This window comes from Protomyctophum parallelum (assembly GCF_964188405.1).
Source record: "Protomyctophum parallelum genome assembly, chromosome: 1".
Lineage (NCBI taxonomy): Eukaryota > Metazoa > Chordata > Actinopteri > Myctophiformes > Myctophidae > Protomyctophum > Protomyctophum parallelum.
Genome location: NC_139697.1, coordinates 75,070,019 through 75,214,197, shown reverse-complemented (window position 1 = coordinate 75,214,197; position 144,179 = coordinate 75,070,019). Strand labels below are relative to the sequence as shown.

Here is a 144,179-nt window from a genome sequence, read left to right as displayed (position 1 = left end):
CCCATGTTCAAAAATGATGAAAAACAAGGTTAAAAAAAAAATCAAAATTTCAAAAAACGATGGGCTATAACCCATGTTTTTTGAATTTTTTAATTTTTTTCAAATCCTCAAATGATGAAAAACGGCGTGCTATAGTATGCCGTACGGTAGGGGCTATAGCCCATGTTCAAAAATGATGAAAAACGAGGTTAATTTCTTTTTTCAAAAATTCAAAGAACGATGGGCTATAACCCATGTTTTTTGAAATTTTGATTTTTTTTCAAATCCTCAAAAATGATGAAAAATGATGAAAAACTACGTGCTATAGTATGCCGTACGGTAGGGGCTATAGCCCATGTTCAAAAATGATGAAAAACGAGGTTATTTTTTTTTTTTAATTAAAAAAACGATGGGCTATAACCCATGTTTTTTTTTATTTAGATTTTTTTTTAAATCCTCAAAAATGATGAAAAATGATGAAAAACGGCGTGCTATAGTATGCCGTACGGTAGGGGCTATAGCCCATGTTCAAAAATGATGAAAAACGAGGTTAATTTTTTTTTTCAAAAATTCAAAAAACGATGGGCTATAACCCATGTTTTTTGAAATTTTGATTTTTTTAAAAATCCTCAAAAATGATGAAAAATGATGAAAAACGGCGTGCTATAGTATGCCGTACGGTAGGGGCTATAGCCCATGTTCAAAAATGATGAAAAACTAGGTTAATTTTTTTTTTCAAAAATTCTAAAAACGATGGGCTATAACCCATGTTTTTGGAAATTTTGAATTTTTTTAAATCCTCAAAAATGATGAAAAATGATGAAAAACGGCGTGCTATAGTATGCCGTACGGTAGGGGCTATAGCCCATGTTCAAAAATGATGAAAAACGAGGTTAATTTCTTTTTTCAAAAATTCAAAGAACAATGGGCTATAACCCATGTTTTTTGAAATTTAGAATTTTTTTCAAATCCTCAAAAATGATGAAAAACGGCGTGCTATAGTATGCCGTACGGTAGGGGCTATAGCCCATGTTCAAAAATGATGAAAAACGAGGTTAAAAAAAAAATCAAAATTTCAAAAAACGATGGGCTATAACCCATGTTTTTTGAAATTTTTATTTTTTTTCAAATCCTCAAATGATGAAAAACGACGTGCTATAGTATGCCGTACGGTAGGGGCTATAGCCCATGTTCAAAAATGATGAAAAACGAGGTTAATTCTTTTTTTCAAAAATTCAAAAAACGATGGGCTATAACCCATGTTTTTGAAATTTTGAATTTTTTTCAAATCCTCAAAAATGATGAAAAATGATGAAAAACGGCGTGCTATAGTATGCCGTACGGTAGGGGCTATAGCCCATGTTCAAAAATGATGAAAAACGAGGTTAATTTATTTTTTTTTAAATCAAAAAACAATGGGCTATAACCCATGTTTTTTTTTTTTTTTGAATTTTTTTCAAATCCTCAAAAATGATGAAAAACGGCGTGCTATAGTATGCCGTAAGGTAGGGGCTATAGCCCATGTTCAAAAATGATGAAAAACTAGGTTAATTTTTTTTTTCAAAAATTCTAAAAACGATGGGCTATAACCCATGTTTTTTGAAATTTTGATTTTTTTTTAAATCCTCAAAAATGATGAAAAATGATGAAAAACGGCGTGCTATAGTATGCCGTACGGTAGGGGCTATAGCCCATGTTCAAAAATGATGAAAAACAAGGTAATTTTTTTTTTCAAAAATTCAAAAAACGATGGGCTATAACCCATGTTTTTTGAAATTTTGAATTTTTTTAAATCCTCAAAAATGATGAAAAATGATGAAAAACGGCGTGCTATAGTATGCCGTACGGTAGGGGCTATAGCCCATGTTCAAAAATGATGAAAAACGAGGTTAATTTCTTTTTTCAAAAATTCAAAGAACGATGGGCTATAACCCATGTTTTTGGAAATTTAGAAATTTTTTCAAATCCTCAAAAATGATGAAAAACGGCGTGCTATAGTATGCCGTAAGGTAGGGGCTATAGCCCATGTTCAAAAATGATGAAAAACTAGGTTAATTTTTTTTTTCAAAAATTCTAAAAACGATGGGCTATAACCCATGTTTTTTGAAAATTTGATTTTTTTTTAAATCCTCAAAAATGATGAAAAATGATGAAAAACGACGTGCTATAGTATGCCGTACGGTAGGGGCTATAGCCCATGTTCAAAAATGATGAAAAACTAGGTTAATTTTTTTTCAAAAATTCAAAGAACGATGGGCTATAACCCATGTTTTTTGAAATTTAGATTTTTTTTCAAATCCTCAAAAATGATGAAAAACGGCGTGCTATAGTATGCCGTACGGTAGGGGCTATAGCCCATGTTCAAAAATGATGAAAAACGAGGTTAATTTTTTTTTCAAAATTTCAAAAAACGATGGGCTATAACCCATGTTTTTTGAAATTTTGAATTTTTTTCAAATCCTCAAATGATGAAAAACGGCGTGCTATAGTATGCCGTACGGTAGGGGCTATAGCCCATGTTCAAAAATGATGAAAAACGAGGTTAATTTCTTTTTTCAAAAATTCAAAGAACGATGGGCTATAACCCATGTTTTTTGAAATTTTGATTTTTTTTCAAATCCTCAAAAATGATGAAAAATGATGAAAAATTACGTGCTATAGTATGCCGTACGGTAGGGGCTATAGCCCATGTTCAAAAATGATGAAAAACGAGGTTATTTTTTTTTTTTAAATTCAAAAAACGATGGGCTATAACCCATGTTTTTTTTTATTTAGATTTTTTTTTAAATCCTCAAAAATGATGAAAAATGATGAAAAACGGCGTGCTATAGTATGCCGTACGGTAGGGGCTATAGCCCATGTTCAAAAACGATGAAAAACGAGGTTAATTTTTTTTTCAAAAAATCAAAAAACAATGGGCTATAACCCATGTTTTTTTTAATTTTTAATTTTTTTCAAATCCTCAAAAATGATGAAAAACGGCGTGCTATAGTATGCCGTAAGGTAGGGGCTATAGCCCATGTTCAAAAATGATGAAAAACGAGGTTAATTTCTTTTTTCAAAAATTCAAAGAACAATGGGCTATAACCCATGTTTTTTGAAATTTAGAATTTTTTTCAAATCCTCAAAAATGATGAAAAACGGCGTGCTATAGTATGCCGTACGGTAGGGGCTATAGCCCATGTTCAAAAATGATGAAAAACGAGGTTAAAAAAAAAATCAAAATTTCAAAAAACGATGGGCTATAACCCATGTTTTTTGAAATTTTTATTTTTTTTCAAATCCTCAAATGATGAAAAACGACGTGCTATAGTATGCCGTACGGTAGGGGCTATAGCCCATGTTCAAAAATGATGAAAAACAAGGTTAATTTTTTTTTTCAAAAATTCAAAAAACGATGGGCTATAACCCATGTTTTTGAAAATTAGATTTTTTTTCAAATCCTCAAAAATGATGAAAAATGATGAAAAACGACGTGCTATAGTATGCCGTACGGTAGGGGCTATAGCCCATGTTCAAAAATGATGAAAAACTAGGTTAATTTTTTTTTCACAAATTCAAAGAACGATGGGCTATAACCCATGTTTTTTGAAATTTAGATTTTTTTTCAAATCCTCAAAAATGATGAAAAACGGCGTGCTATAGTATGCCGTACGGTAGGGGCTATAGCCCATGTTCAAAAATGATGAAAAACGAGGTTAAAAAAAAATTCAAAATTTCAAAAAACGATGGGCTATAACCCATGTTTTTTGAAATTTTGAATTTTTTTCAAATCCTCAAATGATGAAAAACGGCGTGCTATAGTATGCCGTACGGTAGGGGCTATAGCCCATGTTCAAAAATGATGAAAAACGAGGTTAATTTCTTTTTTCAAAAATTCAAAGAACGATGGGCTATAACCCATGTTTTTTGAAATTTTGATTTTTTTCCAAATCCTCAAAAATGATGAAAAATGATGAAAAATTACGTGCTATAGTATGCCGTACGGTAGGGGCTATAGCCCATGTTCAAAAATGATGAAAAACGAGGTTATTTTTTTTTTTTTAATTCAAAAAACTATGGGCTATAACCCATGTTTTTTTTTATTTAGATTTTTTTTTAAATCCTCAAAAATGATGAAAAATGATGAAAAACGGCGTGCTATAGTATGCCGTACGGTAGGGGCTATAGCCCATGTTCAAAAACGATGAAAAACGAGGTTAATTTTTTTTTCAAAAAATCAAAAAACTATGGGCTATAACCCATGTTTTTTTTAATTTTTAATTTTTTTCAAATCCTCAAAAATGATGAAAAACGGCGTGCTATAGTATGCCGTAAGGTAGGGGCTATAGCCCATGTTCAAAAATGATGAAAAACGAGGTTAATTTTTTTTTCAAAAAATCAAAAAACAATGGGCTATAACCCATGTTTTTTGAAATTTAGAATTTTTTTCAAATCCTCAAAAATGATGAAAAACGGCGTGCTATAGTATGCCGTACGGTAGGGGCTATAGCCCATGTTCAAAAATGATGAAAAACGAGGTTAAAAAAAAAAATCAAAATTTCAAAAAACGATGGGCTATAACCCATGTTTTTTGAATTTTTGAATTTTTTTAAAATCCTCAAATGATGAAAAACGGCGTGCTATAGTATGCCGTACGGTAGGGGCTATAGCCCATGTTCAAAAATGATGAAAAACGAGGTTAATTTCTTTTTTCAAAAATTCAAAGAACGATGGGCTATAACCCATGTTTTTTGAAATTTAGATTTTTTTTCAAATCCTCAAAAATGATGAAAAATGATGAAAAACTACGTGCTATAGTATGCCGTACGGTAGGGGCTATAGCCCATGTTCAAAAATGATGAAAAACGAGGTTATTTTTTTTTTTAATTAAAAAAACGATGGGCTATAACCCATGTTTTTTTTTATTTAGATTTTTTTTTAAATCCTCAAAAATGATGAAAAATGATGAAAAACGGCGTGCTATAGTATGCCGTACGGTAGGGGCTATAGCCCATGTTCAAAAATGATGAAAAACGAGGTTAATTTTTTTTTTCAAAAATTCAAAAAACGATGGGCTATAACCCATGTTTTTTGAAATTTTGATTTTTTTAAAAATCCTCAAAAATGATGAAAAATGATGAAAAACGGCGTGCTATAGTATGCCGTACGGTAGGGGCTATAGCCCATGTTCAAAAATGATGAAAAACTAGGTTAATTTTTTTTTTCAAAAATTCTAAAAACGATGGGCTATAACCCATGTTTTTGGAAATTTTGAATTTTTTTAAATCCTCAAAAATGATGAAAAATGATGAAAAACGGCGTGCTATAGTATGCCGTACGGTAGGGGCTATAGCCCATGTTCAAAAATGATGAAAAACGAGGTTAATTTCTTTTTTCAAAAATTCAAAGAACAATGGGCTATAACCCATGTTTTTTGAAATTTAGAATTTTTTTCAAATCCTCAAAAATGATGAAAAACGGCGTGCTATAGTATGCCGTACGGTAGGGGCTATAGCCCATGTTCAAAAATTATGAAAAACGAGGTTAAAAAAAAAATCAAAATTTCAAAAAACGATGGGCTATAACCCATGTTTTTTGAAATTTTTATTTTTTTTCAAATCCTCAAATGATGAAAAACGACGTGCTATAGTATGCCGTACGGTAGGGGCTATAGCCCATGTTCAAAAATGATGAAAAACGAGGTTAATTTTTTTTTTCAAAAATTCAAAAAACGATGGGCTATAACCCATGTTTTTGAAATTTTGAATTTTTTTCAAATCCTCAAAAATGATGAAAAATGATGAAAAACGGCGTGCTATAGTATGCCGTACGGTAGGGGCTATAGCCCATGTTCAAAAATGATGAAAAACGAGGTTAATTTTTTTTTCAAAAAATCAAAAAACAATGGGCTATAACCCATGTTTTTTTTTTTTTTTTAATTTTTTTCAAATCCTCAAAAATGATGAAAAACGGCGTGCTATAGTATGCCGTAAGGTAGGGGCTATAGCCCATGTTAAAAAATGATGAAAAACTAGGTTAATTTTTTTTTTCAAAAATTCTAAAAACGATGGGCTATAACCCATGTTTTTTGAAATTTAGATTTTTTTTAAAATCCTCAAAAATGATGAAAAATGATGAAAAACGGCGTGCTATAGTATGCCGTACGGTAGGGGCTATAGCCCATGTTCAAAAATGATGAAAAACTAGGTTAATTTTTTTTTTCAAAAATTCTAAAAACGATGGGCTATAACCCATGTTTTTTGAAAATTTGATTTTTTTTTAAATCCTCAAAAATGATGAAAAATGATGAAAAACGACGTGCTATAGTATGCCGTACGGTAGGGGCTATAGCCCATGTTCAAAAATGATGAAAAACTAGGTTAATTTTTTTTTCAAAAATTCAAAGAACGATGGGCTATAACCCATGTTTTTTGAAATTTAGATTTTTTTTCAAATCCTCAAAAATGATGAAAAACGGCGTGCTATAGTATGCCGTACGGTAGGGGCTATAGCCCATGTTCAAAAATGATGAAAAACGAGGTTAATTTTTTTTTCAAAATTTCAAAAAACGATGGGCTATAACCCATGTTTTTTGAAATTTTGAATTTTTTTCAAATCCTCAAATGATGAAAAACGGCGTGCTATAGTATGCCGTACGGTAGGGGCTATAGCCCATGTTCAAAAATGATGAAAAACGAGGTTAATTTCTTTTTTCAAAAATTCAAAGAACGATGGGCTATAACCCATGTTTTTTGAAATTTTGATTTTTTTTCAAATCCTCAAAAATGATGAAAAATGATGAAAAATTACGTGCTATAGTATGCCGTACGGTAGGGGCTATAGCCCATGTTCAAAAATGATGAAAAACGAGGTTATTTTTTTTTTTTTAATTCAAAAAACGATGGGCTATAACCCATGTTTTTTTTTATTTAGATTTTTTTTTAAATCCTCAAAAATGATGAAAAATGATGAAAAACGGCGTGCTATAGTATGCCGTACGGTAGGGGCTATAGCCCATGTTCAAAAACGATGAAAAACGAGGTTAATTTTTTTTTCAAAAAATCAAAAAACAATGGGCTATAACCCATGTTTTTTTTAATTTTTAATTTTTTTCAAATCCTCAAAAATGATGAAAAACGGCGTGCTATAGTATGCCGTAAGGTAGGGGCTATAGCCCATGTTCAAAAATGATGAAAAACGAGGTTAATTTTTTTATCAAAACATCAAAAAACAATGGGCTATAACCCATGTTTTTTGAAATTTAGAATTTTTTTCAAATCCTCAAAAATGATGAAAAACGGCGTGCTATAGTATGCCGTACGGTAGGGGCTATAGCCCATGTTCAAAAATGATGAAAAACAAGGTTAAAAAAAAAATCAAAATTTCAAAAAACGATGGGCTATAACCCATGTTTTTTGAATTTTTGAATTTTTTTCAAATCCTCAAATGATGAAAAACGGCGTGCTATAGTATGCCGTACGGTAGGGGCTATAGCCCATGTTCAAAAATGATGAAAAACGAGGTTAATTTCTTTTTTCAAAAATTCAAAGAACGATGGGCTATAACCCATGTTTTTTGAAATTTTGATTTTTTTTCAAATCCTCAAAAATGATGAAAAATGATGAAAAACTACGTGCTATAGTATGCCGTACGGTAGGGGCTATAGCCCATGTTCAAAAATGATGAAAAACGAGGTTATTTTTTTTTTTAAATTAAAAAAACGATGGGCTATAACCCATGTTTTTTTTTATTTAGATTTTTTTTTAAATCCTCAAAAATGATGAAAAATGATGAAAAACGGCGTGCTATAGTATGCCGTACGGTAGGGGCTATAGCCCATGTTCAAAAATGATGAAAAACGAGGTTAATTTTTTTTTTCAAAAATTAAAAAAACGATGGGCTATAACCCATGTTTTTTGAAATTTTGATTTTTTAAAAAATCCTCAAAAATGATGAGAAATGATGAAAAACGGCATGCTATAGTATGCCGTACGGTAGGGGCTATAGCCCATGTTCAAAAATGATGAAAAACTAGGTTAATTTTTTTTTTCAAAAATTCTAAAAACGATGGGCTATAACCCATGTTTTTGGAAATTTTGAATTTTTTTAAATCCTCAAAAATGATGAAAAATGATGAAAAACGGCGTGCTATAGTATGCCGTACGGTAGGGGCTATAGCCCATGTTCAAAAATGATGAAAAACGAGGTTAATTTCTTTTTTCAAAAATTCAAAGAACAATGGGCTATAACCCATGTTTTTTGAAATTTAGAATTTTTTTCAAATCCTCAAAAATGATGAAAAACGGCGTGCTATAGTATGCCGTACGGTAGGGGCTATAGCCCATGTTCAAAAATGATGAAAAACGAGGTTAAAAAAAAAATCAAAATTTCAAAAAACGATGGGCTATAACCCATGTTTTTTGAAATTTTTATTTTTTTTCAAATCCTCAAATGATGAAAAACGACGTGCTATAGTATGCCGTACGGTAGGGGCTATAGCCCATGTTAAAAAATGATGAAAAACGAGGTTAATTTTTTTTTTCAAAAATTCAAAAAACGATGGGCTATAACCCATGTTTTTGAAATTTTGAATTTTTTTCAAATCCTCAAAAATGATGAAAAATGATGAAAAACGGCGTGCTATAGTATGCCGTACGGTAGGGGCTATAGCCCATGTTCAAAAATGATGAAAAACGAGGTTAATTTTTTTTTCAAAAAATCAAAAAACAATGGGCTATAACCCATGTTTTTTTTTTTTTTTTAATTTTTTTCAAATCCTCAAAAATGATGAAAAACGGCGTGCTATAGTATGCCGTAAGGTAGGGGCTATAGCCCATGTTCAAAAATGATGAAAAACTAGGTTAATTTTTTTTTTCAAAAATTCTAAAAACGATGGGCTATAACCCATGTTTTTTGAAATTTTGATTTTTTTTTAAATCCTCAAAAATGATGAAAAATGATGAAAAACGGCGTGCTATAGTATGCCGTACGGTAGGGGCTATAGCCCATGTTCAAAAATGATGAAAAACAAGGTAATTTTTTTTTTTCAAAAATTCAAAAAACGATGGGCTATAACCCATGTTTTTTGAAATTTTGAAATTTTTTAAATCCTCAAAAATGATGAAAAATGATGAAAAACGGCGTGCTATAGTATGCCGTACGGTAGGGGCTATAGCCCATGTTCAAAAATGATGAAAAACGAGGTTAATTTCTTTTTTCAAAAATTCAAAGAACGATGGGCTATAACCCATGTTTTTTGAAATTTAGAAATTTTTTCAAATCCTCAAAAATGATGAAAAACGGCGTGCTATAGTATGCCGTAAGGTAGGGGCTATAGCCCATGTTCAAAAATGATGAAAAACTAGGTTAATTTTTTTTTTTCAAAAATTCTAAAAACGATGGGCTATAACCCATGTTTTTTGAAAATTTGATTTTTTTATTTAAATCCTCAAAAATGATGAAAAATGATGAAAAACGACGTGCTATAGTATGCCGTACGGTAGGGGCTATAGCCCATGTTCAAAAATGATGAAAAACTAGGTTAATTTTTTTTTCAAAAATTCAAAGAACGATGGGCTATAACCCATGTTTTTTGAAATTTAGATTTTTTTTCAAATCCTCAAAAATGATGAAAAACGGCGTGCTATAGTATGCCGTACGGTAGGGGCTATAGCCCATGTTCAAAAATGATGAAAAACGAGGTTAATTTTTTTTTCAAAATTTCAAAAAACGATGGGCTATAACCCATGTTTTTTGAAATTTTGAATTTTTTTCAAATCCTCAAATGATGAAAAACGGCGTGCTATAGTATGCCGTACGGTAGGGGCTATAGCCCATGTTCAAAAATGATGAAAAACGAGGTTAATTTCTTTTTTCAAAAATTCAAAGAACGATGGGCTATAACCCATGTTTTTTGAAATTTTGATTTTTTTTCAAATCCTCAAAAATGATGAAAAATGATGAAAAATTACGTGCTATAGTATGCCGTACGGTAGGGGCTATAGCCCATGTTCAAAAATGATGAAAAACGAGGTAATTTTTTTTTTTTAATTCAAAAAACGATGGGCTATAACCCATGTTTTTTTTTATTTAGATTTTTTTTTAAATCCTCAAAAATGATGAAAAATGATGAAAAACGGCGTGCTATAGTATGCCGTACGGTAGGGGCTATAGCCCATGTTCAAAAACGATGAAAAACGAGGTTAATTTTTTTTTTTTTAAATCAAAAAACAATGGGCTATAACCCATGTTTTTTTTAATTTTTAATTTTTTTCAAATCCTCAAAAATGATGAAAAACGGCGTGCTATAGTATGCCGTAAGGTAGGGGCTATAGCCCATGTTCAAAAATGATGAAAAACGAGGTTAATTTTTTTTTCAAAAAATCAAAAAACAATGGGCTATAACCCATGTTTTTTGAAATTTAGAATTTTTTTCAAATCCTCAAAAATGATGAAAAACGGCGTGCTATAGTATGCCGTACGGTAGGGGCTATAGCCCATGTTCAAAAATGATGAAAAACGAGGTTAAAAAAAAAATCAAAATTTCAAAAAACGATGGGCTATAACCCATGTTTTTTGAATTTTTGAATTTTTTTCAAATCCTCAAATGATGAAAAACGGCGTGCTATAGTATGCCGTACGGTAGGGGCTATAGCCCATGTTCAAAAATGATGAAAAACGAGGTTAATTTCTTTTTTCAAAAATTCAAAGAACGATGGGCTATAACCCATGTTTTTTGAAATTTTGATTTTTTTTCAAATCCTCAAAAATGATGAAAAATGATGAAAAACTACGTGCTATAGTATGCCGTACGGTAGGGGCTATAGCCCATGTTCAAAAATGATGAAAAACGAGGTTATTTTTTTTTTTTAATTAAAAAAACGATGGGCTATAACCCATGTTTTTTTTTATTTAGATTTTTTTTTAAATCCTCAAAAATGATGAAAAATGATGAAAAACGGCGTGCTATAGTATGCCGTACGGTAGGGGCTATAGCCCATGTTCAAAAATGATGAAAAACGAGGTTAATTTTTTTTTCAAAAATTCAAAAAACGATGGGCTATAACCCATGTTTTTTGAAATTTTGATTTTTTAAAAAATCCTCAAAAATGATGAAAAATGATGAAAAACGGCGTGCTATAGTATGCCGTACGGTAGGGGCTATAGCCCATGTTCAAAAATGATGAAAAACTAGGTTAATTTTTTTTTTCAAAAATTCTAAAAACGATGGGCTATAACCCATGTTTTTGGAAATTTTGAATTTTTTTCAAATCCTCAAAAATGATGAAAAATGATGAAAAACGGCGTGCTATAGTATGCCGTACGGTAGGGGCTATAGCCCATGTTCAAAAATGATGAAAAACGAGGTTAATTTTTTTTTCAAAAAATCAAAAAACAATGGGCTATAACCCATGTTTTTTTTTTTTTTTGAATTTTTTTCAAATCCTCAAAAATGATGAAAAACGGCGTGCTATAGTATGCCGTAAGGTAGGGGCTATAGCCCATGTTCAAAAATGATGAAAAACTAGGTTAATTTTTTTTTTCAAAAATTCTAAAAACGATGGGCTATAACCCATGTTTTTTGAAATTTTGATTTTTTTTTAAATCCTCAAAAATGATGAAAAATGATGAAAAACGGCGTGCTATAGTATGCCGTACGGTAGGGGCTATAGCCCATGTTCAAAAATGATGAAAAACAAGGTAATTTTTTTTTTTCAAAAATTCAAAAAACGATGGGCTATAACCCATGTTTTTTGAAATTTTGAATTTTTTTAAATCCTCAAAAATGATGAAAAATGATGAAAAACGGCGTGCTATAGTATGCCGTACGGTAGGGGCTATAGCCCATGTTCAAAAATGATGAAAAACGAGGTTAATTTCTTTTTTCAAAAATTCAAAGAACGATGGGCTATAACCCATGTTTTTTGAAATTTAGAATTTTTTTCAAATCCTCAAAAATGATGAAAAACGGCGTGCTATAGTATGCCGTAAGGTAGGGGCTATAGCCCATGTTCAAAAATGATGAAAAACTAGGTTAATTTTTTTTTTTCAAAAATTCTAAAAACGATGGGCTATAACCCATGTTTTTTGAAATTTTGATTTTTTTTTAAATCCTCAAAAATGATGAAAAATGATGAAAAACGGCGTGCTATAGTATGCCGTACGGTAGGGGCTATAGCCCATGTTCAAAAATGATGAAAAACAAGGTTAATTTTTTTTTTCAAAAATTCAAAAAACGATGGGCTATAACCCATGTTTTTGAAAATTAGATTTTTTTTCAAATCCTCAAAAATGATGAAAAATGATGAAAAACGGCGTGCTATAGTATGCCGTACGGTAGGGGCTATAGCCCATGTTCAAAAATGATGAAAAACAAGGTAATTTTTTTTTTCAAAAATTCAAAAAACGATGGGCTATAACCCATGTTTTTTGAAATTTTGAATTTTTTTAAATCCTCAAAAATGATGAAAAATGATGAAAAACGGCGTGCTATAGTATGCCGTACGGTAGGGGCTATAGCCCATGTTCAAAAATGATGAAAAACGAGGTTAATTTCTTTTTTCAAAAATTCAAAGAACGATGGGCTATAACCCATGTTTTTTGAAATTTAGAAATTTTTTCAAATCCTCAAAAATGATGAAAAACGGCGTGCTATAGTATGCCGTAAGGTAGGGGCTATAGCCCATGTTCAAAAATGATGAAAAACTAGGTTAATTTTTTTTTTTCAAAAATTCTAAAAACGATGGGCTATAACCCATGTTTTTTGAAATTTTGATTTTTTTTTAAATCCTCAAAAATGATGAAAAATGATGAAAAACGGCGTGCTATAGTATGCCGTACGGTAGGGGCTATAGCCCATGTTCAAAAATGATGAAAAACAAGGTTAATTTTTTTTTCCAAAAATTCAAAAAACGATGGGCTATAACCCATGTTTTTGAAAATTAGATTTTTTTTCAAATCCTCAAAAATGATGAAAAATGATGAAAAACGACGTGCTATAGTATGCCGTACGGTAGGGGCTATAGCCCATGTTCAAAAATGATGAAAAACTAGGTTAATTTTTTTTTCAAAAATTCAAAGAACGATGGGCTATAACCCATGTTTTTTGAAATTTAGATTTTTTTTCAAATCCTCAAAAATGATGAAAAACGGCGTGCTATAGTATGCCGTACGGTAGGGGCTATAGCCCATGTTCAAAAATGATGAAAAACGAGGTTAATTTTTTTTTCAAAATTTCAAAAAACGATGGGCTATAACCCATGTTTTTTGAAATTTTGAATTTTTTTCAAATCCTCAAATGATGAAAAACGGCGTGCTATAGTATGCCGTACGGTAGGGGCTATAGCCCATGTTCAAAAATGATGAAAAACGAGGTTATTTTTTTTTTTTAATTCAAAAAACGATGGGCTATAACCCATGTTTTTTTTTATTTAGATTTTTTTTTTAATCCTCAAAAATGATGAAAAATGATGAAAAACGGCGTGCTATAGTATGCCGTACGGTAGGGGCTATAGCCCATGTTCAAAAACGATGAAAAACGAGGCTAATTTTTTTTTCAAAAAATCTAAAAACAATGGGCTATAACCCATGTTTTTTTTAATTTTTAATTTTTTTCAAATCCTCAAAAATGATGAAAAACGGCGTGCTATAGTATGCCGTAAGGTAGGGGCTATAGCCCATGTTCAAAAATGATGAAAAACGAGGTTAATTTTTTTTTCAAAAAATCAAAAAACAATGGGCTATAACCCATGTTTTTTGAAATTTAGAATTTTTTTCAAATCCTCAAAAATGATGAAAAACGGCGTGCTATAGTATGCCGTACGGTAGGGGCTATAGCCCATGTTCAAAAATGATGAAAAACGAGGTTAAAAAAAAATCAAAATTTCAAAAAACGATGGGCTATAACCCATGTTTTTTGAATTTTTTTATTTTTTTCAAATCCTCAAATGATGAAAAACGGTGTGCTATAGTATGCCGTACGGTAGGGGCTATAGCCCATGTTCAAAAATGATGAAAAACGAGGTTAATTTCTTTTTTCAAAAATTCAAAGAACGATGGGCTATAACCCATGTTTTTTGAAATTTTGATTTTTTTTCAAATCCTCAAAAATGATGAAAAATGATGAAAAACTACGTGCTATAGTATGCCGTACGGTAGGGGCTATAGCCCATGTTCAAAAATGATGAAAAACGAGGTTATTTTTTTTTTTAATTCAAAAAACGATGGGCTATAACCCATGTTTTTTTTTATTTAGATTTTTTTTTAAATCCTCAAAAATGATGAAAAATGATGAAAAACGGCGTGCTATAGTATGCCGTACGGTAGGGGCTATAGCCCATGTTCAAAAACGATGAAAAACGAGGTTAATTTTTTTTTCAAAAAATCAAAAAACAATGGGCTATAACCCATGTTTTTTTTAATTTTGAATTTTTTTCAAATCCTCAAAAATGATGAAAAACTGCGTGCTATAGTATGCCGTAAGGTAGGGGCTATAGCCCATGTTCAAAAATGATGAAAAACGAGGTTAATTTTTTTTTCAAAAAATCAAAAAACAATGGGCTATAACCCATGTTTTTTTTAATTTTGAATTTTTTTCAAATCCTCAAAAATGATGAAAAACGGCGTGCTATAGTATGCCGTAAGGTAGGGGCTATAGCCCATGTTCAAAAATGATGAAAAACTAGGTAAATTTTTTTTTTCAAAAATTCTAAAAACGATGGGCTATAACCCATGTTTTTGAAATTTTGATTTTTTTAAAAATCCTCAAAAATGATGAAAAATGATGAAAAACGGCGTGCTATAGTATGCCGTACGGTAGGGGCTATAGCCCATGTTCAAAAATGATGAAAAACAAGGTTAATTTTTTTTTTCAAAAATTCAAAAAACGATGGGCTATAACCCATGTTTTTTGAAATTTAGAATTTTTTTCAAATCCTCAAAAATGATGAAAAACGGCGTGCTATAGTATGCCGTACGGTAGGGGCTATAGCCCATGTTCAAAAATGATGAAAAACGAGGTTAATTTCTTTTTTCAAAAATTCAAAGATCGATGGGCTATAACCCATGTTTTTTGAAATTTTGATTTTTTTTCAAATCCTCAAAAATGATGAAAAATGATGAAAAACTACGTGCTATATTATGCCGTACGGTAGGGGCTATAGCCCATGTTCAAAAATGATGAAAAACGAGGTTATTTATTTTTTTTAATTCAAAAAACGATGGGCTATAACCCATGTTTTTTTTTATTTAGATTTTTTTTTAAATCCTCAAAAATGATGAAAAATTATGAAAAACGGCGTGCTATAGTATGCCGTACGGTAGGGGCTATAGCCCATGTTCAAAAACGATGAAAAACGAGGTTAATTTTTTTTTCAAAAAATCAAAAAACAATGGGCTATAACCCATGTTTTTTTTTATTTTGAATTTTTTTCAAATCCTCAAAAATGATGAAAAACGGCGTGCTATAGTATGCCGTAAGGTAGGGGCTATAGCCCATGTTCAAAAATGATGAAAAACTAGGTAGATTTTTTTTTTCAAAAATTCTAAAAACGATGGGCTATAACCCATGTTTTTTGAAATTTTGATTTTTTTAAAAATCCTCAAAAATGATGAAAAATGATGAAAAACGGCGTGCTATAGTATGCCGTACGGTAGGGGCTATAGCCCATGTTCAAAAATGATGAAAAACAAGGTTAATTTATTTTTTCAAAAATTCAAAAAACGATGGGCTATAACCCATGTTTTTTGAAATTTAGAATTTTTTTCAAATCCTCAAAAATGATGAAAAACGGCGTGCTATAGTATGCCGTACGGTAGGGGCTATAGCCCATGTTCAAAAATGATGAAAAACGAGGTTAAAAAAAAAATCAAAATTTCAAAAAACGATGGGCTATAACCCATGTTTTTTGAATTTTTGAATTTTTTTCAAATCCTCAAATGATGAAAAACGGCGTGCTATAGTATGCCGTACGGTAGGGGCTATAGCCCATGTTCAAAAATGATGAAAAACAAGGTTAATTTCTTTTTTCAAAAATTCAAAGAACGATGGGCTATAACCCATGTTTTTTGAAATTTTGATTTTTTTTCAAATCCTCAAAAATGATGAAAAATGATGAAAAACTACGTGCTATAGTATGCCGTACGGTAGGGGCTATAGCCCATGTTCAAAAATGATGAAAAACGAGGTTATTTTTTTTTTTAATTCAAAAAACGATGGGCTATAACCCATGTTTTTTTTTATTTAGATTTTTTTTTAAATCCTCAAAAATGATGAAAAATGATGAAAAACGGCGTGCTATAGTATGCCGTACGGTAGGGGCTATAGCCCATGTTCAAAAACGATGAAAAACGAGGTTAATTTTTTTTTCAAAAAATCAAAAAACAATGGGCTATAACCCATGTTTTTTTTTATTTTGATTTTTTTTCAAATCCTCAAAAATGATGAAAAACGGCGTGCTATAGTATGCCGTAAGGTAGGGGCTATAGCCCATGTTCAAAAATGATGAAAAACGAGGTAAATTTTTTTTTCAAAAAATCAAAAAACGATGGGCTATAACCCATGTTTTTTGAAATTTTGAATTTTTTTCAAATCCTCAAATGATGAAAAACGGCGTGCTATAGTATGCCGTACGGTAGGGGCTATAGCCCATGTTCAAAAATGATGAAAAACGAGGTTATTTTTTTTTTTTTAATTCAAAAAACGATGGGCTATAACCCATGTTTTTTTTTATTTAGATTTTTTTTTAAATCCTCAAAAATGATGAAAAATGATGAAAAACGGCGTGCTATAGTATGCCGTACGGTAGGGGCTATAGCCCATGTTCAAAAACGATGAAAAACGAGGCTAATTTTTTTTTCAAAAAATCTAAAAACAATGGGCTATAACCCATGTTTTTTTTAATTTTTAATTTTTTTCAAATCCTCAAAAATGATGAAAAACGGCGTGCTATAGTATGCCGTAAGGTAGGGGCTATAGCCCATGTTCAAAAATGATGAAAAACGAGGTTAATTTTTTTTTCAAAAAATCAAAAAACAATGGGCTATAACCCATGTTTTTTTAAATTTAGAATTTTTTTCAAATCCTCAAAAATGATGAAAAACGGCGTGCTATAGTATGCCGTACGGTAGGGGCTATAGCCCATGTTCAAAAATGATGAAAAACGAGGTTAAAAAAAAATCAAAATTTCAAAAAACGATGGGCTATAACCCATGTTTTTTGAATTTTTGAATTTTTTTCAAATCCTCAAATGATGAAAAACGGCGTGCTATAGTATGCCGTACGGTAGGGGCTATAGCCCATGTTCAAAAATGATGAAAAACGAGGTTAATTTCTTTTTTCAAAAATTCAAAGAACGATGGGCTATAACCCATGTTTTTTGAAATTTTGATTTTTTTTCAAATCCTCAAAAATGATGAAAAATGATGAAAAACTACGTGCTATAGTATGCCGTACGGTAGGGGCTATAGCCCATGTTCAAAAATGATGAAAAACGAGGTTATTTTTTTTTTAAATTCAAAAAACGATGGGCTATAACCCATGTTTTTTTTTATTTAGATTTTTTTTTAAATCCTCAAAAATGATGAAAAATGATGAAAAACGGCGTGCTATAGTATGCCGTACGGTAGGGGCTATAGCCCATGTTCAAAAACGATGAAAAACGAGGTTAATTTTTTTTTCAAAAAATCAAAAAACAATGGGCTATAACCCATGTTTTTTTTAATTTTGAATTTTTTTCAAATCCTCAAAAATGATGAAAAACTGCGTGCTATAGTATGCCGTACGGTAGGGGCTATAGCCCATGTTCAAAAATGATGAAAAACGAGGTTAATTTCTTTTTTCAAAAATTCAAAGAACGATGGGCTATAACCCATGTTTTTTGAAATTTTGATTTTTTTTCAAATCCTCAAAAATGATGAAAAATGATGAAATATTACGTGCTATAGTATGCCGTACGGTAGGGGCTATAGCCCATGTTCAAAAATGATGAAAAACGAGGTTATTTTTATTTTTTTAATTCAAAAAACGATGGGCTATAACCCATGTTTTTTTTTATTTAGATTTTTTTTTAAATCCTCAAAAATGATGAAGAATGATGAAAAACGGCGTGCTATAGTATGCCGTACGGTAGGGGCTATAGCCCATGTTCAAAAACGATGAAAAACGAGGTTAATTTTTTTTTCAAAAAATCAAAAAACAATGGGCTATAACCCATGTTTTTTTTAATTTTTAATTTTTTTCAAATCCTCAAAAATGATGAAAAACGGCGTGCTATAGTATGCCGTAAGGTAGGGGCTATAGCCCATGTTCAAAAATGATGAAAAACGAGGTTAATTTTTTTTTCAAAAAATCAAAAAACAATGGGCTATAACCCATGTTTTTTGAAATTTAGAATTTTTTTCAAATCCTCAAAAATGATGAAAAACGGCGTGCTATAGTATGCCGTACGGTAGGGGCTATAGCCCATGTTCAAAAATGATGAAAAACGAGGTTAAAAAAAAATCAAAATTTCAAAAAACGATGGGCTATAACCCATGTTTTTTGAATTTTTTAATTTTTTTCAAATCCTCAAATGATGAAAAACGGTGTGCTATAGTATGCCGTACGGTAGGGGCTATAGCCCATGTTCAAAAATGATGAAAAACGAGGTTAATTTCTTTTTTCAAAAATTCAAAGAACGATGGGCTATAACCCATGTTTTTTGAAATTTTGATTTTTTTTCAAATCCTCAAAAATGATGAAAAATGATGAAAAACTACGTGCTATAGTATGCCGTACGGTAGGGGCTATAGCCCATGTTCAAAAATGATGAAAAACGAGGTTATATTTTTTTTTAATTCAAAAAACGATGGGCTATAACCCATGTTTTTTTTTATTTAGATTTTTTTTTAAATCCTCAAAAATGATGAAAAATGATGAAAAACGGCGTGCTATAGTATGCCGTACGGTAGGGGCTATAGCCCATGTTCAAAAACGATGAAAAACGAGGTTAATTTTTTTTTCAAAAAATCAAAAAACAATGGGCTATAACCCATGTTTTTTTTTATTTTGAATTTTTTTCAAATCCTCAAAAATGATGAAAAACTGCGTGCTATAGTATGCCGTAAGGTAGGGGCTATAGCCCATGTTCAAAAATGATGAAAAACGAGGTTAATTTTTTTTTCAAAAAATCAAAAAACAATGGGCTATAACCCATGTTTTTTTTAATTTTGAATTTTTTTCAAATCCTCAAAAATGATGAAAAACGGCGTGCTATAGTATGCCGTAAGGTAGGGGCTATAGCCCATGTTCAAAAATGATGAAAAACTAGGTAAATTTTTTTTTTCAAAAATTCTAAAAACGATGGGCTATAACCCATGTTTTTGAAATTTTGATTTTTTTAAAAATCCTCAAAAATGATGAAAAATGATGAAAAACGGCGTGCTATAGTATGCCGTACGGTAGGGGCTATAGCCCATGTTCAAAAATGATGAAAAACAAGGTTAATTTCTTTTTTCAAAAATTCAAAAAACGATGGGCTATAACCCATGTTTTTTGAAATTTTGATTTTTTTTTAAATCCTCAAAAATGATGAAAAATGATGAAAAACGGCGTGCTATAGTATGCCGTACGGTAGGGGCTATAGCCCATGTTCAAAAATGATGAAAAACAAGGTTAATTTTTTTTTCCAAAAATTCAAAAAACGATGGGCTATAACCCATGTTTTTGAAAATTAGATTTTTTTTCAAATCCTCAAAAATGATGAAAAATGATGAAAAACGACGTGCTATAGTATGCCGTACGGTAGGGGCTATAGCCCATGTTCAAAAATGATGAAAAACTAGGTTAATTTTTTTTTCAAAAATTCAAAGAACGATGGGCTATAACCCATGTTTTTTGAAATTTAGATTTTTTTTCAAATCCTCAAAAATGATGAAAAACGGCGTGCTATAGTATGCCGTACGGTAGGGGCTATAGCCCATGTTCAAAAATGATGAAAAACGAGGTTAATTTTTTTTTCAAAATTTCAAAAAACGATGGGCTATAACCCATGTTTTTTGAAATTTTGAATTTTTTTCAAATCCTCAAATGATGAAAAACGGCGTGCTATAGTATGCCGTACGGTAGGGGCTATAGCCCATGTTCAAAAATGATGAAAAACGAGGTTATTTTTTTTTTTTTAATTCAAAAAACGATGGGCTATAACCCATGTTTTTTTTTATTTAGATTTTTTTTTTAATCCTCAAAAATGATGAAAAATGATGAAAAACGGCGTGCTATAGTATGCCGTACGGTAGGGGCTATAGCCCATGTTCAAAAACGATGAAAAACGAGGCTAATTTTTTTTTCAAAAAATCTAAAAACAATGGGCTATAACCCATGTTTTTTTTAATTTTTAATTTTTTTCAAATCCTCAAAAATGATGAAAAACGGCGTGCTATAGTATGCCGTAAGGTAGGGGCTATAGCCCATGTTCAAAAATGATGAAAAACGAGGTTAATTTTTTTTTCAAAAAATCAAAAAACAATGGGCTATAACCCATGTTTTTTGAAATTTAGAATTTTTTTCAAATCCTCAAAAATGATGAAAAACGGCGTGCTATAGTATGCCGTACGGTAGGGGCTATAGCCCATGTTCAAAAATGATGAAAAACGAGGTTAAAAAAAAATCAAAATTTCAAAAAACGATGGGCTATAACCCATGTTTTTTGAATTTTTTAATTTTTTTCAAATCCTCAAATGATGAAAAACGGCGTGCTATAGTATGCCGTACGGTAGGGGCTATAGCCCATGTTCAAAAATGATGAAAAACGAGGTTAATTTCTTTTTTCAAAAATTCAAAGAACGATGGGCTATAACCCATGTTTTTTGAAATTTTGATTTTTTTTCAAATCCTCAAAAATGATGAAAAATGATGAAAAACTACGTGCTATAGTATGCCGTACGGTAGGGGCTATAGCCCATGTTCAAAAATGATGAAAAACGAGGTTATTTTTTTTTTAAATTCAAAAAACGATGGGCTATAACCCATGTTTTTTTTTATTTAGATTTTTTTTTAAATCCTCAAAAATGATGAAAAATGATGAAAAACGGCGTGCTATAGTATGCCGTACGGTAGGGGCTATAGCCCATGTTCAAAAACGATGAAAAACGAGGTTAATTTTTTTTTCAAAAAATCAAAAAACAATGGGCTATAACCCATGTTTTTTTTAATTTTGAATTTTTTTCAAATCCTCAAAAATGATGAAAAACTGCGTGCTATAGTATGCCGTACGGTAGGGGCTATAGCCCATGTTCAAAAATGATGAAAAACGAGGTTAATTTCTTTTTTCAAAAATTCAAAGAACGATGGGCTATAACCCATGTTTTTTGAAATTTTGATTTTTTTTCAAATCCTCAAAAATGATGAAAAATGATGAAAAATTACGTGCTATAGTATGCCGTACGGTAGGGGCTATAGCCCATGTTCAAAAATGATGAAAAACGAGGTTATTTTTATTTTTTTAATTCAAAAAACGATGGGCTATAACCCATGTTTTTTTTTATTTAGATTTTTTTTTAAATCCTCAAAAATGATGAAGAATGATGAAAAACGGCGTGCTATAGTATGCCGTACGGTAGGGGCTATAGCCCATGTTCAAAAACGATGAAAAACGAGGTTAATTTTTTTTTCAAAAAATCAAAAAACAATGGGCTATAACCCATGTTTTTTTTAATTTTTAATTTTTTTCAAATCCTCAAAAATGATGAAAAACGGCGTGCTATAGTATGCCGTAAGGTAGGGGCTATAGCCCATGTTCAAAAATGATGAAAAACGAGGTTAATTTTTTTTTCAAAAAATCAAAAAACAATGGGCTATAACCCATGTTTTTTGAAATTTAGAATTTTTTTCAAATCCTCAAAAATGATGAAAAACGGCGTGCTATAGTATGCCGTACGGTAGGGGCTATAGCCCATGTTCAAAAATGATGAAAAACGAGGTTAAAAAAAAATCAAAATTTCAAAAAACGATGGGCTATAACCCATGTTTTTTGAATTTTTTTATTTTTTTCAAATCCTCAAATGATGAAAAACGGTGTGCTATAGTATGCCGTACGGTAGGGGCTATAGCCCATGTTCAAAAATGATGAAAAACGAGGTTAATTTCTTTTTTCAAAAATTCAAAGAACGATGGGCTATAACCCATGTTTTTTGAAATTTTGATTTTTTTTCAAATCCTCAAAAATGATGAAAAATGATGAAAAACTACGTGCTATAGTATGCCGTACGGTAGGGGCTATAGCCCATGTTCAAAAATGATGAAAAACGAGGTTATTTTTTTTTTTAATTCAAAAAACGATGGGCTATAACCCATGTTTTTTTTTATTTAGATATTTTTTTAAATCCTCAAAAATGATGAAAAATGATGAAAAACGGCGTGCTATAGTATGCCGTACGGTAGGGGCTATAGCCCATGTTCAAAAACGATGAAAAACGAGGTTAATTTTTTTTTCAAAAAATCAAAAAACAATGGGCTATAACCCATGTTTTTTTTTATTTTGAATTTTTTTCAAATCCTCAAAAATGATGAAAAACTGCGTGCTATAGTATGCCGTAAGGTAGGGGCTATAGCCCATGTTCAAAAATGATGAAAAACGAGGTTAATTTTTTTTTCAAAAAATCAAAAAACAATGGGCTATAACCCATGTTTTTTTTTATTTTGAATTTTTTTCAAATCCTCAAAAATGATGAAAAACGGCGTGCTATAGTATGCCGTAAGGTAGGGGCTATAGCCCATGTTCAAAAATGATGAAAAACTAGGTAAATTTTTTTTTCAAAAATTCTAAAAACGATGGGCTATAACCCATGTTTTTGAAATTTTGATTTTTTTAAAAATCCTCAAAAATGATGAAAAATGATGAAAAACGGCGTGCTATAGTATGCCGTACGGTAGGGGCTATAGCCCATGTTCAAAAATGATGAAAAACAAGGTTAATTTTTTTTTTCAAAAATTCAAAAAACGATGGGCTATAACCCATGTTTTTTGAAATTTAGAATTTTTTTCAAATCCTCAAAAATGATGAAAAACGGCGTGCTATAGTATGCCGTACGGTAGGGGCTATAGCCCATGTTCAAAAATGATGAAAAACGAGGTTAATTTCTTTTTTCAAAAATTCAAAGAACGATGGGCTATAACCCATGTTTTTTGAAATTTTGATTTTTTTTCAAATCCTCAAAAATGATGAAAAATGATGAAAAACTACGTGCTATAGTATGCCGTACGGTAGGGGCTATAGCCCATGTTCAAAAATGATGAAAAACGAGGTTATTTATTTTTTTTAATTCAAAAAACGATGGGCTATAACCCATGTTTTTTTTTATTTAGATTTTTTTTTAAATCCTCAAAAATGATGAAAAATTATGAAAAACGGCGTGCTATAGTATGCCGTACGGTAGGGGCTATAGCCCATGTTCAAAAACGATGAAAAACGAGGTTAATTTTTTTTTCAAAAAATCAAAAAACAATGGGCTATAACCCATGTTTTTTTTTATTTTGAATTTTTTTCAAATCCTCAAAAATGATGAAAAACGGCGTGCTATAGTATGCCGTAAGGTAGGGGCTATAGCCCATGTTCAAAAATGATGAAAAACTAGGTAGATTTTTTTTTTCAAAAATTCTAAAAACGATGGGCTATAACCCATGTTTTTTGAAATTTTGATTTTTTTAAAAATCCTCAAAAATGATGAAAAATGATGAAAAACGGCGTGCTATAGTATGCCGTACGGTAGGGGCTATAGCCCATGTTCAAAAATGATGAAAAACAAGGTTAATTTATTTTTTCAAAAATTCAAAAAACGATGGGCTATAACCCATGTTTTTTGAAATTTAGAATTTTTTTCAAATCCTCAAAAATGATGAAAAACGGCGTGCTATAGTATGCCGTACGGTAGGGGCTATAGCCCATGTTCAAAAATGATGAAAAACGAGGTTAAAAAAAAAATCAAAATTTCAAAAAACGATGGGCTATAACCCATGTTTTTTGAATTTTTGAATTTTTTTCAAATCCTCAAATGATGAAAAACGGCGTGCTATAGTATGCCGTACGGTAGGGGCTATAGCCCATGTTCAAAAATGATGAAAAACAAGGTTAATTTCTTTTTTCAAAAATTCAAAGAACGATGGGCTATAACCCATGTTTTTTGAAATTTTGATTTTTTTTCAAATCCTCAAAAATGATGAAAAATGATGAAAAACTACGTGCTATAGTATGCCGTACGGTAGGGGCTATAGCCCATGTTCAAAAATGATGAAAAACGAGGTTATTTTTTTTTTTAATTCAAAAAACGATGGGCTATAACCCATGTTTTTTTTTATTTAGATTTTTTTTTAAATCCTCAAAAATGATGAAAAATGATGAAAAACGGCGTGCTATAGTATGCCGTACGGTAGGGGCTATAGCCCATGTTCAAAAACGATGAAAAACGAGGTTAATTTTTTTTTCAAAAAATCAAAAAACAATGGGCTATAACCCATGTTTTTTTTTATTTTGATTTTTTTTCAAATCCTCAAAAATGATGAAAAACGGCGTGCTATAGTATGCCGTAAGGTAGGGGCTATAGCCCATGTTCAAAAATGATGAAAAACGAGGTAAATTTTTTTTTCAAAAAATCAAAAAACGATGGGCTATAACCCATGTTTTTTGAAATTTTGAATTTTTTTCAAATCCTCAAATGATGAAAAACGGCGTGCTATAGTATGCCGTACGGTAGGGGCTATAGCCCATGTTCAAAAATGATGAAAAACTAGGTTATTTTTTTTTTTTTAATTCAAAAAACGATGGGCTATAACCCATGTTTTTTTTTATTTAGATTTTTTTTTAAATCCTCAAAAATGATGAAAAATGATGAAAAACGGCGTGCTATAGTATGCCGTACGGTAGGGGCTATAGCCCATGTTCAAAAACGATGAAAAACGAGGCTAATTTTTTTTTCAAAAAATCTAAAAACAATGGGCTATAACCCATGTTTTTTTTAATTTTTAATTTTTTTCAAATCCTCAAAAATGATGAAAAACGGCGTGCTATAGTATGCCGTAAGGTAGGGGCTATAGCCCATGTTCAAAAATGATGAAAAACGAGGTTAATTTTTTTTTCAAAAAATCAAAAAACAATGGGCTATAACCCATGTTTTTTTAAATTTAGAATTTTTTTTAAATCCTCAAAAATGATGAAAAACGGCGTGCTATAGTATGCCGTACGGTAGGGGCTATAGCCCATGTTCAAAAATGATGAAAAACGAGGTTAAAAAAAAATCAAAATTTCAAAAAACGATGGGCTATAACCCATGTTTTTTGAATTTTTGAATTTTTTTCAAATCCTCAAATGATGAAAAACGGCGTGCTATAGTATGCCGTACGGTAGGGGCTATAGCCCATGTTCAAAAATGATGAAAAACGAGGTTAATTTCTTTTTTCAAAAATTCAAAGAACGATGGGCTATAACCCATGTTTTTTGAAATTTTGATTTTTTTTCAAATCCTCAAAAATGATGAAAAATGATGAAAAACTACGTGCTATAGTATGCCGTACGGTAGGGGCTATAGCCCATGTTCAAAAATGATGAAAAACGAGGTTATTTTTTTTTTAAATTCAAAAAACGATGGGCTATAACCCATGTTTTTTTTTATTTAGATTTTTTTTTAAATCCTCAAAAATGATGAAAAATGATGAAAAACGGCGTGCTATAGTATGCCGTACGGTAGGGGCTATAGCCCATGTTCAAAAACGATGAAAAACGAGGTTAATTTTTTTTTCAAAAAATCAAAAAACAATGGGCTATAACCCATGTTTTTTTTAATTTTGAATTTTTTTCAAATCCTCAAAAATGATGAAAAACTGCGTGCTATAGTATGCCGTACGGTAGGGGCTATAGCCCATGTTCAAAAATGATGAAAAACGAGGTTAATTTCTTTTTTCAAAAATTCAAAGAACGATGGGCTATAACCCATGTTTTTTGAAATTTTGATTTTTTTTCAAATCCTCAAAAATGATGAAAAATGATGAAATATTACGTGCTATAGTATGCCGTACGGTAGGGGCTATAGCCCATGTTCAAAAATGATGAAAAACGAGGTTATTTTTATTTTTTTAATTCAAAAAACGATGGGCTATAACCCATGTTTTTTTTTATTTAGATTTTTTTTTAAATCCTCAAAAATGATGAAGAATGATGAAAAACGGCGTGCTATAGTATGCCGTACGGTAGGGGCTATAGCCCATGTTCAAAAACGATGAAAAACGAGGTTAATTTTTTTTTCAAAAAATCAAAAAACAATGGGCTATAACCCATGTTTTTTGAAATTTAGAATTTTTTTCAAATCCTCAAAAATGATGAAAAACGGCGTGCTATAGTATGCCGTACGGTAGGGGCTATAGCCCATGTTCAAAAATGATGAAAAACGAGGTTAAAAAAAAAATCAAAATTTCAAAAAACGATGGGCTATAACCCATGTTTTTTGAATTTTTTAATTTTTTTCAAATCCTCAAATGATGAAAAACGGTGTGCTATAGTATGCCGTACGGTAGGGGCTATAGCCCATGTTCAAAAATGATGAAAAACGAGGTTAATTTCTTTTTTCAAAAATTCAAAGAACGATGGGCTATAACCCATGTTTTTTGAAATTTTGATTTTTTTTCAAATCCTCAAAAATGATGAAAAATGATGAAAAACTACGTGCTATAGTATGCCGTACGGTAGGGGCTATAGCCCATGTTCAAAAATGATGAAAAACGAGGTTATATTTTTTTTTAATTCAAAAAACGATGGGCTATAACCCATGTTTTTTTTTATTTAGATTTTTTTTTAAATCCTCAAAAATGATGAAAAATGATGAAAAACGGCGTGCTATAGTATGCCGTACGGTAGGGGCTATAGCCCATGTTCAAAAACGATGAAAAACGAGGTTAATTTTTTTTTCAAAAAATCAAAAAACAATGGGCTATAACCCATGTTTTTTTTAATTTTGAATTTTTTTCAAATCCTCAAAAATGATGAAAAACTGCGTGCTATAGTATGCCGTAAGGTAGGGGCTATAGCCCATGTTCAAAAATGATGAAAAACGAGGTTAATTTTTTTTTCAAAAAATCAAAAAACAATGGGCTATAACCCATGTTTTTTTTAATTTTTAATTTTTTTCAAATCCTCAAAAATGATGAAAAACGGCGTGCTATAGTATGCCGTAAGGTAGGGGCTATAGCCCATGTTCAAAAATGATGAAAAACTAGGTAAATTTTTTTTTTCAAAAATTCTAAAAACGATGGGCTATAACCCATGTTTTTGAAATTTTGATTTTTTTAAAAATCCTCAAAAATGATGAAAAATGATGAAAAACGGCGTGCTATAGTATGCCGTACGGTAGGGGCTATAGCCCATGTTCAAAAATGATGAAAAACAAGGTTAATTTTTTTTTTCAAAAATTCAAAAAACGATGGGCTATAACCCATGTTTTTTGAAATTTAGAATTTTTTTCAAATCCTCAAAAATGATGAAAAACGGCGTGCTATAGTATGCCGTACGGTAGGGGCTATAGCCCATGTTCAAAAATGATGAAAAACGAGGTTAATTTCTTTTTTCAAAAATTCAAAGAACGATGGGCTATAACCCATGTTTTTTGAAATTTTGATTTTTTTTCAAATCCTCAAAAATGATGAAAAATGATGAAAAACTACGTGCTATAGTATGCCGTACGGTAGGGGCTATAGCCCATGTTCAAAAATGATGAAAAACGAGGTTATTTTATTTTTTTTAATTCAAAAAACGATGGGCTATAACCCATGTTTTTTTTTATTTAGATTTTTTTTTAAATCCTCAAAAATGATGAAAAATGATGAAAAACGGCGTGCTATAGTATGCCGTACGGTAGGGGCTATAGCCCATGTTCAAAAACGATGAAAAACGAGGTTAATTTTTTTTTTTTAATCAAAAAACAATGGGCTATAACCCATGTTTTTTTTAATTTTTAATTTTTTTCAAATCCTCAAAAATGATGAAAAACGGCGTGCTATAGTATGCCGTAAGGTAGGGGCTATAGCCCATGTTCAAAAATGATGAAAAACGAGGTTAATTTTTTTTTCAAAAAATCAAAAAACAATGGGCTATAACCCATGTTTTTTTTAATTTAGAATTTTTTTCAAATCCTCAAAAATGATGAAAAACGGCGTGCTATAGTATGCCGTAAGGTAGGGGCTATAGCCCATGTTAAAAAATGATGAAAAACTAGGTTAATTTTTTTTTTTCAAAAATTCTAAAAACGATGGGCTATAACCCATGTTTTTTGAAATTTTGATTTTTTTTTAAATCCTCAAAAATGATGAAAAATGATGAAAAACGGCGTGCTATAGTATGCCGTACGGTAGGGGCTATAGCCCATGTTCAAAAATGATGAAAAACAAGGTTAATTCTTTTTTTCAAAAATTCAAAAAACGATGGGCTATAACCCATGTTTTTGAAAATTTGATTTTTTTTCAAATCCTCAAAAATGATGAAAAATGATGAAAAACGACGTGCTATAGTATGCCGTACGGTAGGGGCTATAGCCCATGTTCAAAAATGATGAAAAACTAGGTAAATTTTTTTTTCAAAAATTAAAAAAACAATGGGCTATAACCCATGTTTTTTTAAATTTTGAATTTTTTTCAAATCCTCAAAAATGATGAAAAACGGCGTGCTATAGTATGCCGTACGGTAGGGGCTATAGCCCATGTTCAAAAATGATGAAAAACGAGGTTAATTTTTTTTTTCAAAAAATCAAAAAACGATGGGCTATAACCCATGTTTTTTTTAATTTTGAATTTTTTTCAAATCCTCAAAAATGATGAAAAACGGCGTGCTATAGTATGCCGTACGGTAGGGGCTATAGCCCATGTTCAAAAATGATGAAAAACTAGGTTAATTTTTTTTTTCAAAAATTCTAAAAACGATGGGCTATAACCCATGTTTTTTATTTGATTTTTTTTCAAATCCTCAAAAATGATGAAAAATGATGAAAAACGACGTGCTATAGTATGCCGTACGGTAGGGGCTATAGCCCATGTTCAAAAATGATGAAAAACTAGGTTAAATTTTTTTTCAAAAATAAAAAAAACAATGGGCTATAACCCATGTTTTTTGAAATTTTGAAATTTTTTCAAATCCTCAAAAATGATGAAAAATGGCGTGCTATAGTATGCCGTACGGTAGGGGCTATAGCCCATGTTCAAAATTGATGAAAAACGAGGTTAAAAAAAAATTCAAAATTTCAAAAAACGATGGGCTATAACCCATGTTTTTTGAAATTTTGAATTTTTTTCAAATCCTCAAATGATGAAAAACGACGTGCTATAGTATGCCGTACGGTAGGGGCTATAGCCCATGTTCAAAAATGATGAAAAACGAGGTTAATTTTTTTTTTCAAAAATTCAAAAAACGATTGGCTATAACCCATGTTTTTGAAATTGTGAATTTTTTTCAAATCCTCAAAAATGATGAAAAATGATGAAAAACGGCGTGCTATAGTATGCCGTACGGTAGGGGCTATAGCCCATGTTCAAAAATGATGAAAAACAAGGTTAATTTTTTTTTTCAAAAATTAAAAAAACGATGGGCTATAACCCATGTTTTTGAAAATTTGATTTTTTTTCAAATCCTCAAAAATGATGAAAAATGATGAAAAACGACGTGCTATAGTATGCCGTACGGTAGGGGCTATAGCCCATGTTCAAAAATGATGAAAAACTAGGTTAATTTTTTTTTCAAAAATTACAAAAACAATGGGCTATAACCCATGTTTTTTGAAATTTTGAAATTTTTTCAAATCCTCAAAAATGATGAAAAACGGCGTGCTATAGTATGCCGTACGGTAGGGGCTATAGCCCATGTTCAAAAATGATGAAAAACGAGGTTAATTTTTTTTTTTTTTAATCAAAAAACGATGGGCTATAACCCATGTTTTTTTTAATTTTGAATTTTTTTCAAATCCTCAAAAATGATGAAAAACGGCGTGCTATAGTATGCTGTACGGTAGGGGCTATAGCCCATGTTCAAAAATGATGAAAAACGAGGTACATTTTTTTTTCAAAAATTCAAAAAACGATGGGCTATAACCCATGTTTTTTGAAATTTTGATTTTTTAAAAAATCCTCAAAAATGATGAAAAATGATGAAAAACGGCGTGCTATAGTATGCCGTACGGTAGGGGCTATAGCCCATGTTCAGAAATGATGAAAAACTAGGTTAATTTCTTTTTTCAAAAATTCAAAGAACGATGGGCTATAACCCATGTTTTTTGAAATTTAGAATTTTTTTCAAATCCTCAAAAATGATGAAAAACGGCGTGCTATAGTATGCCGTACGGTAGGGGCTATAGCCCATGTTCAAAAATGATGAAAAACTAGGTAATTTTTTTTTTCAAAAATTCAAAAAACGATGGGCTATAACCCATGTTTTTTGAAATTTTGAATTTTTTTCAAATCCTCAAAAATGATGAAAAATGATGAAAAACGGCGTGCTATAGTATGCCGTACGGTAGGGGCTATAGCCCATGTTCAAAAATGATGAAAAACTAGGTAAATTTTTTTTTCAAAATTTCAAAAAACGATGGGCTATAACCCATGTTTTTTTAAATTTTGAATTTTTTTCAAATCCTCAAAAATGATGAAAAATGATGAAAAACGGCGTGCTATAGTATGCCGTACGGTAGGGGCTATAGCCCATGTTCAAAAATGATGAAAAACTAGGTTAATTTTTTTTTCAAAAATAAAAAAAACAATGGGCTATAACCCATGTTTTTTGAAATTTTGAAATTTTTTCAAATCCTCAAAAATGATGAAAAACGGCGTGCTATAGTATGCCGTACGGTAGGGGCTATAGCCCATGTTCAAAAATGATGAAAAACGAGGTTAATTTTTTTTTCAAAAAATCAAAAAACAATGGGCTATAACCCATGTTTTTTTTAATTTTGAATTTTTTTCAAATCCTCAAAAATGATGAAAAACGGCGTGCTATAGTATGCCGTACGGTAGGGGCTATAGCCCATGTTCAAAAATGATGAAAAACTAGGTTAATTTTTTTTTTCAAAAATTCTAAAAACGATGGGCTATAACCCATGTTTTTTGAAATTTTGATTTTTTTTTTTAATCCTCAAAAATGATGAAAAATGATGAAAAACGGCGTGCTATAGTATGCCGTACGGTAGGGGCTATAGCCCATGTTCAAAAATGATGAAAAACAAGGTAATTTTTTTTTTTTTTAATTCAAAAAACGATGGGCTATAACCCATGTTTTTTGAAATTTTGAATTTTTTTAAATCCTCAAAAATGATGAAAAATGATGAAAAACGGCGTGCTATAGTATGCCATACGGTAGGGGCTATAGCCCATGTTCAAAAATGATGAAAAACGAGGTTAATTTCTTTTTTCAAAAATTCAAAGAACGATGGGCTATAACCCATGTTTTTTGAAATTTAGAAATTTTTTCAAATCCTCAAAAATGATGAAAAACGGCGTGCTATAGTATGCCGTACGGTAGGGGCTATAGCCCATGTTCAAAAATGATGAAAAACTAGGTAAATTTTTTTTTCAAAAATTCAAAAAACGATGGGCTATAACCCATGTTTTTTGAAATTTTGAATTTTTTTCAAATCCTCAAAAATGATGAAAAACGGCGTGCTATAGTATGCCGTAAGGTAGGGGCTATAGCCCATGTTCAAAAATGATGAAAAACTAGGTTAAAATTTTTTTTTCTAAAAATTCAAAAAACGATGGGCTATAACCCATGTTTTTTGAAATTTTGAATTTTTTTAAATCCTCAAAAATTATGAAAAATTATGAAAAACGGCGTGCTATAGTATGCCGTACGGTAGGGGCTATAGCCCATGTTCAAAAATGATGAAAAACGAGGTTAATTTCTTTTTTCAAAAATTCAAAGAACGATGGGCTATAACCCATGTTTTTTGAAATTTAGAATTTTTTTCAAATCCTCAAAAATGATGAAAAACCGCCTGCTATAGTATGCCGTACGGTAGGGGCTATAGCCCATGTTCAAAAATGATGAAAAACGAGGTTATTTTTTTTTCAAAAATTCAAAAAACGATGGGCTATAACCCATGTTTTTGAAATGTTGATTTTTTTTCAAATCCTCAAAAATGATGAAAAATGATGAAAAACGACGTGCTATAGTATGCCGTACGGTAGGGGCTATAGCCCATGTTCAAAAATGATGAAAACTAGGTTAATTTCTTTTTCAAAAATTAAAAAAACAATGGGCTATAACCCATGTTTTTTGAAATTTTGAAATTTTTTCAAATCCTCAAAAATGATGAAAAACGGCGTGCTATAGTATGCCGTACGGTAGGGGCTATAGCCCATGTTCAAAAATGATGAAAAACGAGGTTAATTTTTTTTTTCAAAAATTCAAAAAACGATGGGCTATAACCCATGTTTTTTGAAATTTCGATTTTTTTAAAAATCCTCAAAAATGATGAAAAACGGCGTGCTATAGTATGCCGTACGGTAGGGGCTATAGCCCATGTTCAAAAATGATGAAAAACGAGGTTAATTTTTTTTTCAAAAATTAAAAAAACGATGGGCTATAACCCATGTTTTTTGAAATTTTGATTTTTTTAAAAATCCTCAAAAATGATGAAAAATGATGAAAAACGGCGTGCTATAGTATGCCGTACGGTAGGGGCTATAGCCCATGTTCAAAAATGATGAAAAACGAGGTTAATTTTTTTTTTCAAAAATTCAAAAAACGATGGGCTATAACCCATGTTTTTTGAAATTTCGATTTTTTTAAAAATCCTCAAAAATGATGAAAAACGGCGTGCTATAGTATGCCGTACGGTAGGGGCTATAGCCCATGTTCAAAAATGATGAAAAACGAGGTTAATTTTTTTTTTCAAAAATTCAAAAAACGATGGGCTATAACCCATGTTTTTTGAAATTTTGATTTTTTTTAAAATCCTCAAAAATGATGAAAAACGGCGTGCTATAGTATGCCGTACGGTAGGGGCTATAGCCCATGTTCAAAAATGATGAAAAACGAGGTTAATTTTTTTTTTCAAAAATTGAAAAAACGATGGGCTATAACCCATGTTTTTTGAAATTTTGAAATTTTTTCAAATCCTCAAAAATGATGAAAAAAAAACACTTTTCGGCCAGTTATAGCGCCACCTTGAGGCTGAGTTGAAATTGTTCATGTGGCATTTCGTCCTCGGCCTAGTGGGAATGTGGGTGCACAATTTCACGGAATTCACGCGATGTGTTCATGATTTGCAGCATTTTGTTTGAAACTGAGCACAAAATCTGTAGGTGTACTGTGCAAAAACCTGTTTTGCACAAAGCGGCCTCCTGGTGGCGCTATAACAGGCCGTTCTGGAAAGTTTGGGGCAGAGGTTCATGGTTGGCATCCAGGGAGTGTGTGTGCAAAATATGGCATCGAAAAACTTGTTTTGCACAAAGCGGCCTCCTGGTGGCGCTATAACAGGCCGTTCTGGAAAGTTTGGGGCAGAGGTTCATGGTTGGCATCCAGGGAGTGTGTGTGCAAAATATGGCATCGACCGGGTTAACGGTGGCCGAGATTAGCTGTTCACGGACACACGGACACACACGCGGACGGACGGAGTGCAAAACATACTCTCCCCACATGCCTTCGGCCTGGTGGAGACAATAACTTATAGCAAAACAATATTTATTGGATGAGTGGGGACTGGGGAGTCAATGGAGGGTATTGCAACTCTAGATTCATCCCATTATTAAAAAAAAATCTAGAGTTGCAAATTGCAGCTATAGGTCCATGTGTATTCCAGCCCAAGGCTATATGCATATTCTAATACAAACTTCTTAATACTTCCTACGGATAATATGAGCATCAAAGCAATATTTAGATACTTTTTAATTTTTTTATTTAAATAGCCGATCTACTAGCTCACAACGTGTTGCGGAGGTGATATGTTGTGAGCTTGCAGATCAGATATTTATTTAACATACGACACGGTGTAAGTCGAAGCATACGTCAGGCTTCCCTTTTGTTTTTAGCCGAGGCGATGTACACAGTCAACACAGTCAGACAGTCACACATCCTCGGTGCAAAATAAATAAAGTACACTAACCCGACTTTACGATAATAAGGGACAGTATGTCGGGACACGCTGTTGATAAGCTTCATGTTGTGCAGCAGCAGTGCCAGTCCGCAATGCTTTGCACTCCTCCCACTCCACTATTGTTATGTTAGTTATTAATGTTTTCAACTACGTGCTCTTTGCTTTTCTCGTGCTTATGAAAAGCTGGGTGACTGAAATTATTTATCCCTGTATAAAAGGTGCAGTTCTTATCGATGCTCACGGCATAGTTTGCACCACATATCGCTGCGCTCAGCATTAGTTTGGAGCCAGCCGACATCATCCAACCACTTTTCCACAAACACACGTTTTCTGTGCGGTTCAGGTGGTGGTTCCGTTTGGCGTCTCTCTGGAGGTGGTGGTGCTGGAACACCAAAATAGTTACTTAATGGCGCTTGCTTCTTGGACATTTTGACGAGAGTTTGGCTGTAATACTGTAAGAATAATGTGTCAGGTAACTTTCTCCGTAGAAAAATCCAGCAGCATTCATGGTTTGGAACCTCCCTCGTTGGAGTAAGAATGCGCTGTGATTGGCCACAATTGGCCAGTGCACTCTCGCAAGACGTGCTGTGATTGGCCAGTAGCCACTTTGAGTGGCAGTCGGTGGGAAATGCTCTCGCCACAGAATTTACTAGTGTGTATTCTGGCCATAATAATCTTTCTGGGCGGCCCCAGCTGTTGGTACGCAGAAGCGCTTCCCGGCGCTTGATTGACAGCGCATTTTGAATTTTGACGATGCATGCGCCGTGGCGCACCACTTATGTGCAGCCCTGGCTATAACCCATCTTTTTTTCATTTTTTTCAAATCCTCAAAAATGATGAAAAATGCCGTATGCCGTACGATATGGGCTATAGCCCATAGTCCAAAATGATGACGTTCTCTATACCACAACATACTTAAAAGTATAGCGGTGTATGAAAATGGGTGTTGCCGAGGATGAGAAACATTAGCATGTTTTGCTAACAGAGAAGCCTACATACTTACACCTAGCAACCCCATTCTAGCCTACTTAGGTTCATTTTACGGTGGACATGTTTGCCTGAAAAGGAATCTTTGAAATGTTTCATAGTTTTAGAAATATAGTGCTTTCAAATTTGAGACATTTAATATGGGGCTCAATGGCAGCTCTATAGGCACGTCAAAAGTCACTTTCACCTAGAAACTCCATTCACACTTTTTATTATTCAGCTTACTGTGGAGACACATGCTGGAACCTTTTACTTTGAAATGTTTTGTAGTTTCTGAGTTATTTAACTTAAACGCCCAATGCATTCTCTATGGCAATAGCACAAACTTTGGCATGCTACTAGTCCTACATACTTACACCTAGAAAACCCATTTAATAATTGGTTACCAGGGCCAATTTTGGGCCTTGATCCCGCACTCTAAGAATGTATTGTGAGCTTTCCGAAGGAATGTCCTGGTGTACCCTCGTAGTCTGAGAGCATTAAATAGCGTTTTACAGGCCATTTTGAAATCACTTCCTTGCGTGCAAATCCTATGGAATCTTAGCAGTTGTGATTTGACTATCACTGTGTAACAGTGTGGTGGGTGGAAAGACGTTTTGTGTAGTAAGGCGTGAGACAGTGTGTTTCTTTAAAGAATACTTTTAAGTCTAGTTTCCCGTTTGTGTTAAAGTTTGGGCCCTTGAAGATTGTGACATCAAGAAAGTCAATAATTTAATAATTGATATGGATATGATGGCTATTTAACACATCAATAAATTCCTGGAATTCTTCTTTGCCATGTTCCCATATCCCAAATATATCATCCAGAAATCTATAGTAATGTGTTGGTTTTAGTCGGCATTTTTCTAGGGCTGTCTGTTCCCATAGGCTCATGTACCTCATAGGGCTGTCTGTTCCCATAGGCTCATGTACCTCATAGGGCTGTCTGTTCCCATAGGCTCATGTACTTCATAGGGCTGTCTGTTCCCATAGGCTCATGTACCTCATAGGGCTGTCTGTTCCCATAGGCTCATGTACCTCATAGGGATGTCTGTTCCCATAGGCTCATGTACTTCATAGGGCTGTCTGTTCCCATAGGCTCATGTACCTGATAGGGCTGTCTGTTCCCATATGCTCATGTACTTCATAGGGCTGTCTGTTCCCATAGGCTCATGTACCTGTAAATGTTTGCATAACATGTCTGTTATAGAGCTGATCAGTCATTAGGCGAGTCAATCTAAGATTTGTCCGTATGCAGTATTCATTAAAGGTTTTGTATGATCCTTAGGGTCATCCAAATAACATATAAAAAAAATGGAATAACGTGTTCCTTCCACGCGCTACGTCCGGCCAAGGAAATTTCCCCGTCAGGTGAAAAGAAGCAGCTTGGACTCCTCATGCATAGAAGGAGGCATGAGCTCAGTCCGCTGTCCCCCGCCAAGTTGGCAGAGGAAGTGTAGCGCCCAGGATTACATTAGATAATTGGCACTGGGTGAAAAAACTGGGTCACAAAATTGTGGGATAAAAATTATAAAAAAATTAAGTGAATTATATACATTTTGGATCATGGTAAATTCAGTGGTTGAAATTTGGGTACCATTAACATCTATATATTTAAAGGCAAAAATGTCAAATTTTAATTATGCTTTAAGTAGCATGTAATGTGTTGAACTAGGTTACCAGTATTCATGACTCTGAATCAGGGGGGCAGTCAGCCAGATATTTCGTGAAGCCTCATTTGAAATCGGTAGTTCATATAATGGCCTGTTGTGGCGCTGGACCGGACCCAAAAAGCCCCATAGCTCCATAGAGGCCCATGTATTTTGGCCCAACTTCACCTAGACTGTATTACCTTAATAAACATGGTCATGAATACTTTCTTCTTCCAGTCACTAGTTTAAAGTCTCATTTCTAATGTCATAATATTCTTTTTGGAAAATTATGGTCCCATTAATTAAAAAAATGACCATAAAGAAAAAAAAACATCGCGTATGTTCTGAGGGGCGTGGCTACCATTACAGTCTATGATCGGGATTCCCCTCCCACTCGAGTCAAAATAAAAACCAACGGAGAAGAAGGGGGGAAGTCCCGCCTCGTTGTGTGGGCAGCCAATGACCAGCTGGTATACAAAACGGAGCCAGCCAATGGCCAGCTGGTACCAAAGATGGCGACTTACATCAGGAATTAGCATATTATTACAGGCTTCATTTTACGTTCATGTTAGACCCGGGGAACGCTTTGTCCATATTTTTTACAGTCTATGCTCTGAATCCATTGCAAGCATTAGTTTTGCACGACAAACACTCCTTGGGCTAAAAACGGCCATAGTCATCATCACAAATGTGATGAGTACATGTACTTCCTGTACAGAAATGACTGTCAGACCAATACTAGTGTAGTCATGTCGTCATGTTTGCCGTTTTGGAAGATTTGGAAGATTTGTGAAAGTCTTTGAGGAATGTGACATTTGAATAGACAATGCATTACACTCTAAATTCTAAATCGTCTGTCAGGTAGAAACCTCATGTCCAAAACTGTTATATTTCAGGAATAAGAAAAGAGAAAAAAGCTTAAGTAGCAGATCATCAAGCTCAAAATGAAATCTTGCAGATCTGCTACTTTTGATGCTTTCACGTGCCGCTGTTGAAAAGCACAAATAGTTAGAATATGGAGACATGGAGATTTCTGCCCGACAGCAACAGATGCTGTATATTATGCCGCCCTTAGAAGACAGTGAAAGAAAGAAGAAATTAACTGTGTCAGGTTTTATAGAGAATTATATTGGTACAACGTGGGGGAGGGGTGGGGGAGGGCTGACTGGGAGGACGTGAAGCTGTCATTCAGCACTGATCAGCACCAATAAAAAAAACAACCAACAACAGTCGCTTGTAAAACTTCACTCTACCAAGGAAATACAAAAGTAAACAATGATAGCAATGGAACACACAATACAACCATTATTATTAGTTTTCTTTTTTTAGAGGGGAATAGTAGGTCAAAAAGTGATTCTAGAATTGGGACAGGGTTTATTTTTTCCTCACAATTTGTATTTGTTTCATAAAATGGTAAAAAACAACGTTAATATACACACACTGATGTAAACAAAACAAAAAGAAACAAAACAAAACCATTTTTTTAATGGGCTTTCTTTAAAAAGGTAAAATTACAAGATTGACATCACTGACGAACTGAGAACAAAAATAATTAGGTAACTGGTTAATCTCTTTCAGTTAAAAACGGGGAGACAGGAAAAAAGGTGGGTAAAGCCATATTGCGTTAAACCACTTAAACCTCATGCATCCGTATTGTGGAGAAAGATTTAGTAAAAAATAGCAGATGGAGAAGCTCAAGTGTCGCAGTGCGACGCGTTGTGACCTTGTCGATCGTCTATTTTCTGCACCGAAAGCCTTCGCCATAATAACAGAAAAACACAAAATACACTAGTATAAAGCCCTGCTCAACCATATATGGTGTTTAAGTGGTTTAATGCGGGCGGACAGAGACTATACAACGTCACCCCAGTCAGGGTCCAACGACACAAAACAACATAACAGAAGAGAGAGAGACATAGACTATTTACAAGACTGACGTTTTTCTTTCTTTTTTTTTCCCTCAGTTATCGTTTCGACTCGAACATCATCATCACAAAGCAACACAATGCAACAACTCATAGCTGATGAGGACAATGTACTAAGTCAGGTGTGTGTGGGTGTGTGTATGTTTGAGTCTGTGTGCATGTTTGCATGTGTGGTCGCGCGCGTGTAACAGTAGGAGCGTTGACGTTGTGTGAAAAGTTCAAAAAGTTCAATGTTCGTTATTTTTATGCGTTTTGTTTTTTTCTTTTCTTTCTTTCCTACATTATTTCAAGACGTTCCTCTGTTCACAGTCCTCTTCACTCCTTTGTTTTGATATTCATCTTCTCCTGGCTGGTGCCTTCTTGCGACCCTGGGGAAGAAAACCACAGGATTATCATCTACGTAGTGCAGGGGTCTTCAACCAAGTGTTAAGTTAATGTTGTTCCCTGCTTACTACTTCCAGTGAATGTATGTGTTATGTGATGCACTGTGACTTTAAGGGAAGACCGGTGTATACAAACCGGATGTTGTTATACTGTGAGTCAGTTGTTGAGTTGGGGTCTGGCAACGTGCCGACAATAAAGATGTGTTGAGAAACTACAGTTGTTTTATTCCAGTAACAAGGACCGCTTAGCCGAGACAGAGATGAAGCAGGGACACCCAACTGCATACTGTATAAAAGTGTTGCAGACTTTTTCATAGAGATCATTAATGGCTTCATAGACATGTTCCATATCATAATCATGAAAATATATTTTGGAAGCTGACATTTTTTTCATCATGATTAATTTGTCTGCATTTTCTTCTAAACATAACTTCTTGGTAGGGATGGAGCTTGAAACTTGATACCCGGAAAAAATAACGCTAACAAGCTTATCGAGTACCCGGTATCAATAAGCTCTGGGTTTATCGAGCATAGCGGCCCATGATGGCATGTTGAAACAATCAAGACAAGAGGCGATCAAGACAAATCGAATCGCCCAAACTGGCACAAACATGTTGGTCTAAAAGTGTATTGATACCTGCCAACCAGCGCTGCCTGGGTAAACAAAATTACGCAATTAAATGACGTTACACACATTGGCCAGGTAATTGTTTCTTCAATATTATTTTCAAAAAGTAAAAACGTCAATTGCCTTCCATCTGTAAAAAAGTAAAGTATTTGAAGGCCCTAGTAAAATATACTGGTTCTGTTCAGAATTCATTGTCGTCTTCCGTCTTTCCACAAAAGAATAGAAAATGCCTCGATACTGCCGATAGTGAGCTTGATAGGAACCCGATTCGATAAGCCTGATCGATAATGTAGGCTACTTGTTATCAACAAAGATTAACGAGCCCAATCCCTACTTTTTGGTATTTGATGTTGTGTACCAACCTTGGGTGTTGGCTCCTCCTCCTGCTGCTCCTCCTCTGACTCCTCCTCTTCCTCCTCCTCCTCGTCTTTAGCGGCGGCCGCCTTCGACCGCCCGGCGCGCCTGAAAAACACAAACAAACCTCCATTTTAGCACCCATTTTCTAGGAGTTTGTAAGACTAATTCTTCACACACACACATACAAGCTTGGGCAAAAATATAACAATATTAACATATTATGTTTTATCATTCCGATAAAATAAATAGTCTAAATAGGTCAGCCATAATAGAGACATACAGCACCACCCACTGGCGCAACAAAGATACTACAGTCTCTCGCGACACAAAACAAGCTCAGCTATTTGTCTTCCAAAACATGCACTCATTTATAAGCTGTCTAAATATTATGTGCTTTTTAACATTTTATTATTATTTTTTCTTTAATAAAATGTCTAAATTGAACAAAAGAAAACAAACATTTTGATCTATTTCAGACCCGTTCCAAATCCAGAGCAAAGCCTTATGACAAGACAAGAATCAGAGAGCAGATGGAGTCTTACGTGGGTTTCTTGGCGGGAGGCGTTTGTGCTGATTTGGGCGGACGTCCTCTCCTCTTCTGGGGCGTCGACTCTGCCGACTCTGAGCTGATTTACAAAAAACGGGGTAAATGACAACAAGGTCTGTTAGTTACAGGTCTGTAACAGAGTGTACAAATGGATTAAAGGTAGGCTAAGGGCCGATTCATACTCCTATTTTAGAGCCGAATAAAAGTCGGTTCGGCTCTGTTGAGCCTACAATGTGACGTCATTTGAGGTTCGACTCTTCGGTGCTACTGAAAATTTCCGATGAGCCGAAATCATTTCGGCACTACAGCGCCGAAACAGCGGTAAAATAGGAGTATGAATCGGCCCTAAGTGTTACCCCATTTAGATTCTAAAAACACCTTCTAAATCCTGACCTACGTTTTCCAAAGTTTTTTTTATTAAAAAATTACAAAATAATGATGTTGCTAATATATGTATATAGCAACAACAACCAAAAAATGGGTTCCCGTTTTGAAAAGGTAAAAACCCCAAAATGGGTTCCCGACGTCCTTTTCTGATATTCTGATAGTAATCATTGGTATAGAACAGGAGTCTCTCCGTCTCTTTATTAATCAGAAAAAGATCATGTCAGAATACAGATTAAACAAGGGAAACTCTAGTCTAGCAATGATTACTATCAGAATATAGAGCTTTAACCCTACCTTTCAATGAACAACTGAATGAGTGTGTGAGTGAGTGAGTGAGTAGATGGAAAAAGTTACCTTGGCGGTTGTCTCCGTGGAGTCCGGGCCGGACGTCCCGGCTTGGCCTTCACCTCCACCGTGTTCTCGCTGCTCTGGTCCTCCTCTTCCTCGTCCTCTGCCGCTTCCTCCTCTCCTCCCTTCTCCTCCTCCTCCTCCTCCTCCTCTTCCTCCTCCTCGGGGGGCGGAGCCGCCTTCTTGCGCCCCCGCTTCCCTTTGGGCGTGGCAGGCGTGGTGTCCTGGCTGGGCGTGGCGTTCTTCGGGGGCCGCCCCCGCCTCCCCCGCTGTTTGGGCGGGCTATTCTGCTCGTCCTCCGGGTGGTCGTCGCCGTCGTCCCATTGGTCCTCGGGCTCGGCCACAGACGTGGGCGTGCTGTTGGCCGCCGCCTTCTTGCGGCCGCGCTTGGGCTTGTTGTCCTGATCGTCGGCGGAGACGGCCGCTCGCTTGCGGCCACGAGTCGGTTTGTCAATGTCCTGCGGAGGAAAGAAACCCGATTTAACTTTGATTAAGTCATGCTGTGTGACTTTTTCCAATAAAATAAAAAATTACTTTCCGAAGTATTTATGCGTTTTTAAACTTCTGTTAACAATAGGGCCACATATTGTAGTGTGTGTGTGTGTGTGTGTGTTTTGTATACAAAGCTTGTCACTAATCAGTCCAGCGGTTTGGGAGCTTAGCTCTGGATAGTTGGACATGCATAAAAAGTAAGATAAGGTTCAAGTATTTTAAAGAAAGGAGTGCCAGCACACTCCCTTTCGCATGTTTTATTACAAAATTACAAAAAAAAATTACAAAAAAAGGAAAAGGACATTTGTTGTGGGCTGGCACTTCCTTCTTTCAAATTCGTATTTTTGAGCCTTGCACCTACAAGAATATACTCTTCTTGTCTGCTTCTGCAGTCTTTGTTCCTCAAGGTTCAAGTATTTAACACAAGGCATTTCTGTGGCTGGTGTGACCTGATCATTGTTTGTGGTTGGATGTTGTGCACTTTACCTTGTCAGGGCTCTTCAGACTGATGTCCTCGTTCTCACTGTGGTCCATCTCTGTACTGTCATGTCTGCAACAACAGTATTCATGGATTAAACCTACTGTATTATGCGATTTGTGAAAACGGTGAGAAAGGGCTGAGTCTGTGTCAACATGCTGAGTGACCTAACATTTCAGATCTGAATGCTAAAACTACATAGCCTACAAAATAAATACAAACAAGTGTAATTTGCATCAGCATAACATAAGCTAAGCAGTTGACACATTTTCTTCTTTTATGTATGCGTGTTGACAAAAGCTGGGCACATACATATCTTTTTTGAGATTTGGGGACTATGAATTGATTCAGCATGAAGACTAAAGCATTCTAAATACATATACGCATGGATTGATCACTGGTACACCACCCCATAGACATAAACGTAGACGCCCTTTCCGGCTCTGCGGCGCGTGTCACAATTTCCCCGAGATTCCTTGCTAAGCATTTGCCTTCATGAGCGGAAGCTTGTCAAGCATGCGCAACATAAGTCCCGGAAAAGACGCGCTGTGATTGGCCAGTAGTCACTTGAGTGACAGCGAGAGGTCGCATGAGTGACGTCACTTGGGCAGCGACGCAGTATGCCTTCAGCACTTCTAAATAAGAAAGCTGCTTTGTAATCACTCTTTAATGTTTTCTGTTAGTAATCCCCCCTGGCTGATGTTGTATTAATAACTTTGTTGTTTGTGTTTTTTTGTTTGTCTTGTTTCGTATTGTAATGTATTTTCATGACAGTTATATATATAAATAAAATAAAAAAGCCTTCAGCACTGCACTTCTGCTTGACTTCCTGCCTTCATTGGGAGACACGTCGCTCCAATGAACTGCAGCAGAAAATGAGGCATCTATTTCTTCATCTATGCACCACCCTCTGAGCAGACTTGGAAATGAGCGGATTTTACGACCAACGTCCGCCAACGTCACGGCCAAGTTCAAGTTCATGAATTCCACACGTAACGTGGGAATGATCGTAAATGTCCGTACGCTCATGTTATGAGCGTAATCGACGTTGTGAATCTGGCCCTGAGACAGTCTGAGGAAGAGACTCCAAACGTCACAGCTTTTGTGTGTGCAATAAATCATCCGTCTCATTGGGAGCCCTCAGGCAAGCATTGTTTTTTTTTCGTCTTCGTACTGTTCCGATGGCAACCACAAGGTTCAAACCCGGGCTCCCCCAGAGTTAGTGTCCAAGTGTCCTTGAGCAAGACACTGAAGCCTTAATAGCGCCCGATGTGCTGGTTGGTGCCTTGCATGGTTTCCTCTGCCATCGGTGTATGAATGTGTGGGTGAATGTAATGCACAATCTATGTAAAGCGCATTGGATAAAGACGTTAGAAAAATGCACCATTTAGGTTAGATTCTGTGTTCAGTGTACAGGTGTGAGTTTAGGTGTACCTGGTCTTGCTGCGTTGTGGGGAGCTGGGGTCAGACGTGGAGTCGTCGTTGCTGGTGGTCTCCATGCGAGAGGCTTTGCTCTGAAGCTGCTTCCCTGCCGAGGCCAGAGGTTTGTTCACCGCACCCAGTACGTTAGCTGCCTTAGGCTGGACAGACAACCGCAGGCAAGGGAGAGATTACCATTAGGGTCCGGGACTACAGAGAACACCCTCTGAGCTGGTGACAGGAGAGCTTTGGATAACATGTCCATAGCGTTCGCGCACACACTGTTCAAATCCATCAATAATTGAGGTGCTCACTGCTCAAACATCCTGTAATCGGTGTTAGTAGCACATATAGATTAGCTGAAACAATGTAAAAATTTACTTATAATGGTTGTTTCAACATTGGGCTAAAAATTATCGTGTGGTCAATACAATCAGAAGGATCAAATGTCTGCCGCTCCTTTCAAAAGTTTACAGCTTGAAGCGCCCAGGGCGCTGTACAAAAAAAAGAAAAAAAAGGCGATGGTCAGCGCGTCTTTACCATAGAAATACATGGAAGACTGGCACCCCTCTAACTGGAATGAAGCCTAGCATGGGCTGTTTTTGGCAAACAAATTTAGAGTGAAAAACATTTATAGCAGCTCAATAACGCTCAACAATAGTAAAATATCAGCTGGTAAACAAGGGGGAAACATGATTGTGACTAGGGTGGGTGGCTGCATGAAATAACGGTGATCACCAAAGAAAACCAGTGAGCGGACTGAATGAACTGTAAGGTTTTAATGAACGCAATAGCAAGACCAATAACAGCTTTTAGTTTACCTTTCCTGGCGTGAAGAAAGCCTTCATCTCGGGTGGGAGATAGTTCTTTGTGTTGCTGACATTCTGAAACGGGACAAAACAATTAAAGACATTAAAGCTGCATCATTTTATAAATAGTCTCCGTCGTGTGGAAACCTCACATGTTTCATGATTCAAATTAGCAAAGTAGCAGATCTACAAGCTCAAAACTCAACAGCTTGCAGATTTGCTACTTTTGATGGGTTTTTTTTTGTGATACTGTAATATGATCAGGCAGGTCGAGAATCTATGAAAAAAAGGAAAAACTAGATAAAGTGCCAATCGGCACAGGTCTCCACCAGGATTCTTCCTCAGCCTAGTGGGAATATGCGTGCACAGTTTCATCGCAATCGGACGCTGCGTTGAGGAGTTGTGGCCATTTGCTACTCCTGAAAACTGTAGGAGCCAATCGTGGCCAATCAGGATGGAATATGAGAAATCAAACAAACCTGTCTTGATCACATGACTATGGAGATCATGTGTACCGATTTGCGTGAAATTTGGATAAAATCTGAAGGAGTAATAATAGAAAATGTGTTTTACATATGTCGGCCTCCTGGTGGCGCTATAAAGAGCAGATGTGAAAAATTCCAGACAAAGGTTTTTCCTTGGCCTCTAGGGAGTTGGCATACAAAATTATCCACAGATCCGTGCAGTCAGAGGTAAAAACACTTTTCGGCCAGTTATAGCGCCACCTTGAGGCTGAGTTGAAATTGTTCATGTGGCATTTCGTCCTCGGCCTAGTGGGAATGTGGGTGCACAATTTCACGGAAATCACGCGATGTGTTCATGATTTGCAGCATTTTGTTTGAAACTGAGCACTCCTGTGAATTTTGGAAGCCAATCTTAACCAATCAGGATGGAGTCTGAGAAATCTGAAAGACCGGTTTGGTTGAATGGCTCTAGAGAGACTGTGTACCAATTTGCGTGATGTTTGGACACAATCTGTAGGTGTACTGTGCAAAAACTTGTTTTGCACAAAGCGGCCTCCTGGTGGAGCTATAACAGGCCGTTCTGGAAAGTTTGGGGCAGAGTAGCCTCGATACCCAGGCTTTCATTTCGTCTGCGCGAAAGATGAAAGCCTGGAAAAATCCGTGGGCTGAACCAGTCTAAAAGTGGGAGTCAACCCTTCCGGGTGGGCGTCGCTCTAAATGATGTGACGTAGCGCTGCACTAGGGGGGAGAGGAGGGGCCGGGGGTGACGGACAGATCGATGAGATCCAATCAGGGTGCGCGCATTTCTGAGGCGCGACCCGCCCCTCTAGACGAGAAATGTCTCTGTTTGGGTCAGGCTAGGGGCAGAGGTTCATGGTTGGCATCCAGGGAGTGTGTGTGCAAAATTTGGCATCGACCGGGTTAACGGTGGCCGAGATTAGCTGCTCACGGACGGACGGACGGACACACGGACGGACACACGGACGGACGGACACACGGACGGACGGAGTGCAAAACATACTCTCCCCCATGCCTTCGGCTGGTGGAGACAACTAAAGCTTAGAATATGGAGCATATCTCTATATTCTAACCTTTTTTTTCCATAAAGGTTTCTGCCAGACAACAACGGAGGAAAAATAAAAGGTTTTCCAAATTGAGGAGTCAGTTGGCCTGGCACTGAATTCTCATTTTGTTTAACTTCATTATTCAGACTGAAAGAAACACAGTCAACGAGCGCTACTAGCATGTAAACAAAAGCGGTAAAATATGTCGGATGATGATGTTTATAAAACCTGTCGTTTCTGTAAAGAAACTATTTATCAACATAGGTCGATTTAATAGCCAGATTGATATGGTCGCAAGTCACCGCAGTGGGGGCAGCCATGTTTGTGGTTTGATGCCGTCGAGTGACGGGGCTGATGGCCAATCAGCTGCTGCGATCAGATTTTCGATCGAGACTGACGAGGCCTCATCATCAGATCTGAAACGCCAGGACATATTCTTTTAATAGTAGCGATTCAGGGCTGGAGTCAGTCCCTGTTTCCCAATAATGTATAGAAGTAACGGGAGGGCAGGACAGGGTCTTTGGGTGGAGGGACCTACCTTTTCTGGTTTGGTGAAGTAACGGGAGGGCAGGACAGGGTCTTTGGGTGGAGGGACCTACCTTTTCTGGTTTGGTGAAGTAACGGGAGGGCAGGACAGGGTCTTTGGGAGACTCCAGGCTGTAGGTGGTGCTCTTGGACATGATTATGTTCATCGCTACGTCACACACCGTGTACAGTTTCTGCCACAACACAAACACACACATAATATTTGTATATCAAGAAACGTTTTCAATATTAAAGAAAATAAAAACACACACATTGGAATCTCAATGGAATGGTGGGATAGCAGAAGAGTCAATATACCTCGTTGATCTTGGGGTCGTTGGGCGACTGGGCATCCTTCGTATTTTTGATGTTCTCAACCATCTTCCTGATGAAAGCGTGGCTGTTGTTCTCATTCTTTGCCATGATGATCTCCAAGACAAACCACAGAGACCTAGACACACACGCACACAATTCTGGAGTTGAAATTATTTTTTCAATTTTTATTCGGTTCCATATTTTTAAAGCGTCGGTGATTGACCGTTTATGAATTTATTATTAGTTTTCATAAAAAAAAAGGTATCTAGTATATACCCTACCAGAAATACAGTGAGAACCACTGCTCGACTAAATCACACAATAATACGTACTCTTTGATTTCCTTGAGCTGCTCGATGTCCTGTACTTTGACGTAGTCGGGGTCGTGGACCAAAAGGTGGATGGCATAGGGGACCACATACTCCGGCAGGAGGGAGAAGAGCTTCTCTGTTGAACACACAGATAATATTAAGCATTTTGGGCGGGAACCCCTTTTGGTGTTTTAAACATGTTATAATTTAGCTATTGAAAAATAGCAGATCTACAAGCTCATAGCGCACCACTCTGTGGCGCGCTATGAGCTTGTAGATCTGCTATTTTTGAAAAATCGTAAAAAAGATATTTATTTCAGAAAATTGGAGGATTTATGAGGTCAGGCCTGAATGGGTTAAGCATTTTGTGTGGATGACCGCAGATGACCGCCAATCGCACGATCATGAGAACACCAGCCCAGCACTGTCTACAACCCGCATGTTTGTGGGGGTTGTGTTTTTTGCAGCCCTTCGTTGTCATAGCAACTACCAATGGAAAGATAATTGTTCTCCTTTCAGTGAGGGCAAATCATTTATATTATCCACTGCGAGGGCGATAGTGGATAGTGTTAACAGTCGTGGGAAGGGAATGCCATGAAAGAAGCAGCCAGCTAAATATAACGTTTGTGAATGCACACAGGACACTTCAGCAAACATGGGTGGGTGGATGAATTCAAATTGGAGGAAAATAACAAGTCAATGTGCCTTCTTTGTTAGAGAACAATAGCAGTTCTAGTTTAAGTCAGTGTGCCTTCTTTGGTAGAGAACGATAGCAGTTCCAAAATGAGCACAATAGTGGTCCTTATTGTTCCATTGTTCCATTATCTGATGTATTGCTTGTATGATGCTACTAGCGTCCCCCAATTAGCGGCCCGCGGAGCGCCCCCTTGTGGCCCGCGGGGGGTGGGGGGTCCAAGCTATAAATGGGGGTCAGTAGCCTCTGCATGTCAAACTGGGGGTCCTTTTCAAATGGGGTCTTGCCCTGATCATTAATTTCAGGGCAAGACCTCGACCTCGCACGTGCCGACTCGGCCCCCAGCCTGGTACCGTAGTTAAAATATGGCCCTTGAGGAAAATTAATTGGTGCCTTACCCGTTGTGAAATACTTGTGGCCGCGGGGGGTACTGCGCCCTGGGTGCGTTTTTGATTCACTAATACATTAATTATTAATTATTAATGTGTAAAATTTAAAAAAGTGCTTCGTTAAGACCTCCATATTATTATGGTCAATGCCTGTGTGAAAAGTGGGAGTGATTGGTGCAGGCGGTGAGGAGCTACGGAAGTGTTTCTGACACACATTCAGACAGACAGACAAATCATATATATATATATATATATATATATGATATGATGATGATAGAGGGTATGCACATGACATCATCGTACCTGGAAACTATGCAGGAACGCCCACTGAGTGGCAAAAAACTACTTTCTGGCCTTGACAGCCCATTCATCCTAACAGAAAAGTCCTGTCTGATTGCATTAAACAATGTTAAACTCACCAACAGCTGTACGAAAAGCTTTAATTATCCTCTATCTGCAAAGTTTTTGTTTCATAAAAATCCACCATAGAAACGTTATGAGCTACTTTCTGTCAAGAAATGCCCTGCATAAGTCACCGGGTTTGGATGGGATACCACCTGAACTATACACTCTGTTTTGGGACGATCTGGGTCCGCACATGCATGATATGTTTCAGTTTGCGATTGAAAGGGGCTCCTTCTCCAGAGACGTTAATGTAGCCATTATATCGAAGAAGAAGAAGAAGAACAAAGACCCCACGGAATGTGGGAGCTACAGGCAGGTTTTATAGGCACCAGATTGGCCACTGATAATGTTAGACGATTGTTGCATATTATTGACCGAGCTGGTGACCTCCGATCTCCTGCTGCGGTGCTGTCGCTCGATGCTATGAAGGCCTTTGACCGTTAGGAGTGGCCTTTTCTGTGGGCGGTGCTGGATAAGATGGGATTTGGTCCCACATTCATCACATTGATTAAGGTATTGTACTCAAATCCAACAGCGATGGTATTAACAGGCAAGATTTGTTCTCCACTATTCACGATAGGCAGGTCATCGAGGCAAGGTTGCCCCCTTAGTCCTCTCCTTTTTGCCCTCTCGCTCGAACCGTTAGCGCAGACAGTACGTCAGTCCACAGCGATCACACCTATCTCAGTTAACAACACACAACATCGTATTTCTTTATATGCGGACGACATCCTGCTGTTTATTGAGAATGCTCCACAGTCAATTACACACATTCTTAAGCTTTTTGATCAGTTAAGTGCCATCTCAGGCTACAAAATCAATTGGACAAAGTCATCACTTTTGCCGCTAAATGAGGAGATGAGATCTGTTGTTCTGCCTCCCATAATCCCAGTAGTGAACAAATTTAAATATCTTGGCATAGATGTGTTCCCGTCTCTTCAAGCTACTGTTAAAAACAATTATAGTGACACTTTGAACGAAGTTTGTCTTGATTTAGACAGATGGTCGTCATTGCCCAACTCTCTTCAAGCTCGAGTATCAATCATAAAGATGAATGTCCTCCCTAGGGTTAATTTTGTGAGTTCTATGCTCCCACTGCCACCGCCAGCACAGTATTGGACTAAGATTCATTCTGCTATATCTAAATTTGTGTGGAATAGGAAACGCCCACGTCTCAAACTTTCCTTGTTACAGCGGGCCAGAGCTGATGGCGGTCGTTGCCTAACTTCAAATTATATTATTGGGCTTTCACTCTTCGCCCCCTTTTAAGATATTTCGACTCAACTATAAAGGTGTACTATGTACTATGTTAGGTCAAGAGGTTTTGTTTCCGTATTGTATGATTATTTATTAGAATCTAGTTATGGGACCTTGCTTGTCGATACTGTATGGAGGAATGACATACCAAATCTAGATTGGAGCTGGGATAGTGTGGTCTAATGTTGTCCTGTCTTCTAGGAATCCTGATCATCAACAAATTAATTTAAATTTTGTTCATAGGACATACTTAACCCCCCGTAGATTGTGTGCCATGCGGATTTTAAATAATCATAACTGCACTTTCTGCACTTCAAACACCATAGGTAGGTACATTCTTTCATATGGTGTGGGAGTGTCCGAGTGTCCTCACATTTTGGAATTTGGTTGCTACTAACCTTTCGACTATTCTACAAGTTAACATCACACCCTCCCCATCTCTATTCTTATTAAATGATGTATCCCAGTTGCCATTAAATAACACCCGTATTCGTGTCTTCTTTGCTGGCGTAACGGCCGCAAAGAAGATAGTTGCTTCGCACTGGAAACAGCCTCATACATTGTCATTTCGCCAATGGGCTTTGACCTTTCTAGATATCATTTATCTAGAGATGTCTACAGCAAGATTGCATGGTGCAAAAGAGGAAAACATTGAGATTTGGTCTGGTATTGCAGATTTGGTTAAGGGCATGGTTTAATCATTATTATTATTATTATCATTATTTATTTATTTTTTGTTTCCATTGCACAGTAGTAGGAGTAATGACATTTTGTGGCATCTTTGGTCTCGGGGGGAAGGGTTGTGTGGGATTGTTTGTTTTTGTGTTCCTTGCTTTTGCTGTTATGTGTTGTTTTATATGCGTTTTGTTTTCTTTAAGTCATTCATGTTGTTAACGTGTCTTATTGTGATTTGTCTTAAAATAAAAAACATTTGATAACAAAAAAGAAATGCCCTGCATTAAATTATTTGTCAGTGTTTGGAGGTGCTTGTTTTCAATAACAACATTTTGCTGCCTCCTGCATTATGTGACATTTAGAAACAGGTGGTACGCAGGACAGTTGAGTGATTTTGCGCTTCCAAACTCCAACACTCCATGCTGCTCAATGTTTTGCCACTCAGTCTAGATAAGGGGGGCGTGTCCTGATGGGATAATCATGCATGTGCATACTCTCTTAGTAATGGGAGGTTAATGCGTTGCACAGGACGCTGGCTCCTTACCGCTGACGGCGGCGTGCTGTTTGAGGTACTCCCGCCGTATGTTGACGTTCTTCACCAGACACTGGCGTGCGTGTGCCCGTCGCTCCTTCACGGGGTCCTTGGCACACAGGGCGAACACTGCCAGGTACTCCAGAGGGAGCCGCAGGCGACACAGGCCACGGTGGAGCTTCTGCGAGTAGCACTGACGCACCTGGTAGCACTCGTCCTGAGCCACAGAGGAGAGGGGGGGGGGGGGACAGGGACAAGTTTAATGAAATCCTAATATTACCAGTCAGAAGAGGAAGAGATGAGATGAAAGGAGTGTCTAACCTTTTACATGTATATAAATAAGCTACATTTGGTCCCAGAAATGTTTATTTTTCTTCTTAATCTTGGTACAATTGTATAAATTATGAATACATGTGTTTTCTGCTAATGCTTACGGTCTTGCGCTGAATTGCCTGCTTTGTGTGTTTCTTACTGTGCTAACCACATTGCTCTACATTCTAATTGTGTATACTTAGCTTTTATTGGTTTTTAATTGCTTGCAAGCTTTTATGTTTTGTTTGTTTTAATGGCCATTTTAGCATTTAGTTCCAGAGATCATGGCTGAGAATTGGCCGTTTGACTAAAACCCTGTCACATTTACAATTATGTCATGTGCACCGTCCCTGTGAAGATGATATGTATCAGAAATAAATACAATTCATACAAGGGGGGAATGAGTGGATGGGAGGAGAGCAGGAAATCAAGCTGTGCTGCATGTGTGTGTGTGTTGCTAGGGGGTTGGGGTGAAAAGAGGAGCTGAGTGCTTAAGTGTCATCCTGCCGGTAGGCAAGGTAATGTAGTTTTATTTGTACAGCACATCAACAACAAGGCAATTTAATGTGCTTTACACAGAACATCACGCAAAGGAAATGCAATTGTATAGTCTCCCCTCTGTTATGTATTTTTATGTTTTGTTGTCACAAATTTCCCTTGTGGACAATAAAGTTTACCTTGACCTTGAATGATATTAGGATGCATAAAACAAAAGTAAAACGGATATACAAAACAGTATAACAGATACAGTTACAGTGCAGAAGAGAAATTAAAGTAAATCAATCAAAGGCAGTGGAAAACAGAAAGTTGTGTTGAGTGTCAACAGACCTGCAGTTTTCTGAGAGTTTGTTCCAGATATGTGGTGGATCAAACCAAAATGCTTAATAATATGTTATGTGTTATGTTCCAATGCCAAAAACACAATTAAGTCGTTAATCGCAATTCTTGGTGTGACAATTAATCGCCTGTTTGTAATTTGTAATCGTGACAGCCCTACCCGTCAGCCACTGACTGACCCAACTACAGGTCTGCGTTGTGGGTAAGCCTACTTAAGCAAGGCCAAGCGAGCACACCCTGACAGGAAAGCAACGCGCTGCTGGCTGTGTACCAAAAACCTAAAACAACATGCGACAGAAGAGGAAAAGAAAGAAGAGAAGCTCTGTATGCGTGTGTGTGTGTGTGTGTGTGTGTGTGTGTGTGTGCTTACGTTGATGACCATACCACAGAGCTGGTATTGTTCCAGGGTGATGATCTCATGGTAACATGGTTCCTGGGCCAGTTTTAACAGAGCACACGCTGCTGCCAGCCTCAACCTAGACATATCTGGTTTACTGAGAGAGAGAGGGGGAGAGAGAGCAAGTATGAACAGTGTGTGTGTGTGTGTGTGTGTGTGTAATCATGATTATGTTTTAAATTATTTAAATCAGTGGTTTTTATTTCGAGGACCTCCATAACTCCCAAGAGTTACAGACCAGGGTCCATTTGGTTCCATTGTGTACCCTCAAGAGTGACAGGTCCCCGGACCCCACTTTAAGAACCGCTGATTTAAACCACTCCAGCCCCACTTTATACGGCGGTGCTCAACATCTGCTTGTGTATGTATGCATGTATATGCATGTACAGTACGTATGTCTGTATGTGAGAGAGTTACCCCATCCTGCCTTGCTCCGTCAGGTCTCCATCACTGTGAAGGATGGCCGTCAGCATCCTCAAGGTGGAGTTGCCCGATTTACTCTGGTTGTTCTTCACTCCCAGCAGCCATCTGACCATCAGCTTGATGCCCTGGATCTGAACACATGGAAAAATATAACCTATCTATCTCCAATTTGTGTGTTGCGTTTGTAAATTAACGCTCAAAAAGTTCAAAACGCGGCGTGAAACAATGCATGCTCATCGATCTGCTACCTTTGAATTTAGAGCGGACATATTCTAACTGTTGGTGTTTTTTCCGTAAATTAACGCCCTACTTGATCATTTGACAGCATCACACAAAATCATCAAAAGCAGCAGATCCACAAGCTACTGCTACTTTATGATGCTTTTGAATTTGAATACTGAAAAGTAACACATTTGGACATATGAGGTTTCCACACGACATAAACGATATACATTGTCTTGTTTCCATTGGGGCAGGGTTGGAGACAGACTATGTCCAAGCAACCAAATATATATGTGTATATATATATATCTTATCGAATGTGTGCTTTTTGACAAAATACCAGTCAAAGATATTGTCAACTAGAAAAAGTGCCCTTCTGGGCACAGGTCTCCACCAGGAGGATAGAAGTGTGTGTGATGTTTGGCAGGATGGATTATGAGAAATCAAACAAACCAGTCTTTTTTTTTAAATATATATTTTTTATCCCACGATTTTGTAACCCATTTTTCACCCCTGTGTCAATCATCTAATGTGATCCTGGGCTCTACACACCCTCCACAAACCTAGTCCCCATATATGGGGGACAAGGGGAGAGCAACGGACTTGAACTCATTCTTCCGTCATGCCTGAGTGTCCAAGTTGCTCCTTTACACCTGACAGGGGGGAGTTTCCCTGATTGGACGTAGCGCGTGGAAGGAACACGTTATTCCAACCAGTTCCTTTCCCCTCCATCGGGCGCCCCGGCTGGCCAGGGGGAGGCAGTTTAGTGACCAGGATTACTGCATGTTTTTTGTGAGGGTACCTACCAGTCTTGATCACATGGCTATGGAGATCAGGTATACCAATTTGCGTGAAATTAGGATAAAATCTGATGGAGTAATATTAGACAATGTGTTTTACATATGTCGACCTCCTGGTGGCGCTATAAAGAGCAGATGTGAAAAATTCCAGGCAAAGGTTTTTCCTTGGCCTCTAGGGAGTGTGCATACTAGGTTTTACACAGATCGTTGCAGTTATACTGTAGGTAAAAACACTAATCGGCCAGTTATAGCGCCACCATGAGGTTGAACATTTTCCAGTGGCATGGGGCTAGTGGGAATGTGCATGCAACATTTCACGGGAATCATTTAATGTGTTCATGATTCGCAGCATTTTGTTTGAAACTGAGCACTCCTGCGAACTTTGGAAGCCAATCTTAGCCAATCAGGATGGAGTCTGAAAATTTTGAAAGACCCGTTTTGTTGAATGGCTCTAGAGACTGTGTACCAATTTGCATGATGTTTGGACAAAATATGACCACCAACCACCAGTACTGGTACCAGTGGGATGGGGAACCAGCAAACCTTCCGGCCTACCGTACATTTTTTACCAGTGAGTCAAGTTGATTACATAAGTAGCTAGCAGGGGGACTCAACAAACACATGGCAACAACCACCACGGCAATCTTTGTTAACAAGTTGGCAGTGGATATTAAGCCGTAGGACAAGATTGCTAAATGGAATATTATTCATTCTAGCCTCAGCTGTTTTCCCTTAGTGCAGAGAGAGAGAGAGAGAGAGAGAGAGAGAGAGAGAGCATAGAAAGACCTTGGCCAGAGTTTCTGGGGACACCTCGTCATCTGGGACCCACAGTTTAGTCGTCTTCTTTCCTGGGATCTGCAGAAAAAGCAGCACTTGTTAGAAGAGTTCTCTTCCAACAAAAGATTCTATAATACACTTAAGATCCTTTAATTTCCTAACTACATAAAGCCATTTAATTGTTTTATTTATTACAATTCAAATATAATACAAAAATATAATGCGTATTAATCTAATCATTTTTTTTAAGAAACAAACACAAATGTGAAATGTTTCCCCAGGCATGGTGCTCATGAGTTCATTAAACTGAACTGGGATGGCTGCTGCAGTGCGTACGTACCCTGTCGTTCATGAGCAGGTCCTTGACGATGAAGTTGGCCACCAGAGACTTGAGCGGAGCGGCAAACTGCTCCGGGGCCAGCAGGGCCAGGTGTCCCAGGGTGGTCAGGGGTGTGATCAGCTGCTCCACGTTCCCAGGGTCCAGGCCTTTGTGTAGCGGCTGGATGGAGAGAGGAACCACAGGACAGGCTCATTGTTAGGCCTGCCACAATTATTACATGGGTATACAATTATTAAATGTGGGTTAGGGATGGTTATTTGTCTTATCTGCCCCGTGCAATTTGTGATTATGAAGCCTAAAAACTAATTGAACACGTTACTGCCCAGCCCTCTAGGTGAGGTCCTGGCGCTAGTGCCAGAGAAATCTGCGAAATAAGCAGAGAAGAAGGGTAACTTCCACCCGAGCCGGAAGTGATGTAGTCTGGATCTGTAATGTAAGCCTATGGAACAATAATGAATTTTATTTGTATTGCACTTTTCATTCACAGGGAATCCCAGAGTGCTACATGGTTAAAAACATATAATCAATCATGGAAGGTTAAAAACAGGGTAATCAAAATAGCAAAAAGACAATTCAACACGAAAAGGCCTTCCGAAACAGGAAAGTTTTTAGGCCCGTTTTAAAAGATTCAATAGTCTGCGGCACTCTCAAGTCCATGGGGAGGCTGCATAGTTGCGGTGCTTCCGAGCCAAAAGGCCTGGTGCCCCATGGTGCGCAGATTGGTGTCAGGAACCTGGAGCAGAAATGTGTTTGCATAGGCTAATAGGCTATAAACATGGCATTTTATGCCATTCTGAGCATAAATAGAATACCACTATTAAAAGTGTATTCATATTACGTTCAATTAAATTGTTAATCACGAATCAACGTCAACTTTAATTTGTAATCGTGCACAGCCTGCTCATTGTCAACTATGACTGGGGTACATACTAATGGAACTGCAACTAACGCAGTGGTGAAACCAGTATTACAATTAAAACAAATAAATACGATTCAGCATTGGAATTTTACATTGAAAAGAAGATTGGATTCTTTAAATTCTGTAACTGCAATATTCGGTTATTTAATTAATTAAATTCTTTGGAATTTGATTAGTCCTAACTTCGGTCTTCCCTGTGTGTTCTGAATTGGCTGGATCTTGAATGAATGGCCTATTCAGCATGCTTTGCTTGTGCTGTATCGTCTAATGAGGTACAAAAACATGGGAAGCGCAGGGTACCTTTCATCAATTTTCTGCATGATTTACCACCCCAGCCTCAATCTGTTCCTGCTGTTAGCTACCATCAGGCAGGCGACACCGCGGTATCAAATGCCCAACGATCAGACCAAGGGACAGTTTCCTCAGCCAGGCTATCAGGCCGCTGAACATGGAACTGTGCCCTGGCGAGTGTTACATACTCCCATTACAATGTAGGGCGGCGTTTATGCCTTAAAAATGCTAAATCAGGGTCGCTCGGGCGATGCAGCGGTAAAGTGCATGCCCACCACCACAGGGTTTAATCCACCGCGTTGCAACCGGCTTTGTCAAGCGTCTATACAAACACATTTGGCCTGTGTTCGGGGGAGGCAAGCCGGGCAGGTATGGTGATAATTATGGCGCTTGTTGCGTGGGAGGAGTAGCACAAACAACACATCCTCCCTGTGGGGGATCCTCACTGGCAGGCGAGTCAATGATACATCAGCAGTGATATTGACAACACACTGCGGAGGAAATCATTTACATCAAGGCAAATAGTCGCATAAGTAGAGTGCAAAGAGAACACTGTAGTGCTTCAAAGAAACTATCAGCTAAACATCAAACCTAGAAATAACAAAAACATGACGTGAACAAGTAACCACACAGTGGAGCTCACCTCAAAGATCTGAGCGAAGTGTGTGTCTCTGCTGTTGGTGAACATGGCGTGGATGCAGTGGATGGCGTACTTTGCCTGGCGAGGAGGGCCGCGTTTCGCTTTGGCCTGCAGTACCGGCAGCAGAACACTAGATGGGGAAGGTGAGACAAGATCAATAGGAGAAAGAGGTACATCTATGAGGCAGGTGCACGAGCCAAAAAAACTAAAAAACTGTCTTTGTAACTTTGTAAAGATGCAAGTCAAGGCTTTATGAAGAAATCAAAAAATCTCCAGCAAGGGCTGAATTATTTATTTATTTACTCTGCAGTAAATGAGTTAACCCATTTAGGAATGATGTCGATTAAAAAATAAATGTTTCTGAAAAACCTATGTTTCTATAGCAGTGGTGCTCAACCTTTTTCATGTCAAGGACCACCCATAATTATCTGTATTTGGCCATGGACCCCCATCTCAAAATATGTTGTTTCAGGGACTCCCCAGAAGCAAAGATTTGAGAAAAATGTTCGCTCTGAAAGTACATATTTTCAAAGATTTGCGCCAAGATTGTTCAAAAATAGCAGATCTACAAGCTCATAGCTATGAGCTTGTAGATCTCCTATAGTATAAAGTTAAAACACCAAAAGAGGATTCCCGTCCTTCACAAGAAAAGGTTTGAGAGCCAGTGGCGTGGACGGACGTACGATTTGATGTGAGGGAAGCTCTCCTCCATCTTGCTGCCGGTGTTCTTGAAGATCTGCAGGGCCGCCTCGGCCACCTTTTCGTCGTCCATCTTCAGACAGCCCAGCAGGGACTCGAACGTCTCCGCGGAGTGGAACGACACCGGGTGGGTGAACGACAACACCTGACAAACATAACGGCACAAACGCCATTTAGGGGTTGCAACAGTTAAAGCTGCACTATGTATCTTTCCTCGTGTGCCCCGGATTTGAACACGGTTTCCTGTGCACGTGCTGATTTCGTTTTTTAAATAATTGAGCTAATAGAGCGAGCCTGTCTGCTTGCTCAGAGGATAAATCTAATCTTGACCATCAGGTCAAAATGTGTGTCAGACCCCCGTGAAACATGACCTTTGACACGATCTAAATGTCTCAATAGAAGAGCAGGGAGACAAAATACAACCATTGCATAGAGTTAGAGATTTTGCTTAGCATGCTGCTTTGCAGAATTAAGGAAACACTTCAACACACAACGCATCTTCATATAATTGGTCCTCACTAATAGTCATGATAAAATAAATACAAAATAAATCTTTTAACTGTATTCCATTTGTTGCCATAAATGGTTACACATTTACTTATACGTAAGTGTTCCTGAATGAACCCCATTTGTGATGTATTAAATGGGCTGTGTTTGTGTGTGTGTGTGTTGTAGGGCTATCCCCGACTAAGGATTTGTATAGTCGACTGATAGATGAATACATTTGCTGTTAGTCGACTAATAGTCGACTGAGCAAAAAAAAAAAAAAAAAAATGAATTGTATATAAAAATATAATATTTACAAAAATATACAAAAATATTGTATTATTCCACTAGGTCTGTGGGGGACATAAACACATTGAACATTCTGACTGTTCAAATCTCCAATGTGCATGTGGAGTGTGTCTGCCTGTGTGGCAATGTGCCACTGCCTGTGACTTGAATCGCACAGTGTGCTGGCCTGATACAGAAAAAAATAAAAACCCCTTTTTTTCTTTTTAAGTGGTGCAAACCACTTCTACATCCAGCTTACAATGCCCTGTACGTGTTTGTGTGTGTGTCTGTGTGAGCATGGAACGAGAGAAGTATGTGACATGGCTGCCACCTGCTGGACGCACGGGAGTTGCACCACTTGGTTCACACTGGTGTGATTCTTTTTTTTAACAACTGAGAGGCTTGTCATTAGCCAGATTGAGCACAGCAGGTGAGATTGAGATTCTGGAGTCTATCAGGCCAGCGCACTGTGCGATTCAAGTCACAGGCAGTGGCACATTGCCACACAGGCAGACACACTCCACATGCACATTGGAGATTTGAACAGTCAGAATGTTCAAATGTGTTTATGTCCCCCACAGACCTAGTGGACTAATACAATATTTTTGTATATTTTTGTAAATATTGTATTTTTATATACAATTTTTTGGGGCAAAAGAAAAAAAGATGAACATCGACTAAGAGGTGGTCAGTCGACTGAGACCCGTTCCGATCGATTAGTCGACTATTAGACTAATCGAGGTCAGCCCTAGTCTGTTGTGTGTGGTGTGTGTGTTGGTGGTGTGTAGCTGTGTTACCTTGAGTAGCTCCAGTCCTGCTCTGATGGCCTCGTCAGTTGGAACACCTTCCTCTTCATCATCAGCTGTACCTTCTATTGATTTATTCACCTGCTTTATAAGGGCACTGGTACACACACACACAGACACATACACACGATGGAGCCATCAAAAAACGCCTAGCGCTCATAATGAAACATGGCAGACATGTGGACAGGAGGAACCACCGACCCAGGGATCATTGGACGACCTGCTCTACCTCCTGAGCCACACCTTTACCTCACCCCATTTTGTTTTTAATAAATAAAAAAGAAAAAACATTGAGGTTTACCAGTATTTGCAATGCTGTCGAGATTACACGAAAATAAATCAACAATTAACACATTGAGTACGCCGACTGCCTTCAAAATATAGGCTATAGAATACCGGAGGTGTCTGATCGCTTTTACTTTGAAAGCCATGAACCGGAAACACTTTCCTAAAAAAGTTGACTTTACAAAGTGACCTCAACATCCCCGATCATCTTAATATATTGTTTTACGCTCCAAAAAGCGTTCATATTTTGCGGGAGAGACGGATGAGGAGCAGAAAATAAGCGCCAGCATATCGCTCTATTCATCACCACGGAGAGCGCCCTGGATTAGGAGCTATGAGTCATTCTTTCCGTCTCGCTAACGTGGGAGTCAATGACAAGCTAATAGTTGCACTGAGCGTTAGCATACGGCAAGTGAAAAGCGAAATGCCAAAAAAATAAATAGGAAAAATTCTGAATATTAATATCTCGCCCCGCATCGCTGGGATGTCGCTAGGACGTCCTCAGACGTCCTTAGAACTCTACTCTACTCTATCCTATGACGTTCTCAGGCGTCCTACGTGCTGTAAGTGTTAACAGTTAAACTAACGTAACCCGCATTCCCCGCTATTTAATCCAATATTCTACGCTGCAGATTGTTTTATTACCTTTAGAGCATACGCCGAAGTATTTGCAGCTTTCAACCACGAAAATCCGAAACGATCACAGCCTGCACAGCGCGTTGCAGCCCAAATAAGTCCCCTGTTCACTTCCATTGAGCTCATTCCCCCCGAAGCCCTACAGACTAGACAGGAAGTATGATTTCCGGTTTCGTCATCATAACGCTATGGCCTCGTCACCAGGTCTGCGACAAATCTTTTTTATTATTTTAAAACGTATTAAGCAGCGCTGATTGTTGGATTAAACTATTTAAAGCGCTGAAAGTGTTAAGACAGGTACAGATAAGAAACACAGAAACAACAAAGTAAGACCCAAACAACCCATACCTGATGGACTCTGTGTCGATGTGGACCGGGGCGATTCTCTCCAACAGGAACTTCACCATCTCCAGGAAGGGGTTACTGGGCTGCTTGGGACTCCCTAGTTTCTTAGTAATGTCTCGCTGAGGACAAACGCACACAGACACGAAATCATTATGTCCATTTGTTATCCATATAAGTCATACACTGTAGTGTAGAATAAAGCTGAAAATGTAATGAAGATGTTTAGGTATCATTCCAATGCCCTTATTCTGGGCGTGAACATCGGCTGTTTCGCCGAAGTGATTCAGTGTTTAGTGGAAAAAAGTTCCAATCAATAAGTTATCTTTAACCACTCTTGTTTTTATACAATGTTAAATTAAATGACGTAACCTCCAATTTATTAAAGTCAATATTTTAGACAAATTATTAAAGTCAGCATTTTAAATGAAACACTTCAAATTAACCATTTAAATGGAATAGATACGTTTCAAATCAAGTAACGATTTAAGCACTTGGAATAAAGAAAGATAAATAGCTGATCCTTGAGCTTGTAGATCAGCTCTTTTCTAAATAGGCATTTTAAACCTTTAACATTATGGTGAACCATGAATTGTCCACATTTTTTGTAGTCTTTTAAATTCTTAAATGTAAATGATTAACAGTTTTTATCTTTGTCTCATTCTTTTGTAATTTATACTTAAACACAAGTGAATTAATTCCCAAAAGTGTGAACACAGAACCCAACACACACAATGAATGTGTTCTACAATGTGTTCCTTAAAGCTGCTATAAACAATAAGTATGTCAACATTTTAATGACTTTTTTTTCTTTTTTTGTATTCAGACAGCCATCAATGGGTAGAACGCTCCCCCCAAACAATTGTCTCTGTGACACATCTAGGGGCCGCAATCTGCATTCAAAGATATTTCCAAGAAGCTTTGTCATTGGTCCAAAAAAACCCGGTCACAATGACTAACCAATCAGGAAGCAGACAGGCAAATCGACCAAAGACAAAGCTTCTAGGAAAATCTTTGAATGCAGATTGTGGCCCCTAGATGTGTCACAGAGACTAACGTTTTTGTTGGGAGCATTCTACCCATTGCTGGCTGTCTGAATACAAAAAAAGTCATTAAAATGTTGACATATTATTGCTTATAGCAGCTTTAAACCAACTTAAATGGTAGTCAAACCATGAACACATTAAAGGTATGTTCAGTGATTTCACTCAAAAAACCTTAGGTTTCGTTTTTGGCTGTGGGACCTAGCCTTTCGTCCAATCAGGATAGAGAGTCAAAAACGAAACCTAAGGTTTTTTGACCCCCAGGGGTTAACTGGGGACAGGGAGGAACTCCTTATAAGGCCAGCACACTCTATAGTAGGGAGGATTATCCAACAAAACAAAAAAATAAGTGATATTTGAATTAAGTGAAATCACTGAATATACCTTTAAAGCAGTATTCCAAACATTCAAGTAAATAAACATTTCAACAGACCATTGTTTGAACGGCCTTTTATAGTCTTCAGGTGCTCCTAATGAGCAGCGGCCATATTGTGTGGCACTCTGGGAAGTGTAGTTTTTTTAGATGCCAAGCAAGAACTCCACTACTGAGTTCTGACTCAACGCCTAGCACAGAGCTCTGGAGGACCCGGGTCAACAAAGTAACACAGGGTTCAAGAGGTTAATGGTTTAAGCGAACCCTTCAGACTGCACTCACCACACACACTTCGGCCTGTTTACAGGAACAGGACGGGCTGACCAGGGTCTCCAGCTGGTCTCGGATCCTCTCATCGTCATCCAGCACCTGGGCCAGCTTCTTCACAAAGTCCTGGGCCTTGCCTGGGTCTGGAAGGTTCCCTGCGCACACAGATACACACACAATGACAATTTTTTGGTGAGACAGCAGTCATGTAATTCGGGTAGATACAATAAATATTTACAATGTTAGGGAATTAAGTAGGGCATTAACACTAACCATTAATGCTTCATCAATACTTCAGCCTACTAGTGTCACACAAACGTGGCTATGGTAGCTAGGTATTCATCAATTCATGTCTTTCTGTGGGTTTTATAAATACTGAACCAAGTATTAACAAGAGCTTGTGGCTAAATAATAACTATATTGACTGGATATAAAGTACAAGGTTGCCAACCTACCTTTACAGCAACGGTATACTATTTTAGATTTGATGGCAAAGTGTGTGAGTGTGTGTCACTTACTTGTGATCACCATCACCTTGGCGAACACAGCTTTGCTGGATGTTTCCGACTAGACATGATGTTGAACACAGACAAAAGTGCAAGAAAGAATTTAAGAACATGAGTCACTTTCGATCGATACAGCAGCTTCAGATAGTATTCAGTCACCTTCGCCTTTTCACATTCTGTTGTTTTCTAGACTTAATCGAAACATACAAAAAATCTTGTCTACAAATTCATGAGAAAAAATAAACTATTAATAGTATATTTCAAGTCTATTTCTTTAGTCCAAATCTATAAGCATAGAATAAAACCCAAGCCAGGACTTTCAGACCCTACACACACAAACCCTGTGTGTGTGTGTGTGTGTGTGTGTGCAGCCCAAGTTAATTGAAGGGAAACTTGACATGGGTAATGAGTAACCCACTGATCCCTGTGATCATATCTGCATGCAGAGCAGTGCTGTTACCTTGGGCTGTTTGACAAGGTCCAGCAGGTCTTTGACATGATGTCTCAACATGTTCTGACATTTCCACATCTCATTCAGAGCCCTGAGAGAGAGAGAGAGAGAGAGAGAGAGAGAGAGAGAGAGAGAGAGAGAGAGAGAGAGAGAAAGAGAGAGAGAATACATTGTGTGTATCCCTGCACTGTTTACACCAAATGATCTCTTTACATAGAAATACTTTGGCAATTATGAACTACCTTTCCTATATGGATGTATTCAGTATTTAAGTCCGACGTCATTTTGTAGTGCTACGTTACGTCCGGGTCCAAGTGGCACCAGCTCCCGTCCGCATCTCATTGTAAATTGAATATCTAAACTCGTGAATCTTTTTACAGCAACGTTATTTTTCAGAAAGGAAGCCATTGAGGGTTAAAATGGGTCTTAATGCTTCCAACTCGAGTGGAATTATTAATGTTTTGTACAAGTGTCCATGACAACAAAAATATATGATGTGGAGACAATAAAGACTATTATTATCATTATTATTGAAGGTGGCAACAGTCCATTTGATCGGTAAAATATTTCTAGAATGTGTGCAGACTTGAGTATGTTGAATCTAGTTTGCATTATGAGGATTTATTTGACACAATAAAATAAAATGGCGATAGTATTCCATGTGGGGCAGACGGCCTGAATTACTATTTCTGATAGAAAAAGCATTTTTTTTTATATAGTTTCATAAGATAGTCCTGCCTCTACATTGCAATACAACGTGGTTCTGTTTGCACATGTCTTTATTCCCATGTAATTGTACATACATCGTTTTGTTTTGATTGTTATGCATTTACATTGCCAAAGCAAATGTGGAACATGTTTTCTCAAGCCAATAATGAAGCTCGTAAAGAGTGGAAAAAGAATGGAGAGATAAGAGAGTGTAGATAAAAATAGCCAGGGAGCCACAGGCCCAAAAGCTCAAGGAATAGAGATTAACCTGTGATGTCATGGCATACTTTTTATTTGTGTTTTTTTCTATTCACTTGGTCATTAAGGTCCACAGAATGAGAGGTCTGCTCTGCCGGAAACATGGCGAAAAGTTATGGCCATTTTTGTATACCACACCATAGACATAATATGTCATCATGCTTTAAGTAGCATGTGACATATCAAACTAGGGGGTTTTCATGATTCTGAATCCATTCCCAGAATTAGTTTTGCACGAAAAACACTCCTTGGCCTAAATTCAGCCATATCCACAGTTTTTAGGCCAAGGAGTGTTTTTCATGCAAAACTAATGCTTGGAATGGATTCATAAGCATGAAATGTTTGCCTTATATCTTGGTTGTCTACTCTATGGTGTGGTATACAAAAATGGCCATAACTTTTTTTCGCGATGTTTCCGGCAGAGCAGACCTCTCATTCTGTGGACCTTAATGACCAAATTAATAGAAAAAAAACACAAATAAAAAGTATGTCATGACATTACAGGTCCTCTCAAATTTTGGGTGACTGGCTGCCCGGCTAAAAGGGAGAAGTGAGAAAGCATGTAGGTGTGTGTCAGAGGGAGCAGGGAGAAAGCATGTAGGTGTGTGTCAGAGGGAGAAGTGAGAAAGCATGTAGGTGTGTGTCAGAGGGAGCAGGGTGAAAGCATGTAGGTGTGTGTCAGAGGGAGCAGGGTGAAAGCATGTAGGTGTGTGTCAGAGGGAGAAGTGAGAAAGCATGTAGGTGTGTGTCAGAGGGAGCAGGGAGAAAGCATGTAGGTGTGTGTCAGAGGGAGCAGGGAGAAAGCATGTAGGTGTGTGTCAGAGGGAGCAGGGAGAAAGCATGTAGGTGTGTGTCAGAGGGAGCAGGGTGAAAGCATGTAGGTGTGTGTCAGAGGGAGAAGTGAGAAAGCATGTAGGTGTGTGTCAGAGGGAGCAGGGTGAAAGCATGTAGGTGTGTGTCAGAGGGAGAAGTGAGAAAGCATGTAGGTGTGTGTCAGAGGGAGCAGGGAGAAAGCATGTAGGTGTGTGTCAGAGGGAGCAGGGTGAAAGCATGTAGGTGTGTGTCAGAGGGAGCAGGGTGAAAGCATGTAGGTGTGTGTCAGAGGGAGCAGGGAGAAAGCATGTAGGTGTGTGTCAGAGGGAGAAGTGAGAAAGCATGTAGGTGTGTGTCAGAGGGAGCAGGGTGAAAGCATGTAGGTGTGTGTCAGAGGGAGAAGTGAGAAAGCATGTAGGTGTGTGTCAGAGGGAGCAGGGTGAAAGCATGTAGGTGTGTGTCAGAGGGAGCAGGGAGAAAGCATGTAGGTGTGTGTCAGAGGGAGCAGGGTGAAAGCATGTAGGTGTGTGTCAGAGGGAGAAGTGAGAAAGCATGTAGGTGTGTGTCAGAGGGAGCAGGGAGAAAGCATGTAGGTGTGTGTCAGAGGGAGCAGGGTGAAAGCATGTAGGTGTGTGTCAGAGGGAGCAGGGTGAAAGCATGTAGGTGTGTGTCAGAGGGAGCAGGGTGAAAGCATGTAGGTGTGTGTCAGAGGGAGCAGGGTGAAAGCATGTAGGTGTGTGTCAGAGGGAGCAGGGTGAAAGCATGTAGGTGTGTGTCAGAGGGAGCAGGGTGAAAGCATGTAGGTGTGTGTCAGAGGGAGCAGGGTGAGTGTGGGAGTAGAAACAACACTGTGTATGCATACGCATTTGATTGGTCAGCGGCATGAAATCATGGTTAAAGCTTCCAGCTGGTTCAGTTAGTAACCACTTAAACCCCAGCATCTGTAGTGTGGGTAAAGCTTTCACAGAAAATGGCAGATCGACTGTCGATCAGCTATGTTCAGCGAAGGCTTTCCCCACAACAACAGAAAATATAGAATATGGTATTGGTAAGTAGTAAGTACACACTTTTGTGTATGTCCATGTTCACATGACCCGATGAAGATCAAATAGATCGAAAGGTCAGAATTCTCAATAAAGAACGTCTTTCTTATACCTGTGGTGTGCGGACTCCATCCAATATCTACCTGAAGTTACTTTAGCCCAGCACCCAGCCTGTCGATGTGCGTATTCTACATCCGCTCATGGTAATATGGTAAATGGTGCATTTATATAGCACCTTTATCCGAGGCGCTTTACATAGATTGTGCATTACATTCACACACCGATGGCAGCGGAAACCATGCAAGGCACCAACTAGCACATCGGGAGCAATTAGGGGTTCAGTGTATTCTCAAGGACACTTCGACAGTAACTCTGGGGGGAGCGTGGGTTCGAACTGGCAACCTTGCGGTTCCCATCCAGGCACTCTACCCCTGAGCCACCGCCGCGAGAAAGCCTTGTATCTTAACCGTGTGGTTACAAGGGTTTTCAACACCACGTTTATTGAGCAATGTTTTGATTTCTTCTAATGTGATTATGCAAAAGTGCGTGTGTGTGTGTCTTACTTGACAGCATTGGGGTCCAGCGTAGCGTACAGGTAATATAGACACTTCATCCTCTCTGTGGTCTCCAGGTTGTGAGGAACCATGAACTGAGCAAAGATACGCTCAACCAGCAGTCTGCATGGAATAAAGATACGCTCAACCAGCAGTCTGCATGGAATAAAGCTAAATGAAATATCACCACTGAAAAATGTTTCTGTGACCAAGTCCAGTTATGTGATTTGTGAAACAGTGTGAAAGGTGTCTCTCACACTAGTGCTGTTTCTTAGTGAAACAGTGTGAAAGGTGTCCCCCACACTAGTGCTGTTTCTTAGTGAAACAGTGTGAAAGGTGTCCCCCACACTAGTGCTGTTTCTTAGTGAAACAGTGTGAAAGGTGTCCCCCACACTAGTGCTGTTTCTTAGTGAAACAGTGTGAAAGGTGTCCCCCACACTAGTGCTGTTTCTTAGTGAAACAGCTTGAAAGGTGTCCCCCACACTAGTGCTGTTTCTTAGTGAAACAGTGTGAAAGGTGTCCCCCACACTAGTGCTGTTTCTTAGTGAAACAGTGTGAAAGGTGTCTCTCACACTAGTGCTGTTTCTTAGTGAAACAGTGTGAAAGGTGTCCCCCACACTAGTGCTGTTTCTTAGTGAAACAGTGTGAAAGGTGTCCCCCACACTAGTGCTGTTTCTTAAACAGTTCCTGCTGTTCTACATACGGACACAGACTGAGGCTTTAACCTTTTCTTTATGAAAAGTATGAAATATCCAAGACTGATTTGATGTAAAATGCTTCTGAACAAATTGCCTGTTTGACCACTTCAAATGCTTAAAATGATAACCGAAAACAGCCCATCTGCAAGCTCTCAATGCCGCTGCATCTATGCCACATTGAGAGCTTGTAGAACGGCTATTTTCATTGCGTAACATACTTTGGCTTCTATGGAATCCAAAATACCATGAATCCATGAGTTTGTGTGCACACCATAGACTGTAAAAAATATGGACAAAGCGTTCGCCGGGTCTAACATGGACGTAAAATGAAGCCTGTTATTCCTGCACTGTAAATCGCCATCTTTCTAGATCTGTTTGGTACCAGCTGGCCATTGGCTGGCTCCGTTTTGGACCAGCTGGCCATTGGCTGCCCAGACAACGAGGCGGGACTTCCCCCCCTTCTTCTCCGTTGGTTTTTATTTTGACTCGAGTGGGAGGGGAATCCCGATCATAGACTGTAACGGTAGCCACGCCCCTCAGAACATACGCGATGGTTTTTTTTCTTTATGGTCATTTTTTTAATTAATGGGACCATAATTTTCCAAAAAGAATATTATGACATTAGAAATGAGACTTTAAACTAGTGACTGGAAGAAGAAAGTATTCATGACCATGTTTATTAAGGTAATACAGTCTAGGTGAAGTTGGGCCAAAATACATGGGCCTCAATGGAGCTATGGGGCTTTTTGGGTCCAGTCCAGCGCCACAACAGGCCATTATATGAACTACCGATTTCAAATGAGGCTTCACGAAATATCTGGCTGACTGCCCCCCTGGTGCACACACAGGTTTGCATTACTATACTGGTGAGGACATCAACATTTTAAGACAATGATTTTATGAAGATGTTGCTGTGTAAGCATAGCTGGTCAATGTTCTCTCTGCGGTGCTTTCACGCCCACTTGCTGTAGTTGAGACCTATGTTTCTCATTGGCTGTACAGACAACCTATCGTCCTGATTGGCTGCCTCGTCTCTAGGCAACCACACACCTTTTGCCAATAGCCGACCTCTCAGCCATGGGATATAAGGCAGTAGCTGGTAATTAATTGATGTCATCAATTCTTGTTTCAACCATAAAACATCCATGTCTCTTTTGAGGACCAAGAAAATGGTTTACTTCTCAAAATCTACTATACCTGTACTTGTGTCTCACGCGCACACACAATCCATTTTACTTCTTAAATACACTCTCTCTTCGCATGACTCCATAAATGACAGGCCTCTCTCTCTCCCCTGCTCTCTCTATCAATGACGGGCCTCTCTCGCTCTCCCCTGCTCTCTCTATCAGTCCGTCTGTCATCTGTAAGTAACCTCATCAACCTGCCTCGTCTCACATTGCAGTTCAATCATTTGATCTTGTTACAATACACAGATACAGTAATCAGGCTATGACGCTCTTCAGCTGGACTCGAACTAGGAGTGAGAACAGCCAATGTCATGCTGTTGTAACATGCAATAAAGTATACTTTGGTATAACTCCAATAATAAGTACAGTGTTCCTCAAGCAACGTGCAGATATAATTAAATATTGAACCCACGCACACACTCTCCATCTCTTCCCCTGCATGTATAGTTTCTTGTCACTCGCTATCAATTTGCTGTCACGGTCCTCACAAGTATAGTAATACAAACACACACATTGTGTGTACATGGAACAAAGCTAAATCAAATTTCATGACTGAAAGGTTCATGGTGACGTTTAGGTATCATCATTCTAAACCTTATATTATGTTGCTGATCCACATCAGTGGAAGGAATCACAGATTTGAGGCATTCGACTTTAACCTCAACCCATTTTGGTGTTAGCATCATGTCGTGCTTTAGCCATTGAAAAATAGCAGATCTACAAGCTCATAGTGCGCTACGAGCTTGTAGGTCTGCTATTTTTTAAAAATCAAAGAGTGACTGACGTAGTATAATTTTTTTTTATCTGATCTCAGGTCAGAATGAAAACTGTCAGGATGTAGAAGACATTTTTAGAATCTGATCTCAGGTCAGAATGGGTTAATAATGAAACTGTCAGGATGTAATAGACATTTTTAGAATCTGATCTCAGGTCAGAATGGGATAACCTTAACGTTACCTGTCGTCGATGGAGTTCTGGTAGTAGATGTGGAGCAGCTTGTCTTTGATCCAGGAGATCTGTTTGGACGCCTCGCGGCCTCCTTCCCCCTGCAGAGAGTACTTCCTGTAGATGGACGCCAGGCCCATCATGGCCTCCTTACGCACACGCCACTAGACCCATGGAACAAACGGTGGACATCTTTTCAGAATATTTTTTATTTAGTCTTAGTCTTTTGAATAACACACCAGTTAGTCTTAGTCCTATTTAGTCTTCTGAAAAACCCTAGTCAACAAAATGAGCACTGGGAACAAAGCAAAGTGAACCTCTTCACACACAGTCGCACACGCCACTAGACCCATGGAACAAAGCAAAAAGAAACCTTTTGTCAGGCTAACAAGTCCTAATTTGTGATTTGTGAAACAGCATGGAAGGTTTCCCCCGACCTAGTGTCTATTTCCTAAACAATTGGCACAATATGTAAAGTGATATTATCGTTCTAGACGCTATGTTCTTGCTGTTCTACAGTCAACCAGTTGAAGAAAACACAGCCGCACACGCACACACTTGTCCAGGGACTTCTTTTTGACACACACACACACACACACACACACACACACACACACACACACACACACACACTCAACTCACCCTCTTGTCCAGGGTCCTCTCTTTGACAAAGTTGAGCAGGGCGTCGTTCACCAGCGCCAGGTCCTTCTTGGCAGCCGTTACTATGGAGACGATGACGTCATGGCGGATGGCCTCCTCCGGGTCATGTGACCTGACCTTCAGGAATTCTGTGGGAGACACGTGAGCTATACTTTTCGGCTTCAGGCTTACATAAAAATGCAGAAAAAAATGAAACAACCAAAAAAAAAATCACACTCATGTGTGTGTGTGTGTGTGTGTGTGTGTGTGTGTGTGTGTGTGTAAATCAATGCTATACCCGTTAGGTCTTTAGCCAGGTCTGGGTGGTTCATTAGACAGTGGCTGGCAAACTTGACACACTCGAGTCTGATGGGGACGTGGATGTCATTGAACCTGTTGGAACATCACACACACAGTTGGAACATCACAGCAGCACACACACCACCCTGTGCACCAACACACACACACACACACACACACACTACCCTGAGCACCAACGCTCAACTGCGCTAAAATAGTTTTATAAATCTCCAGTGACCGCCAGAGGCGGTGCTTTTAAGCACTGAATATTCAAAGGGGAACCACCTCTGGCAGTCAGCACGGATGAAAAAGAACCAAACTACATACCATGCATTCTCTCTCACACTCAAACACACACACACACACACACACACACACACACACACAGTGTGATGCCCACCTGCCCAGGTAGCACTGCCACAGAGGTTTGTTCTGCGACGCCAACTCAGAGTCTTTGGCCCCAAACATCTTAGCCAACAACTTGACAACCTGCAGCCGCTCGTCATTATCGTTACTCTGAGAGAGAGAGACAGAGAGACAATAAACAAAGATGTGAAGCTGACAGCTATAACAAGTCATCCACATTCAGCCGCCGTATCATTTTCATAGCTCATGAAGGGAAGCAGTTTTGTCTATCAATCAGTGTGTGTGTGTGTGTGTGTGAGTGAGTGAGTGAGTGAGTGAGTGAGTGAGTGAGTGAGTGAGTGAGTGAGTGAGTGAGTGAGTGTGTGTGAGTGAGAGTGAGAGTGAGAGAGAGAGATAGAGAGGAATGCAGATGAAGATGCAAGGACAGAAATAGTCCAATAATGCAGAGGACATAAGAGGAAAAATATGGCAATATGTAAATGAAGTACTGTGTTAATCAGACAGACAGAAGGTAAAGAAGGTCGTTAGACAGACCTACAGGTACATAAAGGAGATGGATGCATGCTGCCACCTCCAGGGATTAGATCTAAAACAAACCTCACGAGTACTGGAAGATGTTTTACCTAAAATGTGTGATTCTGGGGGTCCCTGACCCAAAACATTTTCAGATGGGGGTCCTCTGCTAATTACATATTATTTGACATGAAAAACTTTTGAGAACCAGTGGATTAGGTAGCATGTAGTAGAAAACACAGTATAAAGCTAGTAGCCTACGGTTGAGCTGAGCAGGTATAGCACCATGCAGTAGAAAACAGTATAAAGCTAGTAGACTGGAGTTGAGCTGAGCAGGTATAGCACCATGCAGTAGAAAACACAGTATAAAGCTAGTAGCCTACAGTTGAGCTGAGCAGGTATAGCACCATGGAGTAGAAAACACAGTATAAAGCTAGTAGCCTACAGTTGAGCTGAGCAGGTATAGCACCATGCAGTAGAAAACACAGTATAAAGCTAGTAGCCTACAGTTGAGCTGAGCAGGTATAGCACCATGCAGTAGAAAACACAGTATAAAGCTAGTAGCCTACAGTTGAGCTGAGCAGGTATAGCACCATGGAGTAGAAAACACAGTATAAAGCTAGTAGCCTACAGTTGAGCTGAGCAGGTATAGCACCATGTAGTAGAAAACACAGTATAAAGCTAGTAGCCTACAGTTGAGCTGAGCAGGTATAGCACCATGCAGTAGAAAACACAGTATAAAGCTAGTAGACTACAGTTGAGCTGAGCAGGTATAGCACCATGTAGTAGAAAACACAGTATAACGCTAGTAGCCTACGGTTGAGCTGAGCAGGTATAGCACCATGCAGTAGAAAACAGTATAAAGCTAGTAGACTACAGTTGAGCTGAGCAGGTATAGCACCATGCAGTAGAAAACACAGTATAAAGCTAGTAGACTACAGTTGAGCTGAGCAGGTATAGCACCATGTAGTAGAAAACACAGTATAACGCTAGTAGCCTACGGTTGAGCTGAGCAGGTATAGCACCATGCAGTAGAAAACACAGTATAAAGCTAGTAGACTACAGTTGAGCTGAGCAGGTATAGCACCATGCAGTGAAAACACAGTATAAAGCTAGTAGCCTACAGTTGAGCTGAGCAGGTATAGCACCATGTAGTAGAAAACACAGTATAAAGCTAGTAGCCTACAGTTGAGCTGAGCAGGTATAGCACCATGCAGTAGAAAACACAGTATAAAGCTAGTAGCCTACGGTTGAGCTGAGCAGGTATAGCACCATGCAGTGAAAACACAGTATAAAGCTAGTAGCCTACAGTTGAGCTGAGCAGGTATAGCACCATGCAGTGAAAACACAGTATAAAGCTAGTAGCCTACGGTTGAGCTGAGCAGGTATAGCACCATGCAGTAGAAAACACAGTATAAAGCTAGTAGCCTACAGTTGAGCTGAGCAGGTATAGCACCATGCAGTGGAAAAGCAACTTGCGACAGAGACTGTGTTGGTGATGCAGGCTCTCTGCTAACAGCTAATGAGACTGATCCATCACAGCAGAGTGCTGCTGAGGCGTCATTATGCCTATAAAACACAATCTCACACACATGTGAGGAATAATAAAATAATATTGCTGTTGCTGAGAGTACTCTCTTTTTTTTTTAAACCAATACGTTAGTGTCATTACTATAACTGCTACGCCTAATATCGCATTGGCTGCTGTTGCTCACTGGAGCAATGCGTTGACAGGGGTCGCCCTATAGAGCGTCGCAGTCCCGCCCCCTACCAGGGCCCAGGAAATGATTCTCCGTTCATTTTCCTCATAGACATTTCAAAAAGTATTTATTTAAAGACGTTTACGCCGCGGACAAAGCCAACTCTTGTCGTGACAAATCATGACAACAAACACAATTTTTTGGGCCGTACAAATAATTAGAAAGAAGGAAAAAAACGGCAGGTTACAACATTTTTTGTTGTTTTTCTTCTTTGTAATTATTTGTTTGGTCCAAAATATTGTGTTTGTTGTCATCAGTTGTCACGACTCGAGTTGGCTTTGTCTGCGGCGTAACAGTCTTTAAATAAATACCTTTTGAAATGTTTATGGGAAAAATGTATTGGGAATCATTTCCTACTGCTAATAATAAGGACTAGTAATAAGGAATAGTAAGACCAGTAACACCAATCAGAGTGTAAACAGCAAGTGAAATTAATGACCCTGAGGGAGATCGAAAGATCACAACATCAGTCATTTCTTGTACTAGCACCCGAATAAAAAGGTTGAAACTGTCCGAGCTGCTCCACTGTCTATCCCTCCCGCAACTGTTGTCCCTGCTCCTGTGACGCACCGGACATGTAGGGCCAGGCTGAGGCGCACTGGTAGACTCCCTTGGTTCGCAAGTGAAATTCCCTTAGTTTGCACTAAACCTCGCACAGCAGCTAGAGTCTCACTACACTACAAGGAGTCGACAGTGCATTATTACAAGCTCACAACATGTTGCATGCATCATGTGAGCTTACAGATCTGCTTTTTTCCACACACACACACACACACACACACACACACACACACACAACAACATTGACGTACGATCAAGAGTAAAACAGGACTTCAAGTGAGTGTGGTACCTTGAGTTTGAACTCCAGCTGAGGCAGCACAGACAGCAGGAGGTGACTGTCAATGTTGTACAGCTCTAGGATAAGATCAAACACGTGTTCTGACAGGTCACTGACGGACGTCTTCCCCAACATCAGCACCTGGTTGAAGAACTGATGGACAGACGGATGGAGAGAGAAGAGACAGATAAGAGTAAGTAAATAGTAAGTACATTTTATTTATAGAACACCTTTCGAAACAATGTTACAAAGTGCTGTACAACAAGGTAAAACAATCATGTTAAAACAAGGGCATGAAACAAACAATAGAAGGTAAAACATTGAGATGCAAATATTTCAAGTAAAAATACATCATAAAATAAAGTGCTGACGAAATAAATACCTTTTTAAAACCGTCGACAGACTCTGCTCTGCTCAAGGGGCAGAGCATTCCACAAAGTGGGGGCAACAACTTCAAATGCACGGTCACCCTTTGTTTTGAGTCTAGTTGTTGGTATAGACAGAAGGCCTTTTTCAGAGGACCTGAGAGAACGTATGTTTGGCTTTGCATGCAGTAGTTCAGAGATGTGGAGCCAGTCCGTGTAATGCCTTATATGTTATTAAGATAATTTAGAAATTTATCCTGGATTTGACGGGCAACCAATGGAGTGCAGCAAGCACGGGAGTGATGTGAGATCTGCGGTGTGTGTTTGTGAGAATGGCAGCTGTATTCTGTACTAGAGGTGACAGGATAGACGAGACTCATACACAAGCTGCCTTTCTCATAGCGGGACGCTATAAGCAAATAGCAGACAAGTGACAGAAGCATGTCGAAAAGACATGACGTGAACACTTCTGCCTTCTACAACAGTACTGCGAGAGACATTACAGACGGGGCCATGAATAGAGGGATTGAAAAGCATGGATATAATATGTACAGTGCAGGTTCAGTATATCCTTGCTGTCAGGCAGAAACCTCTTTTCTCCATAGTTTAACCTTTTACGTTTTTCCATTAACGCCCTACCTGATCATACTACAGCATCACAAAAATGTCTAACACGTAGCAGATCTACAAGCTTGAAACACAGCACTTAGTGACACGGTTTGAGCTTGTAGATCTGCTACTTTTGCACAAAAAAAAGAAAAAAGGACATATGGGGTTTCTACCTGACAGAGTTGACATATAGTGCTTTCGCTTTATCTCTTCTATCTTAGACACTCCCTTCATTTTCTTACGTGTACACAAACTGGAGCCTGACAGCCAGTCGATATAACGGGACAGTATTTGCATTCGTTTCATGAACAAGTAGTTAACAACCCAAGGCAGAAATCTCAGTGGAGTCACTCAGACCTGAATTTAAACAGCCACATTAAGACCATTACAAGTCAGCCTGGCATCATCTTAAGAATATATCAAAGTTAAAGGACCAATCATACTCAGCACTCAGCAGTATGTGGATAATTTATTTTTTAAATCAGATGACTGCAGTTGCTGCTACTGCTCGAGTCCATACTAATTACCAATGAAGTGGATCATATCACTCTAGTTCTCAGATCTTTGCACTGGCTCCTCAAATAATTTATTTAAAAATACAGTTGCTAGTCTAATTTCTTTTTTTTACACTGAAGCATTAAATGTGGTGAATATACTAATTCAGATGGAATATGAAAATAAATATAATTAAATTAATGTCATAAGAATACACAACTGTATTACATATAACTTTGCAAGTGCTTTTATTTTTATGAATTCATTTATTATTAACATAAATAAGGCTCTTATGTGTGGGACATGTTTTTTCCACTTTTGTCCCTCATCTCAAGAATGAGTACTATATATAGACGTCTGTATACATTTAGACGTCTACATTTAGACCTTGATTAGCCTGGCTAATCAAGGTCTAAATGTAGACGTCAATATACAGACGTTGAAACAACGTTGTTTCAACGTCTACATTTAGACGTCTGTATACATTTAGACGTCTACATTTAGACCTTGATTAGCCTGGCTAATCAAGGTCTAAATGTAGACGTCTATAGACGTTGAAACAACGTTGTTTCAACGTCTACATTTAGACGTCTACATTTAGACCTTGATTAGCCTGGCTAATCAAGGTCTAAATATAGACGTCTATATATAGACGTTGAAACAACGTTGTTTCAACGTCTATATATACTGTAGAAATTCATATTCCATCTGAATTAGTTAAAAGCAGGCTCTGTACCCAAAAAAGCCTGTATTAAGCCTGTCCCCAGCAAGTGGTCACAATTTCAAACTGCCAAAAAAGTGTCTAATACTGTCACAATCACATAAATATACATACTAAATTTAAGTAGATTGTCAACAACATAGCAAACAATATACACAGTTAATTTTATATATATTATATATATATTTATATTATAATTTAATATTTTCCAATAAATATCTCAAATGTGTGTCCCACATCTCCTTCAGGTTTTTTTAAAGTCTTAAATTAATCAGAATATATTGTCGACAGATTTAGCCTCAAGACTCCTTTTCCAAGTCATGTTTATATTTGTTGCAACAGTGGAGCACCTGGTCTGACAAGCATTCAATTGTTTGATATTTTAAACAGACGTCAACTCAGTCATGTTTTGTGTCTGACGGAGTTGACATGTATCTGACGGAGTTGACGAAATGGCATTTGTTTTAATCTTAACCCTCTGTAGTACAATGTAGCCATTTAGTTTTTTCTTCAGTTGTTAGCTAAACCTAACCCTAAACTAAAATACTAAACATTATTTTGGAATTCTTAACAAAGATCATAATTGCGAACGCAGTGAGCCACTTACTATGACAGCAGGGGCTGAGTGTCTGTGTGTGTGTGTGTCACGCTGTGTGGTGTCACGCTGTTACACCACCGGCCCGCCACCAGAGGGCGCAGCTGTGGCACGCACGCACGCACGCACACACACACACACACACACACACACACACACAGGGCGCAGCTGTAGCACACACACACACAACCACACACACACGAGCTGCGTTCGCTTCACGCGTTTGCGCGTCTTACTTGTAATGTCCTGACGGAGTTGACATGTAAAAGCTGTGACCACATTGATATCAACATTGTTTGTTTAAAATATCAAACAATTGAATGCTTGTCAGACCAGGTGCTCCACTGTTGCAACAAATTTAAACAGGACTTGGAAAAGGAGTCTTCAGGCTAAATCTGTATATATTATTGATCTGTCAATCAATATTTTCTGATAAATGTAAGACTTTTAAAAAACCTGACTGAGTTGACGGAGACGTGGGACACACATTTGATATGAGATATTTATTGGAAAATATAAATTAAAATTAACTGTGTATATTGTTTGCTATGTTGTTGACAATCTACTTTCATTTAGTATGTATATTTATGTGATTGTGACAGTATTAGACACTTTTTTGGCTGTACAGAGCCTGCTTTTAAGTAAGCATTAAATTTTTATGCAGCACATATCTGGAACAAATGCCCAGAAGAGTGCAGGTTTGCTACAACTTCCCTATCAGAATGTACCTGTAACTTTCATATTGTTCAACTGGATGTTGGACTGAAATATTATTTGCTTCTTTACTTCTGAGCCAGCCGTGTGATGTCACCAATCCTACATTCCTATTGTGGTCCAATATGCAAATAAGCCACTTGCTGAAACCTGCCATGTGTTTGCTTTGAGCAGCGGGAGCGGTGCTGGGCGAGCTGAGCGGTTGTGGTAACTCACAGACTGCCGAGTGCGCCTTTTGACGCCTATTTTCGTATGTACCTCGTTGCCGATGACGCCTTATCAGTGTATCACGCCTTTTTTAATATCAATTGATTACGGTGCTCAGTTGCGTCCAATTTCCCCATATAACACATTTCGATCCGTTGAAAAAAAAACTGCTATATATCTCTGAATCACTTTTTAGACCAAAAACAAGCTTGGTTTGTGTCTGATTCATCTAAACGATAGTATTTCACTTACCAAAAGTATGTTTTGGGTGGATTAAATGACAATCACGAGACAGCCAGGATTCTACTTCCTGACCCAGCGGTTTCCTGCCAACACGGCTTTCAAGTTAAGAGTATGGCTCATAAAATGCATTAGTGGCAGCGAGAGCCCTCCACCAGATGGTGCTGTGGCACTGGGTGAGTTTTAATATTATTCATAGATCCTGAATTTCTCAATGAGGGAGAAATAGTAGATGTGCTTCCTTTTGTTTGTTCGTTTTACTTTGTATGTGGTTAAATTAAATATTAATCATAGCAATGTAATTTCTTTACATACTTTAAAACGTGTCTGGAGGAGTAGCTAAATGAGGCCATTTCCATAGTCTATGAATCACAAAATAGTAAAGAGTATTTTCAGTATATTCACTGAAATTCAATACATTACGTTTATAATCCGTGCCTTTTTCCAGTCTAAAACCGGTATGGGTCAGGTGACGCAGACTTCTACAAACTCCTTGTGGACATGCATGATGAACAAAATGCCTTGCATTCAACCGCCACTCATTGTGAAAACCCAAGGTTTGTCGTCTCACATTAGTGATGTAGGGTTCGATGGCCTGAGCGGTCCTCTTCAAGAGAGCCTTGGCCAGGTCGTACGCCTGCTTGTTCAGATTCTACACACACACACACACACACACACACACACACACACACACACACACACACACACACACACACACACACACACACACACACACACACACAGAACATGGAAACGAGGTCAACAATAATAACATGGTAGCCATAATTACGCATGTGTGAATGGGGGGTGGTTCGTATGGAACTCTAGATCCATATGGGAACGGCATGGATCCCATGTGCATCTCAGACTTCATGTATACCGTCTGTGGTGTCAGTCATTACATACTGTATCGTCGCTGTTGGGCAGAAACCTCTTATATCCAATTTATTTTTATTTTTGTGTGTTAATTAATGCCCCACTTGATCATACTGCAGCGTCACACAAAAGCATCAAAGCAGGTGTTGAAGCTCGAAATGTGGCGCAAAGCGACCCGTTTGTAGATCTGCTACTTTTGCCATTTTTTATTTATTTGAATCCTGAAAAGCAACAGAAAAGCAAACATAAAAAGCACAAGGTTTCTGCCCGACAACAACAATATTTGCATGTGCAACTGACAAACAGTAAAGGGTTGAACGAAAACACTTGAAGCGTGTGCTGCTGCTCTGATCTGCAGTTACCCCTTCTCAGCTGCAGGGGTCTCACTGAATTACAACACATGGAAGACATGATATGAGCATGAACTGCTGGCTACTGAACCCTGTGACTCTTCGGGGGGAGTGTGAGACTGGACATGCAGCGCACACACATCCTAGCTGTGCTGGGACTGTGCATGTGTGGGTGTGCCGTGCGTGTGCATGCATGTGTGTACTATACACTTGAAGGCCAAATGTCCCCACAATAGTAAAGTAGAATGTGAGAAAGACTCTGAGGTCAATTTTCCTGGTCCTCCTCATGAGAGGAATTGTTTTGAATTGTTTACATTTAGGGGAAAAAATATATTCAGGTTTGTCTCTTTTCTCCTTTTTTGGGGCGACCCCTCTGTGTACCACCAGAGGGGGGCTCAAGTACCACCAGTGGTGCTAGTACCAGTGGTTGGGAACCTCTGATTTAGACAGTTGTGTGCCAGTGTCGCACACCGAAAGTAGCCGATCTACAAGTGTGTGTGTGTGTGTGTGTGTGTGTGTGTGTGTGTGTGTGTACTGTGCGAGTGCGTTACTTCCTACCTTGTGTGCCGGTACCAGGTTGACCAGTACAGTGTCCAGCAGCTCCTGGGAGACGGTGTCTCCCTCACAGATGATGGAGCTCATCAGATCCACCATGTGCATGTGCACCTTCTGGTTGTGACCGTTGCTGTGGAAACAAACAAGGTTCATCAAGTATCCTAACCACTAACAGCCAAGTTAATCAATAAATCAATCAAAACATCCAACGTACGGTTCCCAGCATTAGCAACGTTCAGCTCTAACCACTTAAAACCTCTAGACTTAAGTGAACTGGACCCGATATTTGGACCTGTACTTGGACCGCTTTTGTTCCCGTCAACACCAAATCTCTTTGCCAAAAATAGCTGATCTACAAGCTCAAAACATTGCGACACGTTTTGAGCTTGTAGATCAGCTATTTTGGGATAATGTTCCACCGAGAATATGGATACTGGGTTTCAAGTAGTTAATGACAGTACAAGTAAGTGCGTGTGTGTGTGTGTGTGTGTGTGTGTGTGTGTGTGTGCGTGTGTGTGTGCGTGTGTGTGTGCGCGCGTGCGTGCGTGCGACGTGCGTGCGTGTGGTTGGGGGCTTCCGATTTGTAGCAATAAGGTCACAGGTTTGAAAACAAAGTCACCGACACATAAGAGAAATGAAGAGGCAGATGTTTCGATATATCTTTCAAGAGGACACAGTGAAACAGAGAACAAGACAGGGAGTTTTTCTTGGTGCATTGAATTCGCTACTACAGAATTATCAATCATGCTGTAAACTCCATTACCCTCCCTGTGTTACGGACCTACGGTGTAGTGATTGTAGATTACATTACAATGGAGAAGCATGGCTTATTATCAGACCTGGTGTGTCAATGACTGACAATCACCAATGCTCGTCTCATTAACTCCCATTCACTGGGAAAAACGCGCACGCACACACACAGCTTCTGTCAGCACATTAACCTAAAATACACACACACACACACACACACACACACACACACACACACACACACAAATGGCAACGTGCCAAATTCTGTGCTGCAGAATTCAGCCCTCAAGGTTGTGTTGAGTGGAGTCAGAGCGAGAGAGAGCAAGCGATAACATGAGGGAGAGAGGGAAGAGCAAGAAAGTGTGACAATACAGGGGGTAGGGTGCATGTGTGTGAGGCGGGGGGGGGGGGGGGGGTAGGGTGCATGTGTGTGAGGCGGGGGGGGGGAGTAGGGTGCATGTGTGTGAGGCGGGGGGGGGGAAGTAGGGTGCATGTGTGTGAGGCACAGGGGGGAAGTAGGTTGCATGTGTGTGAGGCAGTGGGGGGGGCATGTGTGTGTGTGTGTGTGTGTGGGGGGGGGGGGGGGTGCATGTGTGTGAGGCAGGCAGGTGGGCGGGGGTCAGAGAGAGATGGCTCCACTGTTTGTTTCTTTATAATGAGCGAGAGAGACACAGGGAATGACCTGCGCTGAAGGTTTGCAAGAGACAGATCCATCTTGAGTGATCTTGGTACATAGAAATTGATTTACTGGAGATTCTGATCCACGTTTTGCTTTGGCAATGTAAACGTATGTTTTCTCATGCCAATAAAGACATTTGAATTGAATTGACAGATTCACTGCTGCTGTACGCTTATGACAATGAATGCAACACACACAGGCTATGGTACTCACTTTATGACAGTGAACAGCGTTCTGTACAGCTGGGTAAAGATCTCGTTGCTGTCTTCTAGTTCAAAGCAGATGTTGTAGGACTTCACCCAGGCAATGTTCTGAGTGAGTGAGAGTGTGAGAGTGTGTGAGAGAGAGAGAGAGAGAGAGAGAAACCAGGTTATTCACACCACAGAGACAACCATACAGAGATCTGTATAGTATATGGGCATACAAAGGGACAGACAGACAGGCTTTATTAGATCATTCTGGACAACCACTGTTCCGACGACTTCAAACTCGGCACACCACTTCTTCAGGCCCTCACCGATACACACACCAAGTCTGAAGTCGACCGGTCGGACGGTGCTCGAGATACGCGGGTGGGAATCACGCATATCATATCTCACGCAAATGATTAACACCTTAATTGCCCGGGGTTATTTAATCCATTAAATAAATGTGCCCAGCGATTTATAGCAGCGGAGCACTTTTACCGACGGACCGGATGTTATCCCGGATGTGGGTGTAGCAGCTACTGTAAATGAAGCCAAAACTCTAACTGCAATCGACAACAACAATCTACCGCTACTAGCGACTGGACAGCGTCTAACACATTATCTTTTCTTAGAATTAGACGGGATGATTTAGATCGCGAGTTATTAACGTTATAAGATGTTCAGTCTCGTCGGCTAAACAGGGAAGGGAACATTTTCGATGATCAGTCTGGGGCCCTTAAACTGTTCTTTTTAATTTATCACAAACATGCAATCAATCACAGGGGTTGTACCTCCAGCAGGTAGAAGTATCTGTTGAACTGAGCACTCTTGGTGTCTTCCAGACCCTTCAGTTGTCTGGTGATGAACATGAAGATGTCCTGTAAGACAGACACACACAATTACTAATGCACCGTCATAGTGCCCCATGTCTTATATACATACTGTAACTGTACTGTTATAGTCACATATTTCACGGTGGAAACCTTTTGGCCAAAAACCATGTTCGGGGGAGGCTTATTGCCAGTATCAGCCCGATAATGTGGGAGTCTGTCCCCGTCACAATGCGCTAGACGACTGGGAGATGGATTGCTAACAAATACCAAAATAGACCAATGTGCTTTTTAGTTAGTCTTGGTCATAAATGCATTTAATACCGATATCTTTGACATTGTGACATGTATGCATGGAGATATGAGGGTTCACCCCATATAATAATCAAGTGAACCTTCAGTTTATCCGGCGAGGTGTACGGAGCCTCCGGGGCGTATATCCTGAAGATGTCGGCCAGGCAGCAGGCCACCAGCAGCCTGACGTCCTTGTCCGGGTGCTTGAGGAAGAAGTCCGAGGCCAGGTGGAGCGCCAGGTTCAGATACAACTCCTTCTCCTCCTCGGAGTCCTGGTCCATGTCCATGAAGGTCTTCACCACCATCTGGACACACAGACATTGTCATTGGTCAATAATAATAATAATAATACACTTTATTTGAATAGCACCTTTCACACTGTGAAATGGAGCTCAATGTGCTTTACACATACATTTAAAACGGAGTAAGAACAAAGCACAAGTGCTTTACAGAAAAAGCAAACATTAAAATAATAGCAAATTAATATAAAAACTGACCATGTGAATAACACAGATTACAAAAATCAACTAAAACGTCTTGGGTGTATTTTAACCCATTTAGGCCTGACCTCGAAATTTAAAATAAATCTTCTAAATCCTCCAGTTTTCTGAAATAAATATTTTCACGATTTTTCAAAAATAGCAGACCTACAATCTATGAGCTTGTAGATCTGCTATTTTTCAATAGCTAAATTATAACAATGTTTAAAACACCAAAAGGGGTTCCCGCCCAAAATGGGTTAAAGCAATTTACAGAGGCTGCCTGTCTTAATAGGTATAATAGGAAACATTGGTCAGTCTTCCGTTTGGGGTCTGACATATAGAATAGAATAAAAATTATCAAATTCATTAAGGACTACTTTATGTTCAACTGTAATCATATTAACATAACATATTAATGTTATGTTATGGGTGTGTATCTCTACTGGCAGTGGCATGCATGCTTTGTTGTGTCTAGTAAACCTGTGACCTAGAACTCTGGCCTAGGTTGCTAAGTTTGTTGCTGACAACATGTGTTCTTTTCGATAGAGATAGCTGTCAAAAAGAGTTATGGAGTTTAGAAAGCTTTTGCTGACCCTGTGGCAAAAAACATTGATGTAAAGGATGTTGTTCGGAGCTGTATGTATAACCCGGCGGGAACCCATTTTGGTGTTAGCATCATGTTATGCTTTAGCTATTGAAAAATAGCAGATCTACAAGCTCATGGCGCGCCACCGAGTGGCACGCTACGAGCTTGTAGGTCAGCTATTTTTGAAAAATGACTGACGAATGACGTAGAAACATAGCTTTTTCAGAAAACTGTCAGGATGTATAGAAGTCATTTTTAGAAATTGATCTCAGGTCAGAATGGGATAAGCTGTAAGTCTGACTGGACATGCTTGGACTTGGGAGTCAGATAGGGTATTCCATTACTGCACTGACCTTGAGCCTGCGGACCATCTCCTCTTTGGAGATTTTGTCGGAGATCTCTTTGACCCCCGGGGGGTAGGTGACCTTCCCATCTGCGGCTCGAGCTTTAGAGTGAGCCATCCTCTCAGCTCTGCACTGCCTGAGAGAGAGAGAGACAGACAGACAAGACAGACACGTCAGTAATCAGGTCCTACTAGATTGACGTATTATTCACTGCTGGAGGCAACGAGAGAGATACAGACAGACAGAAGTGATGAGGAAGATGGGAGGAAAAACAGAGTGAGAACAAAACCACTCTGACTGAATTATAGTCAGGAAAGGAGGAGGAAAAAACAGAGGATGTTCTGAGGCCTACGGTTAAGCTTTTAAAGACTTTTAAAATTAGTCTGGAGACGGAAAAAGTGTGTGTGTGTGTGTGTGTGTGTGTGGGGGGGGGGGGTCAAGGTTAACTTTATTGTCCCTTACAGGTAATAGTCAACACACATCAAACGACATTCAACATACTCATTACAAAATACTAAATCCTAGAGACAGAATTCATTACATTCAAAAGTAGCAGCGTCAGCAAAAGTGCATTAGTGGGCAATCTGTGCAAAAATGAATAGCTATCTGCTGTTCAGCAGCTGAATAGCAGCCGGGACAAAGGATAATTTGAACCGATTAGTCTTTGCAGTGGGAACCCTCAGCCGATGACCTCAGGGCAACAGTTCAAACTCAGACCGAAGTGGGTGATCCGAGACCTCCAGGAGGGTGTGTGTGTGTGTGTGTGTGTGTGTGTGTGTGTGTGTGTGTGTGTGTGTGTGTGTGTGTGTGTGTGTGTGTGTGTGTGTGTGTAGAGTCAATGTATTTACACACACGCTGCCAACCCTGTAGTGTAGGACATCTACACCCAGAGGCAATTAAGTCACAGGCTTGATGCAGAGTGCCAAGCAGGGAGGCATTTGGTCCCAGACAGTCTTTGGTACGACCTGGCCAGGGATTGAATCCCGACCTCCCAATCACTGTAACCACAAGGCCACTGAGCTGGTTTATGTACCCAGAGTAGCAGGGTGAAATGGCCAAGGGCCAAGAGTTCAAGTCATTTCATGCCTATTCCAATCCCTACTCGGTAGTTCAGAGCCACAATAGATCTTTTTTAAAGGATTGGGATCATAGAATTATTTCAGCAAACATTGTCAGTAAGATATCAATGTCAGACAGAACCCTTGTATCTCCATATTTCACATGTTTGTTATTGTTTTATGAATTCCCGGCTATTTTAATATTGTCACAATAAATTTGAAAAAATAGCCATCTACAAGCTTGAGCTTGTAGATCATCACTTTTGAAATATTATTAAAGCGGTAAGTCTGTGGGTTTTATGAATAATAACCATTTAAAAATATTAAGTATCAAGAGCTTTTAAGCTTTACATTTTTTGGACAAACAAGGTTTACACCCGCCAATGTTTTAACAAATAAAAATTTAAATCTGTTCCACTCAGAGAGGGATTACAGGTTTTGAACTCTTGGGCCCAGACTGGATCATGAACTAGTAGGAGCAGGGTCAATGTCCAGAGGATCATCAAAGACCTTATTCACCCTAGGCCGGTCAATTACTAAGTCTACATAATCGTCTAATCGCAATCATTTGAGATGATCACAATTATTTTGTCATAATCATCTCCATGTTGAAAATTCTGAAAGAATATATATTCAAAGATTTGTGCCGCATGTTTACGATTAAAAAAATATAGACCTACAAGCTCGTAGCGTGCCACCGAGAGGCGCGCTACGAGCTTGTAGGTATGCTATTTTTCAATAGCTAAAGTATAACATAATGCTTTAAAACACCAAAAGGGGTTCCCGCCCAAAATGCGTTAAGTATAAAAATAACAAATACAGTCATTTCTTTGTATGTGTCAGTTATTTGTCATATGAGCCCTGTGCATTTTTTCATTACTAGGCAAACAGAAATGTACTCTTTATTCATCAGTTCCAATTAATTAATCACAATTGTGTGACACTTAATCGTCCACTTTAATATATTTGTAATCGTGTCACCCCAGCCATCCACTGTACTACACTACTACTGTCTTGCCCATGGCCATGGTAGTCCTAAACCAGCACAGGCTCAGAGACAAGTTCTATCCTCAGGCCCCAAGAACTCTGAACTCAATGCTGTGACTGAACTCAATGCTGTGACTCTCCTCGTGCCCCTCTCCCTGCAACCCACTGTCTCTCCTATACATACTGGCATAACCACATAGTATTGAGTATTGTGTTCACTTCAATTATCCGTCTGTCTACCTGCTCTTTATAAATATATGCTTGATGTCGTGTTATCCTTTTCATGCATTTTATCCAAAATCCAGTTTTTATTATCACATCACAGTTTTACAAGTAAAACGGTCTGTGAAATATTTTTTTGTGCAGTTCCCAATTGCCATCGTGTTGTTTTTCCAAGAAACAGAGAAAGGGCAAGGCAAGAAAATAAATTGTTCTCGTTTCACACACACACACACACACACACACACACGCACACACGCACACACACACACACACACACACACACACACACACACACACACACACACACACAGGGTCTCAGCTAAATTGCAAACGGCACAGCCGTATGGCCTCTCTTATCTAATTTACAATAAAAATACAAATAAGGGGTTTCCAGATATATACAAGCTTGTTTCACAAACAGCACAACAATAGGGTCTCTCTTATATTATTTACAGGCTGTAAACAGTACAGCCTATATGTGACACACACACACGTCATTACTGTGTATTGCCCACAGCTGGTCTGCTGTTACAGCTTTATGAAAATGTAACCCTGCACTGCACCTTAGCCGTGGCCAGCTGTGACATTGATCCTCTGATCTTGTCATTGTGTCTATATGAAACAATGTTTGAACATCCTTTGAACAAGAATATGATCACTGGTTTATCCAGTCAGGAAAAGCTCAGAGTGCAGAGCAGACTAGGCGGGCCTGGCCCCAAACGTCTGAAGGTCCAAAGGTTTGCTCATTACACCAATATTCGATTATTAATAAAACGTCCAGGCGGTCGTTCACCGATTTATTTAATTTATTGTCTGGCTCATGACTCTTTTGGCTACTTATTCTGTAATTTTCTACACATCCAAAAGATACAGAAATGGACATGAAGGGGAGAAATAATCAACCAAAGTTAGTTTTTGAGTTTGTTCTGTGACATCGCCTGTGAGAATATGTTGGTTTTAACCAGATACATAGGTCCATCGATATCATGCAGGTGATTTGCAAACTCTCCCGTTCTCTCTCGCACAAACACAGACTTTGCAACTTGAAACATTATTTGAGCTGCCTGCCTTGAGTGCAGAACGGAGAGCAGCAGAGCGCATTGTTGGAAGTAAAGAAATAAATGAAAGCAGCGTACTGAAGTGAGTACCAAACTGAACGCCTCGTACCAAACGTTGTTTAGTGTACGATACTGTTACACACCCATAGACTTTATATATTAAAACTAATAGTCAAATAGTTGCATTAAAATTCAGAAATGTACTACACTTTTTACCATTTAATCCACAAGACAGGTGTTCATCAGCAGTATAGCTGGGTCCCAATTCGTCCGAAATCAACAAGATCGTGCACTTGGTGACAAGTTTTAGATTTTTGGCATGGCGTTAGGTATGGTTATAAGGTTTTAAAAAACCATCGCAAACAAGGTCTGCTTGCAATGGATCTAAAATTAAAGTATATGGTTAAAATCCAATATAATTGATAAGAGATTTCCCAATGGATTCTATTAGTATTGGGTATGCTAAATAAATAACATACTAAAAGATGGGGGAAAATAACTCTGGGAAAGGCATCATTTTCAAGATGGCGTCCATGTATGTATGAAATCCCAGTTTATAGGCATTTTAAGCTCACTGCAGCCACTGTGGACGCCATCTTGAAAACGATGCCTTCATTTCCAGAAGTTATTTTCCCCCAATTTGTCACCAAGTGCACGATTTTAACGAATTGGGACCCAGCTAGTAGGGGTTATTGCAAAGTTATTACACGGCATTGTGTGTGGTAGAAATGAAAAAATAAATATGGGCCTGTTGGAGTCAGATAATGAAAAAAAGCAGCATGCTAGTTCATAACAGAACATCCCAGGCTGTTTGTCGGGGACAATCAGCCTCACCTTTCTGACTGAACGGACGGAACGGACATGTGAATATGGCAACACTGTTGCACTTTTGTCATCAATCAGCTACTGTTAGCCATGTGGTCTAGACAGCGGGATCATGTGTCAAATCTGGTGCTTCTCAATATAATGACAGACTGGAGTGTACTGTACATATAATATAAGCAGAGAAGCATTGATGACATATTATGTCATCAATGTTGACATTCTGGCTTTAGTTGTGCTCAAACTGCTCATAGGGGTGAGAATGTGCCCAAAGGAACAAAAACTTGTGTGTGTGATTTTATCCCACGATTTTTGTAACCCTATTCTTCACCCGGTGCCAAATTGCCTAAAATGTAATCCTGGGTGCCACTCAGTACTCTCCCTCTGCCAACCTAGGTCAGAGCCCCGAACTGAGCTCATGCTTCGTTCAATGCATGAGGAGTGAGCAGTGAGGCCACTTCGTATCACCTGACCGTGGCGCAGTTTCCCCGCAAGGACGTAGCGCGTGAAGGAACACGTTATTTCAACCAGTTCCTTTCCCCTCCATTTGACCAAGGGGAGGTAGTAGAGACCACGATTACATTACTGCATGTTTTTGTGATGGTGTCTACCCTAAGGGACACAGGGTGAACATGCAAACTCCACACAGAAAGGCCCCTGGGGCCAACCCCACCCAGGATATGGGCGCTGATTATACTTATAATGAAACAATAAAGTGCCTTAAAGTACAGTTCCGTTTCTGGTTTAAAAGTGTCTTTCCCCGACCGTGTATCAAAGAGATGGAGACGAGTTGGAGTCTTGCAAGCTTCCTTTTTTCCTTCTGTGCCACCGTGCCCACTGCCCAGGGCTTGAATTTGTGACCGTTTTGGTCGCAAATGCGCCTGAATTGTAATCTTTGCAACCTAAAAATATAATTGGGAGCACCAGTGCCACTGAAAAGAATTGCTGTGGTGCGCCTAAAAACGGTCAATTGTAGAAAAGTGGACGCTCTCTGCCATCCAACTGCACTGCCCCTCTCTGCTAGCTGCAATAGCTCTTGATGCTAAACAATGTGTGATGCGTGTAGTTATAACTACTCTTTGACTCCAGGACAACGTTGAGCACTGCGTCGCTAACATCCCAGTGCGCCTCGGCTCGCGACTTCACCATGTGTCAGAAAGTACATTATTTCAAGCCTTCAGATTCAGAAAAGACCCGAGCCTCTAACAGCCAGCTACAGACTCTGTTGTGATTGTGAAAGAGACCGGCAGACCAGCACCTCGTGTGTGTGCGAGAGAAAGAATACCAGACTTGTAACAGTGTTTCTACATAGCAGCAGTATTGATACTTTTACTCAAGTAAAACAGAGCAATTGTTCCACCACTGAGTAGAAGTGACTCAAGTCACTCAAGTAGGCATAGCTATAGCCTATGCAATATGTAATGACAGATACCATGTTATATTTACATTGAAATTATTAGAAAGTCTAGTAAAAACAGGTGATGCGATTGGCCGGAATCAGTGTAGGGTAGACCAGAGCCATCTAATAGAAGAGTTGAGATATTGAGGGGGCAGAAAACACCCCGGTCACGTGGTTCATGTAAACGTCCGGTTGTCCCCATTCGTTGTCCCCATTCAATAGAAGTCTATGTAGAAGAGCCGCCATTGGACTGGCCCCATGAAGTGAACGGAGTTTGCGTAACTCTGTCTCATTCTATAGCTCTGGGGTAGACTAGAGGGTCCTCATCTAGAGACGTTTGATGCCTCAGTCTCTTTGAAGAGAGACATTTTGGCATGCATTTTTAACTACTTATCATATTATTATTATTATTATTACCCTTATTTGTAAACCGCACCGTTATATTATTGTTTTTATGAATGTAAAAAGAATTGTGATGCACCGAATATTCGGCCGCAGAAAATATTCGGCAGAAAATGGCTAAAAATTCATTTTCGGCCTATTCGGTTTCGGCCTGAATAGGCAGAAAATATATCACCGAATAGTGTATGCAATTAATGCATTCAAAAGAGCTGAATAAATGTTTCATGGACCCATAATAGTGATTATTATTTAAGTTAAGTTTGGCCATAACCATTTATTTTGCCATAAATCAGGTAGCTTTAAGGTACGGCCATGACAGCAATGGTAGGAAAAAAGATGTATAATATTAATCATATTCGGATATTCGGTTTTCGGCCAACTGTTTCCTATATTCGGTTTCGGCCAAGAATTTCCCTTTCGGTGCATCCCTAAAAAAAATCGATTACATATTGGTGCTCCTTAGATTTTGGTGGGTGCTAATACATTTTGTCTGGTGCTCTTTCATTTAGAAATTTGTAAAAAATTATAATAAGAAAAAAGTTTCGAGCCCTGCGTGTGCCCTGACTTCACTTATTTTTAACCTATCTTCATATAAATGAAAAGAATATCTACTTGATCTGTGTCTCATAGGAGTGCTGTGGACACTTCAGAAACCCGCCTATCAGTAACGTCATTGTTACGCAGTTTTTCCAAACAAAATTTCAACATCGTCATTTAGATTTGTGTTACCACGAGAACAATAGCTTCCATTACAGAATGATAACTTTCTAGGAATAGAAATCCTGCAGTTTCTATTAGCTTGGATTGCTCCATCGATGATGTCATGTCACTGCCTCACTGGTAGGTGCTTTGCAGTGGTGGAAAGTAACTAAGTACATTTACTTAAGTACTTTTTACTAATTTTGTACTAATTCTGAGCCATTTGTACTTTACTTGAGTATTTCAAATGGCCAATACTTCCATCTACTTCAATACATTTAGGAAGAAAATATTGTACTTTTACTCCAATAAGATTATTTGAAAACTTTAGTTACTGGTTATTTTTTAGATTTGGATTGTTATTACAAAAACGTACATAAACCACTTCAACTCTATATATATATTTCGGCTATTTGAAAATAGCAGATCTACAAGCTCACAATGTGTCACATCAAAAGATTTGATGCTTGATAACTGGTCATTTTAGGTTAAATAAGTTAATGTCCGCGGAATATTAACTAAGCCGCGGAATCAAGGATTGTTGTCCGCTGAATTAGGAATGTTCACCGCAGAATCGAGACTTTTTTTCTGCGGATTCCTGTGGGGACTAACTGGTGCTTCTGAACTGTCACTCCAAAAGCCCTCCATTGAGACACTGACCAATTAAACAAAAATGGTGCCATATTATGAGCATTAGTGAGGACCAATTATATGAAGACAATCAAGACAAGACTGAAAATGGGTGAAGTCATCCTTTAGTTTGATAGGCTACCCATCAGTGAGGATATTCCAGGTCATGTGAGGATGTCATTATCTCCCACACCATCCTCCTCGACCGCCTCACTGACTGCTTGGCCTCACAGACATAGCTCTCTCATATCTCTCCAACAGACAACAGTTTGTAGCCATCAACTCTTCCAGATCTCACCCAGCCCCGGTCAACCACGGTGTACCACAAGGTTTCTTCTTGGTCCACTACTGTTCACCATTAACATGCTCCCCGTGGGTCAGATTATTCGCCACCATGATGGTCTGAGCTTTCATTGCTATGCTGATGATACTCAACTGTATCTCAGCACCTCACCATCCACTCAGCTCCCCCCTCAGTCCCTTGTCAACTGTCTCACTGAAATAAAAGCTTGGATGAAACTAAACGGTTCAAAGACAGAGCTCATGGTCGTGGCTTCAAAAGGCACTGCTCCAGAAAGTTGGGCATTTCCTACTTCATGTCGATGGCAGCTCCATAACTCCATCTCTGGAAGTCCGCAACCTGGGCATCATTCTGGATTCAACCCTCTCCAACCAGTCACATATTAAACCACCTTAAGAACATCTCCAGACTCCTCCCTTCACTCTCCGACTCCGTGGCCATGACCCTCATTCATGCATTTGACTACTGCAATGGCGTCCTGTTTGGGATACCAAACAAGTACGACAGGCTGCAGTATGTCCAAAACTCAGCTGCCAGAGTTCTCACCCACACCAGGCCTTGGCAGCACATCACCCCCACCCTTAAACAACTGCACTGGCTTCCTGTCAAGTTCCGTATCAATTATAAACTCCTCCTTCTCACCTACAAATGTCAAAACGCCCACAGTACCTCTCAGGCCTCCTCCATAAACCTCCTGTGACACGGAACCTGCGGTCCACAAACTTGGACCTCCTCTCTGTCCCCAAGGCAGTCAAGCGAACCTTCGGGGACAGAGCGTTCAGTGTGGCAGCCCCCCCACCCTGTGGAACTCTCTCCCAATAGAGATTTGCCATGTTCCAACACTGGAATCTTTTAAGGCTGCCTTGAAAAGACACTTATTCTCTCAGGCTTACGGCATATAGTTGATTGTTGTTGGTACATTTTGTAAAGCGTCCTTGGGTTCATGAAAGGCGCTATATAAATTCAAGCTATTATTATGATTATAATGTAAATTTGCTGTGATACATTTATCTCATTAACAGTTTACAAACAATGTACACGACCCGCCAGCCTTATTAAAATCTCTTACAAGAGTAAACAACTAACCATCGTTTCTCGGTTGCATTTTCTTCCTCTGCTTTACATTTTGCATCTTCCCTCATGCTTCCTTCCAAAATCCCTTTGGGACATTGTTCTGTGCATTTAACAAATGATGTTTTATTATTATCCTCATTACCATTCACTCCTATATCACTATAACGGGAACTGTGTGGCACACTGCTGGCCAAAAACAACCTTTAATGAATGACATCGGTGACTAATGGTCTGTTTGATTTCGCTCCAGAGCGAAGGTCTAACCAGCAGCGCTGTAGGAGAATTTATTGTTAGCAGCATCCAGTCTGGGTCACTGGGTCTGCAATCTGCCAGGAGGTGCCTGGCTGCTGGCTGCTTGTTTGCAGGGGCTTTTTTGGTTGTTTAACAGCCAGACCGCAATATGTTTAATCACTAACGAAACAGCTTTCTACTAGTGCACAGAGGTTTCTCTCATGATGGACACGGACACACACACAGTCACACTCTCTCTAAATGGCCACAGAGTGGACTATGGCAAGCTGCCAAATTTGTCTGTTCTGACCTTTCCCTCCACCCAGCAGCTGGTGCCAAAGACAAGTCTCATCAGGTCACATGATGCACAGATAACTCCCATCGACTGAACACAATGATTGGAGGTGAAATCCGTCTGCATGACTTCGGGGCATATTTTACTTCCAATGAGAGATGGTGGGGAAATAATGACGGTATGACGCCAATCGAGCATTAGCCAGCAATGAGAATCAAGATGTCTGCGTGTGGATTTATCTTGAACTGAGTCTAATTGTGTTCATTTTATTTTCCAGTCAAAAACATCCCTAAGCATTTCCCCATGACTCCTCTGGACTCGGTAAAGGAAACATGCTAACTTAACTTGTAACTGTCCAAAAAACTAGAGGTATTTAATCAAATTTGGTGAGCACTTCAGAATTGGTGTTACGACTTCACATTCGCTCGACACTAAATTTAATTATAAAATGAAATTATCATCGTTTTCCCCCAGGAGCTGTCCCTGAAGTGTACTTTTAATGACAATATATTAACCTGAAATAGTAAATTAATAATTTGTTATTTTTTTCTCCCCCGGCTGGTTAATATTAGAGGATATATTTATGGACGATTTTTGCAGCTTTGCCCTTCAGTTGGCACTAGCAGAACTTGGTGAGACATGAGCAGCAGTGTTGCCAGTGTGTGTGTGTGTGTGTGTGTGTGATAAGCAACAAACTCAAAAGAAGCGACTATCATCTGAGCACTTTAAACCTACATACACCGGCACCGGCTAGTTGAAAATAGACAATCTACAAGCCCACAACGGGTTGCATTTTGAGCTTGTAGATCTGATATTTTCAAAACAAATGTTTAGAAAGTCAAAGTTACAAATCGTTAGCCTCATAGGATAAATGCCTAAGTCATTTTTTGGCGAAATTGAGATTTCTGCATACAGGTGATCTCCTGGGGCTGCTGCATCGTTCTGGATCATCGCCTATGTCCTCAGCCAATCACAAAGCTCACAATCTTCAAAAATGATGATCTGCCTAAGTCACTTGTGTGATTTGAGCATTTTTACGTTGCCGCCTAACTCACTTTGTGTGACTTGGGCATTTTTACATTGCATACACAGCAAACAACAGTTACTCTAATAGACCCCCAGGTGTTTAGTATGGAGTTAACATTACTCTAACAGACCCCCAGGTGTTTAGTATGGAGTTAACATTACTCTAATAGACCCCCAGGTGTTTAGTATGGAGTTAACATTACTCTAATAGACCCCCAGGTGTTCTGTATGGAGTTAACATTACTCTAATAGACCCCAGGTGTTTAGTATGGAGTTAACATCACTCTAATAGACCCCCAGGTGTTTAGTATGTAGTTAACATTACTCTAACAGACCCCCAGGTGTTTAGTATGGAGTTAACATTACTCTAACAGACCCCCAGGTGTTTAGTATGGAGTTAACATCACTCTAATAGACCCCCAGGTGTTTAGTATGGAGTTAACATTACTCTAACAGACCCCCAGGTGTTTAGTATGGAGTTAACATTACTCTAACAGACCCCCAGGTGTTTAGTATGGAGTTAACATTACTCTAATAGACCCCCAGGTGTTTAGTATGGAGTTAACATTACTCTAATAGACCCCCAGGTGTTTAGTATGGAGTTAACATCACTCTAATAGACCCCCAGGTGTTTAGTATGGAGTTAACATCACTCTAATAGACCCCCAGGTGTTTAGTATGGAGTTAACATCACTCTAATAGACCCCCAGGTGTTCTGTATGGAGTTAACATTACTCTAACAGACCCCCAGGTGTTTAGTATGGAGTTAACATTACTCTAACAGACCCCCAGGTGTTTAGTATGGAGTTAACATTACTCTAATAGACCCCCAGGTGTTCTGTATGGAGTTAACATTACTCTAACAGACCCCCAGGTGTTTAGTATGGAGTTAACATCACTCTAATAGACCCCCAGGTGTTTAGTATGGAGTTAACATCACTCTAATAGACCCCCAGGTGTTCTACATCACTCTAATAGACCCCCAGGTGTTTAGTATGGAGTTAACATCACTCTAATAGACCCCCAGGTGTTCTGTATGGAGTTAACATTACTCTAACAGACCCCCAGGTGTTTAGTATGGAGTTAACATTACTCTAACAGACCCCCAGGTGTTCTGTATGGAGTTAACATTACTCTAACAGACCCCAAGGTGTTTAGTATGGAGTTAACATTACTCTAATAGACCCCCAGGTGTTTAGTATGGAGTTAACATCACTCTAACAGACCCCCAGGTGTTCTGTATGGAGTTAACATTACTCTAACAGACCCCCAGGTGTTTAGTATGGAGTTAACATTACTCTAATAGACCCCCAGGTGTTTAGTATGGAGTTAACATCACTCTAATAGACCCCCAGGTGTTCTGTATGGAGTTAACATTACTCTAATAGACCCCCAGGTGTTCTGTATGGAGTTAACATTACTCTAACAGACCCCCAGGTGTTTAGTATGGAGTTAACATCACTCTAATATACCCCCAGGTGTTCTGTATGGAGTTAACATTACTCTAACAGACCCCCAGGTGTTTAGTATGGAGTTAACATCACTCTAATAGACCCCCAGGTGTTCTGTATGGAGTTAACATTACTCTAACAGACCCCCAGGTGTTTAGTATGGAGTTAACATTACTCTAATAGACCCCCAGGTGTTTAGTATGGAGTTAACATTACTCTAATAGACCCCCAGGTGTTTAGTATGGAGTTAACATCACTCTAATAGACCCCCAGGTGTTCTGTATGGAGTTAACATTACTCTAACAGACCCCCAGGTGTTTAGTATGGAGTTAACATTACTCTAATAGACCCCCAGGTGTTTAGTATGGAGTTAACATCACTCTAATAGACCCCCAGGTGTTCTGTATGGAGTTAACATTACTCTAACAGACCCCCAGGTGTTTAGTATGGAGTTAACATTACTCTAATAGACCCCCAGGTGTTTAGTATGGAGTTAACATCACTCTAATAGACCCCCAGGTGTTTAGTATGGAGTTAACATCACTCTAATAGACCCCCAGGTGTTTAGTATGGAGTTAACATCACTCTAATAGACCCCCAGGTGTTTAGTATGGAGTTAACATCACTCTAATAGACCCCCAGGTGTTTAGTATGGAGTTAACATTACTCTAATAGACCCCCAGGTGTTTAGTATGGAGTTAACATTACTCTAATAGACCCCCAGGTGTTTAGTATGGTAACATCACTCTAATAGACCCCCAGGTGTTTAGTATGGAGTTAACATCACTCTAATAGACCCCCAGGTGTTTAGTATGGAGTTAACATCACTCTAATAGACCCCCAGGTGTTTAGTATGGAGTTAACATTACTCTAATAGACCCCCAGGTGTTTAGTATGGAGTTAACATCACTCTAATAGACCCCCAGGTGTTTAGTAGACATGTATTAAAAAATGCCTAAGTCACAGATTATTTTCTTGAAAATGGCCTAAGTCACTTTTTTTTGTTATGGAATGACTCTCATGTTTATCTTTTTGTAAAAAACATTTTGTTAACCCCTCAGGAAACCATTGTAAAAATCTGCATTAAAAACTCTTACATACTTGCGAGAAAATGTGTTTTTCCTTATTATCCGAAAATCATAAAAAATGACTTATGCATTTATCCTATGAGGCTAACGAAATGTGGAATATTTTTGAAACACACAAATCTTGTATGGGTGTCCCACTCCCTGGCAGAAAATATGTTCTGTTTGGGGTCAAGCTGACAAATATACATATTAATTTGAACTTCTTTGACATGATTGATGAGCAATTGAGGAGAGCCATTGGTTCAAACAAGCATCTACACTGCCAAATGTATTTCTCCCTGCGTTTAGCCCTTGACACTGTTTTCAGAGCGAGCTCTTATTTTGAAGACCAAGAACTCTCAGGCCATGAACTGGAAGAAAAACGGCTATGTAAAGTCAGCCGCGATCTTATTTGAATTCACCCAAAACATACATGTTGTAACCGCAACCAGCAATGCTTTGGTTACGAGCCGTGAAAACCTGCAGGAGCTAGACTTCCTTCCGGTTATTTCCCGCTTACTCGACTGCCATAATCGAGAGCTATTCAGATGGTAGTGAAGAGTGCAAACTAACTTAGGTAAATAAAAACCTAAATACTTCGTCTAACTGATCCTTGGCAGTCAAAGCCATTGGGGGGGGGGGGGGGGGGGAACGTGTTTAACTTGTCCTTGGCAGTCAATGAGTTTTAAACAACCTCCCCCACCCAAAAGAAACAACAGACAAACAAACACACACAACTACCAATATTTACAAGTCATTTTACAGAAAGACAAGCACAAAGTCTCTTATAATAATCAGACATGGCAACACTGCTGAGCAGAGCCTCATCTCTAACCTATGACCAGTGTAACCCATGGTTACCACCACCACGACAACGGGATAATTGGGAGGGGGATCTGGCCGTCAAACACAGAAGACTGGATACCAGCTGGATGTCAGGATGAAATGACACGTGCTTACCAGTACACACACACTCACGGAAAGCACACACAAAGACAAACACAAAGTGCTGTTGGGGGAATATGCCTGTCACAATTATTAGAGCAATCAACTAATCACAATGATTTGAGATAATCAAATTATTTTTAATAATGGTCATAATAGGGCTGGGGCGGTATGGGATTTTTATTACCGCGGTTATTGCCGGCCCCCATACCGCCGGTATGGCGTTAATAATAAAGGTCATTACACACTGGCGAATTAGCGACGCGATGTGAATAAGCGATCTGAAAATGCGAAATATTTGCCCGGCGAATTTATTCGCGTTTGCCTATGCAGTGTACACATCTATGCAATGCGTATTGTGCGATTATAGCTCCTCTCCTCTCCCTCCTCCTCTCCTCTCCTGTCCTCCTCCCGCTTTGGTATCCTTTCTTTAATACCGGCCGTATCCAGTACTTCACAGATGGAGGGGTCCAATTGGTACCGGCCCACATATGGTACAATTGGTACCGGCCGCGCCCGTGCATGTGGGCATATATTCCGGTTATAAAGTCTTTATTTTTGGGTCAAAAACGGGTCTGCACAGCAGAAATAGCCTAGTGCAAATCTTACCTTTTTGATGAGCATGTTCACTGGTTATTTTAACTTTTTTCAATATTGGCATATTGCCTATGGTAAATACCATAATAACATCAACACATCAATTTAACTTGAACAACTCCTCCTCCTCTCCTCTCCTCCTCCACTCCACTACTCTTCTCCTGCGTTATGTCATTATTGGTATCCTTTCTTTCATACCCTAAAGAGAAGGCACTCATGTGCCGAAACGTTGGTCTTTAATAGAAGTGTTCTGTATCGTGATTCGTGACTACGAGCTGTGCAACCTGAACCGATCCTTTACAAGTTTGTCTCCCGTCCCGTGGTCAGCATGCACCTCGATCCTCACTAAATTGGTGTGCAGCGTGCGCTAATACCTCTTTTGTTTGTATCCTACTATCCTTTCCACCACTTCTTGTCTTCTTCACTACCGTGAAGTGGAGTCCAGAGTCATTTGGGATCGACGGCCGCTCGGCTGCTCACCCGTGCCGTCGATAAAATAACATTATAAATAGGGGGATGTCAGCTAATTTGGGCCACTTTTTGGTAATTTGGTAATTAAACTGAGAAAAAGCAATGCATGACACTAAATTGGGTTTATTTGATTATTATTGACTGTTTAATATCATGTTTAAGTTAAATGTATTTAATAAATAATAGTTTAGTCCCTACAGCTTCTGAAACAAGCTGTCACATATTTTTAAGATGTAGCATTTTCATGTAAAATAAGCCACCTGATCAGCTAAGATGGGCCACCGTTTGTTTTAGCCTTGCTTTTTAAAGTTGAACAGCCAATGGATGCACATGATTCTCGATACAAGTGTACTTGACATAAAACAGTCTATGGTTGTTATGGCGGGAGATGCAATGCATCACACGCAACAGATGAAATAATATCAGTCATATATGGCTACTCAGGGTAAATGCCAGGTGAAAGCAATCTCAGTTGTCAATGATAAGGTGATCACATATACTGCTTAGCCGACTTTTTTTTTCTTTTTTCAGCTAAAAATGGGCCACTCAAGCTGCAAAGAAAAACAGTCATTTCTGATTTAAAAGAAATCACACCCATGTGAAGTGAGGGGTGCTCTTTTCATCGTACATTATCCATTCATTGTCAATGGGAATTTAGTCTGTGTAGGACAAAAATCGCCGATTTGCTCAGACACATGACGTAAATTCTGCCGGGTGTGGCTGCACTAATAACTTACCCAGGGGGCAAAGGGGGTTGACCTGCATTTGTCATAACATACAAAGTTGTCCACCAGAAATAATATCTATGACCCAGTAGGATCACAACCTATATGGACAACCTGGTCAATTGTTGGGCGAAAGTCCAATATGGCCGCCCCAATATTAGCAATTTCTTTAACAGAGATATTTCCACGAAACTTCACAGGTTGATCAATAATATGAATACGAACATTTTTTGCATTTAAAGTTTCCATGAAATCCAATATGGCCGCCACAATATTAGCACGCAGAAAATAGGTTTGGCTTGAACTTCTGAACCAGATGAGCTAGAAACGCAAACTTGGTATCTATTTCATGGTTTCTGACATGAGATACTCAATGGAATAACTATTTTTATTATTGGGTGTGTCAATGAAAGTCATGAACATAGTCAGCACCATAAGCAATTTCCGATACTTATAGCAGCCCATTAAATTGCAGCAGGGCTATGGCAGGAGAAAGCACACAAACTACCAGTGTTCCATGCATTGACGGGTTGTGACACTGTGTCAAGCATGTTGGCCACGGGAAAAAGACTGTATGAAGTATGGGCTTCTGAGCTTATACACATGCCCTGTTGATATTCATTTGTGAGGTAGAAGGAAGCTTCTGGCCAATTCCAAAGATTGAATTCTCGATCATAAAAAAATACTGATTTGACACCGAGATCACCCATATCAGACAATCATACAAGTGATGGCGGCCATCTTGAATATTCAATGACAATTTTCAATTATGCAAAAGACACTTACCAAGTACTATATATGGTAAATGAATCTGAAATATCATATTATATCCATCATTCATAAGAAAACAGTTGTTGCTGGTGGCCATTTTGAAAAATGGCTGCCATGGTCCCACCATAAAAAATAGACCAATCAAATCAATTGTTTTGTCAAGTACAGCTGTGTCAAGACATATGTGCTGTGTGCACATGATGTGCAGCATTGGCTGTTAAAACTCAAAGGTCTAGGAGGCAGAAACCTTGGCTCATTTTACCTTAGTGATGGCCCACTTTACCTGAGACCACCCTACATACAGACCAAAGTTTGGCGGAGCCCGTTGCTCGCTGTTGCCGTTGCGTGCTGTTAGCACACGCACACCCATGTGGCATGTCCACGCACCACGCACGCGCGCACGCACACGCGAGCGCACACACACCCAACAGAGTTGTAGGAGGGGAGGTGTGCAACAGTGTGTGCTGCTGTGCTATCCCGACCTGCGTAGCCGGACCGACGGCTGCTCTGTTGACATCTACTGTACGGTACGCCGCTGTTTATACACAGCAACAAGTTTGGGCTGCATTCTGATTGGTCAGAGGTGCTGCAGTTCGCCTGCGAATGTCTGCAAAATTCGACACCAGAGCGAACAAATAAAGAGCGAAAACTGTCGCATTTTCGCACATTGGCCACTGATGTGGAAGCTTGCATTGACTTCAATTGTTTTTGTTTTTTTATCGAATTATTCGCACGAATAAATCGCGTCGCCAATTCGCCAGTGTGTAATGACCTTAAGAGGGCTAATAAAAGTTACAGGTATGGTGTGTGCGATATCAATTGTGAGATTACCATAATGACGGTAATCATTAAAGGACCACTTTTCAACCTATCTTCATATAATAGGTCCTCACTAATAATCATGATAAAACGTTTTTTTCTACTCGGTCTGTGTCACATAGGAGGGCTGTGGGCAGTTCAGAAACCCACCCAACAGTGACATCAATGGAGAATCCAAGCTAATAGAAACTGCAGGCTTTCTAGTCCTGAAAAGTTGCAATGCGAAAATGGAAGCCATCATTCTCACGATAATAAACCCTGTTAGGGTCCATTTGGTTCCATTTGTACACTCTCAGAGTTACAGACCCATAAGGGTCCATTTGGTTCCAAACCATCATTTCCCTGGGGACCCCCTGGAACTGCCTCAAGGACCCTGGGAGTCCCCAGACCCGAACCCCACTTTGGGAATCACTGCTCTATGTAATCTGATCTTTATAGTCTGATAAACTATTCTCACGTAAATAAATCTTGTTTAAAAAACAATCTGCCTAACGATGATGTCATTGGTGGTCGTGGACGGGTTTCTGAACTGCCCACAGCAGAGTGAGTGTGTGTGTGTCCGTCCAGCTGATGGTCGTTAATGTCAAAGCAATGCTGTTCATGCACTGTCAAATAGGTCTAGGCCTACATCTATTCTAAGGTAGCATATACCTGTTTAGACATATTATCCTGCTCATTACTGTGCGGAAATATACATAAATCTTCGTGTTTGAGCACAAAAAGCATTTTGAGAACCCACAAATTTCCGCGCTTCGCTCGCACACTGTGCGGCCCCCCACACACAATCATTCTACAGTTGTGGCCCCAGGCCTAATCTAATTGGCGGGGTGGGGGTGGGTGGAGTCAAGGGATTTACATGTCTTAATGACAGTTGGTAGGGCGTTCCACATTTTTGTGGCATAGGAGTGAAATGAATTTAGGTGGACCCTCTTGTAAACAAGTGTCCACTCGCAGTTAACAGTCTTTGTATTGAGTTGTGAACTGTTGAACTGTTAATAAATATTTAAATCAATCAATCCTTGTTTGTGCCGAATCTGGGTTGCACATGGTTTTTTGGACTCCCTCTGGTGTTGTTGTGTTGCTGGCATGATTAGACTGACTGAGCATCACTGTTTATTATGATACACTTTTCATTTCATTAAAAAAAAAAATCTTAAAAAAACGCAGTAATGAACCCGATACCGCGGTATGCGTTACATACCGGCGGTATGGCGGTATTGCGGTTATTGCACCCAGCCCTAGGTCATAATAGTTTCCACATTGAAAAATGTTCTTATTTTCAAAAATCACTAGTCGCGATGCATTGCAAAATGGCTATTTCAGCTGTTAATTTTAGGGGGACAGTATAAAGATCTCAATGTCATTCATTTCTTTGAATATTTAGGTTATTTGTGGTCATATCTGCCCCGTGCAACTTCAAAAAGCAAAACTAAAAAAACTAAAAACTAAAATGTCATAATCGTGAAAGCCCCATTTGGGGACACATTTCAAAACACACACAACAACAGAGTGAAACACACTCTCTCAATCACAACAAAGCCAGACCAGGAAATTGCTGTTGAAACACATTGCCTCAGCTGTACCAAAACAAATACACAAAAGAGACATATAACGAAGTAAGCACACACACACACACACACAATGAATGAATACACATTACACCACACACACACACACACACACACACACACACACACAACAAAAACAGACCACTTCATGATTGTTAAAGAGTAGGCCAGGCCATATCCTCCCATTTCCAAACCTCTGACACACACAGACACAGACACCCGGAGGGCTGGCCAGAAACAATGAGGAAGTGTAGGGACGCCAGGATTAAATTAAACCGGCAGGAAAAGTGTGAAAGTGAGAGAGGGAGAAGCAGAATGCCGTTTGCCAGCCAGGGGAAGCCATATGGAATTCAAGCCACAGATGAGAGAGACCAACTGCTGATTAACTGAATTAGGTCATTCAAGCACTGGCACGGTGCACGCAGAGACGGAAAGAATACACAGTGTGTGACGTGTGTGTCACACCAGAGAATGTGAAATTGACCCAATTTTGTTCCAATTACTTTCAAAACTGATAAATTGCACTGCCTAGGGCCAGGTTGGAAATGTCATAACAATGATTATCAAATGAGCTCATCTCCTGCAGTGTTTCCCTCCACAGTAAAACTAACCGTGTCAGGGTTGATTTTCAACCTGGCTCCCTTACTTTGGCTATGCCATTATATGTGAAGTATTGTGTCTTTATATGTCTTGATGAATTGAATAGATTTCAGAATTGTATTGAAGGGACAGCCCCTTGAGATGATAGGGGTGCTCCGATCAGGTTATTTGGGGCCGATCCCGATCACTGATTGTTTTTCTCATGATCGGCCGAGACCGATCTTGTGCGTAAGAGGCAAATTTGAATATTTCCAAAATTATTATAATTATGTCAAAACCCACGTCAAAACTGTTCCTGTGTGTCACAGGTGAGAATGTATAGGCCCGTCACAAAAATGCAAAATGATATTACACTATATATATATATCTGATTGACATTTGTATATTTAGACATCGGTTTCTCTAGATAGGGTAAATTGACGATCACAAATTGCCAATCACTGATCGGAGATCGGCCGATATTCACTCCGATCGGTGGCCGATTATCAGAGCATCTCTATGCAGCATCTCATTGTCAAGGGGGACATGAATACAGCACACAGATAATATACAGATACACATACAAAGACAGCATGCTCACACTCTCCCACATCATCAGCTGTTAAGCAACAGAGGAAAGAAGGTAGAGGTAGGGAAGTCCTAAAGCGACTGACGGATGAAATCGAGGGGGCTTTGTAGCGGAAAGACCTCCGTCCAACCTCAGGAGTTAAGCCACCAGGGCTTTTTTTGTTATCCTTTAGCATTATTGTATAACTGCAGAGCTACCAACCTGCACACATTTTGTGTACCAACCACGCAATTCTAGGTGTCTATATGCCTAGAATTGCGTGGTTGGTACACAAAATGTGTGCAGGTTGGCAGCTCTGTTAAACTGTACTTCTGTAGTTTTTGTGAACCGTCAAAGTATTCAATTAATAAAGTGTTGCTTTTAACAAGCAAACATACCTGCCAATTATCACTGTAAATGTTCAATATATATTATCTTGATATTGAATATGTCATATTCCTTCAAATACATTTCATCTCTGATAACTCCCTCCCTATACATGTCTGAGCACTAGCAGCCACCATCACTCCAAAACATTGATCGGTAAGACTTGAAGCATGGCTCATTCGAACCTACGTTTTCCCAAAAGGAAACAAGTGTGTTTGCTTAAGCCTATAACAAGACAGAAAGCAATGTTTAGCAGTAGTAGGAAATCAATAGGGCTGAAGGTTTGGTTGATAAACTACAACAACAGTTGTGCAGCAGTTTTGCTTGTAAACAAATTAATCTACTGTAAATTCCATTATTATAAGTTTCTCGCCACCCTCAACAGAAAGGGTTTTCAGTCCTTATGGATTTCAATAGCCTAACCAATCGATGTGCGATATCCCTGAAAGCGTTATTAGAAGGACTTGCTTCAGCATAAACAAGAGCTTTTTAAACCCCATCCGAACAAGGAAGGGAGGGCAATCTGCCCATTTCAATTGCATTAACTACAGTGGTGGTGCTGTAAGCTGTCAAATGTCTGAACATTGATGGGAGAACAGGGCTGTGGTAACAATGTGCTTTCACTAGGGGAATCCTTTTCACTTAATCAAAGTTAATTCATGGGGCAATGCAGCAATCACAATTAGCCACAGTAAGCCACTAGCCAACAAGTAGTGAAATAACAGTGAATCTCCAAGCAATGGCTCTAGGAAGAAGAAAAACTAATCACCGTATAAATTCACTGTATCAAATTATTCTAACATATCCTTAGAATAAATTAAATTCTGGTGTATGAAAAGAAAACACTACAACTTAACCCTGACATAAGGAGTATGTGCATATACAGTAGCCTACTAATGGAAGTCTCATCATAACGGTAAAAAAAAAAAACAATAACAAAATGTGCATCTAACCTGGTATAATAAACAGTTACGATCAGAAATGGGTAAACAAACGAATGATAAATGTGACAGTCCTGAAAATCCACAAAGAAAAAAGGGGGAGTTTGACCGAAAATACATACATAATTCAGTGTTAACATTGCATAAAGCCACGATCAGAACAATGTACAGAGCCAGGTTCATGAATGGATTCACAGTTCACACTGTTATTATCGCAAGAAGCATGTCAAGTCAAGGCCACAGACACAGACTAGTGGGGGTGTCGCTTGTTTGCAAAAATAAAATAAAAATAAAAAAAGATTTACAAGCCATCAACGCGTCGCACCATAGCTTGTAGATCGGTCTCTTTTTATTGCAGCGATACCGTCCTACTACGGATAATAAATGAGGCTTTTTAGCTACGTAGTTAGCATGCCCCGTTAGCACACTGTAACAGTCAGTTTGACGTTGTTCCATCACACAAGCAGCCATAACAATAACAAAACAATCAATACACAAATCAATAATCAAAGCGACCGCAACCACTGCAGGAGGGAGGCTCATTGTGCTTCTAGACAGAACGAGGACGCTAACCTGCCTGGGCTCAGGCTGGGCTATGCTAGCTTACAGAAGAACATGCTATGTTAGATAGCTTGGCTTTGGCTAACACACAGTACACTAGTACAATTTTGCGCCCGTATATCTCACTAGAGGTGGGTTGCTGCCTGGTTGCTGCTATGTGTGAATATAGTGTGTGACGTGTTAGCATGCTAGCCTAGCCTGTGAATGTGACAAGCAGGCTAACAAGCCACAACAGAGGAGAGGAGGGTCGGCGGGCTGCGCTTCCCTCCTCTCCGTCTGTCTCCCCCTCTTCTCTTCTCTGGTCTCTCTCTCTCTCTGGTGGAAAGCAACTCACAACAACCCCCTCGTCTCTCTGAGGGCCCGTGGAAGCAAGAGCAAAAGCATCACCTTTTTTGTCTAGCTTTACGATTAAAAACGTAACGGAATGTATTGAAAATGTTGGATCGTACCTGTTCGGGAATGAAATGTGTATTCACACTAGTCTCGTCCTTCTCTCTTCTCGTGTGTGTGCGGCTCTCGTCCCCCTCCTAGCTCCAAAATGGCGCCAACATGCACAGATTCAGCAGGTTTTTGCTGCCGGAGCGTTATGTGTGCGCGCAGCGCCACCTACCGGCCGGCCCCACTGCCCGCTCTCTGCCTCGTCAATGCAGTGAACATGCACGCACACACGCGCGCGCGCACACACACACGAAGGCAAAGGCAAATTAGGCTGTTTTCCATTGCGCTCCGTCCGTTAAACATTCAACACTGTATAGTCAAGACTCAACCATAGGAAGTCGAGAGTCGAGACAAAACAAAAGCGCAGCAAAACTAGTAGCCTAGGCATAGGCTGTTCATGACAAAAGAAGTGTCAGAAGTGGGATTCGAACCCACGCCTCCATTGGAGACCAGAAATCCCTTAACCAGGAAGGTTCGTCACCTTGAGTCTGGCGCCTTAGACCGCTCGGCCATCCTGACAGCTGTGAAATAACGAGTTTATTTTATGTTATATACTTGAAACATTATTCAAATATTCGGAAGCATATAAAACATAACAGATAATGACTATTCATTATTTTGATTATATAGGCCTACATTTTCCCTTCCCCCTCCCCTATAAATGATATGTTGGCTATACATGATGATGATTCATGAATGTAAAGATTGTATTATTTTTGTCGCCTATTTCTGTATGGCTGAAAGGAGCGTCAAAATGTCTGTTAACACCAGGAAATACAGCTACCAATAATAATCTTAGTTATTTAGCCTATGGAGCTTCCACTAGCTCTTCCACTAGCTTTTTGAGCTGGGCACTGTGGGCAGGCGCCACACACCTGTTGTCAATTTGTCAATTAAAGCTCCAGAATGGTGAAGAGGATCTACCTCTACAAATATACCGGGCAACATGCCTGCGGCTTCGCAACACGATGGAGGGGTTCAAGTTTCCCCCACACAACAACACCACTGGGACCCAGCAGGAGGCCACCATCCATGGCGGCTGGGGGGGCGGCAAGAGAGGAGGAGACGGCCAGTTCATGACCGTCCAGGGTCTGAACTACATGGAGTTCTACAAGGCTCTGCTGTCACAAATCAACCCCAATTTACCCCTGCTGCCGCCTAGTCGTTCCGTTAAGCAGAAAGCCAACACGAAAGAGTGCGGCGTCCAGGTCAGTGATGAAATGTAACTACATCTCAATTTTGAGACCTGTATTTTTGAGGGGTGCTATTCAGCTATAGTGTATATTTTCGTCTTACACAAACATTAAATTCCAATTGACAATGAAAGGAATATTTACATCATATGTGGACGAGCAAATCGGCTATTATCCTACACAAAAATATTAAATTCCCATTGACAATAAATGGAGAATTTACGTCATATTATGTAGCCGAGCAAATTGGTTATTTTTATTCTACACACAAAGAGCACCCCTCACTTCACGTCACAGGTGTGATATATATATATATATATATATATATATATATATATATATGTTTTTTTTTTACGGGTTGGATTATTTTCAGTAGGCCTACTTTTTACTTCTACTCCACTACATCAGTAAAATATGTTGTTTTACTCTACAATTTGAAAACTTTAGTTGGCCTACTAGTTTATTTGTAGATTTTAATGATTTACAAAACATACATTTACTTCAGCCCTACATTTTGGCCATTGAAAATAGCCGATCTACAAGCTGTTTGCTTGTAGATCTGCTATTTTCCAAAGATTTTTATACAATTCATACATTTGAAAACGTGTGAAATAGGACATTCTGCATAATGAGAGTCCTTTCTACTTTTAAGTACATTTTGACACCAATACTTTTGTACTCTTACTCAAGTCAATTTAGAATTCTGGACTTTTACTTGCAACAGCGTAGTTCTACATTGCAGTACCAAAATGTGAACGTCTTTTTCCACCACTGGTCCAGGTGAACGCCAAAGTGGACGCGGGGGTCCAGTGCTCACTCGGACCAAAGACGCTACACGAGAAGAACCATGATGTCCGCCACCTGAAGACGACCTCAGGAGGAGAAGATGACCCGGTGGCTCCTACTCCTCCCCTGTACAAAGGCAAGCCGCTGACCTTATTGAGGACTCCGGTCAATGGCCTGCGCTTCTCCCGGCCGCTGTCAGTCTACTCCCCACTGTTTGACCGCAGGATCCTGCTCAAGTCGGTGAAACCGGCTCCTGATGATGAGTATGATGATGATTATGATGATTATGATTGTGAGACGACCGACGATGAAAGCCAAGATGAAGAACACGACCAAAGTGCAGATCCCGGACCTGATACGGGAGTAGAGAATGAGGCCTCACTGACTGATGGGAACAACAAACCCCTCCATCGGGCATTTAAAAAGTTCAATTTTCAGGTGCGTGATCAAAACTCTACTGTGGTTCATCATGCACAGTTGCACACATTGCACAGTAACACTAAAAATCCTGAGTGATAATTTAACTGATGGATGGATAATTAAATAAATGGATAAATGTAACGGGCAATTTGGTTCCAGTCTATTTTTATAGACGTACTCAGAATTGGTAGGTAGGTAAATGCCTCATGATGCTGAACAATAAACCAAATTCTAAAATAATTATCACATGTTTGTGTTCCATCAGTTTCTGGAGCAGAAATATGGGTTCTTCCACTGCAAAGAGTGCAACATCCGGTGGGAGAGTGCTTATGTCTGGTGCATCTCTGGAACCAGCAAGGTAATGTCTTCACCTGTGGGAAATTCTGTCTCTAATGTGCTAATGATCCCATATCTGTAAGGATTATTTATCATAACACTTAAAGCAGCACTGTAACTTTCCTCTTCCACCCCGGATTTGAACCCGGGTTCCTGTGCAAGTGCTGACATTTTTACCATTGAGCTAATAAAGCCTGTCTGCTTGCTCAGGGGATAAATTGAATCTTGACCATCAGGTCAAACTTGGTGTCGGATCCTGTTCAGATGACTCATGACCTTTCACATGATCTAAATGTCAATAGAAGAACAAGGAGACAAATTGAATTATCATACTACTCATACATACTTGGACACAATTCAATGTTCTTCATTAAAAATGAAGTTGCATAGTGCTGCTTTAAAGCAAAATATCATTAGAAATGTCCACATGACAGTCTCTGAACCCCCCCTTTAAAAAAGAGAAATAAACCCCCACAAATGTCTTTCTTTATGATCTCAAACTGTAGGTTTACTACAAACAGTTCTGCCGGAAATGTCAGGTGGGCTTCAACCCCTACAAGGTGGAGTCCCTCATTTGCAAGGTGTGTAAATCCCTATCCTTACCTACTTTTCTACTATTCGGGGGGAACTCTGATGAATTGAAAATGGTGGACCCTGTCGTAAAGAAGTGTAATGCTTTATCAGTGTGTCGTCCACAAGTCTTTGTATTGAGTTGTGCTTTCATGTGAAATGTACCCATTCTGCAAGCTGTTAATAAATACTTCAATCAATTAAACATTCAGCTAAAATAGCCAATCTACAAACTCACAATGTGGTGTGACACATGAGGCCATATATTTGGTGAAGAGCTAAAACAGGAGGCCTAATGTATAGCTCTGCAGCACACCAGTCAAGTAATTGGGGTGTAAGTGGTTAAAAAAAAAAAGCCTAAGCAAAACCTTTTTTCAGATGTATAGTATGTATGAACTGCACTAGGCCTGTCACAATTATTACAACATCGCCCGACGCCTAATCACAATTATTGCATTTGTCATAATCATCATAATTCATAATCCTGGCGAATATGTTTAGGGTCAGGCAAAGTTTTACTGGGGTTAAGTTTAGTATTGGGCTTAGGCATTGTTTTACTGAGGTTAAGGTTAGGAATAGGGTTCGGTTTAACCGTTTAAGCATAATTTTACTCTTTTACTCTAGGAATACCAGGCCGAGCAGTTCCGCCCGCTGTACGCCCGGAGCTAGTTGTTAAATGGGCGACTTGTTTGGTATTCTTTTAATTCCTTCTCCTCGCTCATTTGACAGGAGTGCTCCCAGACCAGCTGCTGCTGTGACAAGAAGCAGAGACACACAAACGCCAGGAGGCCTCACCGCCAGGACCTCTGCGGCCGCTGCAAAGGGACCAGACTGTCCTGCGACGCCACCTATAGCTTCAAATACATAGTTTAGAAAATGCAGGCTGATCTGGGGTCAGCTGCTGCTATCCTCATGTAAAGTAGTAGATCGCAGGCATTTAGCTTTGCCACATAGCTTTGTCTGTGACTATAATACATTACCTACTATATTTCTCTCACATCCAGAGGAAGTTCACTCCAATGACAGACCTGGGAGGGAAGGCTGCGATTGGTCAGCAGTTTGGCGATTCTAAACTAATTTCATGGAGACTGCTGCTGGTTTTTCATTTTAGCTGTCTAATTTGAGACTAATTTAGATGGCGAAGCCAGGTGATTTTTCTTTTCTCCCCCCCAAGTACTTACCTGGTAGAAAGCCAGCCTGTAGTCGTTGGGGCAGGAGTTTCTACATTGGGGAGGGGGGGTGTTTGTTTTTTTCTGTGTCTGATTTCATCGTTCAACTGAAAGTTAACTATTCATTAATTTTGTTAATAAAAATATTAAATCTCATTGCACGAAGAGCTTGTTTTTTGTGTATAGGCTACCATGCTTGGCGACAATGTTTCTCCTTCCAATGGACAAGGGACTTGGTCTGGGTCAGTTTAGAACAGTGGTTCCCAAATATTGTATAATATAATATCAGTGACCTTATTTTAAGAGTCGCAACAAAATTAGATTTTATTCAAATTTAGCCAAAAGTGACACATTCAAAATTCTTAAATCTAAGGAAATCCAAAAATCAAATGGTGAAATTAGTACTCTAAATCCTGATATCACTAAACCTGTTCACTAGCCTGTGCTGTATGTTTGTATGTTCAAAGAGTAATGCATTCACACGGGCAGATGTAAAAGATGCAGTCTTCCATTGTCAATGGAAGCCAGCGACATGACTATGCAAAGACACAATGATGCATGTAGCTGCTCCAAAATTGACAATGAATGGTAGACTGCATCTTTGCTTCTGCCCGTGTAGCTTGTAGATATTATCCAAGACAGAAGCTCGGTGCTACTGGACAGTTCCTCACACAGGCGATTTTACACATAAGCCCTATAGTATATACTACTAGTACTGTTGTCATACAATGAATGGTGAAAACCAATTAGATTTACCCAATCTAGAGATTGATAGGGTGTACAAATGCTAACCAAATGGACCCGTAAAGGTCCCTTTACTGGAAAAAAAAGTCTGGAATCAGTCAGCCACTGTATCTAGTAGACCTGCTGGTTTGCCTTCATGTGAATATTTCAGTTGCACAATATTTGTGGTAAAGATTAAACTTAGTACTTAGAGTAACAATCATGGAATTTGTTTGGAGTTCACCTACTGTAAGTACAAAATAATGTGTAAACTGCAAATGATGTCATTTGGATATGTTTTACTTTGACACAGAATTGTACATTGCATCGACTCAAAACAACTTCACAAAGGCTGTAAAAGTATTTACAAGGTGAAAAAACGACTACACAGAATCTTCATCTAAAAAGCTTTTTTTTAAATGTGCAACTTCTTGTTTGGCATGCACACACATTCTCCCACACAGGAAAAAAAACTAAAAGAAAAACAGAACATACCCGCGTGAGCTTAAAGCTCCCTTTTGAACCTTATCTCATACAAACATATCTTTCAGATAAAATATGATTCTGTTAATAAATAGGCCTATTTCAAACTCACCTCATACAGAACACAAGGAGATGCATGCATGGCAGTTACAATTGGCTTGAACCAAGAGAACATTAACATCAATATAAAAATTAAGTCGAATGAGTGTTGACTTGATATAAATAGGCAAAGGATATTTTATACAGCAACAGGGTAAATAATATCGCTAGACAGAGGAATTGTGGGGCCGACTGACTGAGGGGGAATTGTCGGACTTAAGAACAGTAGTAGCACAACGTTACTCTTTGAACATGGATGGCAGGCGCTGAATGTCAGCATGTTTCCCTTAAAAGTGTATCTGTAACTAAGTACCACACGCACACACACACACACACACACACACACACACACACACACACATGTGCTACAGAGTACGTGACCACTGAGACTCGATCATCGACACGATATGACAAGAGTAAAAGACAAAATCTAAATAAATGTCCGGCCGTGAACATGCAGCATCCTCGCATGATGTGAACACGGTATACAAGTAAGGTCAATAACACGTCACAGAAGTGTAGGACAGCTACGGACGTTACAGCGTGTGCCGTACACTCACTACTCGATGCTACCACAAAGTTATCACAACGCGGCGGCGGTCGGTTGGCGTGTACACTTGTGCACAGGGAAGAACAGCATGATTAAAACACTGAACCGAAGAATCATGTTGGTACCGTTAAGTCTACAGAGCTGGTTTCACCGATTAAACACAAGCTAAGTATAAACAGAGCAAAGGACAGCGTCAAGAACTACGGTTGAATATTCTGCATCCGACTCTTTCATCAGTCTTCTATCAGTCAGTCAGGGGTGTGTTAGGGGACAGGAAACAGATGCGGTACAGTAGAAAGCATTCATCTCATCTGAGCCGTCATGCATTGCACTTTCCCCTCCCATCATCATTAAAAAGGACTTTCTCAAACAGTAGATTCAAAACAATCCGAGAGAAGGAGGGATTCCAGCGTTTGGCCTCGGGCCCTGTGTCCTTCTCTCAACAGTAGCAAAAACATAACAGCAAAATATCCCCATCCCTTCTGTAAATCCCCCCCTCATAGTGAAAACTAAACGTAGTGCAAGAACGACATGTGAATTCAACCAGCGAGGGGTTTTGTGGTTGCTCTGTGTCCCTCGCTGTATATCCAGTGGTAATACCAGCTACTAGACACCTTCCTGAGCTCCTTTCCTTGCTTCCTTCAAAAAGCACTGGTTCTCAACATTGTGTCTTGGGACCAACAGGACGAGTCTGTAATTCAGAAAATGTAGAAATGGAACCAAATGGACCCTTACGGGTGTGTAATTCTGAGAGTGTATGAATGGAACCAAACAAAACCATATTTGTACACTCAGAGTTCAATTCATAGTTGAGGATTTTACGAAGTAGACTGGGATTGCAGAGAGGGCAAAATTGTATCAAATCCGTGGGCCTAATGGATATCAAACTGCAGGGTCCTCGAAATAAATTAAAAAAAAGTTCACTCTTCTGAAGCACAGTCAGTCCTTTTCACATTCACCTTCAGTGCTTGTGGGAAGGCAGGCTTAGGACGGGTCAGGTGTGTTCGTAAGGACCTCGTCAGTGGAGAGGGGGTCTGACATTTTGGGCGATGACCCTCCTCAAGCAGTGTTCAGCATGTTAATGTCAAAGTAAGTAGCAGCGCTAAGCCTTCAGGCAGACAGAGATCTATATAAGGTCTGGTATATATAGTCTTTATATCAGCAGGTTTCCAAGCTTCCTTGTTACTGAGCAGGTCCAAACTGTACCGTAGCAGACAGTACATCCCGTTGGTTCTCAAAGTGAGGTCCAAGGACCCTCAGGGTTCATTTCAGGAGGACCCTGACTACAGGGTCTGGAACTCTGAGAGCGTTCAAATGGAACCAAATGGACCTGTCACAGGTTGGTCTGGTTCCATTTATACACTCTGAGAGGTCAAATGTTGGAGAACCGCAGGTATGAGCCCATTCCACTCTGAGAAAGAAAGAGCCATTTCTGGGATAATGTCACTTCTCCATGCAGCGTTTTGAGGGTTTGGTCATTGTCATTTCAGACGTTTGGCTCTAAAAGGTGATCCTCAGGTCGTAGGTCATAGGTCCGGTACTGAAAAAAAACAACCTTTTGTACTATTTTCAAGGTATGTTTCAAAATACACAACAAATGGCCAATATTTAAATATATTTTGAACTCTGGAAATAGATTTTCACAATACATCTTTGACACACTGTAGTATAATGTAAGCATATTCCTTAAGCACTTAAACCCTCTATACTCGAGTCAAACAGACCCGAGTTGGCTCTGTACTTGGTCTGCTCTTGTTTCTATCTTCGACAGAAATAGCCGAGCATGTACACTGGCTATTTCTGGCAAATGTTCCCTCAGAAAAGGCTGAAGGTGGAGGGCTTTAAGTAGTCAAATATTCCTTTTTCCTTGTTTTGGGTATCTCATGTCTGAACGTCAGACGGTGTGTCGTTGTGGAGCCCCCCTGCGTTGAGCAGGGGCAGAGCGGCGTTCCCCACCTTCCTCAGGTAGCCCTCCCCGAGGGAACAGCAACACCCCCATGCTGCCGCCTCGCCCTGAGTTGGGGGGCGGGGCCGCAGAGGTGGGTGTGTCAGGGGACCAGAGCGGGGAGAGGGATCAGGATCCTTGGTCAGGACGACGCCCGGGTCTCGGACCACAGGGGGCGGGCCAGAGTGTTGGCACGGAGTGTCGGGGAGGTGGCGGGACCCCCGGGACTGGATGACGATGGGGGGCGGTGCGTCGGAGCGCCTGGGCTCCGACGCCACGGTCTGCAGAAACGACGGCGGGTGTGCGTTGCCGTGTGCGTGCAGCAGGGGGCGCATTGTGTGGGAAAGAGAACAACTTGTCCACCAAGAACCCACATTATCATCAGCGCTCTCGTCCAGGTGTCGTCGCTGCTCGTTAAACCGTGCGCCTCCGGGCCCCGGGGGCGTCGGGCTCAAGAACAGGTTCGGGGGTTTGTCGGGGAAGTCTACGCCGGTTGACGTTGAAGAGGAGGGAGGATGGACGGTGGTCGGCGTTAGGTCAGGCTTTCGGTGCGGGCCTGACGCCGGGGAGGTTGGAAGGTCCTTCTGGACTCGGAGCCTCCTGGGGGAGCGATGGCTGCAGGAGGATGTAAGCAGGAGGTGCAGGTACGAGGGAGCCATGGGGTTTCCTATGGCTGCCGTGGCCTGGAGGCAGCGGGGCGGCGTGGCTGTGGTGAGACTGCACTCAGGAGGCCTGGAGGTGGAGGAGGCTTCGGAGGGATGGTGGAGGCTAGCGGTGGAGTTGGAGGAGGAGGTGGGGGTGTCCGCGTTGGGGCGCTCCTCCTGTAGTTGGGGTTGCCACAGTTATTACATAATCAGCTAATCACATTTATTTGATATAATCACAGTTATTTTTTCATAATAGTCATAATCATTTCCATGTTGAAAGATGTTCATACAAGAAAAACGCATCGCAAGCTTGTAGATCAGCTATTTCCGCTATTTCTTTTGTTGCTTTTTTAACCCTAGAACACTAAACCCGGGTGATTTTCGTAATGTTGCTGATGTCTGAGGTGGGAGGGTCCTTGGGTAGCTTCATGGTTCTCAGTGACATCATAGAAGGTAGGTTTGTTTCCCTGCCCACATCCCTGTTTTTGTCTACAGGCAGGTGTTAGTGAGGGACAAGTGGAAAACATCTGATATCTTTATTTATTCTTTGTGAAATATTAAAGAGAGTACCTCAAATTGCTGTACTTTAATATACTACGGCGGTGACCGTTGGGCACTGGCCTACTTGGAACGATGCAAGTTGGAAATAGATGCCCCATCCAGATATTATGTCTGTGTCCCTTTTATGCCCATATATGAAGTTCTTTGTCAGGCCTGCCCAAATATGGAGTCTATGCAGATGTCAGAATGATGTAGAACAGTTCTTTGTCAGGCATGCCCAAATATGGAGTCTGGCCCGGGCAGAGGCCTTTTGCGGCCCGGCAGAGGCCTTTTGTGGCGGTTCTGGACAACCATGGGTCCGACCAACTCGACACCGAGTACTGCACTCCCTGTGGTGGTGCGGAACACGTCGAGTTACGTGGATTACAGACATACAGAGATTTGGTGAATTTATAGTTATATTGTGACAGTAATGTAATTACTATTCATATTAAATGTTCCAATTTCCAGGGCCATCTAAAAGAAGAGTTGCGATATTGAGGGGGCAGAAAACAGCCCGTTCACGTGGTTCATGTACCGCGCGCGAGCCCATAGACTCCAATGCATTCCGTAAACTTCCGGTTATCCCCATGCTCAATAGAAGTCTATGTAGAAGTGCCGCCATTGGACTGGCCCCATGAGTTCAGCGTAATTCTGTCTTACTCTATGGCGAAAACACAATTCAATCGTCAACTGCATTTATTTGTGCGACGATGAATGGTCAACTCAAATGTGTGAAACGGCGACAGCCCTCACCCGTGGTCCTGTCAGAGGCTGGTGGCGGAGGCGCTGGAGTCGGGGAGGTAGGTGGTGACCACGCGGTAGCCCTGTGCACGGCGGATCATGTCGCGGATCTCCCCGTTGAGCTCCAGCAGCTTGCAGCAGATGAGGCTGAGGTCCTGGCGGGAGCCCACCAGGGCGATGGTGCCCGTCTGGCCCAGCGTCTGGTGGCGGAAGTACACGTTGAGCAGCGTCTGCACCTCGCTCTCCGAGCCGCCGCCGAAGACGCCGTCGGGCCACTGCCTCCTGGTGGTGGTGGTGGGGGAGGGGGTGGGGGGACGGGGACAGGTTAACGATTTAATAATACACTGGGTCGGGACCCAAGGTTGGCCCCCCTTGTATTTTGTTTCCAACATTGTTGTTTTTAGGTCCACCATCCCTCCCTCACCTGCACTCCTGGATGTAGCGGACGGCCTTGGTGAACTCCTGGTTCTTCAGGCACTCCAGGATGGCCTGCACGGCCTCCTCCGAGCTGCTGAAGCTGGGCACGGCCATGGCCGCCACCTGGGCGGCGTGGGCGCTGGCGTGGGCGTGGTGCGCGTGCTCCAGGTCAGAGGCCACGGCCGCCTCGGCCGCCTGCAGGCTGCTCTTCAGGTCCGTCAGCTCCCGGGACATGTTCAGCAGCTGGACGGGACAGGAGGCGAGGGTCAAGATTCAAGGAGTTTTATTGTCTGTCTGTCTGTCTGTCTGTCTGTCTGTCTGTCTGTCTGTCTGTCTGTCTGTCTGTCTGTCTGTCTGTCTGTCTGTCTGTCTGTCTGTCTGTCTGTGTGTGTGTGTGGTGTTACGTACCTCGGGCACGGCGCTGATGGCATGCACCTGGCCAATGAGCTTACAGTAGGACTGGAAGAGCAGCAGCAGCTGGAAGTGCAGCTTGTATAGACGCTGACACAGCTCCAGTTGCTAAACACACGGGAACGGAGAGGAATGCCGTCAGATCCATGGATTAGCGTACGCTTGCACGGCGCACACACACACACACACACACACACACACACACACACACACACACACACACACACACACACACACACACACACACACACACACACACACACACACACACACACACACACACACACACACACACACACACACACACACACGCATACACACACACATTGTTGCGTTTGGACAGAAAACGTGTATCACTATGTTTACATTTTGTATGTGTTTTCCATTTCCAGGAAAGTAACGGTTTTGGACATACAAGGTTTCCACCCGACAGCAACGATCAACTCTACACGTGTGAATATGAAATGTATACAAATATTGAGGGACCGTGTCCACTGAGGCTGTCCCCCCCCCCCCCCCACCCCCCGGCTGAAAACACCAAAGGGCTCGCCTAATTTTTTTTATTTCAGCTCAATCTTCAAGCAGCTTCAAACTAAAAAAATGCCACATGTGAACGCAAAATAAATGCACAGCGCTCCACCACGCTACTGGTGTTTCCAAAAACACGGCGCTCCCGCTTTAAATTCAATTCAGAACATACTCAGGAAAAAAAATAACATACTAGGTGGACACGGCCCCTAACGGTAGAAGCTATAGCAAAGTAAACAAGCAGTTTGATGGACAGAAGCAGCTACAGTATAGCTTTAAGGCAGTGACTTGAAGAAAAGGTGGAAGAGACACTTACTGCCAGAGACTCCATTTGCTACACGGCAACGCACGCACAGCGAGAGAGGAGGAGGTTAGCGGGTGTGAGAGAGAGAGCGAGTCAGAAAGGAAGACAAACTGGTCAATCAAACTCATGCTTGGTATGAAATACACGGCAGAACAAACACAGTTACTGTAGGCCCGCAAACCCTGTCTGAATCAATTAGTACTCTGCAACCATAGCAGTCAAGTCAGCACATGCAGAAGAGAGCAAACACTCCAATATGATGATTCACAGACAGACAGACAGACAGACAGACAGACAGACAGACAGACAGACAGACAGACAGACAGACAGACAGACAGACAGACAGACAGACAGACAGACAGACAGACAGACAGATAGATGCAGGGTGAAAGATAGATACTGTAGATGGATAGATAGATAGATAGATAGATAGATAGATAGATAGATAGATAGATAGATAGATAGATAGATAGATAGATAGATAGATAGATAGATAGATAGATAGATCAACCAATAAGACAACAGTTAAAATCCCCAGGGTTAAGTGTTTGTTTAAAAGTATTGAAGAGTGTGATAGATTCAAGGCTGAACTCAGTACAGTACATACATAGTAATGGATAATGTTGACTGACCTTCTCCTCAGAGTCTCCTGGCTGACAGGTGACCACTCCCTCGCCAGCACATCTGGGAAATGTGTCCTTACAGTTCCTCAGCCACTGGAGGGCAGCAGAAAGTATTATTATCTTTATTTATTTATTTATTTTTATTTTATCACCAATTAGATAATAGACACTCGATAAGCCCTTTGGGGTTGTTTGGTCTTCCCTGTACAGCCAATTATAATAATAACAGCACGTGATTACAGCATTCATTATATTCTGTAATTGTAGTTTCTACAGAAAAAAACAATAACAATTGAAAGCGCTGGAGTGTGAGTTTCCTACCGACACAGCAGACTCCTCTCTGGTGTTGTACGTGTCCAAGTACTCCTGAAGCTCTAACGCGCTGAACTTCATCTTCTCCAGGAGACCATAGGACATGATCTGAGGAGAGGAGAGGAGAGGAGAGGAGAGGAGAGGAGAGGAGAGGAGAGGAGAGGAGAGGAGAGGAGAGGAGAGGAGAGGAGAGGAGAGGAGAGGAGAGGAGAGGAGAGGAGAGGAGAGGAGAGGAGAGGAGAGGAGAGGAGGCACAGGGAAGATTATTTTTTTGTTAGTGTGAGTACACCAGTGGTTCTCAAACATTTTTGGCTCACCAAAAGGTCACCCCTGTATAAAATAGAAATGCACTCTGTCCGAGGTGCCAACTTGCGCCTTGCACACAAGTAGGCCAAAGAATAGAGAGTTTGCACATGCATGATTTTCCCATCAGGACACGCCCCCCTCATCTAGACTGAGCGACAAAACATTGAGCAGCATGTGTTGGAGTGTTGGAGTTTGGAAGCGCTCGTTGGAAATCACTCAACCGTATCACCTGTTTCTAAATGTCACATAATGCAGGAGGCAGCAAAATGTTGTGTTATTGAAAACAAGCACTTCCAAACTCTGACACTTAGAAAAATAATCAAATGCAGGGCATTTCTTGACAGAAAGTAGCTCATAACATTTCTATGGTGGATTTTCATGAAACAAAAACTTTGCAGATAGAAAGAGGATAATTCAAGCTTTTCGTTCAGCTGCAATGTTGGTGAGTTTAACATTGTTTAATGCAATCAGACAGGACTTTTCTGTTTGGAATGGGCTGTCAAGGCCAGAAAGTAGTTTTTTGCCACTCAGTGGTACGATGATGTCACGCGCATACCCTCTATAATGGAATGAAAATGATCCAATATAATACCCTATTATATCTATTTATCTATTACTGCTGTTCTAAATCATTTAGACTTGTTATTGACCTTATACCAACCTTGAAACGTACCTTAGTTACGTCACCATCAACTTAGAGCCAATAAGGGACCATTCGTACCCCGACATACATACATACATACATACATACCCAGCCGATCACAAAACTATTTTTGGTGAAGAGACTTTGTACTGTACTGTAGGCTGAAAAAGAACGCACCAGGTACAGTTTAACTCGGGTCCGTTTTACTGAGCACAGAGGGTCTAAGACTGAAGTGGTGACATTAATGAACCCCAAATATTATCAGAGCATTCTGGGGCATCCCTGGACTTGCGTCAAGGCACCGTAGGCACCCACTTTGAGAAACCCCGGTGTACACTACGCACCGCCGCCACACACTGTACTTACAGTGTCTGCGTCGATGTAGATGGTGGGGCAGTCGGAGCACGTGGTCAACATCTGCGAGGAGCGCACAAACTTTGTCCCTATTCCCCTCAGTCCCTCTCCCATGTAGGTGGCCGCGTCTGTGGTCAGCGAGCAGAACTTCCCCTGGATGTTCTGAAACAGAGAGGGGGAGGGGTGGTCATGATGGAGAGAAAGAGAGCCGCAGAGTAAGATAGAGGTCAATCTGGGAACCCATCGGCAACAAAAAGGTTTGTATCCATTTGAATTTGCATCTGGGGGCAGGGAGGAGAACACATGGAAGGTGTACTGTAAACAGTATACTATATCTAGTGTACTATACTGTAGTGTGTACCTGGAACAGCCAGGAGAACACATGGAAGGTGTACTGTAAACAGTACTATATCTAGTGTACTATATTGTAGTGTGTACCTGGAACAGCCAGGAGAACACATGGAAGGTGTACTGTAAACAGTACTATATCTAGTGTACTATATTGTAGTGTGTACCTGGAACAGCCAGGAGAACACATGGAAGGTGTACTGTAAACAGTACTATATCTAGTGTACTATACTGTAGTGTGTACCTGGAACAGCCAGGAGAACACATGGAAGGTGTACTGTAAACAGTACTATATCTAGTGTACTATACTGTAGTGTGTACCTGGAACAGCGAGGAGAACACATGGAAGGTGTACTGTAAACAGTATACTATATCTAGTGTACTATACTGTAGTGTGTACCTGGAACAGCCAGGAGAACACATGGAAGGTGTACTGTAAACAGTACTATATCTAGTGTACTATATTGTAGTGTGTACCTGGAACAGCGAGGAGAACACATGGAAGGTGTAAACGGCACACGAGCCGTCCGAGTCGGTGACCAGCGTGTTGATGTGACAACGCCATGCCTCCTCGGCGTCGTCACACACCGCCGGCTGGAACGCCGCCAAGATGGCGGAGAAGAACGGCGAGGGGGGAGGGGGGAAGCCCAGGTCCTCCAGGTCATCCACGTCGTCACGGAGGCTGTCGCCGCGGAGACAGGGGAGAGACAAACAAAAAGATCACACCGTGTGAAGTGAGGGGCGCTCTTATGTTCATTCTGTGCTTGCAGGCATTTTAGGCAGCTCAGCGTAGAACCATTATGTTTTCATTAAGTGCAAGAACAGAAGAATCGCAGGGGGCAAGTGGTCAGCGGGGAAACATAAATACAATTTACAATTTAGGCATTTAGCAGACGCTCCTAATCCATAGCGATTTACATTAAGCAAGAACAAAAAAGCATGGGAATACATCACATAAAAAGCATTTATCATGAAACATGCGTAAGCTAAGAAAGTAACAGTGGAATATCTATATAATGAAACTATACAAATAAACTATACACATATATACTATACTATGCTATACATATGTACTATGACGTGCTATGACTACCGGTACATACAATGGAATTATAGTGCTGTCTACTATAAGTCTGTATCAAATGCTATCTAAGTCTACAGAAATGCTATCTAAGGGGGTAGGGTAATAAATGGGGATGAGCGTGTTTTGGGGGCGAGTGTTCCGGACGGTCACCTACCTGGGCAGACAGTTGGGGTCCAGGAAGCCCAGGGGAGGCTGACAGATGTGGGGGTTGAGCAGGGGGTCCCCCGGGGGCGTGGCGGGGGGCAGCTCTAAGGTGAGACTCTCCCCACAGTCTGAGCCCTGAGGCAGCTCCGCAGCGCTGAGAGACAACTCATCATCCTGGAGCCCCGAGCCTGTGTCCTCATCCTCCACACACACACTCATCTAGAGAGAGAGAGAGAGAGAGAGAGAGAGAGAGAGAGAGAGAGAGAGAGAGAGGTGTTTACTGTGTGTACTGCACATTAATCTATGCACAGATCCTTCATTTAGGAACCCATCCCCAGCTTCGCCACTAGGTGTGAAACAGTACGCAAATGATTCACGTTGCTAGACAGAATGTTCAGACAATTGTGTGCCATGTAACAAAATGGGTGATATATTTAGTTCAATGACCACAGGGCTAAAGAATGGGCCAGGAGATATGTTCACGTTCACTTCTCCAACTGCAATTAATAGACTCACGACCTACTTCTGGTCTCCTAAACAGGCCAAGCACCTACCTCACACAGATACGGGAAGTGAAGGCCGCTTAGGCTGTCTTGTCTTTGCTATTGTTTGTAGTGTGTGTGTGTGTGTGTGTGTGTGTGTGTGTGTGTGTGTGTGTGTGTCCACTCCTCCTCACCCTCAGTCCTAGCTGGTCGTCCTGCAGCGCCCCCTGTGGTGGGGTGGTGGCGTTGAAGGACGGCGTGTCAGCAGAGTTGTCGTACGACGAGAGAGAGCCCGTGTGATTGGTCTCCTCTGATGGGGAGGGGTTGGTCTGCACCACAACGAAACAATACACCCAGTTTCATTATAATTGGTACTGATCAATTTATTATTGCTGAATTCATACTACTATTTATATTTCATTTAGACAAGAACTGATCCACAATCGAACAATATTTTGTTGGACATTTTATGAATGTATTTAGCCTATTATTGATTTTCTTTTTCTGTAAGTCTCTGTGATACAACTCCAAACTCCAAACAAGCTCTCAAGGTTTTTTGTTTTTGTTTTATCCTTTTGACAAATATGAACACATACATGTAGTATTACATACGTATGTGTTTCATGTAAATGCATATCATCTCTGTCGGGTGTAAACCTCATTATGTCCAAAACGGTTACTTTTCAGGATTCAACTTCAAAAATCTTGGCCTTTTTTACAGTCTATGATCTTGGCGCGAAGCGAAGTGTTTTGAGCATTTACTTTGGATCTGCTACTATTGATACTTTTGTGTGACACTGTTGTGTGATCAAGTAGGGCGTTATTAATTTACGCAGAGTCAAAACATGAAGATAAGAGTTTTCCTTCTGCCCCCGACAGCAACGAAATACAAACATCAATTAGGAGATCCGATTTTGCACACACACTTGATGATGCTGGTCCAGAATGCAGGATTTAGTTTTAGTTTTAATCGTGTGACTCAGAGAGTAAACATACAAGCTGTGAGTGAGACAGGCTCTGGCTGGTGGACGACTCCTCCTCCTCGGAGGACTCGTCAGAGTCGTGCAGGGGGTCCTCGTGGCCCCCCAGGCTGGGGGTGGAGCCAGAGTGCTGGCTCTCCTCCAGCAGGTCCCCCAGCTCCGTGCTGTCCAGGGACCGCCGGCGCACGCCCCAGTTGAAGTTGTCCACGCTCTCTCCCTGTGCGAGGAGCACGCACACACACACACACACACACACACACACACACACACACACACACACACACACACACACACACACACACACACACACACACACACACACACACACACACACACACACACACACACACACACACACACACACTGAAACACACACACACCACTGAATCCCACTGCCTAGGACATGGACATGTTCTCGTATTAACGCCTGGCTTAGAGGAGTACTTCACCCAAAAAATGACTTTCAATTACACACACCCCATGAAGCCTTGAATTCATGTAGATTTGCTTGTTTCCGTTGCATTCCTGAGCCAATAATCAGTCAGTAGGAGACTGCCGGTCATCAAATTATTAGCCTGCCCCATCAAGTGTGATTTCTGGTCTAGCGGGGCGGATTCAAATTTGCCGGCGAAAACAGCCGGTGGATCCTAATGGTGCACCCGCCCCCTCCTCCTCCCCTCCCCTAGAACAGAGAACACTGCATGGCATCACCAAATGTGGAGCGACGCCCCTCTGCACTGTTATTGGTTTAGCGAAACAAGGTTCACTGCCACTCCTAGACCAGATTTCCTGGCTCGTTCGTCCAGGCTTTTTTTTCCTTTCTTTTGAAAACAAAACGTCTGCGGTCCCCGAGGCTATCAAATGATTGGTGTAGGAATCTGACAAAAACAACACAATCTCCACGAATTCAAGGCTTCTGTAATTGATAGAAAATAAGTCATTTGTACTCCTTTAAGAACTATTTCATAAAAGTTGTAGAAAACATTTCCTCCCAATGCTGCAGACAGACAGCAGTGCAGTGCAGGTATCCCAATTCCATCTTTGTGCTTTGCAAACAAACAACACAGCAACATAAGCCTCTCCGTTATCCCACAGCCAGCAATGTGCAGACATTTCATATTTCACTGGGTCACTTCATTTGAATCAAACGACCGATCGAGTAACAGAACAGAAGGGTTTCTGGAATTGACTCAATGTATAATGTTACAGGCAGAAGCCCGCCTGCCTGGCATGGGGCATTTTGAGGGCGTTAGGAACCGGAACAGAAGTACAGTAGACGGCTAATATGGTACGGCTGTCGCCTGATGTTAAAAGCTTAAAGGACAACTTTAGTTTTTTTCAACCAAGGTTCATGTTTTAGGTTGTTATTAGAGAAACTAAAAGATGAGTGTTATTTTTTTTCCATTTGCTGCTTTCTTTCGTTAGGGATTTTAGCTGTTTTTGACAGGGGGGCGGGGGCATTCGAGCATGGGGCTAAATATGTATTTTTTTACCAAATTTGATGGTGATTTATTTATTTATTATTTACTATAGTCCTAATAAACCCCAAGAAATTACATCTGACCACAGAAGATCACATGATCTACTGAATGTGAAGGTAGCCTACTGGGGGAAGGCTTATACTGTGTGTATAGGCTCAATATGTCAGTTTGACACATTCAGTAGACCCTGTGATCTTTTGTGGCCAGATGTAATTTCCTGGGGTTTATTAGGACTATAGTAAATAATAAAATAATAAATCCCCAAAACGAAAGAAAGCAGCAAATGAAAGAAAATTAACACTCACCTTTTAGTTTCTCTAATAACAACCTAAAACATGAACCTTGGTTGAAAAAAACTAAAGTTGTCCTTTAAAAATCAACCTGAATGCTGAGAATCCACGTTCACATCAACCACGTAAGTCCTATATACTTTGTTGTACGAACTTCGACAAATAGTGAAACTTGTCGAGCTACAAGCTCACGTGTAGATCTTCTATTGTCACTATTTGAGTACATTTTGAAATTTGTCAAAAATGTTATTGAAAAAGATAATTTAACTTGGGAAAATAAATGGCAACTTTTCACTTACCTGCTGCCCAAAATAGGGACAGCAGGTTGAAAGTGTTTAAAAATAAACCTGAACGCTGAGAATACATAAATTTTTGATTCACGACACGTTAATGTCCCACTGTCAATCACAACTAGATGATTCCCATCAATACACACTATTACACACATACTACTACACACACACACGGATGTGTGTGTGTGTGTGTAGCACCACTTCCACCGCCTCCACCACCATCACCACCACCTGTGTGTGAGGGGGTTTATCAAAAAGCCTTTGGGTGAATGAATGAATTGTAAAAAAAGAATAATAATAATAATACTGTACAGTCAAATTTTAATTGACTATTGTCAATACATGCTGGGTTAATAATAGTTTGTCCAGGATAGTAGGGATTTCACCCTTCTAGCACTTTGGGCTAGTTGTGCCTAAAATCCTTAAATTCTACCCATTCAGCTGATTGCGCAGTGAACCTTCAACACACTGTGCAAACACAATAACCCAACACATACAATGCACTTTAAAGCTACAAGACCTGGACATATCTGTTATTAGAGAGGTAATTGCAATGATGTAGTTTGGATATCGTTGCAATTACCACTGCCAGAAATGCACAATTACATCTCAGGTCAGCGTTTAAGAGACTAAGGTCTAATTCAGACCACTGTGATGTTCCTTTGCAACTTGTGCTCAATGCTTCATTTATGCTCAATTGTACCACAGTGTATAATAGTCTGTCTACAGGATATTGAGGCGTTGAGGTCTGAACTAGCCTTAACCCGTGCATGAGAAAAGCATGCAGTGATTATCAACAGAAATAAATACAGACAGCAACAATAGAGCTCTGATACAAGATAATATAGTGCATAAAACAACTTACCTGAAGCTCCTATAGGCAGCACAGAAGACAGACAGAGACAGAGACAGAGACAGAGACAGAGACAGAGACAGAGACAGACAGACAGACAGACAGACAGACAGACAGACAGACAGACAGACAGACAGACAGACAGACAGACAGACAGACAGAGTTAGACAGAGAGACACAGTGTTAGAGAGAGAGTTAGTCAGAGAAAGAAATACAGGGACAAAGTGAGAGAGAGAGATCAAATCAACATATTAATGGTAAAGAAAGACAGAGGGATAAAGTGACACATGCATTGAGTGTAAAAGGGTCAATAAAAGACACAGAGAGAGTCACAAAAGTGGAAGTGCTGTTGTCACCAATAAAATGTGTCTTTCACACTGGAGTTGTATTACAATGTCACTCCGCAGGAATAATGCTAACGTCATTTTACATTCTGACGTGTCTGACGTGTCGTGTGCCGTGCGTGCGTGTGTGCCCTGTGCGTGTGTGTGTGTGTGTGTGTGTGTGTGTGTGTGTGTGTGTGTGTGCGCGTGTGCATGTGCATGTGTGTGTGTGTGTGTGTGTGCTCTCACCTCTCCGTCCTCCAGCTCCACATCCAGGAAGTCAAAGTCCCTGAACACTCTGAACTGCTGCTCGCTGGCCGTGTCGTCCAGCGTGTCGTCTCGGGTGCCGCCGTCGTCCGACGACACGCCGCTCTCACGCACCTCCATCATGTCCAGGTCTCCACAGGACGAGAAGATCACCTGTGTACAACAATTACACATTGTATTGTTATTATGGTTGATTATATCTAACCGTAATGTTTTACAATCATTTACAGTGCATATGTAATACATTATGATATGTAGTTTGTCTTGTGACCACCACGCTCTGCCTTATGGTGCGTTACCCGTTCAACATTAATAGCAGAGGGATAAGGGGTTTAGCACGGACGGAAATAGAGCCCCAAGTGTTTGACTGTACTCTGTTGCTGTTTTCATATTTCTGTCTAATAAAATATCCAATCATTCAATCAAAACGAAGCAGAGCATTAAATGACAAAATAAAATATACAAATATGGAGATGTGATTTCTGCAAGAATGCAACCATACTGTATATACTTTTTTTTCTCCATAAATGAACACCCTACTTCATACTACATACACAAAAGCATCAAAAGTAGCAGATGCACAAGCTCAAAAGGCTTGTAGATGTGCTACGTTTCTTTATTTGAATCCTGAAAAGTAAAAATCTTTGGACACCCGACAGAGACGATATATCTCCTCCTCCTGTTTCAGACACAGAACCAGACTCCAGCATCTTATCAAAGTAGCCATGTTCCAGAGCCAGACTCCAGCATCTTATCAAAGTAGCCATGGTCCAGGGCCAGACTCCAGCATCTTATCAAAGTAGCCATGTTCCAGAGCCAGACTCCAGCATCTTATCAAAGTAGCCATGGTCCAGGGCCAGACTCCAGCATCTTATCAAAGTAGCCATGTTCCAGAGCCAGACTCCAGCATCTTATCAAAGTAGCCATGGTCCAGAGCCAGACTCCAGCATCTTATCAAAGTAGCCATGGTCCAGGGCCAGACTCCAGCATCTTATCAAAGTAGCCATGGTCCAGGGCCAGACTCCAGCATCTTATCAAAGTAGCCATGGTCCAGGGCCAGACTCCAGCATCTTATCAAAGTAGCCATGGTCCAGGGCCAGACTCCAGCATCTTATCAAAGTAGCCATGGTCCAGGGCCAGACTCCAGCATCTTATCAAAGTAGCCATGGTCCAGGGCCAGACTCCAGCATCTTATCAAAGTAGCCATGGTCCAGAGCCAGACTCCAGCATCTTATCAAAGTAGCCATGGTCCAGGGCCAGACTCCAGCATCTTATCAAAGTAGCCATGGTCCAGGGCCAGACTCCAGCATCTTATCAAAGTAGCCATGGTCCAGAGCCAGACTCCAGCATCTTATCAAAGTAGCCATGTTCCAGAGCCAGACTCCAGCATCTTATCTTACCGATGGATTCTTGGTGAGTCCCACTTCTTGTCCGCACAGTGACAGAACGTTCACCAGCTTCTCTCTGGTCCGCTTCTGCACACAGAGAAAACACACACTCGTGATCACATGGCAAGTCATGTACACACATGTATCTGCTGGTCTTATGCTATGCGTACATACGGTATGTAGATATCTTGATCTTTCTATGTTCTCTTTGACATGCTTATTATATTTAATGTTTGATTTCTTAGTCCCTAGACCTCCCTCTCCCTGCCCCCCCCCGTCCTTTGCTTCCTTCTCCCTTTCTGGAAAACAACAAAAATTATAGAGAAGAAAGAATTTCACCCACTTGTTTGTATCTATAATCTAGCTATTGATTTTGAGTGTTTCTCTTTTCAATTATATTCATTTCAATTATTTTATTGCCACTGTACGTGTCAATGTTTATCTTGCGACTCCCACTTCAATGTATTAAAAATGAAACATAATAAAGAACATTATTTTGAGGGCATTTAGACATTTATTAGATGGTTCACTGGGGAGAAGAAAACGGGGGCAATCATTTCCCCATATAAAAGCAGGTGTGGTACAGGCTCAGCATCATGAAGACAACACAGATGTTAGTGAAGTATGATGTGTGAAGGATGGATGGTTACGGGCTGAGGCGGTAGGGAGGTGTTCTTACCGCAATGAAAAGGCTAACGTATCCCAGCTGTTTACCACAAATGGCCCCCCTACCATGTCTAACCGCAACCATTACACTAGTAGATAAACCACTGGAATAATAAATGACCATATTGTTGCTGTCAGGCAGAACCTCTTATCTCCATTTAACCTCTTGTGTTATGTGAAGGTTTCCACCCGACAGCAGTGATGTCATTACTGCATTTCAATTGGAGGTCTCACTAACCTGTAACCGAGTTGCTCGCCTTCCACACTGTTACCATCTCCACTTTACCAGCCGTGAACACTTTCAAATGTGTAGTTATTATTTCCAACATAGCCGCTTGAACCAAACTATCCATGACAGCCAGAGAGAAGAGCTCTTTTAAGCTTAAATCCTTTAATGCGACCTTAGATTAGACATATTTGCTAGCACTGACTGCATATATCCCCGCCCCACAAAAGCGGCATATTGCCTAATTAATAATGATGAAATGTCTGGCTTTTAGAAACTAGGTCACCTGGCTAGCGCCAACCGGTATGGACATTTTACCACAGAGAGAGAAGTAACACTTAATATTAACTCCAACTCCAACGGTCTTTTTATGTTTGTGTATTGTGTGTGCTGTTATTGACGGTTATGTGTAGTATATCAAGTACTTGAGGCAAGAATTACGCTGACGTGGCTTCTAGATTTGCTTCACCCCAAAAGCTCTTGAACATAAGATGGAAGACATTCAATGATGTAACTTTTTTTGAATGAATCAAATTGCTGCTGTTCTACACACGGCCAACCAGGTGAATAAATCCCAGATTGAGGCTTTAACCTTTGCTTTTATGAAATATCCCAGACCATCAGGGTTTTATGGAAGATGCTTCAAATTCTCTAATAATCTTAAAATAATAACAGAAAATAGAGCTTGTTGATAAAATAGGCTATTTTTGCTGCGCAACATGCATCCATACAACACATGATCATTGATGGCTTCTATGGAAAACAAATGACTTGGCTGACAATGGCTGACAACTTGTGGCTACAATCCATGACATTGTAATGCAGTGATTGTCCCAGCCTTACAAATAGTGTGACTGTATACCTGGGAGGACTGAGGTCGTCTCCAGCTGACCGGCACCAGCACGGTGTTGGAGTTGGATCCTGACGAGGTGGATGAGGCGCTGCGTGTGACCGCCATGGCTCTGGCCTTCCCCTCTCTCCCTCCAGAACCCTGGAGCCCGTCGAACCGCCGCCCGATCACCGGGGTCTACCACGTATAAGACAGTACACACGTACACATTAAATACACAAAGACCAGACAGACATACAGAAGAATAGACAGAAAGATATCGTGTCTGTCGGGTGGAAATATCATATGCTCAACTGCAGAGCAGATCTACAAGCTCAAAACGCATAGCTTTGTGCCACGTTTCAAGCTTGCACATCTGCTACTTTTGTGTGATGCTGTAGTATAAGTACGGTGTTAATTAATTTACCAATTTTGGAGAACATGGAGATACATCGACAATATATAAGATAGATTGATTTAGATAAGACAAGATATATTCAATGATTTAAAACAGAGAAACCAAGTGTGTGTTCTGTATTGTCACCTCAGAGATGTCGAAGGTGAAGTCCAGGGTTTTCCCGGGCAGGGCCTTGTTGGCGGAGCCGTCCCACACCCTGCTGACCTCCAGGTTGGACAGGTCGCCCTGCGTGTGTGTCCCGCCATACGCTGGGTGCACCAGGCTGGCGGAGCGAGACACCACCAGCTTCAAGATGTTCAGAGCGTCTTTCCAGTGCACCGTCTGTAGGGAGGAGAGAGAGACACACAATCTGTGTGAATGGGTTATGCTATACTAACATTATAACAGACAAATATTAAATTCAGCATCCATATTTTGCAGACCGACAAGCTCACAACGTGTCGCGCTGTGACGCGTTGTAAGCTTTGTCAATCGGCTATTTTCAGCTAAAGCTTTCCCCACAATAAAATAAAACATAAGTCCCTATTGTCCCCTGAGGGACAACTGTATGGGGTTTAAGTGGATAAACCATATTCTTTGCTAAAATAGCCGATATATCCGCCATTTAATTTCAAAGACTCCCAGTTCGACATGCATATTAGTCTACGGACCCCCATTTAATGGCATTTCTATCTCTGGGACCCCGCTTTATATTGTAAAATCAATGTTAATTTAACTCTCAGAGTTACAGACCCATAAGGGTCCATTTGGTTCCAAACTATAATTTAGCTGGGGACCCCCTGGAACTCCCTCAAGGACCCCTGTGGGGTCCCCGGACCCCACTTTGGGAACCACTGACTAAGGTAGAGTACGGAAAGCAGACCTGGACAAACTTCTCGATGGTCTTGAGGACGTCTGCGTTGAACTGTTTGACATGCACAGCCGTCAGGTCCATATGGCTGAGCAGACAGTAGATGATCTGGAGCAGAGACTGTTGCATGCTGGGTAAACCCTTATCCAGTAGCTAGCATACACACACAGAGAGACACACAGAGAGACACAGAGAGAGAGAGAGAGAGAGAGAGAGAGAGAGAGATTTAATACACACTTTGTTGTTGATTGTGTGATGCCAGAGTGTGATGTCATAAAGAGGGGTGTGTCTCACCTCGGCCATGTAGGTGACCATGTTGAGCGTGATGTCAGAGAAGGCCTCGTGGAGGTAGCGGCACACCACGCTGACCCAGGAGAAGGGGTCCCGCGTGTACGAGCGGGTCTTGTACAGAGTCATCACATGGGCCAGGTGAGACAGCTTGGTGTGCTTCTCCACCAGGCACACCTGCAGGGAGAGGGGCGGGGAGCAGAATTGAGAAACAGACGTACAGTGCATACAAACAAAACATTTATATATCCTATTACATTTGATATTTTCCAATATATACACAATAATACATTTTGGATGTTATATCCATGCGCTTGCTCAAAATATATCTTGAAATCAAATGATATGACATGCTTCATAATATTATTATGAAGCATGTCATAAGCATAACATGCCATAAGCATGTCATAAGCATGTCATAAGCATGCCTTTCTTTTTTGAGAGCTATGTGCTAGCGTGCAGTGTATACCTGAGCGATCCTCTCGGCGCTCTCCTTACAGAACTGGTTGGGGTGTCCGAAATGAGACACGAGGTGAGGCAGGAGACACAGTACGTTCAGAGGGAAACCTGCACACACACGCGCGCACGTTCACACACACACACACACACACACACACACACACACACACACACACACACACACACACACACACACACACACACACACACACACACACACACACACACACACACACACACATAAATGCAGAGAAAAATATAAATATTAGCATGCAAATAAACTATCGGGGGGAAGAAATGGATTTGGATGTGTAGCTGCGATGTCTTGCAAAAGAACTGGGGATTAAAGCCTACAGCAAGATGAAGGTAACGACTATATTTCCGGGCGTTGCACAAACCTATGGCCTGCGAGGTGTCGACCACGGGGACGCGCGACACGGGCGTGAGCTGACAGAAGAGCTGCAGCGTCAGGTCGTGGGTGGTCTGCGATGTGAAGCCCTTCAGCAGCAGCTGCTGCAGGCCAGAGAAACCGCTCCACCTCAGCTGGGCCTGCAGCTTCTCCAGACGCTCACGGTTCTCCGCTCGGTCCAGGGGCACCTGGCACGGGAAAGAAAGAACAAGAAAAGGGGGTTCAAGTTTTATTGGGCAGCCAAACAATGGTCAGTTTAGAGCAGTGGTTCCCAAACATTTCAGTTCGAGACCCAAGAGAGAGATTAGACGTTTCCCCGGGGCCCAAACTAGTGAAAATAGCAGAACAGAAACACATCCGTAGCTCCTCACTGCCTGCACCAATCGCTCCCACTTTTCACCCGCATTGACCATAATAATATGGAGGTCTTAACGAAGCCCTTTTTCCAATTTAACAAATTATAAATTAATAATGAATTTATTAGTGAATTAAAAATGCAAAAACGCACCCAGGGCGCAGTACCACCCACGGCCACAGGGCACAGTACCCCCCACGGCAAGTATTTCAAAACGGGTAAGGGCTAGAAAATTAGATTTTTACTCGAGTCGTGACACATACAACTTGGCCCACTGTTTTATTTAGACTAGAGCAGGGGTGTCCAAACTTTTTTCAAAGGGGGCCATATTAGAAATATTAAAACACCCAAGGGCCAACTACATAATTTAGCTTTAAACGTTTCTATTTAACTATCATCATCAATATTTAATATCATGGTCTTTTGTCAGGTTTGTGCTGTGAACAAAAAGTGATCTCAGCAATTTTTCAGCCATATGTCACACCAAGCAAGCAAGCAAAAAAATACAAAAAAAAATACAAGGAACACAGACAAATTATACCCTGGGAAATGCCCAAATTATACTCTGGGAAATGCCCAGGTTAAAAAACCTGAATATAAAAATGTCCCATACTGTTGGGTGAGCCATTCATAATACTATTCAGGTATTATATATGGCATGGGCCGTATAAAATTGGCCCCAGGGCCACATTTGGCCCGCGGGCCGCACATTGGACACAGCTGGACAGGACTATGCAAAGTTTTTTGAAGCCACAAAACACTCAAATGTTGTAGCTACTCAGTTCTTATCAACTATTGTAGTTATTAACAGATTGTTGCGTTTAATACATTTCAGTTGTATTAATTTGATCATTTCAATTACCCATTCCATAAACTGTATTAACGACTTAAACCCTATTATACTCAGTTGACTGGGGTTCCCCTTTTTTCCCTCTACCCCCAATTTATTTTCCAAAGAATAGGTACAGTCTGGTTCATGTGGTTCCTAAAGTCCCAAACAAAGGCATTCTTACATCCCAGTCTTGCATTGTGTGTTTATTTTGAACAGAAACACTGCTAGCAGTGCAACATCAGCGTAAAAGGCATGAACCCTAGGCAATCAACAGCAGGCTAGATACTCACATAAATAAAATAAAGTGCTACAAAGTCATTACCAGCCAGGTAAACATCAAACCTAGAATCTCTCAAATGGGAGTGTTATTGTCAGATGGTGAAACTGTATGAAAAACTATGTTACGTTCAATGTTCTATTATTGTAACACTTCAAATGGCCACAGGACTTATGGAAGTAATTATATTAATTTCTATCCATGTGTTTCTGACGGTGTTATGTCCTCTACCTTGGATAGGAGCTTGTGGACGAGGCGAAGCGACATCTGGTACTCAAACTCAAAGTCGGACTCCATGAGCGACACGGCCACCCAGAACACCGTGGCCAGTATAGACGAAGGGTGCGAGGCGTGAGCGGGGTCCGACAGCACGCTGGGATCGATGCGATTGGTCGACGACGAGCAGGAGCCCGGGGTTCTGCCCGGGCGGGAAAGGCCGTGATTGTTGCAGGCCTGTGGATTAAAAACAACAAAGAGGTTTATATTTGTAATTGAGATGGTAATTGTATCCACACATGAAGATCTAGACATTTTGATAGACATAAACAACACGTTTATATTTTGAGAGGTTAACAGTACCTAAAACTTTGTGAAAATGCGTTCCCAGCATCCAACAATATAAAACGGAGATTAATATTAAAAACTATTTTAGGGTAATACATGTTTATGTTCATTTTGAAAGACATGCCACATCATCTCTGTCGGGTGGAAACCCTATATGTCCAAAACTGTTACTTAGGATTAGGAATTTAGGATTTAAATTCAAAAGGACCGAAAAGTATCAGATCTACAGGATCAAAATGCATCGCTTGTGGATCTTCTACTGTTGATCATTTTCTTTGACACTGTAATATGATCACGTAAAGCATCAATTTACGAAAAACCACAAAAAGTAAAAAATATGAAGATAAGAGGTTTCTGCCAGACAGCGACGACATATTATGTTCCTTGCCTGTATGCGGTCCAGCGTGGCACTGCGAGGCGGATCGCTGGGCTGACCGCCGCTCTCTCCAAACTTCTTGGGGACGGAGTAGGAGCGCTGGTGGCGCTGAGACGAGAGGCCTCCGAACCCCCCCGGTCCGGGGAAGTTGAGCTGCCCCGTGCTCTTCCTGTTCATCAGCTTGTCGTTGGTGAGGAAGTCAGGCGAGGACGTCCTAATGGAGGGAACGCATCGCAGTAAAACATCCATTCCTGGACATTACTAAAACACATTGGATGATTTTATACTGCCTGGTATGTGGTGCTATGTTATGATTCTGCCCGCAGCAATGCATGACAGGGTACTGTAATCGATCCTATCCTATCTGTGTGTCTGTCTGTATGATATTTGATGTTTACCTTGCTTACTGTAAATCTGCTGAACGCCTACATTTTACATTTGTATGACCACTCAAGAACAGATGGTAAAAACTGTCAAAAGTAACCAAAAGTGGTCATAGCTCAGGAATAGAGTGATGTAGAAAAAGGTTACTATTATCGGGAAATTAAACTTTGAATTAATGTCTTTGCGGTAGTGGGCAAATGTTTTACCTATGCTATGATATGTTATGTAATGTATCGTCTACTCTGTTATTATCCTATCTCATCCAGTCTTATGGACTTTGATGTACAGTATCTATTGGTTGATGGCTGATTGATGTACCTGGTCAGAGCTGCCATCAGGTCACTGTTCTTCAGACACTCTGCTAGATTCACCACCACTGACTCCAGAGTCAGCAACACCTCCATCACATATCCCTGGAACATGCACGCACACATTGAACACGCACACATTGAACACGCACACATTGAACATTCTCATTTGCACAGCTACTTTATGTGCATATACTGTAACTGGAGGTTCGGCCCCTACATCAGTGGTTCCCAAAGTGGGTTCCGGGGCCCCCTAGGGGTCCTTGAGGGAGTTCCAGGGGGGTCCCCAGCTAAATGATTAACAATTAACATTGACTCTGCAATATAAATTGGGGTCCCAGTCAGAGATAGAAATGCCATTAAATGGGGGTCTGTAGACTAATGCCAAACTGTCCTTGAAATTAAAATGGTTGAGAATCTCTGCCGTAAAAATCTTCTCTTATGGGGGTCACTGGCATATGTTTTTCTAATGGGGGTCTGCGGGCTAATTAGGGTCGATTTGGTGGTCCTTGACATTGACAGTTTGGAAACCACTGCCCTGGCCCTCACATTCTTCACTTCTCCCTCTTTCTCTCACTACCATGAAACATGCTGGGGATCATCAGTCCCAAAGAGACGATGCATTTTTTTGTACAAAAGGTTCAAAGGTCAAGGTCTCTCCGTCTCACCTGTACTTCGTCTCCGTGCTCTCCCACCACCTCTACGAGGCGAGACAGCAGGTCGGAGACGGCGTGAGCGTTGATTGGCTGTTTGAGAGCTCGGAACATCTGGAAGGAGCGTCCGGCGTAGTGTCGTGACGAGCTGCACAGAGCCGTCTGGAGAGCCACGTCGCTCAGCGCCTGCTCCAGGTGGAAGTCTGAGCACGCACGCACACGCACACGCACACACGCACACGCACACACACACGCACACGCGCACACACACACACACACACACACACACACACACACACACACACACACACACACACACACACACACACACACACACACACTTCCAATGAATCAAATTAACTCTAATGCAAATGTTGCAGCGTGATATGTTGTGAGCTTGTAGAGATTTGGTGTTGAGGGAGATAGAGATATGTAAAGGGATAATTCATGGGTTAGGGTTATTATTGGAATTGGTTGGAGTTGCTCGTCTACATATGACGAAAATTTTCCCTTCATTGACAATGGCATTTAATGTTTGTGTTGCCACAATTTTACGTCATAATTGAGGCACATATGACCTAATTTCTCCTTTCATTGTCAATGGAAAATATTGAGACGTGTGGGGACAAAATCTGTATATAGGAAGGGCTAGCACCCCTCAAAAATCACACCTGTGTGAAGTGAGGGGAGCTCTTATCATCATACATAATCATACATCATCTCATTCTGGCCAATCACAATTTGCATCCTCACTTTTCCGTCTTCACTTTTCTGTCCTTACTTTTTGAGTGGTGCAACCACTCCAAGGAACAGCAATGTCCGTGTTCACCTATGTGACGTTAATGTGTGTGTTAATGAGCACCAGTTTGACTATGAGTACCAGTAAGGGCGCTGTTGTGCCAGAAACAGAGAGAGAGGGATAGTGCTGCACTGTTGCCTGCTAATGAGAGAGAGAGAGAGAGAGAGAGAGGAGGGGGTGGAGGGGGAGAGAGAGGGGAGTTGCACCACTCAGTTCACACGGGTGTGATTTTATCCTCAATACGTACTTTGCTCAGCCAATCAAATCATAGCTATGGGGTGCTCAGCCAATCAAATCATCACTATGGGGTACACACAGACACACAAAGCTGGGCATTGGAGGGCCTAGTGCCCCCTCAAAAAAAGAACACGCCGATGAATTCAGTGATTAACCAATCAGAATCAAGCATTCAACCACGCCGTATAATAAGACATTGCTGTGTTGTTATGGGCTCAGGCAGCTATGACATCATCGTGATGACATCACATCCTCACACTGACCTGTCTTGGACTCCTTGAAGACGGAGACGACGTGCCTCAGGAAGTTGGCCAGCTGCTCTGTGCTCTTGGAGTTTGGGTTCTTGGGCGTGATGTCCTCGTGGACCCACAGCGGCCCGAACGCTCTGAGCAACGACAACACAGTACTCCAGGCTCTGTATGCCCACCACCAAGCAAGCACCACACACACATTATACACACTACACTACACTACTACTACACACACACACACACACACACACACACACAAGGGGCGAGCGCCGGCGAGCACACACACACACTCACACGCTACCCAGTGGTGGAAAGTATCCAAGTACATTTACTTAACACTTATGATCCTTTTTACTGATTTTTTTGACAGCGGCCGAGGTACAAGAAAGTAATGGAAGATTTTACCTCACGGTTTTGGGGATTAATGGAAGGCGGGGCTTTTCAGAGTAAAATCTGCCTCATCTGCTGGGCACTCCAGCACCTTTATAGAGCACCGAAGTCCTGACGTCACTGTCAGTAGAGGGCGTCAGTCCCCAGGTTCGTGTACTTTTTATTTGCATTGTAATCCCCGTAGGGGGATTTTAGATCGCCTCATATAAGAACTGTGTAAACCGATCACCCCGGCCTTTTCACTCATATGGATATGAAGCATTGACTGAAGGTCAATGCTTTTTTATTTTATTGATATTTAATGTTTCGTGGTTAGTACGAGTCGAATCACCACCAGCTGAGCTTACGTCAACGAGGAATCTCAGGAACGCAATGTGTTGACAGCTGGGCCATATGTAGTTTCAAGGCTTTTGCGGCCACATTAATTCCATTTTCTCCAGAAACTGGCTGTATCAAATATGAATGGACATCATTAACGATGCACAGCCACCCCCTTAAAGAAAGGCTGGGGTGGTCGGTTTATTTTTCAAACACAGTTCTCATATGAAGCGACCTAAAATCCCCCTATGGAGATTACAATGCAAAAAAAAAAAAAAATCACACCAGTGTGAACCAAGTGGTGCAACTCCCGTCTATTGGTTCTCTGTATCGTTCCAATTTGTATCGTTCCAATTCTTCTCTGTATCGTTCCAATTTCTTCTCTGTATCGTTTGCGTCCAGCAGGTGGCAACCATGTCACATACTTCTCTCGTTCCAATTTCACGCATGCGCACACCACTCCGTGCTCATGATACATGATACATGCGGACATTGCTGGATGTAGAAGTGGTTGCACCACTTAAAAATACATTAACCTGTGTATTGGCGCCCTCTACTGAAAGTGACGTCAGACTTCGGTGCTCTATTTTGAAATATTCCAGGGCATAAAAAGTGTTAAGTAAAACATTTGAGTACCTTTTCCACCACTGCACGCTACCCCATCATCATCATTCATTCATTCATTCATTCACCGCCAACAGTATAGTATACCTAGTGGCCAGGAACTCGATGAGCTTGTTGGTCTTTTCATCTGTCTCGCTGGTGGTGTCCGTGTCCAGGTCGTCCAGGTCGTCGGGGGTGACCAGCGGCAGGTGTCCCACGCTGCCCGCTGTGCTGCCCCCTCCCAGACTGCCCCCTCCCAGGCTGCCCCCTCCCAGGCTGCCCCCTCCCAGGCTGCCCGCCGACGAGGAGTTGGACGTGGAGCTCAGGCCGGAGTCCACCACCGGAGACGCCTGCCACTCCCGCAGGAAGTCTGGGGGGGAGCCTGCAGGCGCAGGAGAACAACACGGGTGGTCAGAGTCTGAAGCATCTTTATTGGGTTCAAATCCAAAGTGTGGTGCTGAGGGTCACGGACACAATGGGCTATATGCACACAGAATAACTCTTCCTATTTCCAGGCCGCTTCCCTACTTTTATCGATGATACTGATTTAGGCTCTGTTCCATTTAGTGTGCAGTGGTTCTCAAACTTTTTTGTTTCAAGGACCCCCATAACTCTGAGAGTGTACAATCGATTGGTTTAATTTGTACACTCTCAGAGATACACACCATTTGAACAAAATGTTCAGTTGCCGCAGTTGTGACTTTAAGGCTGCAGACAAACATCCATACCAGGTGCTACTACAGTACTGAAGAACACTCATAATGACAGAAGTGAAGAACAAAAGAAGAATCCGTCTACTAGCACCAAAAGATCTTAGATGGCAAAGGAAGTAGATTCTTTGCTTCGTTTTCTTACACACAGATTCAATCTGAACACGCACAATAGCAGCACCCTGACTCTGTTTGACAAGAATGGAACAGAGCCTTCACTATTATCAGCAATAACACCTGTGAAGGAAATAGGGAAGGGGCCCAAGTTCATTCCAAAATGGCGTGTGTGCATAGTGCCCATTGGCCCGTGTTCACGGGGAGGCACGCACGCAAGCACGTGCGTGCGTGCGTCCGTGCGTGTGTGTTTATGTGTGTGTGTGTACTTACTGGTGTGTGTGTATTCTGCGTGGTAGCTGGATTTGACCGTCAGACTTTTGTTGTCACTGATCTCTCTTGTCAACAGAAGCACTGAGGCGATGACCTGCACACACAAACACATCACGATGCAACTACAAACATTTCAAAACACGAACAGTAACTCTTGATACAAGAAATCTAAAATGTGTCGTGTTGTTTTTCTGTGTTGTATTGTGGCATGTTGTAGTGTAGCTTTCTGACCTGGAAGTTGTTGTTACAGGACAGGGCGATGAGCAGGTGCAGAAGGAGGCGTTTGCTGTGTTCAAACACCTCCGGTCTGTAGTGGTCCAAACCTGAACACGCACACACGCACACGCACACACACGCACACGCACACACACACACACACACACACACACACACACACACACACACACACACACACACACACACACACACACACACACACACACACACACACACACACACACACACACGATTAGAGCTGTGAAGTGAACAGTCTGGGTTGTCTAGGATCTTTGATATTCCTCTGGGTCTTCAATGTTTGTGCTAATTTTGGCTATTTTCAAAAGATCTTTTAATACATTTTGAACTTGTGATATGGAACACTTGTGATACTTTTATTTAAAGGGGAATACTACCACTCATTTTCAACATGTTACTATGTCATTAATATACCTTAGAGCTGTGTTTCCTAGAAATGGAGGTATGAATAAAACCATTAACATTCACCATGTTAATGATTTTTTCAGACCTTCCACACAACAGCTCTAAGGTATATTAATGACATAGTAAAATGTTGAAAATGAGTGGAATGCCCCTTTAAGTTAAACATGTGAGTACTTCTTCTTCCATCACTGAATGGAACTCATACATTATGACATTATCTAGGCAAACATCACTATCATGCATTTAGACAACTATAGGACACAGCTCACACTGTCAGTGTGGATGACAATTAACACAGGCCTCCATAAGGGTTAGCATGCGGAATAATGGCATTACATAAAACTACATTTTCATGCTGTCTGACAGGGGAGGGCCTGTATGTGAATAAATACCACAGGTTAGATCAACCAGAAAAAAAAAGAGAGAAAAAAACACTTGCCATGGGGAATGTGTGCGAGTGTGTGTGTGTGTGTGTGTGTGTGTGTGTGTGTGTGTGGCCACAGAGCATACCAGTCATTGCTGCGGCTGGAGATAAGATTTCACAGCGTCACAATGCGGATTAATTGTACGTCAAGGAAAATACCATCGTAACACGTGGCAATGCGTGCGTGCGTGCGTGCGTGCGTGCGTGCGTGCGTGCGTGCGTGCGTGCGTGCGTTACCTAGGAAGAGGGCATGGAGCAGCAGAGGTAGATGTAGTGCCCAGTCCTCTCTCACACTGTGGTCCACCACCATCTCTGTCATGAAGATGACAGCTATGTTACACCTGGAAGCACACAGAAAGAATGATCAGTTACAATGGGCCTTTATGAGCATTTACATTTCTTTATTCTAAACTTTCAATTTTCACATTTTTCTATTCAACTATAGGTTGAACCTTTTATTATTTTGTTGACAGTCCTAATGTTAATACAACCATCTTACTGCCAGTAGCTACAGTATAAGACATCACCCGATACAGTTAATATTAGAAAAATAAACATGACTTTTGTGGTAAAACCCAAGAATGCTAAAGCATGAAATCCAATCATTTGTGTGTGTGTGTGTGTGTGTGTGTGTGTGTGTGTGTGTGTGTGTGTGTGTGTGTGTGTGTGTGTGTGTGTGTGTGTGTGTGTGTGTGTGTGTGTGTGTGTGTTTTGAAGTGTACCTGTGCAGCGGTCCTCTGGGTGTGATGGTCTCTGGCAGGTAGTCGACCAGTGGGGCCCAGCAGCCTCCATTGACAGGCATGGGCAGTGGCTGAGGCCGGTTGGTCTCCAGCACACCCAGCAGCCACGGAGCGTACGGAGGGAGAGGGTCAGCTACGAAAACACACAGAAAAAACACAGTTATTGGATAGCCAGTGGCTCTCTGTGTGTGAGTAGTGGGCCTCCAAATAATTGCCAAAACACCAAGATTTTAATCATAATATATAATGTTGACAAAAAATAAAAATAGAAATTGTCTGTGTGTGTATCTTGTGTATTCATGAACGTTGAGGCCAATTACTCAAACATGCCTAAAAACTAATGGTGATCTTTAAATTAGGGCATTCTCTCCTCTTGCCCCCAAACTCTGGAACGATCGTCCACCACACATCAAGTCCAGCCCTACTATTACACGTTTTAAATCAAACCTAAAGACCCACGTTTTGTCCCTTTTTTTCTCTTGACTGGAAAGCACTCTGGATGTTTGTTTTCAAGCGTAATATATATATACAGCTAAATTGACTTAACCCATTCTGGGCGGGAACCCATTTTGGTGTTAGCATCATGTTATACTTTAGCTATTGAAAAATAGCAGATCTACAAGCTCATAGCGCGCCACCGAGTGGCGCGCTACGAGCTTGTAGGTCTGCTATTTTTTTTAAATCGAAGAGCGACTGACATAGAAGACATTTTTTTAATCTGATCTCGGGTCAGAATGGGTTAACAATAAGTCCAATTCATCTTCTACCAATCATGAACAGAAGCGTATGGAGATGCACACAGTGGGCCACGTGCCTCTGACACACATTAATAGTAATAATAATAATAATAATAACAACGCACTTCACTGACTCCACTGAAACAGGTCTTGCGGCATCAAACACTGGAAGATTTTTGGACGCTTGCCAACAGTAAGTACAACACGCCGACAGACACAGAGTCAGACATGCCAGGCGTCAGTGAAGAGAAGGCATCCTAAGCATGTTTACCGAAGGCATAACACGCGCTTTCACACAGGGACGGGTTCTATTGGTGTTCCACAGACATACATAAGAATGTACATACACAGTACTTTCATAATAGCTTTTCTCGAGATATCTCGAGAATGGCTTGGAATTAATTCAATACATAGGACCACAATAGAAACAAGCTCTCAGGTCTTTTGTGTTATCCTTTTAGCATTGTTGTATAACTGTACCTCTACTTTTTTTGCAAACTATTAATAAAGTATTCAAATCAATTAAAAAATCACTTAGATCAAAAAATCACAATCAAATCACAATAAAAAAATCACTTCAGCTCGAGCATGTAGATCTGCTATTTTCAGAGCGCCACCATCATAAAATTAATGATCTTTTAGTTATATCTCTTCTCCACTAGTCCCTCCCTAACATTTTAGTCTAGTTTTAATTTGTTGACGACATTGTCAATATATTTAGTCTCAGTTTTAGTCATCATAGCTCAGTTTTAGTTTCGTTTTTTAATAATTTCCATCAGTGAAAAAAAGGTAGTCGGCTAACATTATTCGTCATAGTTTTACTCCACGAAATCAACACTGATACGTGGTCTTCTTCTAGCACGGAGTGCATGCGGTGCGGGTTGGACTGGTGCATGAATGTGTGACATTCCAGGGATTGTGCTGGATGTGAGCGCTGGGCTAAACTAGAAGCCTGTTATTACACCTGTTTATCAGTCACTGGCTCTGTCTGTCACCTGTCCTGTCCAGAGAGAGAGAGAGGGAGAGAGAGAGAGAGGCGGTGTATCTTCAGAGTTCACAGAGTCACTGCATGTCTGTCTGTCTTGTCTTGTCCTATCCTGTACTGTCTGGAATGCAGTAGTGTAGCGTAACTAAGTACATGTACTCAAATACTCTACTTAACTGCTTTATTTTATTACATTTTTAACTTTCCTGGAGTATTTCCAGTTTTCACTTTCTTCTACTCCACTACATCTCAGAGGCAATTATTGTACTTTTTACTCGACTAAACTTATTTGAATGCTTATTGTATATTTTAACACTGATTTTGCCCTGCAGGACCGCTTCATAATTACACCCGTAGGAGACACAGGCCGTGTGGACATGACACATCTTTAGGTCCTTTTTAATGATATAAAACACTATTGCTAAACTCTAGCGCCTTTATTCTGAAAAGTTCCCGGGATAAAAAGTGTTAATTATTATTACAAAATATGTATTAACCACTTCGGCCATATGCTGGAATTTTTACACATTTGGAAACTTGTGAAATGGGCCATATTTGCAAAATGAGTACTTTTACTTTCAGTATCGGTACTTAAATAATAAATATATTTTAATGTGAATACGTTTGCAGTTTCCTGAAGTACATTTTTAATACTGGACTATCAGTGTGTTTACTTTCTACATTGTGGTATTGGTACTTTTACGTGAGTAAAAAAATGCAAGTACTTCTTCCACCACTGCTGGAATGTAACCTAGTGCTTTGTTGGTGAAGGAGAGTAGAAAAGCCTGTACTTGTGGAAAGTCCTGGAAAGTCCTATAATGAATAGCTATACGCAAGCTTAAAAACGTAAGCGTCGAAATTAGCTGAGAATTCTTTGAACATTTTTCATTTTAAAATGGGGACACTAGGGGCGCCGGAGGCCTTGTGGTTAAGGCACATACCGTATAATAATGGCCTGTGATGTAGCCTGACAAAGAGTTTGATTCCTGAGCCTGACAACTGTTGCTGCGTGTAACTCCCCACCTCTCTCCTCTCTGACACTTTCACTATGCTATCCAAAGGCAGGAAAGCCACAATAATGTCTTAAAAAAAAGAATAAATAGGGACACTAGGTTGATAGTGGTTATTATCTGATACCATGCTAGGTTATTCTAAATTAGATTAAGTTTTGAACAGGAAACAGAGCTTTGAGTAAAGAT

At 40.4% G+C, this 144,179-nt stretch overlaps 3 protein-coding genes across 10 annotated transcripts in view; 1 reads left to right on the top strand and 2 right to left on the bottom strand.

The window, feature by feature from the left end:
- Nucleotides 1–37,778: 37,778 nt before the first annotated feature.
- On the bottom strand, nt 37,779–105,935 carry pds5b (PDS5 cohesin associated factor B). 2 transcript variants are annotated; one of them, XM_083787815.1, is made up of 35 exons: nt 105,821–105,935; nt 83,727–83,853; nt 82,407–82,610; nt 81,973–82,059; nt 81,207–81,304; nt 79,568–79,694; nt 78,355–78,435; nt 73,850–73,990; nt 70,761–70,876; nt 70,359–70,453; nt 70,064–70,209; nt 69,434–69,585; nt 66,601–66,714; nt 63,225–63,306; nt 62,777–62,825; nt 62,274–62,413; nt 60,582–60,697; nt 59,304–59,409; nt 57,717–57,877; nt 57,037–57,163; nt 55,184–55,342; nt 54,853–54,921; nt 53,039–53,175; nt 52,595–52,718; nt 51,088–51,292; nt 47,145–47,259; nt 46,816–46,948; nt 46,572–46,691; nt 44,457–44,519; nt 43,651–43,796; nt 42,225–42,288; nt 41,253–41,704; nt 40,507–40,590; nt 39,970–40,069; nt 37,779–38,964 (listed from the first exon to the last, which is right to left on the bottom strand). In XM_083787815.1, exons 2-35 carry the CDS (start codon nt 83,832–83,834, stop codon nt 38,932–38,934), a joined length of 4,254 nt encoding a protein of 1,417 aa, XP_083643941.1. In that variant the 5' UTR covers nt 83,835–83,853; nt 105,821–105,935; the 3' UTR covers nt 37,779–38,931. The 2 variants fall into 2 exon arrangements, with proteins under 2 accessions (XP_083643941.1, XP_083643942.1); XM_083787816.1 differs by having other exon boundaries at nt 73,850–73,978.
- An 842-nt stretch (nt 105,936–106,777) lies between these two features.
- Nucleotides 106,778–110,432, top strand: LOC310854911 (zygote arrest protein 2.L-like; the record flags this gene model as incomplete). Its single annotated transcript, XM_083759671.1, has 5 exons — nt 106,778–107,017; nt 107,783–108,226; nt 108,474–108,566; nt 109,051–109,125; nt 109,844–110,432. The coding sequence occupies 5 exons, from the start codon at nt 106,778–106,780 to the stop codon at nt 109,985–109,987; spliced, it is 996 nt and encodes a 331-aa protein (XP_083615797.1). The 3' UTR covers nt 109,988–110,432.
- Nucleotides 110,433–114,763: 4,331 nt separating this feature from the next.
- fryb (furry homolog b) overlaps nt 114,764–144,179 on the bottom strand; it is a 120,880-nt gene continuing 91,464 nt past the window's right edge. For 5 of the 7 annotated variants that reach the window (XM_083786046.1, XM_083786041.1, XM_083786042.1 and 2 more), the window contains 19 exons: nt 141,241–141,391; nt 140,756–140,859; nt 139,666–139,757; nt 139,435–139,528; nt 138,446–138,719; nt 137,039–137,190; nt 135,755–135,942; nt 135,097–135,191; nt 134,407–134,608; nt 133,686–133,907; nt 131,980–132,178; nt 131,592–131,689; nt 131,129–131,299; nt 130,847–130,987; nt 130,111–130,305; nt 129,600–129,764; nt 127,858–127,932; nt 126,440–126,610; nt 125,760–125,888 (listed from right to left, as the gene is read on the bottom strand). In XM_083786046.1, the coding sequence (XP_083642172.1) occupies nt 125,808–125,888; nt 126,440–126,610; nt 127,858–127,932; nt 129,600–129,764; nt 130,111–130,305; nt 130,847–130,987; nt 131,129–131,299; nt 131,592–131,689; nt 131,980–132,178; nt 133,686–133,907; nt 134,407–134,608; nt 135,097–135,191; nt 135,755–135,942; nt 137,039–137,190; nt 138,446–138,719; nt 139,435–139,528; nt 139,666–139,757; nt 140,756–140,859; nt 141,241–141,391 (2,870 nt within the window). In that variant the 3' untranslated portion in view covers nt 125,760–125,807. Of the gene's footprint in view, nt 114,905–116,026; nt 116,297–116,438; nt 116,675–116,839; nt 116,951–118,306; nt 118,391–118,618; nt 118,718–119,924; nt 120,075–120,737; nt 120,943–121,498; nt 121,708–122,164; nt 122,300–122,966; nt 123,168–125,759; nt 125,889–126,439; nt 126,611–127,857; nt 127,933–129,599; nt 129,765–130,110; nt 130,306–130,846; nt 130,988–131,128; nt 131,300–131,591; nt 131,690–131,979; nt 132,179–133,685; nt 133,908–134,406; nt 134,609–135,096; nt 135,192–135,754; nt 135,943–137,038; nt 137,191–138,445; nt 138,720–139,434; nt 139,529–139,665; nt 139,758–140,755; nt 140,860–141,240; nt 141,392–144,179 lie in introns of those variants that run through there. The other 2 variants (XM_083786047.1, XM_083786043.1) reach the window with 2 other exon arrangements.

Coding starts and splice junctions, on each gene's coding strand:
- pds5b (XM_083787815.1), bottom strand. CDS start 83,834: ATGGCTCACTCTAAAGCTCGAGCCGCAGATGGGAAGGTCACCTACCCC. Junction 51,293..52,594: donor TCTGTGGTATGGTCATCAAC/GTAAGCACACAC, acceptor TCTGTGGCTCAG/GACGAGTGCTACCAGGTGCG. Junction 43,797..44,456: donor CTTTCTTCACGCCAGGAAAG/GTAAACTAAAAG, acceptor TTGTCTGTCCAG/CCTAAGGCAGCTAACGTACT.